Source organism: Corvus hawaiiensis, chromosome 3 (assembly GCF_020740725.1).
Source record: "Corvus hawaiiensis isolate bCorHaw1 chromosome 3, bCorHaw1.pri.cur, whole genome shotgun sequence".
In the NCBI taxonomy this organism is placed as follows: Eukaryota; Metazoa; Chordata; class Aves; order Passeriformes; family Corvidae; genus Corvus; species Corvus hawaiiensis.
Window position 1 is genome coordinate 59,014,587 of NC_063215.1, and position 142,146 is coordinate 59,156,732.

Genomic DNA, 142,146 nt, shown 5'->3' on the forward strand with positions numbered 1-142,146 from the left:
TGCCATCTGCCTCCCCAGGGTGCAAGGCAGGTCAGGAGGCAGAGGGCAGGATGGTCATGCAAGGGCTGGTGACCAGTCTCAGGGCCACTCTCAGTTCCCTGAGTGTGAGGCAGCTGCAGGTGAACCCCTGCAAGTTCCATTTGATCACCTCTGACTCAGAAGTCCCAACTCACACTGCAGTGACTGGTCTGCCTCCCATTTGAGGCACAACACTATTCTTTAACCACTAAGTGCCTCAAAGAAATCTGCCCTGTTGTGTTTTTGCTGTACTGTTTTCTTCTATTCCCTCAACAGAGCATACAAGCAGTCATCTATGTCCCTTGTAATTTTAAGGTTCTTCAGTTTATATGTATATGAGGAAGAGGATCATACTGCTTTCATAGTACTTAAGGCCTCTGAAAATACTGGACAGAGGAATTACCACCTGCCCAACACTGTGCACTGACAGATTCTCAGTGACAGACTGAAATGGCCATAAGCTAAGACTCCAGATCCTGCATTTCAAGTATGTCATATATAAAACAAATTAACAACAGAAGTCAAAAAGAAGAGCCAAAGTGTGTTTAGAAATGGCATTTAGGAAACAAAGGTTGAGATGCATGGCTTGACAATTGACAAAGTTAATTATTTGTTTGCGAGTTTAAGCAAACACTTCAGCTATTATTTAAGCATGCAGTGAAGTCCAAAGCCCTGGAAGCAACTGAGTTAGATACTTTCATGATCTGTGACACACAAAGATGCCAGCCTTGGATGACATTTTAGAGCAGGTCGGAGAATTCGACTTCTTTCAGAAGAAAGTCCTCTTTGTCTTATGCTTGCTTTCTGCTACTTTTGCTCCCATTTATGTGGGGATTTTTTTCCTGGGATTCACCCCTGAGCATCGCTGCTTCAGCCCCGGGGCGGCTGAGCTGAGCCAGCGGTGTGGCTGGAGCCTGGAGGAGCAGCTGAATCACACGGTTCCCGAGTGGGATGGCCACGGGGCCAGCTTTGACAGCCGCTGCAGGAGGTACGAGGTGGACTGGAACGCAACAGGCATCAGCTGCACTGACCCCCTCGGCAGCCTGGTGGGCAGTGGGAGCACCGTCCCCCTCGGTCCCTGCCGGGATGGCTGGGTCTACAACTCCCCGGGGAGCTCTCTCGTCACCGAGGTAAGACATAGCTTGTCCAGAGAAATCACTCCTGTCTGCACAGTTTAAAGATACAATATGCTTGATTAATAAAGTTTGCTTTTGGTGTACTGTCTGAGTCTGACTGCTAATAAACACTCAATATCAGAACCTGCTAGGCACTTAGATCAAAGATTCATATACATAACAAGGGGAAATTATCGCTTTTCTTGGCAGCATAATACTGCAATCTTGTCATCAGTGGCTATTCTCACAATTATTTCCATTACCAAACTGAGGGTAGCACCCCCTTAGCCCAGACTGAGGAACTGCACTTTTGAGTGACAATCCAGATACTCATCCATAATGAACAAGAAGCAGAGGACAGGTCTACATTTCTCACATAATGCTTTAGCAACAGCAGTGCTGCTTTATCTCAATTTACAGTATCTAAACCAGATAATCTAGAATATAAAAACTATGCAAACCAGTACTAATAGTCTTAAAGCCACATAGAGACCTGAAGTATAGGAATGATCTCCAAAGAGATCTCTTCTACTTCCCCTCCACTGCCAAATCTGTATTAGCTATACCTAAACCATGCCTAGCAGATGTTTGTGTAACTTGATCTTAAAACAGTGCATCGCTGGATGCTTCACAGCTTCCATGAGCAGGGCATTCATATTTCCTTGCTTCACTATAATCACTGTTACAAAGCAAGTCCACCCCATTTTCTCTTGGGACAGATGGGCTGGGGCAGAGAAGAGCACTCCAGCTGTCCTCCACACCCGGGAAACTGAGCTGAGCTGTTTGGTGTGGCCCCAGCAAACTTGTCTGGGTTAGAAAAAGATTAAATAAGCAGCCAAGTACATTCATGCTTCTTTCTGGGCTGAAGGCTAATTACACTTGAGTGAATATTTCCAGCTGTAGAAAAGTTATTACCAATTTGCCCTCCTCCCTTTGTTGGGTGTGCCCTGACAACCTGTTAATTGTAAATCAAAAGCAAGTGCCCCTTCCCTGCAGAAAAAAGTCAGCCCAATCCTGGGCCTTTTGCCAGTACTAATGAGGTGAGGGATACCCCAGCTCCTGGCTCCACCCCAGCAGGGCTCATGGAAACACATGGTTTGAAATAGGTCTTGGCATCTGGGAAGCTGACAATGCTCCAAGTGTCGTCCAAATTTCAAGCAGATGGGTGGGGACAAGAGGATGAGATTTTTCTGAACTTTTTTATTTGTTCTTTCAGAGTTTTCTTCCTTTCTCACTCTCCATATGTGTCATTATGCAATAATTTTCCGGGATGTAACTTTTTCACAAGGTTTGGGAAAATCCAAACAAGATGCATCGCAGATGTCAGCTTAAGAGGTTAGAGGGTTTCTTTCCCGGAGTCTATTTTCTCACTGATGCCATTGGTTTCCCTCCTTCTCAAACAGGCATGGTTTGTAGGGAATGTCCCTGTGCTTCTAACTGTGTTTGCCCTTACAGTTTAATCTGGTGTGCGAGGACTCCTGGAAGCTGGACCTCTTCCAGTCGTGTGTGAATGCTGGGTTTTTTATTGGCTCCATGAGCATTGGCTACATAGCAGACAGGTGGGTGGTGTGTAGACAGGTATGGGATGAGCCCTTTACTCTGGTTATTTGCTTTCTGATGTTGTTGAACAGCATTCACAATTTAGAAGGAAAATGAATGCAACCAAAACCTGTTTGAGAAGGTCTGTGTGTCACATAAAAAGGAGGTGGGTGGTGGTTTCTAAGGTCCTGCTTTCAAAGGCTGTTTTGCCCCAAGAATCCACAGAAATGCCAAGGTATCCCTCCACTTTTACAGCCCTGAGGAATTCACACAAGTGAAGAGATTTTGTTTTCTCTCACAGGTACAAACTGCAACACAAACTCAGAGTCAAAGATGAAATTTTAACTCTTGTACCAAGAACTATTTGCTCATCTTTGTGATAATTTTGTTCCACATTAATTTTAACAGTATCCAGATGGCCATAAATCAGTTTCAAAATAGGAGTTTTTCTCAGATACAGAAATAGAAGTAGTTGTTTCTTCCTAAATTTTATTTGATTGTCCTTTTTTTCAGCTGAGTCTGTGTTTAGCCAGTTCTAGACCTTATTGTCCCTCATTTCCTCTTTTCTATTACAATTGTCATTGTGCTGTATATCTGCCCAGTGGATATTTTTTTTTTAGGTTAGACTCTGAACAAATTTAGTGCTTTGTAGCTGATCTTCCTCTGCATATTTACCAAAATTTTCAGTAAAATAACAAGAGAGAATGGGACTGGAACTTGAAGAAATGGAGGTAACAGGGAGTGAAAAATCCTTCTGGAGATCCAGTCTGTCCTGAATTTTTTTTTTTACTTTGTATTCTCAATAGCCTTTTCCTTCCAAGACTGGCCCCAAAATTGTCTCTGTTGAACAGATACTGCTATTGTTCCCTTCTTTTCACTGTCCCACTTCAAGGGGGAAGGGCCACAGCCATCCCCTGTAGTAGTTCTGCAGTGTCACAAAATTAGGATAGGCTTGTGTTTGTCTCATTGGTCCCTGCTCCCAAGTTTCAGTGCAGGCAAACACACCATCAGTTAGGTTGTGCAGACAAATCTGCTTGTGAAGAAGCCCATCTATGCACAGATTGGACAGACTGCTTTCTCATCTTCATTAAACCATTACCTCGCTGCCAGTGAGCCAGACCAGCTTTTTTATAAGCTTTCTGCTTAAATGGATTTTTCATCAGTAGATAGTGATTTACTAAAGTAACCTTTTGTGGCCACATCTTGTGTGGCTACACCGCTGGCAAAAGAGATTCTCAGGTGAAAGACATCAAATGGCTACAGCAGTACTACAAAAATACTACATCCAGTCTTCAGTCCTGGGATGGAGTCCTCTCTCTGATTTCAAGGACAAAAGTGGACAAACTTATGACAATTTTGGCTTTTCTTTGCATGCATTTTGGAAGATCTTTGTTTCTTTTTTCTTCTTTTTAATCAGAAACGTTTGTCACCCCCCTCATCCTTTCTTTCCCTTAAATCCAAATTCTTGTTTTCTAACTAATCTCCTAGTAAATTTGAAAGCATTCCCTCGTTTTGCCCAGAACTGAGGCTTGGATGGTGATGCACACTCCTACAGGCATAACAGGACATGAAATAGCAGTGAGCAGATTCCATGAGCATCAGAAGCACCACATTTCAGATCACCTTTCCATGCCATCATGTTCACTAGCAAAGGCATTTCTTGCCACCATGTGATGCTGAGAGCCAACAAAAGCCAGAGCTTCCAAATTCATAGCCATTTATATCCGAAATGTTCTCCCTCTGTGTCAAAATACTGAAGGATCTTTTTACAAAGGCTTTTTTTGAAGCAGAAGTAGGAAAATACATGAGGAAGTAGGATATAATTCCTCCTAAGATAAAACACATATATGTCAGAGTGTTAAGGGGTCTTCACTCTGCTCACACCACTCTGTCCCAGCTCACTGCTGCTCCTGCACTGCGAGCACCTGGGAGCAACACAAAATACCATAACAAAATGTATTGTGCTCAGGGTGAAAACAAAACCAGAACTCTCAAATGTGGTCTGATGAGGCTTTCTTGGGTAGAACTTTCAGGCAAGTAAAACATATCTGTTTGTCAGGCTCATGAGAGGAGGAAATTTGAGTGATGGGATCTGCTGATGTTACTGTGGAGAACAAAAGACGTATTTTGGTTGGCACTTACTATTGCGCTATTTTTGTTAGTGGATATTGACTAATTCAATCGTTTTTATAGTTCATACTTCTAAGACAATATGCATCTCTTTTCAGCTAGAAAACAAATGCTTTTCTAGTGTTCCAGCACACTTGTTTCTTTTGGAAACCCTCTACTTCTGGCCATCAGGGAGTCACGGCGATGGAGGGAATGACAAATAACAGGGATGTACAAAACCCTATTCAAGAAGAGCTCAGTAGTCAGCCAAGATAATCTAGAATGTAAAACATGTAAAGATCACAGTTAGCAAACAAATCCCCATTAAAAAGCGCTGGCAGCTTTGAAAGATGGGTTGGGGAGCCATATCAGGGCAATCTTGAATTAATTGCCTTAGTCATTAACCAAAAGTGAGCAATGACCTGAAAACACAAAACCAGGGAGATTGGGATTGAAAATGTGGCAAGGGGAATAACAGATATAGGCTCCTATTCAAAATGAGCAGAGACCCTCTCCAGCCTCTTCAAACCCTTTGGTCTGCCACCCTACCCTCCCAGGAGATGAGCCTCTTTCTTTTCGTTTTTTCCCTCTGCAGGTTTGGGCGCAAACTCTGCCTTCTGGTCACAGTCCTCATCAACGCGGTTTCAGGGGTTCTGATGGCCTTTGCACCAAGCTACACCTGGACAGTGACGTTCCGCCTGATCCAGGGACTGGTCAGCAAGGGAGGCTGGCTCACAGGCTACGTCCTCAGTTACACAGTTTGCAATTGCACCTTCTGGGCTGGGACCCTTGTTTAGCAGCAGGGCTGACCCCCGCTGACACCATCTGATTTCCTGAGCCCTGTGTGTAACGAGAGCAGACAGTGACACTGTGCTACTTACTGCCAAACTGCACCTCTTTGCTTAAATGCAGGTGCTTGTGACCCGAGCTTGCACCAGCTCATAGACATTAATGGAATAATTAGGAGGCACCTCTGAAAACTAAGAAAGGTTCATACTTGGAGAGCACATGCCAAAATGATGGGCAAGGTCTAGAGGCACAAACAAATTGAAAATACTGTGAAGATGTGTAGCACCTTTCTGGGAATGGCAACAAGCAGTGATGTAAGACAACACTCATGTTTCACAGCCTTGGTGCCAAAATGACTTTTGCTGTGCTGATTCAGCTGCTTGGTGGGTAGGGAGGTTCTGTTCCCAAGCCATATGGGAGGAGGGAGATGGAGGTAAACAAGTCACATCAGTCGATTTTATTTTGCCATTTATTTCACAGCTTGAAGGAGTGGGTTGAAGAGAGCAGCCTTTGCCCTGTGTTGATGGGTGAGGGCCTGACACTCAAAGGAGGGGGCAAAGTCCGCAGGTGACCAGGGCTGGGGCTTGCCCTGTGACTGAGACCAGCTTTGCTCTCCCACCCAAACCCATGGCCATGTGCCATGACCCAAGGACACAGCTCAGCACAGGGGCTACACGTGGTCTCAGCTGGCAGGAGTTATGCTCCCCTGGCTCTCCAAACCCGTATGTTTGCTCATATGACTTGTCTTTGCAGTTGCAGAATTTGTTGGTTCAGACTACCGGAGGGCAGCAGGCATCATTTACCAGCTTGCCTTCACCCTGGGACTCCTCATCCTCACCGCCCTGGCTTATGCACTTCCACACTGGAGGTGGCTCCAGCTTGCGGTCACACTGCCCAGTTTCTTTCTCCTGCTCTACTATTGGTAAGTGCCTGCTGTTGCAGCTCCCAGTAATGCCACACCACACTGACAGGATCAGGGGACAGTGGCTGAGAGCTGAAGGTTCTCCTTAGAGAACAGCTGCAGTGCTACAAATAGGATTTCCAAGATATTAGGAGAGATTTGGCCTTTTTCTGTTCCCTCTGCTCAGGGGTTTACTCTGACTCACCTAAGAGCAAGGGGCTACCTGCAACATGGTGTAATGCTTCTGTGTTTGGAGTCCTTGCCACACATCACAAAATAGTATGTCATTATTTCTTGACCAGTCCTTGAGCTACTGTGGGAAGGGAGTTTTCTAATCATCTATCATAATTGGTTTTGGATGTTTGGGTTTTTTAATGCAATCAGCACAGGGTTGTTTGTGGTTTTTTTAATTGATTAAAAATGCTTCTTAGAATATAACTAGATCAGGGAAAAGAATTGGGATGTGATTTTTTTTTTTTTTTGAAAGGTTATTTTTAACATGGTAGAAATTAAGAATCAGATTTTGAGCTATTCTTTTTTATATCCATAGACTATTAGCTATTTCTAAAACTTGTCAAGAGAATTTATCTCAGATTAATGTTTCCAAACTATAATAAACTGGGTTTAGATTTAAAAAAAAAGAGAATAAATTCAGGCAAGGCTACCTTGCCACTCAAATGGAGCACGAATCAGAGTGCAATCACTGGCAGCCACAGCTACCACTGAGTTCAATTCCCCCTGTGAATCCTCAAAGCACTGTAGGATCCTAGCCTGAGCAACTCAGTTCCATGTTCATTTTCCAGGTACCAGTAATGTGCATTTTCCTTCCGTGTAGCTGTCATGCTTATATGTGTTGCAGGTGTCTGCCTGAGTCTCCCAGGTGGCTCATAGCTCAAAAGCAGAATGATGAAGCTATGGAAGTTATTAAGCGCATCGCCAAGGGAAACAGGAAGAAGCCATCTCTTTCTTTCCAGGTGACTGCACTGCATTTGCTGCATGTGCGCCTACTTCAAGACAAATAATGTTATGAGTTTAGGATTGTGTTGGGTTTAGAGCAGGGAGCAGTCGAAATCATTGCAGCTTCCAAAAGCAAAGGCAAGTGAGTTCCCATTTACTGCCTAGGAGCCTCACAGAGAGTATTTGGAAGATTTCATGACTTTAAATTCCAGAACATCCTTATTCATTACTTTTTTTTAAATGTTGCTTCATGCCATACACAACTACAACAGATATGAAGATTGTCTGTATAAATTTTCATATTTCCTTTACCCAAAGTACTCTGGAGAAGTCATTTTGCCCTCAGTTACTTAACTGGCAAATGAAAACCCTCATTCTCCCATCAGCCTAAAGGAAAATATTCACTGTACTTCTCACCACCTTCTCCCCCTCCCACTGTAACCTCTTGTCCTGTCACTTCTGTTCCCAGAATCTCAGCTCCGAAGAGGAAGACGGAGAAAAGTTGAAACCTTCATTCTTAGACCTGGTCAGGACACCTCAGATCAGAAAATACACATTCATTTTGATGTACAGTTGGTAAGGATGGGAAGGCTTTTGCAGCCCAAATGGAGGTGTGTGATTTGGGGTCATTAAATCATTGTCATTGATTTAAGCCTGTTTTGCTCCTGACCAGCTGCAAATCTCAGTTCTTTGCATAAAATGTCTCCCAGGGGGGTTGGCTTCATTTGCACCCTCTTCTCTTCCCAGGTTCACGAGCTCTGTCCTCTACCAGGGGCTCATCATGCACATGGGAATAGCTGCTGGGAACATGTATCTGGATTTCCTTTATTCTGCTCTCGTCGAGTTCCCAGCCGCCTTCATCCTCCTGCTGACGCTGGATCGAATCGGCCGTCGCCACACCTGGGCTGCAGCCAGTGTGATGACAGGGGCTGCTTGCCTCATTGCAGCATTCCTGCCAGACAGTGAGTTCTGCAAACCTCCTCTGTCAAGGAATTCTCTCCCCATCTCTTGCTTGTTGCCCTGGAAAATAGAAAAAGATCCTTGATAACCTGGCCCGTGTCGATACTGTGATCCAGTCCAGTCAAATACCATAAAAGCAGCAGTATTTATACCTGCTAATGAGAGGCTGGAGAAATGGGGCAAATCAGATTTCCAAAATGGCATCAAATCAGATCATAAGTCTGCAGGTGCTAGGTCATGAAGAATGCCATGTTCACATGTCCACAATTTTTATCTGACCAGAAGTTTGTATTTTAATGCACGATTCAGGGGTTTCATCCAAAAATCCCCACACTTTCTGTTCCTAAAAAGGAAAAATGTATAGGTACATGCACACACTTAAACAATGTCTGGGTACAGTAAGGGCTTTCTGCCATCAGTGCTGCTGCCATGAATGTAGGATGTCAAACAACCACGGTGACCGACACTCGGCTTTGGTTTAGCTGAGCGCCTGCTCCAAGATCATTGTCTCAAAGCAGTGCATCACTTAAGGGCCACCAAATGAAATTCCTTTCCTTTTGTTTTATGGAATATAAGTAGACTGAAACTACAGCCATTACAGCGCCACACAACTGTGAGTTCATTGGGGAGACAAGAACAAACACACAAAATGTTATAGTAAAATGTTATATGCATAAATCCCAGAGCACCCAGACAATGAAAAACCATTTTAGGAAGCGACTGGGGAGCGCAGTGGCTGTGCAAGGTGCAAGGGCCCTGCTGAGGGAGTGCAGGAGTGGGAGTCCTGTGGCCCCACAGCTGCTGCCTGTGCCAGGGCATGGGGCACAGTAGTGCCTGAGAGAGCACCTCACTCTGGGGACAGAGGTGTGGATGACTTGGGACCTAAAACCCCACGTGGCAGACAGAGGTGTCCTGGGCTGACTCGCTGTGTAGGGCTAGGACATTCGTTTATTTGCAGCAGACATCTGCAGGTGTGAAAGCATTTATAGATCACCCTCTGAGGTGGGGAGGCAAACACAAACTTGTCCCAGCTTGAAAGCCATCACAAGCCTCTGTGCAAAGGTACAGAGTACCTTCCTGCTAAGCAGATTTCAACTACCAAACAATGCCCTCTGTTAAGTTTTATTGCAAGCAACAAGTGGTGTCCTGTGTAAGCTTTTGTTTAACACACTAGATAACCCAAACTACTTTGTGTCGTGAATTTCTCCTCTCTGTGACAGCAGCCTAGCAAAGTCTCATGTCTTGGTTATTTGCTTGAATCAAAAGACAATTACATTCTAAATTCTTTGTTGAGTGAAACAACAGCATCATGCTTTACTGTTTCATTAAATTAAATATTTAATGCTGTTTTATGTCAAGAGCAGAAGAAAACCATAGTTTTGTATTCAAACCTCAATGTGCACAATGTCTTTCCAGGTCTTTATTGGCTTAAAATGACTGCAGCTTGCTTGGGCAGGATGGGAATTACCATGTGCTATGAAATTATATGTGTGGCAAATCCTGAGCTGTATCCAACATTTCTCAGGTAAGTGCACCACCTTCTGTCAGCAGGTAAAAGCACTGGGTGTTTCTCTGTGACAGACCAAGAGACTGGCTTACAGCTAAGGATGTCATAGAAGAGGAATTTGCTTGTATAAAGCACACCTTGAAATGGGGGAGGAGGGATACTGAGTGATATAGCAGAAACCCACCTCCTTCCGTGGCCAAAGCCCCTTCCCCACTTCCAAGCCTAGCACTGGGCAGTTTTCTGGGGGAATGTGTAAGAAACCTTCCCATACAGCCTTCATGCTCCCTATCCAGTGCACCTCACTGTTCCAGCAGAAGTCAAAGGCTCATTGACCTCTCCAATACAGGGCTAGTCTTAATGTCTTACCTTGTCTAACCCTCCTCCCCTCACCCAATTCATCTCGTGGTATGTCTCCCTGTGAGAATGCTCTGCCTGTGCTCTCTTCTGATTATACTCACCACTACAGGGGCCAGGTCTTTCCAAGTCTCTTCCTAAGCCCCAGGGTGTTAACTCTCTTCTCTTTCCAGGGCTCACGGCCCATCTCTTTTCCCATCAGCTGCAAATCCTGGACAGGGTGCTGGCCTGCTCATCTGGCAGCAGGGCTGAGTGAACCCTTGTGTGTCCTGTGGGGTGCAGAGCAGCCCCAGGCAGAGCTGGTGATGTGTGTGTGTATTTGCATGTGCACTGCAGGAACCTGGGAGTCCTCGTCTGCTCCTCCCTGTGTGACCTCGGTGGGATCATAACACCCTTCCTTGTGTACAGACTGGCAGACCTCTGGCATGAACTGCCCCTGGTCATCTTTGGTAAGAGCTGCAAGAGGGGTTGGTTGGCCAAAGCTGAGATGAATTAGTTTGGTGATTTATTTTCTGTCTTTAAAAAATAAAACACGGAGAGATGCATACACATATGTTTAAGATACAGCTTGGTGAGTCTGTTCATCTGGGTGTTTGGAAGTGGTAGCAAAGTCACCTCTTAGCCCCTTCTGTGCTGAAGGGGACCCCATGCTTTTGGGATAGCCCTTTCAAGCTTTGACTTTCTCCTGCTGAGCCCTTTCCAAGGGAGGAAAAACTTTGGGTTCTGTCCCTCTCACAGGCAGCATGGTTACCTGAACTGAGGTCCCAGCAACATGGCCTTGTCTCCCTGCAGAAAAGTTATACTCCATCTCAGGGTGGCCAGTCTATCAAGGATGCCCTGGCAATTTAGGATGGCAAAGGAGCATGTCAGCCCTAATGTTAAGGTTTCTATCCCAAGAAAAGGGCTGCCTTGAATGCCAGCTGCTGCACATACTCAAACCTGTGTGCCTGCATGAACCATCTGCCTTCAGTAGGGTCACAGAAGGTCTAAAACTAATCAGAAGGTGAAACTGGCCAGGTGGACTGGTAGTAACCTTTCATGCATGTCCTAATCAAGCCAAAAGTAGTGATGACAGCTAGCCAGTGTCGCCTCAATCCCATGCCAGCTGGACAATCATAAGCAAAACCTGCTTCCTCTGCACTGTGTGCCTGAAGCAAGGAAGCCAGGCTCCCTCCTGGGTCTGTGCCTCAGGACAGCTTTCCAGGGCTCAGATGTACCTCAGAAATGTCAGCAATTACTCTGACAAATAAGAATCATGCAGATAAAAATCCAAGTGTTATTATTACTTTGAGGCACCCTTATTCTGCCATTGGGGCAGACATTGTCTGTTCATTGGGGCATTAATTAGTGACTTGAAATTAAACATAGGCATGACAATTGCACTGCCTTTGTGATCCTTGTTCTGTGCTTGCAGCTATGATTGTTCTAATCAACAGTGGCTTAGTTTTGCTCCTACCTGAAATGAAGGGAAAAGCTCTGCCAGAGACCATTGAAGACGCTGAAAATCTGCACAGGTATGGTGTTAAACAATGTCCTCTAAAGCAACCCACCTTCACATCTGCAAAATCTGCTTTAGAATCTCCATTTATTGTACATATCTGGAGATTTGTTGGGTTTTGTTGTACCCATATAAATACAGTTGGTGGCTGGTGGGTGACACATCCCTGATTGCAATATTGGGCTCTGGGCTCTCCTGTATGATCTGACTGGAATCCATAAACACCTTACATATGAGCCAGACATTAGGAAAAGGTGTGGAAGGTAGTGCCATGGGCCACCTGAAAAGCATTGATCAGTGAGGGGACTGTTGATATCCCCAAAGATGCTCTCACAGCAAGGACAAAGCTGGCTGAGATGTGGTTTTAAATCTGGGAAGCAATTCAGTGACTGTCCTGTGGTTTCAGTGCTCTTGCCTTTTGGCTCAACCTGCAGCTTCTGGAGCACCTCCCAGGGTTGGGGGTAGAGCTCCACAAACACTGGAAGGGTTGCTTAAATTTACTGAAGCTCCTGTGAAGCCAAAAAATACTTGGCCTGGTAAAAAACTGGGTGTGGGAAAAAAGGGACCTAACGTGGCCAGAAAGAGATGGCAATGTAGCACAGCATAGAGCAGGGACAACATGCCTCTAGGAAACATTAGGAAAATCATACATGCAACCACACACCCAGATGTCACTTTAGAATCCACTTAGAATAAGAGTTTTTACAGTAGGAAATGCTAGAGTTGAAGTTTCTAAAGGTACCATTGGGATATGATTTCCAGACAGCAGCACAGTTGCAATGAGGCCACAGAAAGTCTCAAATTTGCTCCTTACTCTGCTGCTCTTCAAAGTAGCCTAACCTCGTTTGAGCAATTGCCAGTGCCAAGATAACAGTTAAACCTAGTTTTGTTGAATGAATGCAAGAATATGGATTATGTGGCAGATCATGCTGTTAAACACCAGGAACATCATCTGTTTTTTCCCCTTTCCTTCCACAGGCAGGAGAGAAGTAAAGAAAAAACCATTTATCTCCACGTTCTGACTTCCGAAGTTGCCCCAAAGTAAGGGCTCATTTTGCCCTGGATCTGCCTTTGTTGGGGCAGGGAGGCAGAAGAGGGCCAGCAGAGCAGCCACAAGCCCGGACCTCATCCCACATCCAGAGGATGAGCCATCCCACTGTGATGATCTTTCCCTGTTGCACTCCCCCAGCTGCCAGCACTCTGACACTTGGGGACTTCTGGAGCCAGAAGCATTTCTGCTTCACTCCCTCATGGACCATGTTGCAAATTTGTTCTATTTGCCTCCTGAACACTTTCATGTCTCTGGTGTCTCAGGCCATCTGGCAGCAGCACCTCATATGACATGAGTGGGAAATTCATAAAGGAACACTTCCTTCTGCTTCTTATAAAACTAAAAATCTCTTTGGGCTGCTCACTCACAGCTCATTTCTATAGCAAGCAGGAGTGCAGTCATGAGCCCAATTCACTTCCTTCAAGCTGCACCTGACTCTGCACAAAAGTAACACATAGGCAGTATCTGATTTACTGCCGCAATTCCCTCTACATCCCTTAAAATCTTGGTGCTGTTGGTTGGTCTATGGCTCCTGCTTCCCAGATCAGCTCTGTGATTCAGCTCCTGCCACCCAGGCAGCGAGCACTGCCACTGTAGAGACCACTGTGGGAGCCTGAGGCATCCACAAGCTCCTTTTCCTTCTTAGTTTTGCTCTTCTTCTTCCAGAGAAATAAGTACAAAAAAATAAGCACTTCTAAGTCCAAGCTGACTTTTAAGATTTGGTATTCCATAATTTGACTGGATATTAGGCAAGCTGGAAAATTAAAAGGAAGAAAATGAGGAATTGGAGGCAGTGAAGCCTCAGGATGCGGTGGGCTGCGTACAACTGCATCAGCATTCGGGATCAGTGACAGGGAAGGGGCAGGAAGCCCCACCACCGTCACCCCCTGGGACCAGCACAAACAGTAACAGGACACTGTGCCCCGCGTATTAAAACATATTAAAGTTTGTGTTTATGCATGAACGTTTTCCTAATGCTCAGAGCTTGATTATTTACATGGCCAAACTCCCAAACATCTGTCAGAAAAAAGGACTGAGGCAGGAGGAAAGATAAGTCAAAAAAAGGATATGGTTTTTAAAGTTGATCTCCCTCCATACCATGCTGGAGAATCACTGCGCTAGTGCCTCTGAAGGTTGAAGAGTCCTCTCCACAGCTTTTGGGAAGCTGTGATTCACAGCACAGTCATCAACTTCTATACATTCTCTGGATCTGAGTTTGCCTCCTGACCAGTTCTAGTTGTGGGAAATGGCCCAGTTTCTTAATATTTTAAAATATTAAGAAACCCAGCGGTGTAGGGTAGGGATGGGATAGGAGCACCGAAGTGTCTGAACAGCAGCTATCCTTGCGTGTTGGCGTTTGGATTTAGGTGTTGACAGCAACAGCAGAGGAAAAGAACAGTGCTTAGAAAGGTGCAGCCCTTGGCCACAAGATCATCTGCCCATCAGAGGCTGCCATGGAGAACACCAGAAACTTTGTAAAAGTAAAGAGCAATTCTTCCCAAAACCCAGCTGGTGGGTGGGTACCCCAAAACACGGAGCTTTTATGTTCTCTTCAGGCACGGTTGATATAAAGTCCAGATTTAAGTAATTAGGTGAGGGACAGGTTCTTCTTAAGGGGCCACTCCCACTTTCATTTACCTGCCCTGTTTACATGCTCCCAGGCTCCTTGACAGAGTCAGATGGTGCTTGGTCCTGAAGCACTCCTTCCCAAGCTCCAAGGACAGCCCTGCCACTGGGCTGGTTATGCGCCAGCAGCCCCAGGAGCAGACAGGCTTCAGCTGCTCTTAAGGGGAAGGGAAGCTCAAACTGTGTGACTTGAGGCAGGATGTGAGCTTCAGTCACAGTCTGGGGGAGACACACTCCTGCCACCCCACCAGGACACAATGCTGCTGCTCCACATTTTGAGAGCAGCCATTTGCAGCTGGACCAGCTTTCACATCTCTTTGACTTCCCAACTCCAGGAAGTAATCCATGAATGGACAAAGGTCACCAGCAAGGAAATCAGTGAAGGACATTTGCCCTAGTGTTTATTAAGCTGCCACCAGAAGCAGATGCCACTATCACTTGTAGGTGACTGCAAAGCAAAGGCACACCAGAGCCTGCCACCTCTGTAGCTCCTGCTGTGGCAGTAGCAGTGCTTATGGAAATAAATACCAGTGGGATGGGTAAGGGTCTTGGGACGCAGCTTTTTTAGTTACTCATTTATTCATCTCAGTATTTGCTTTGCTTGACTTGTTGCTACCTCCCCTGTTTTCTATCTGCAGAGTTTTCAACAGGTTTTATATTAAAGAACTGTAAGTCAGAAGTTCTGATAGATTTCTATTAGTGCAGAGCAGAGACATGTCTGCAACTGCAGCAGGACACCTGCTCTACCAGACAGGTAATTGCACCCACCCTGTCCCTCTTGCCCTCTCAGCACAAGCTTGTTCCCCCCTGATCCTGAAGCAAATATTAGTTTTGCAACTGCCGAGACCAAAGTCATGTCATTCCTGATCTGTCTGTACCCTTCTCAGGGCAACCTTGCCATGGCCCTGCCTCACCGAACAACATGCTTCCCTGCCTTGGAGGCCCTCACAGCAACACTGAACATTAACTGAGGCTCAGGTCAGCTGAAAGCTGGTGCAAGGTCACTGGGATGCAATCCTGGGGGAATTTCACCCTGCCTGCTAGAGTCCAGCAGTGCCTTGCTCAGCTGGGAGTTCTCTCCCTGCAGCTGATTATCACTGGGCAGAGGTATCTCATACCCTGCTCACAGTAGCCTTATGGAAAACCAGTGTTTCCCAGCAGTGACAGGGACCAGCAACACTAACAGGAAAGGGGAGCCACAGAAGGATTGTTTCTGTTTTGATCTGCAACCACAGGTCTGTTACAGCCACTCACTCGGAGTGACTAGGAAATTTGTGAAGGTGCTGGATATTTCCTGGAAGACCCAGTGCTGCCCCTGATGCTCCCTGAGGCACAGGACCCTTGGTCAGGGTCCTGCAAGTCCCCAAGCCTGATCCCAGCTCATTCCAAAGAATGCCCCAACAGGACACGCATATAATGATATTACTTTATGAAGGAAATTAGTCTTTCTCCTGTGCATTCTTTTTTGTGCTCTGGAGTTGCCACATGCCCACCCTTGTGAGTAGCCAATAAAATAGGAGAAAATAAAATCAGTTTTTAAAAAACTCTGTGCAACTCGTCACACGACTGACCCAGGTTTGTAGTTACCTTGATTCTACAATGGAGATAAATCTCTGTTATATTGTGCTGCCCCTTCGTAAGAAAAACCAAGTCAGACTTCATGGAGGCTTACAAAGTTTTGTCGGGATGGATCCCACCACATTCAAGTTAAGATCTCTTGAAGTCCACGTTGAAGTCCACACAGGTGATACAAAAATTCCCCAGCCCTAAAATATGTTTCTCTTGGTGTACAGCTATGCAGCAATAGGGACAATTCCATCAGAAAACCCTAAACATTGTAAATAAAGGATATGCAGAGAAATTGAAATAAGACAGGCAAGACTTTTGAGGGGGTATTTATTCTAAGTGGCATTTCTGTGCTACTGCCCTAAAGCAGACTACCTAGCAAGAGTTACACCTTCTTCAGCCACGTGTTACTTCTGATCCTTGGACATGGAGATAGATTTTTTTGGCCTTTGGAGCACTTTGCCTGCAAGGGTAACAAGACATGAACATCAGCCAGGAATGAAGGTGTTAAGTGAGCACCTAACTTCAAGTTCTTTACCTGCTCTGCCTTGGGCCCAGGAAAATGATCATATATTCCTTTAAGTTTGTTCTGGCTCCTCAGCAGATACTGGTGCTCCACGCACCACTTGTGAAGCTGCTATCAAGACTGTCCTTTTTCTGTTCAATTGTTAAGGGTTTTTTTTTAACACAAATGCCATTTATAATGGTGTTGCAGCACGTTGGAGAGGCAAGTGCAGCTATTCACAGGCCAGTAAAGGCCTAGGCTACTTGTTTTCAAGATGCCTAGGTAAATATGTGGTAAAAGGAGTCCAGAATCTGTCCAGTTAGAGTCTGGAAATTACTCAGCAACTTCTTGGAATCAAAGAAGGCAGCCAAGTAATCCCTGGGCTTCCCTCTGGACAAGGATTTTGCCCAATTCCAAGTGAAAGCTGCTAAAAGTTCATCATCATGACTTACCTGTGAAAGTTTTCAACATCCTCCACAGTCTCAGGCAAAACTCTTCCTTTGGTTTCAGGCAGAAGCAGCACCAATCCACCCGCAGTCAAACCAAGAACAGCTTCAAAACAGAGGCACAAAGCTTGAAGGATTTATCAAGCACTTTCTACTGCCAGACAGAAAGGACTTGTCAATGGCACTTTATTTTGTTCCTCATGCCAGATGTGCACCTCAAGCCTCTATATGCAGAACTGCTGTGCTGGTACAAAAATGGAAGCTGTGGCTGCCCTGTGGAGACAGTGCCAAGCCAAGTCCTCTTGTGTGTTATGCACTGAGCTAGGACACCTCTAACAGGGCAGACAATCCTTCCTTTGTAGAGGAAAGAAGTCTTTTTAGTGCTAGAGCATGCCAGGAAACATATTCCATCTTTATGCTATTCACATAAGATTAGAAAACGTGTACGGAATGTATTATCTCCTAAAAAACGTGATCAACTTCTCCACTGATAATTTCTTTTATCCAGGTCATACATGTTTGGTATAAATATTTTTAATGTACTAAGCACCCTTCTAGATGTCCTGTCTGTTAAAATCTGCATATTGCCATTCAAGGTACTTTTCTATAAATAATGTGCTGACCTAAGATTCATAAAAATGTTGCAGGCCCTGACCTGAAAGTTCAGGTCACTAGTCTGCAAAACTTATCTTGCATTTATTTACCAGCTGCTTTCCAAATAGCTGGAGAAGAGCCAGTTAAAGTGTCAGAAAAGCTGAAGCGTAACAGCCGTACTTGTACTCCATTAAATAGGCAATTATGTGAAATTCTAGGGGTTCACTGCTGGACAGACAATATAATACACAGAAGAGCAGTAGATCAGCATGGAAGCCATCAAATATTCATCTCATCAAAATTTTTCTGAGCCCTTTGCCATCTGTCAAGTATGTATTTGGCTCTAACTTCCTTTAAAATACAAGGAGAAATCATAGGGGCAAGGAAGACATGGAATGCATAAACAAGTTCCAGCTTGTCATAAACTGAAGGCTAAGGCCTTGTAGAGAGCAATGGGCTTCTGCTGAATTTACAGCAGCTGCCTTGGTGGCTTTTCCCTCCCTTTGGAACTTGGGTCCCCCTGCTGCACCCTGGGCAAGGAGGTGCGGTGGCACTTACTGAAGACAATCAGTGGCAGATCGTACCAGACTTCCACCAGTCTGTAGACAATGAAGGGGACGAGGACTCCACCAATATCGCACAAAGAGGAGCAAACCATCACCCCAAGATTCCTGGTTTGGCAGCAAAGGGATCATGTTAGTGTCAGAGTACTGCAGCTGGAAAGGGATGGATCACAACTCTCACCCATGCACAGGAAAGATCCAGGCACTCTGTGGGACTTCAGATCCTTCACCCACCCTAGTTCTCCCAAGGTTTCCTTTTATTTTGTTCATGTGAGTTTCCCCTTGTGTAAATGTACATTTCTTTTCTTTATTAAGCTATGTTTTTAAAGCATTTTAGCTGTGCTTCACCTACTTTATGTTCAACAGTATCTGTGTAGTTCTGATACATTTGAGGATAACTAAATTTAGCATAAAACATAACATACACATCAGCCTCAATTATTTGTTTCCAGGCCAAATGCCAGCTGGGAAGAGGATACACCTACCTGATATAAGTTGGATACAGTTCAGTGCTTACAAAGCAAACCATTTCAAAAGCCATTGTAATTCCCATTCTCCCAATGCAAGCAGCAACCACTTTTAATGAATGCATGTCTGCAGAGAAAATACATTCAACACATTTAAAAGTATCCCAGTGATTTAGCAGGTGTCAATTAATACAGCAGTGTTATTTTGTGGGACTTCTGATCCCATGTCAGTTGATCTTCTCAAGGGACTTTGTTTCACCCGTGTGAGTGAGGGAACAGTCAGCACCACATGAGCAGTGGCACAGGGACCCTCACAAAGCAGCATGGGGGTTCCAGATGACAGGGTGGGAAGCCCCCAGAGGGCTTCACTCAGGGGACTTACCCTCTGGGATGAGGGCTGTGGCAAGGCAGGCGGCCCCAGCCACCACGTTCGACACAGCCCAGGGGTAGCGCCGCCCGAGACGGTCAATAGTGACAATGATGATGAAGGCGGCTGGGAATTCAACAAGTGCAGAATAGAGGAAATCCAGATACATGTTCTCAGCATCCATTCCCATGTGCATGATGAGCCCCTGGTAGAGGACAGAGCTTGTGAACCTGGGCAGAGAAGAGCATCCTGGATTTGTTAGTCGGTCGGAGAACAGAGGTCTGCGTCCTGATGGAGTTTGCAAATCCAGAACTCCAAAACCAGCTCTCTAGCGTTATATTCTTACCAGTTGAACATCAAAATGAGTGTGTTTTTTCTTATCTGTGGTGTCCTGAAAAGGTCCATCAGTGAGGGATTCTGCTTTCCACAATCTTCTTCTTCAAATTGAATATCCTATGGAAGAGCCAGTACATAATACATTAAATTTCTTCTGGGAGGAACTGATGGAAGGTACTATCACATGCTGCTTACTTACATGCACAAGCAAGCCCTGAGCTCACCTTAAAATGGGAAGGCATCTTTTTCCCGTTTTTTTTAGCCATATCACTGACAATTTTCATAGCTTTTTCATTTTTTCCTTGAGATATCAGCCACCTGGGAGACTCTGGAAGGCACCTACAATGCGAGTAGATGCCATTATATGACAAAACATAAAGCCTACCTATTCTCCCATGCATGGAGACTTTGGAGGGACTAAATAGAGGCAGATGGATTTTTTTTTTTTGTTTGGGTGGGTTTTATGAGCTACTTCCCACTCCTGCAGTATGGGGAAAAGTACTGTATCCCATGGCTGAGACTGGAAAAGGAACAGTTGAGATAGTGGCTTTGGTCAAAGAGGAGTTTACTGAAGATAAGTCAGGGAGGGGCTTTGAGTGAGAGTGGTGCTCTCATCTTATGCAGCCCATTCACCACAAACCAGCTCCTCTTAGGGAGCCATTTTTCACTTCCACTATTACAGGTTAAGAAGTAGTAAACAAGATAGAACTGGCTTACCAATTCAAAAATATGGAAGAAGGAAGGCAAAAAATTTCTTTCTACAAGTCCTAACCCATCGAGACAATTTCTCAAATCCAAAGCACTCAAACCAAAAAATGTCAATTAAAAAGAGAAGAGGGAAACTAAAATGAAGGAGTACCCAAGTGCTTTTTTTTGGTTGGATGGCAAAAATCTGCAACTTTTTTCCTTAAAAGAACATGCTAACAACCTGTTAGAGTTGTTAGCACTAGAAGACCTCTCAGTAACCATATTTTCAATGTAAGGCCAACTAAATTATGCCAAGGCACGTATTTTCTTTTATGAAATGCTTAAAGAAAATAATAAACTATATTAATCCACTTTTCCTCCAGTGTTTTTTCAAAGTGGTCTGCTTTTTAAACACAATGTCAGGTGAGGTGCACAGGCTAGGATTCAACAAGATCTCAGTTGCTGAGGGGTCCTATTTCCCTCTCCTTTTTGCTGTGAACCTCCTCTTTGCACCAAGAGACGTGCACAACCAAAAAGGAGCGCCCACTCTCTCTCAGTATCAAGCCTTGGGAAGCAGGAGAAGCTGGGGTTTTTTGGGTCGTGGGCAGAGCTACAACAAAAGGGCCCTTACCAGTAGTAGAGCAGGAAGAAGCAGGTGGGCAGGGTGACAGCGAGCTGCAGCCACCGCCAGTGAGGGACGGCGTAAGCGATGGCATCGAAGACCAGGAGCCCGACAGAAAAGGCCGCCTGGTAGAGGATCCCCACCGTCCTCCGGTACTGCGGGCCCACCACTTCTGTCACTGCAAAGGCACACACGGACAGGTGAGCGCCATGGCTGCTCCATGCAGGAGAAACCTGCTTCGAGGGGACACTGGAAGACCAGCACTACAGTAACATCTTGGAGAAACATTGGTAATCATGGGCTTCCCAGCATAATGCTTCCAGACAAAATCCCCTGGTTTGCTCTTCTGGCACCCAAAGTCCAGTAGGGAAGAAAACACTGCTGCTGCTAGTACACTGGCCTGAGACATCCTGGAACATCTGCTGCGGAGATCTCTGCCTAAATCAAGCATTCATACAGGTGGATTTTGTTGTGAAATCTAATGCCAACATACATAATGTCTCCAACCCAACAACAAAGCTGAACATCTGGTTTCCTAAGTGCAGCAGTTCGGCTTGCATCTCACTCCAAGGACAGAAGGAAAACCAATTTCACAGGATGGCACAGAGCTCCCAGGCCGGGGTGGCATCACGATGCATTTGCACTTTGCAAGTCAGCATCACAGTATCACATCACACATTAACTCTCTATTAACAAGACTTAAAAGTAACTATTCCAGCCAGCAGGCACAAGCACACTCAACATTTTGCATGCAGTTGTGTGATTCCAAGAAAGAAAACTCTTTAGAAAAAGAACAGTAAGGAAATAATTAGCAGCCAAAGGAACTGCTGAGTTTTGGAACCACAGATTAGCTAATGCTGCTCAGCTAAACGATGCACAAAGACATCTCCTCAGGCTCAGTAGAACTGAGCTAGAAGCAGCTGAAGGGCAGACAAGTGCCCCAGCAGAGCAGGACAGCAAGGTTGTTCTGTCCTTGTATCCTTCCCTGGACATTCAGTATTGGCCACCCTTAGGGAAAAGATGAAAGTTTAACAGAGCTTTGGGGCTGCTTCTGGATAGCATTTTTTCAGGAGAGAGTTTCAAGAGAATTCAGGAGTAACAAGATGTAACAGAGTAAATATCAGGATAGGGCAAATCATTGTCCTGAAAAGGACTTCGTTTTCTAAAATGGTTTAAAGTTCCCCAGAAGAAGGGATGAAGATTTCATATGTGCCAGGAAAAGATTTAAGAGGCCAAGCGAGCATCCAGAAATGCACAGGAAGGAATAATCATGTCCTAGCAGAAGACAGTCTGGACTGTGGGATAGGTACTTTTATTTTATTTTAATCATATGAGACATCTGGATAACTGCATTAGCAAGATGCCTCCACTGAAAGACTTAATGGAAGTTTAGGGCACTGACTTTTACATTTTTACCACTATGACAATGAACTGCATTTCTCAGAGACATTTGGTAGAGCCTTCTGACATCCTAACCCAGTTAATGTTCTATCAGTCAGCTTTTAAAATACTTAATCTGCTGCTTCAGTGATTGCTTGCAGTTGGGTATTTTGGACAGGAGACTGAACATCACTCCAGAAAAATCAGAGAAGTCCCACGAAGCTCTACCCTGCACCAGAAAATTGCCCTGAGATGGGCAACCAACCGTGCCTCACCAGCAGACACAGCTGGTGCAGGGCTCTGGGAGAGGCACCCACACAGGCTGGGTCTTCCACTGCTTGGCCTCCCCTCAGACTAGTGGATACACACAGGTACACAAACACCTTGTCTTTTTATCAGCAAGTACATGCTGTTCTTCACATATTTTTAGATGCTGAAGCCTCTGTTTGCCCTTTAATGCTCTTCATGTCATAAAAATGCCGCAAGTTTTCCCCACCCTCTGCCTGCTTCTTTAATGGCCTCCTCTGTCACCATCCTGTCGCTGCCCGGGCTAGAGGGGCTGTGGTCTGCCAAGTCACCTTCCCCAGCCAGAGCCTGACGAGAGGAAGAGGAGCCATGGGGCCCAGATAGACCTGCAAAGGTGAGCTGTGCCATAGGGGAAAGCCTATCTCTACATAAGAGCCCTAATATACCACCATTTGCTCCAGCTTTGAAGGCTACTGCTATTTCTCCCTAATGACAGTGCTTGAAAACATCCTGAGAAGCCAAAGAGGGAGAAAACTCCTTAATAAAACACTATGGGAGGCATTTTTTTTAAATGGCTTTTTTTCAAGTTTTTTGGAGTCGAGTTTATTTCCTCCATCTTCTGCAGCTAGTCTTGCTCCTGGGAGAAGGTCCTGAACTCACCCAGGATGTAGCCCGCAGTCCAGCAGCCCTTGCTGACCAGCCCTTGCAAGAACCGGATGATGACTATCCACAGGTAGGTGGGCACGAAGACCAGAAGGATTCCACACACAATGTTTGCAAGGATTGTCGTTAAAAGGCAAAATTTACGGCCAAACCTGGATTGGAAAATAATAGGCATGAAGCAAACCACTAGTCATGGAAGCATTTTAAACCAGTAAGAGCTTTGTGTATCTTTGGGGAAAAAATCCAATTTTGCTATGCAAAATAGAGACATGCTTTTTATTCCTCGCCCACTACTCATTATTCTGCTTTTCTATTCCATGAAAAGTTACTGTGCCAGTTGCTCTGCAATTCCACAAAAACTTTCAGAAAAAAAGAATAGTCCCACATTGACATCTATTACATTGGGAATGAAAAATAAGTATGAGTTATATATATATATATATAAAGTGGGAGCTCCAAACCAGCATTTCCTGGCTTTGGTTAACACCTAAGGGTTCTGATGTGGCACAGTAGGAAGTTTGGGGTGTGCAGTTCTAAAATAATCCTCGTGGGCTCTGCAGGACTTGCTGAGCAGATCTGTGCTCAGCACCAGGTATAACCTAAAAGGCAGGATACTGGCTCATGCTGCAACTGAATATCCACGGGGATGACCTTCTTTTCAGAAGAGCAGAGATGGTATCAGTTGCACAACCTTTACCTAAGTTTGGCTGCTGAACATGGATAAGGGAGGTCAGAGAGTTTTATTGTCAGCCCACACATACCTGTCTGCAATGTAGCCAATGTTTATGGAGCCAATAAAAAACCCAGCGTTCACAGATGACTGAAAGAGATCCAACTTCCAAGAGTCCTCACACACCAGGTCAAACTAAAGGAGCACACAGAGACAAAAAAGTGAAATGGCTCACATCCACAAGTTTCCTTCACTTCAGTTAAAGATTTAAACTTGTTTCTGGCTCAATGCCTGTTTTGTCAGCACACAGAAATCCTACTAACTTAACTAATTGTCCAACATTAAAAACTGGAACAAGCCCTTAAGCAGTTTACTGGCATTTCCTATTCATGTCTCATCTCTCTTTTCTGGAAAGAACATGAGTTACTGTCTGTCAAAACTGGCACCCTAACCTGTGTTGGCCCTCATTGATCAAATAAGCATCATCACCCTGAGTTTTTCAAACAGCCTTTTTTTGTGGCTGATGGTGAACCTTTCTAAGCAGTTCTTGTTGCCTCATACCTTGGCATGGCACAGAAGTACCCGCACACCACTCAGGACTAGGTGTGATGCCTTTACTAAAAGTATCCTAGATGCCTTCAGAAGCCTGCCTTTTCCAGCTTCCCATGGAGCACTGGTCTCCTGGAGGAGGCTGGAAGTATCTACATCTGCCCTGAGGCACGGATTTTTTTTTTTGTTTCTGTGTTCGTTATACATACAGGGGAAAGAATCCTGACTACCACCACCTCTGCAGCATTGGTGGAAACATTTGGTGGAACTTTCTATGATGAAATCAAGATTGTCATCACAGTTACTGGTTTATTCTTAAAGCACCTAAACTGCTAAAGTACACTAAGTAGCTTAAGTACAATTTTCAGTTTATTCACTCCTCCTGAGAACATAAAAGTCATTGGCTTTTCTACAGTTTATTCCTGACTAATGCTGTTTAATTGTGGGAAACATTTACCTTTCCCCCACACTGACTGACATTCATTTTTATTTGAAACCAACTTTGAAAGACTTTTTTCCTTAAAAAAAAAAAAGGAAAAAAAAGAGAAAAAAGAAGGGGATGGGGGAAAGAAATAAAGATCTTTGCATTGGCCAGTTTTGTTTGCAGCCCTGCAAGCTGCACTGTTTACACACCTTCACAAATCGGACCACTCATGTGACAGGAATTTCATTCAGAACTGGACTTTATCTACCTGGGGATTTATTTGCTGAAACATGCTTTGCTCCCCAGCTGGAGATATAAGCCTCCCGAGCAGCCAAAGCAACACTTCACAGCAAGGACAGAGGGAAGATGACTTGTAAAGCCCCCAGCGCAAGTTCACAGTGAGAGACAATCCTTTCTCCAGGTAAGTAGGCGATATTCTAACACAGCCAAGGCTCTACCAACCCTCTCCCACACCTCTCACCTTGTCTGTAACAGAGGGGACAGGGCAAAGGAGGCTGTTTTTACCTCGGTGACGAGAGAGCTCCCCGGGGAGTTGTAGACCCAGCCATCCCGGCAGGGACCGAGGGGGACGGTGCTCCCACTGCCCACCAGGCTGCCGAGGGGGTCAGTGCAGCTGATGCCTGTTGCGTTCCAGTCCACCTCGTACCTCCTGCAGCGGCTGTCAAAGCTGGCCCCGTGGCCATCCCACTCGGGAACCGTGTGATTCAGCTGCTCCTCCAGGCTCCAGCCACACCGCTGGCTCAGCTCAGCCACCCCGGGGCTGAAGCAGCGATGCTCAGGAATGAACCCAAAGAAGAAGACCCCCACGTACACTGGGGTGAAGGAAGCAGATAACAAACACAGGACCAAAAAAGTTTGCTTCTGGAACCTGTCAAACTCTCCAACGTGCTCTAAAATGTCATCTAGGGTTGGCATTTTGGCTTCAAAACCACACAAAAAACCTCAACTAGGTCCTCTCTACAGAACTGATATATTTAGTTGGCAGCAAAGCTACTTAAGTAACAAAGATATTTGACCAAAAGTCAAGATTAACTCTATAAATTATTAAACTACATGTCGCAAGCTTTATTTTTTCGGTTTCATCTGAAATCAGACCTTAATTCACCCAGGGAGAATTTGCATTTAACCCCTAATCAGAGCGCTTATATGTTCCTGTTCTCTGGAAAAGCCCCTATGGGCCACAGGCCTTCAGTTTTGTTGGGGGTTTTGGGATTATTTGTTTAATTAGGCAAGTCAGCTCCTCAAATAATAGGTATGTTTAAAGAGCAAACATAGATGGAAAATTCTACCAACATACAAGCAACACATGGGTTTAGTGCAGAATGGCTGGGCACCACATGTGAGCAAAGCTTCTTAACCAGAATCTGTAAAAAATAGGTGGGTACACTCTGAAAAAGAAGTGTCTCTACGTTGAGCCACATAGCAGTAAAGGAAGAGCTTTCCTGAAAATTCCTGTATCATGTGTGTCTCATCCCTCACCCTCCACACTCTTCCATTCCCATGGAAAACCTCACCCCACCTGTATCAGGGAACACAATTTTCACCTGACCATATTTTTGTAGTGATACAAAAGAGAAAAAGCATTCACTACAGAATTATGCACTGGGAAGAGCTGTGGGAAGCCACAATATACAGTATCTATGGCCAAAACACCTATTTTTTTTACCACAGAAGACCTAGAAGACTTTAGGTAGACTTTATTGCAGGCACCCCAAATAAATGCAGTTATATCAGGCTCTAGTAGTACATTGTCCTGCCTATGGATAGATACCAACTACTCCCGTATCTTTTGCTGACAACAGCAGCCTTCCATCAGAAAGAAAAGCATAAGTGAAGGTAACATTTAAAAGACATTAAAAAAGTGAAAAACTGCCCAGAAAGCAATTTGAATAGCTTAGGCAACAATGAAAAATATTTAAAGACACAATACACTCAAAAAAACCCCCAAAAAACCAGAACTTGATCTTGCTGCTCATCATCTACAGACCAACAGTGGCCTGAGCAGCTGTGAAAGCTGCTTTGCAGGCCAACACTTCAAGATCATTCCCCACATCACACAGATGTAATTTCTCCTCTCCTGCTTCATCCTCTTCTCCATCAGGAACATCTACACCAAGTTAACAAGAACTCCTCTCCTGGCCACTCACAGCTGTGTCACCCTCAGCCTAGCACAGCACCACCCCACAACAGACCTTTGCCTCCCTGGCTGCAGGTGTTCCGTGAGGAGCTGGCGAGGGAAATACGGATGCAAAAGCACACAGCAGTCACCACGCTGAGAGCCAGTCCCTGCAAGCCTTCCTCAGCAGGAGAATGTGTGCAGTCAGCTGGGGCCAAGGGAACTGAAGCCAAAGCTTGCCTGGGAAGTGGGTGAAGCTAAGGCATTAGGCTGCATCTTAAAAACACACCCAAAAAACCCTCACATCGTTTCCAAGCAGTATGATTTAAACAGTTGGTAACGGTGTGTAAAAGTTTCCCTTGAACCATGAAAGTTCAAGGAACAGTGGGCCAGTTTTCCCCATCTCCCACCATTCTCTCTGCAGCCAGCCCAAAGGAGGCTGGGTGGGAGTGTGCCAGGCAGGTGGGTTTCTAAGGGACACTTCTCAAGGAGTCATGTTGCTGACTGGCAAACTTTCTCCTCCTGGCCCATCCATTTGTACATACTCATCTGGGCCCTGCTATCCTCATAACCCTTCCCTCCCTACAGGTAAGTAGAGTATTCTTCTGGGAAAAATAGTCCGGTGAAGCTGGTTTGCACCCAGCTCTCTATGAGGTAAGATTCAGCCAGCCTACCTACCTCCCACTGCTGTCAGATACAAATTCTATCATTGATACTGCTCAAATAAGCACCCCCAGACAGGGCAGCTCTGTTCTACCTAAGCCTCGTTAGGCATAGCCCAAACAAAGAGACCATGTGACTTCACACAGGAGAAATAATTTCATGCAGTGGGTTCATGGATCAAACAACTCCAAAATGCCAGCCTTGATGACTTGAGGAAGGGAAACAGAACTCTCCAACATGCATTGAGAAAACTGTGTAATGATAACTGACAGTATTAAAAATACACCATCAAGCCTCTGATTTCCCCCAGCTCACCTAATTCTAAATATGAAAAATGCTGATTTAAGTTTGAAAAGATGAAGCTTAAGCCAAACTGATTTACAGCTCCACTGGTAACAATACAAGAAGAAGAAAACCCAAGTCTGATAAAAGAAAGAACGTACCACCAGAGCCTACCTATCTATTCTGATCTTTGTCATCAAACGCTGGTTCTCATTTTGAGTGACACAATTGAGGTAGAAACCATCCCAGCAGGAAAGGGTCCCGCTAGGCTGGTGAGCAGCATACGGAATAGTGTAAGAAGGATTCCAGACTTGAGATGTGGGATTTGGAATACCCACTTCGTATCTTTTATTGAAATTGCTGAATACTTTATATTACACTATTTTGATTCAAAATGGAGTTTTTATAAAAAGAAACCATTGTTGAAACTGAATAAGCCAGCCAAAAGGAACAACAAAAAGTTTCAAAAGATTCTGACCAATGCATGTTCTTGTACAATGCTTTGAAACCCTATCATTGTCCATAATTTTATTTAGGAAATACCTGGAGAAGAGCAAGACTGCTAGAGAAAAATTGACTTGCATTCATTACCAGCAACATTTCAAATCAATGACCATGGCCAGGATCATAGCATATGGACTAGAAATCAGGCTATCAGAAAACATTGGCCCAAATTTATTTTCTTGATATTAATACCAGAGAGAAGCATTATGCAGACTAGGGCTCCTCTAGTCCTTGGGCTTTTCTTGGTGATGACAAACTGGGTAGCACAGATTGTATTACAGGAACTCTGCCTCTACATCCTTGAAAACTCTGGTTGTCTGTGCAGTTGGCCTAGTCCAGCCATAATCAAGGAAAAAAAAAATCTTTGGGTGCTTGTCAGCTGCTTAGGCAAATACTGATAAAGTCAGTCATACGACCAGTACCAAAAAAAAAATACCATGCGAAGAACAGGAACCATTTCAGGCTAAAGCTATACAGAATTGTACCTTTCCATCCACACCTTTGAACCAATTATCTGTTTAAATTAGAATGGATATTCAAATTTACAGGATAAATTAGACCAGTTCCAAAATTTACATCAAATCATCCCAACACACAAAAGTTATACTTTTCCTTGTCTCACAATGGGTGAACCCATAGAATAATACCCTGCCGGCAGGAAGAACATGTTACTATCAAGCAAACCTGAGTAGTGAGGATCAATAAATACAAGGAGTTAAAACGATAGTAGTCAGATAACTTGAATCTCAGAAGCCAGGGGCTTCATTGAGCCTTAATCCTTTCCTTTCAAAGGTTTCTCTTTTTTAAGCAAGCATTTAACATCTATGCTGAGACTTCAAAAAAAAAAAAAGTGTCCTGGCTAGAGAGAGTCAACTAACTCAGCCAACTGGATGTCAGAAATCCAGTCATTACTGAACAGATCATTGTAAACAATCACAAAATCTTTCTCTTCTTCCCTTTTCAATGGTTTCTTGTTAAAGGCAAAATTCAGAAAAATCTTTCAGGCTGAAGTCCTCATATTTGGTTGGAAATGTTGTCCCGTTATATATAATCTCTCTATATATATTTGATTAGGCACAAGAGGGGTTATTAAATATTCAACAAGTCCTCATCACTATCATCATGAAATGATACTGTATTTGTAGAGTTCTGTGCCTTCTGCTGGCCTGGCTTGGCTATTGCTTTCCTTTCCTTTCCTCCATTCAGTAAATAAGACTTGTTATCACTGCCAAGACTGTGTGGCTTCTTTTGTGGGTGCTTGCTCTTGTCTAGTCCTCTTCCTGTTTGAATCTTTACATCTGGAATGGTTAACACTTCATCCTCACTGTCCAGGTCATCCACATGGAGAGAGGTAAGGGCTTCAGATGTAACAGACTTGGTAGCAATGTGACCATTCTCCTGCCCTCCTTTGGCCATTCTTGGATTTGGTGCTGCGACTTCCTCCATAAGCCACTCGGTCTCATTCTCATTAGCTTCTTCTTCGCTGTTTATCTGCAAGAAAAGAAAAGACCAGACTGTATCTGCCACTCCAGACTGACACACACTGATCTCCCCAATCGTCAGATCCCACAGCACACACGACCTTGGTTTAATGTAGCTGTGACAGTAACACTGCAAGAGATCACTTTTCACTGTGCTGAAACAGACTTTGTTCTCTTCTTGTACGTTTGCACGTTACTTGGTGATTTATAGACCGCTCTTCAATTCTTTATCTTCCTTTCCCATTTCACAGTATAAATATATACATATCTCAGCTATGTGGCTTTCCTGATGCCACACAGTACGGTATCCATGCAGTAAAGGAACTAGAAATTAAGGGGGTTATTTATTTATTTAAAAAAAGCTTAATTTAAAAAAAACTTTACAAGAAACAAATTTGATTTTGTCACTGTATTACCTTTGTGTATTTGTAGGAAACACCAGATGATCTTCTGCAGCAGTTTGTTATCTTGCTTATTACAATTTCCCTAAGGAAAAGGAAGAATACTACATTAGAAAGACTATATCCACTTACTAGCCCTCACTTTTCTTCACTGGATTTCTACCATCAACATAAAGCGTGGCAACAAATGAGCTGCAAACTATCACACTGACCCTGAACCACTCTAACAAAATTCAGTCTGGGAAGATGTACATCTTCCCCCTTGCTAAAGCTTCAGGCTGACTGTTCTGAAACCCCTCTGGCTTTCATGTCTAAGGGAAAAACACCCCAAAAGTTGTCTGGAAAGCAGAGGAACAGCAGGACCTGCACTTGTTCCTTGACACTGCTGTATGGATATGGCCTGACTTCATGAAAGGAGAGGGATATCAAATGCTAACAATGTTGTCATGCTGTTTTATGCTCCTTAATTAGCAGTTGCCCACAACATAGGCTAGACCAACTCAGTTGTACATCCCAGCCCTCTTTTATATGGGCCTTCAGACAGTAATGGAGAATTTGAAGGAACCAGCAGTTTGACAGTTGATGCTGCCAACTAAAAAACAGAACTCAAATCTCTAAAGTTTACTATTTCCCTTTCACTTTTGGCAGAAAACCAAGTCCTGACAAAGAAACTTCTAAAGCCTCTTAATAATTTCTTACCTCCTCTCTTTTTTGTAGAACAGCAAGATTATGAGACACGCAGTGAGAACAACCAGGAGGACACTCAACACAGCACCAACAGCCTGGCTTCTCCTTGAAAGACCTTTATGTATTTGGGTCTCCTCATCTGTCTGGTGCTGATTGTTTCCTGGATCATTGGTTAATCTAGCAATGTAAATTGAAAAGATAGGATCTATTGATAAATTCTGTTAAACTGGATTAGAAACAGCAGATTAAAAGACAACATGCCACACCATCCTGTCAGTCCAACCTAAGAGCTGCACAAACAGATTTAGGGGATTTCATCTAAGTAAAAAACAACTTGAAAAACACAAATAGATGTACTGTGCCTACATTCCAGTATGCTATCAAATAGTGCACGAAACTACAGTCAAGACTGCAGACCACAATTAAGCACTCCAGAGTTTATACAGCAGCAGTTGTCCACACAAAGCTGCTGTTTTAGAACCAAATCTGCACTTGCATAAGCTGCAACAGCTACAGAAATTATCTTTCATCTGACTATGGCACAGACCAAACTCCTTCAATGGGTTTAAATCAGAATCAAGAGTTTCCCTGTGCTTTCAAGCTAGCAGCCAGAAAGTAAACACTCCCAGAAGTAGTCACTCCATTTTTCACAGTGAGGCTGCCTACTTGTCAAGAATGCTGTAAGCACTTAGATACAGACACTCTGCTTTTAACACTGTCCCCTCACTAATCAGGAGATTAGCTGATCATATTTAATTGCAGAAATACTTCATTATTCCTTTAAGGCCTGTAATGATTTTCCATTCCAGGCTAAAGAAGTGGGCAGATAGAGGGAAAGGACAGTCTTTGTCATAGCTTCAAAGTTTTCCAGACAGTAAGACAAGAGGGACCAAAGACCTCACCCACGAACTGTTTGCTCCTCTCAGTAACACAAACCAGCATATTCTGTCAGCTGCAGTGGGTTTTACTTAGTGAAAACAATGATACTAATTCCACTGTGCCTCTCCAGCTTTAGGTCCAGATCAGTTTAGCAAGCTTTAATTTAGTGGTCATGTGCCAAACACTGCATACACGATCATCAATTTATCTACTGCTTTTTTAGCTTTTCCCCTTTTACCAATCACTGTGATGAACAAACACAAAGAAGCCTTTGGCTGAGAAGTGCTGACAAAAGCTGCTTTCAGAAAATGGTTAACTACTCACATTAATGGACACACAGCAGCTGTGTACCAGGTAAATAAATACTGGCAATCTGCTGTCTCATGAAGGAATTCAGGGATGCCTTCCTTTGCTTGTGGATTGCAGTGAAAGAAAATGGTTGAAGACACAAACTTTGATTTATCTTTACCGCATCTGGAGTCAGATGAAAATATGACATCCAAATCATCATCTACAATGAGAAGAAAACCTTGTAGTTTACTACTTCCTTGAGAACAATGTTAACATTAGACCCTGAAAAGAAAAGTAGCTAGCTAAAGGAAATCATTGCTTATGCAGCAGCACAGAGGGAAACAGGAGACCAAAGTCTTCTATCTCGCATTGTTTTTAACAAAGTCTTTCAGTCTTCAAGTGTCCAGCCCTAACCCATATTAAGGCTGTATTTGCAACTGAGCTTACACAGCAAAAAAAACCAATCTAAATAATGCTAGACAGACTTTGGATAGCTTTACAGAAACAGATGAGCACAGATGTTGTTAATCAAGAACCATTTTCTGATGAAGCAATTCACAGAACATCAAGCAATTCTCTGTGGTGAGCAGGTACTTACCGTCAACGTAATATTTGGCATTTCTGGCAGAACCAACTCTCCGAACACGCTGTTCATTAGTTTTCACCTGGCAGATGTTTGCTCCAACGCATTCTGTGAAACTTGAGTTTATTATACCAGAAAGTTGAATTTGATATACATATTTATCACCATTTGTCCGTTCATCACCAGAAGCTGTGTACAACCTGAGGAAACAGAGGACAAGTCTGTTCTTAAGTCTAAACACACAGGCTGGGGTTATTCCTAAGACATAAAACTGGCAACAGTGGTAGATGCTATCACTGGGTGATACCAGAGCAAGCTGAGTGACCAATTCAGCAACCAGAAAAGATGCAGGACTGTGGCTTCCTCCCTGAACAGTAGAAGTAAGGATTATATTTAGCATAAGTATAATCCTTAGCAAGCAGAGAAAGCAAACTTTTCCAGCTATACTGCCCTCAGTGTGTGAGTGAACATGTAAATACCTCCAAAGGTTTAAGATAAACTGAAGACAAAAGCATGATTCAGTGGCTCATACACACTCCTGACTGAGAACCATATGGTGTGATCTGCAGCGACGATAAATGGCACAGCTTAGCAATCTTCTCCAGAAAGGTAACTAGTTCTACCATTCTGTTGGTTTGGGGTTTGTTTGGGGCTTTTTTACTCACTTGTAATAAACATCCCCTAAAGAAAAGTTTTTCCCAGTTGCAGGATTAATGACTGTTCCGTTCACCACCTCTACCTCCTGCTGCTTCACAGCACAAGCTGCACGTGTATCCCATGTGATGTAGTAGGCACAGTTTTCTTCATCAAACCTACCAAAATGAAAGATAGAGCTGATGATATCAGGAAAGAGTAACAAGTTTTTAGCATCCTGACAAAAGGAAAAGACAACTGCTAACCCACATGTGACAACATCCTGCCTAAGCATCACACCGAGAGTAAGCTAAAATAGTCAAGTAGCACTCAAAAAAAGCTACCTGAAGAATTGCAATGGATTTTTCTGCACTTTCATGATTTTAGAAGATCTGGCTGTACTTCAGCTTCCTACTGAAAATTCCAGAATTCCCATAGTGTATCAAAGGGTTTTATTGATATATTTTAGCTAGCGAACATATCAGGCTGCTTTTTTGCAGCATGCTAAACCTGCCTTTTATTTAAGCAGAACAATAGGTATAAGCTAGTGTCCTGGTTCTGGCCAGGACAGCGTTAATTTTTGCAGTAGCCAGGAAAGCCCATGGCCAGGACCCAGAGGTTATTCTATACCACCTCACATCATTGCTAGGAACAGGGAGAAGGACATCTTCTCTAGGGAGAAGGGGTCCCTCCTGGGCCAGCACAGCACGGCAGAGGGACCCCAGTCATGTATCGTTGTCTCATTTGAATCATTCAGCTCCTTCTTGTATCCTCTGTCATTGGTATTAATGTTGTTACCGTTTCTTTTCTTATCTTATTTCTGTTTCAGTAAATTGGTCTTATCTCAACCCATGATATTTATCTTCTGTGCCTCCACTTCTCCTCTCCAGCCCTCAGAAGGGGAAAGGGGGAACAAGCAGCATATAGTTTCAGGGGGAGCCCTGAATCAGAGAATATCATTCCTAAACCCTGACAGCTAGTCAAACTTTGCTGCCTAGTTCTTTGACTCACACAGAGCATTTTGTTCAGTTTTCCAATTCTACAAGCAATATGGAGTTAATATAGAGACTAAGAAAAAAGTCCTCAAGCTTTCTAAGTATTTGTGATCATGCATATATACCTCACTTTAGACAGATTCTGGTTAAATACACTGTATTGAGGCAGAAATAAACCATGCTTTAGTAGCTCACTTACCGACAGTAAATGTCCTTCAATAAACAGATTTTGAACAGAGTTAAGAGTGGTTGTACAATGACATTGGCTAGGCACATTGAAACAACAGCATCCAAGCCACTGTCAGATCTAATTTGAAATCAGAATGTTTAAGTTTTTTCCCAGAAATTTTAAGATAAATACAAAATACGATGTTTATGGAAATGAACAATTGCATAAACTCCAGAAGACCCCATGCCTCGCAAGTACAGACCATGGATCATTTTAAGGACTGTCCAACAGAGCAGACAGTCCCTGTCCTGAGATTTAAGGGTTTACTAGACAGGTACAAAGGAATGGGCCATGAAGATCAGTGGTGTGTAAATTTATTACTCACCTCTGCAGCATGGGCATGCCAACTGTTCTTGCACATTTCAGTTCTATAATTGTTCTTACTTTCTTATTTTTCCTACATTCTTGCCCACTGGAATAACTAATATACACTGTATCACCTAGAAGAAAAAAATGGTGATAAAAGGTTTTTGTAAGCAGCTGTCAGAAGTTTCCTTTGCTCATTCCCTAGACTTCCTTACTTCTAGCATTCTTTTCCCCTGCATAGACCATGTATCAATTACAGTACTTCAGTAATTCGAGGCATTCACACTTGTGATCATTTAAAAATCACTCCTCAAACACCTTTGCCTTTACATTGTACCCTGTGTTCAGGTCCCCAGTATGGCTGTAACAAAAGTTTACATTTAAAGTATCATTTTTTTAAACATACAAATAAATGAAGATACCCATTTATAAAGGAACTCAGGCAATAAACACAGGCAATACATGTCACTGCTTTTGTAAATGGATGGAAAATTTCTCTGAGCACCAATTTGAAAAACATTCCTTAAACTAGAAGCTTGAATAAAGTTGACATTATTGGTTTGTATTTGTTTTCCTAAGAGTGAAGCCAGTTAATCATCCTTCACATGCTGCTTTAATTGAAGAAGTTAGTAGATGCAGAGTAAGTCTTTTCAAACTGGATGAACAAAAATGACTTCCCCTCTCACAATTATAGAATCACAGATTGGCTGAGGCTGAAAGGGACCCCTGGAGGTCGTCTGGTCCAAACTCCCTGCTCAAGTGGGGTCACTTGGAGCCAGCTGTCCAGGACTATGTCCAGTCAGTCTCTGAATACCTCCAAGGTAGGGAACTCCACAACCTCTTTAGACAACCTGTGCCAGTGTTTGGATATCCTCACTGTAATAAAAGGGTCTCTTGATGTTCAGATAGGTAATTCATTTCTTACAGCTTTAATGACAACACTGTTTATTTGCTTCAATATTTTCTCATGGCTTAAGCATCACATTCTGTTTTCATTTTTAAACAGAAGATTCACTGATAAAAATATTTCAAAATAAAGGCTTCAGCATAATTTAAGAACTACTATAGCCAGGACATAAGATTTAATCCTTTAATCTCTAGCTCTCCACAGGAACAAAACAGAACTCTCTACCTGTCACATTCAGCTTCTGTGTATGAACAAGTCCAAGAACTTGAACATCTCCATTGTAGCTTTTCCTGCAAATACTGGCTCTTTCAGGGCAGCCTGTGGGTCCCTCGTGTACCCTCTGACAGAGGTTCACATAGTACCTATACAGAACACGGTAGACAAAACTTCTTTAAAATTCATTTAGGCTAAACTGAAGAAGTGATATGCAAACTTTAGAATCTTCATAGGAAGCTAGACAGGTTGCAAGAAACTAAATCTCCAATTAGCCGACAGAATAAAGCATGTACTGAGGTTTGGCAGATTACTTCTGTCATTTTCAAGTAAAAGACTATGCAAAAAAAATACTTGATCATTTACCAGATTAAGTCCAAACTAGAAATTGGAACAGAGTCAAGAAATATCCAAAAGTTTTTTCACTTATAAAGATTATAGTACTACCCTAAATTCAGCATCTCCTCGGAGCTATACAAGCTCAGATATGCTAGGGCAGAGAACTGCTAGCGAGGTGGTGAATGAAGTGTTTTGTTACCCCACAGTCCATCCTAAGTTTAGAATTAGATGCTGTCATCCTTGCCAGTTCATTTCTATTTCCTCACTGGAGGAGGGAGGCTGGAGAGGTTGATGTCTTCCTGACATCCATATTTTCCACTATGCTAACACATCGAGAAATATGGGTAAAAAGTCCCGGTTAAACTTTAGACAACAACTTACACATTTGAGTCAAAAGAAAGCAACTAAGTAATTAAGATTTTTCTTCAACACTATTAAGAATCAAAAAAAATAGCATTTAAACAACAAAATTACATTTTTAAGATAGAAGTTTAAATAGAAAGCTTTTAAGTAGCTTTTAGTTTAGACATATTCATCCTTTTAAAAGGGTTACCAATAGAGGGAAAGGGTGAGAATGAAGAATGTGATTACTCAGTCCCTTCAGATTTTTTATTTATATGAAGTGTTAAGCATTGACAGCTTTAAGACACTGAGCAGGGACCAAACAGAAACATTATGCCACATTACAACTGTACTGATAAGCAAGCTGCTCCCTCTGAGTTGCTCATTACTCACGAGTTCCCATTGTGGAAAAAGATCCATGATCCTGTCAGGGACGAGAGCATTCTCAAATCGTAAGTTCTGTGTTTTTGGACAAATTTGCATTCCATTTTCTTGGGAGGACAAACAGCCTGAGTCTTCCATTCAAATGTCACAGCACAACCAAGAGTCTCACTGAGAAGGTATGGGCTCCCAACACCAGCATTTTCATCACATGTAAAGATAATGGTAGATTCCTTTCTTGCAGTTGCTATAAGGGGAAAGGTTGGAAAAAAGAAAAAGTGTATTTTACATGAGGCTTTCAGGCATGTATGGATTTTAGTGCAGCTAAATCTCTGTGTTAGCTAAGACCCTTGTACATGAAGTATAGGAAGTACTTACTGCTACTACAGAATCCCCACTTTTCATCTCCCTGGTAGTTTTCAGTTGTAGCACACCACGGCCTGTTCTTCCCTTCTGTAATACATTCCTCATAGGTCTTCCCTTTGTACTTGAAGGGGAACACACAGAGCTCTCCCTTTTCAGTCACTGAGAAGGAAAGATATAATCTCTTAGCTACACACAATAGAACAGGAGGCGTATCCACATTTGGAACCTTATTCAAAGCCTGTACTTCAATATATTTCTTCTTAAAGAAAGGTCAGTGACAGACAACAGAAATACTAAAACATTGAATTTAAACCCAATTGGAGAACTAGATGTAGCACACAGTTAGCTACAATCATCCCTGCAGAAAAGTTGCACTGTCTCTTCTAGGGAGATACTAATCTGCAAGATCAACATGTATGATGCTTGTGATTTAGCAAAACTACATGTTTCTTTTGCTATATGTAAAATCTATGTTGCTTCCTCCTGTCTCAACAAAACCTCATGTGTTAAGGGAAAAATATCCTGACAAGTTTTGAACATAAAGAATGGGTCTGCTCCGATCTCACCTGGAGGGCACCGATCACCTCCTGTATATTGCAAGATGACTTTTTCATCCTGGTGGCTGTAGTCCATTCTCATTTCCTTTAGGTTTCCAAAAGACGACACACCACTTTTAGATGTCAGACACACTGCCCCATCTCTGCATTTTCCCTGGGGCAAGCCTACACTGCACACACCAACGTGGTAATTGTTGGACCCAGAAAATACCTGTGTAGAAAACCAGAACCATCACAGCAAGTCTAGAGTTAATACTTACAAAATCACACAAGTGCTTCATAAAACAAGTCTTAGGCAGCACTTGCATAATGCAGGAGGAGAAGATAACTAATTTTGCAAGTCTGGCCTTTCTTAATATGACAAAACTGCAGATAAAGCACACAGGACCACAGATAAAATCTGCTCAGCAGACCTGCTCTCTCATTCAAGACTCTATCAAAGGTGAAGATTTCTCATTCCTTTACCCATCACTGTGTCCATTAAATTTACTCTCAAAAATATTAAAATGTTATACCCTCTAATATTATTTCCTCTGCCAGAAGCCAAACAAGTATTGATACTGACCACAGCACATTTCAGCCTTTTCTCACACCCCAGAATGCTTAAAAGAAACCCTTCCTGCAGTTTTAAAGTGTTCATAGCAATAGGGAATTATAAATAAATAAGTAAATAAAAAACCAAACAAATAAATGTCACACCACCAGAAGGCATTACCTCGAATGATCTTCCAGAAAGGCTGGTCAGGTTAAAAGTATAGTGTAGCTGTTCATCAATCACAGAGCAGCCTAAAGTTTTCACTTTATCAGGACACACAACTGGAGTTTCCCACTCAAACACAAAAGTGCAATCAACTTTCCTTATCATCTTCGGCTTACCCTGTTACCAAAGAACATGGGAAGACACATTTAATTTTTGGAGAATTTGTTGTTGTCTCTGCATTTCCCCCCCTCCCCAATAGTTAACCTCAGTTACTACCATGGCTAGACTTCACTGATTGTAGGACAAACACTATATTATAATCAGTACCTAAAAAACTTAAAAGGGAAGTGCATTCTACCTAGCTCCAGAAAACAATCAAGGTACACAAGCTTTCTTCTTAATTAGGGTTGAGATTTTTATGTTCAGCTCAGCTGCAAGCAGCAAAAGTGTGAGAGCTGTGCTTCTTGATGGCAGAGAGCATTAAGAAATTTCACTGAGTTAGGGTTTAAAGAGAATATTGTTTACTTTATCATGTTTTAAACTAAAGTATTAGTATGGTCTGTGTAATATTCAGAGCTGCCTCAAGTTTCAGCTCATGCCCTATGTTGACAGAAAATGGTTTCATGATCTTCAGCAAGCTCTAGTTTGACAAACATCATATCTAAGTGCTTCTCTACAGTTTGCTGAAATATTAAAAAAATTCAAGAAGTGCTAGATTCACATCACCATGCAAACTCAATTTAGTGTTCAGGTGTTGACACAAAATAAAAACATAAGCAACTAAATGCAAATTTTTAAAGTTGTGTGTGATTATGGAAAACGTTACAGCATAGGGAGAACACTTCACAGTAATACCTGTACAGTTACACTGGTTCTTGTGTTAGCTTGAGGTACAAGTACAAACTTTAGGATCTAAACAAGGTGCAATACAGCATAAAGTTTAATGTCAGCGATAAGTTATCATTACATTACTTCCATGGAATCTGATCCTTGAAATCATTAGAACCTGTTACTCTCAAGCTTAAAGTTCAGGCAGTCAGTAAAATTTTGGCCAGTTAAGAATACAAATATGGTACTTCTTGAAACAAGTCCATCCATACATTCTAGAAACAAATCCTTGACTTAGTTTTAAACACAGCTAACACCGGTTACTACCCACTTTCCATTACACTCCAATATCAACATAACTTTAATGGATATCTCACCAGACTAGTTCCTTGGCTGCAGTGAAATACAATAACAGAAGTATAGTTCAATCTGTTGCTTATCTGACAAGGAGTAGTGCTGTTGTAAGTGATGTAAACTTCATTTGCTGCCTTATTGAACTGGGGAGGTTCAGTAACACGACCAATATCCTACACAAGCAAAAATGTTATTAGTAGAAGTACAGGACACATCTAGATTCCAGATCAGCCCAGAGATTAGATCAGCTCGGATTCATCTGTTTCGTTTACACAGGAGCACTACTATTGCTCTTTTGAAAACTGCATTCTATACTCAAAGAACAGCCATTACATTTCAATCCTAACAAAACACAAGTTGAGCAACTCAAAACAGATTTTGACAAAACTTGACAAAAGCCAGGGAGGTTCTGCATCTTAGAGGTAGATTCTTCTTTACATCAATGTGCCAAATTACCAACACATCGCTTAAAAATAGCATTAAGAATGAAGTAAGGTCCCTAGATTAATATGGAAATTCATGGAAAACAATCTGAGCTTTTTATGTCTATCTTCTAGAGCTTGCAAACGAGTCCTCAAAAGCAAAAGCCTAGATCTTTAAGGTAGTAACACAGACAAGTTAATCAATCCTCTGTAACAGGCTCACTATTTATGCAGCTGTCAAGTTCTTCCATGAAAGATCTAAGTGCATTTTGAAGCATGCTAGGGTCTAGACTGCTCCAGTTGCAACAGGCTATCACAATATCAATTAAGCCACAGAATGGCTAAGACATTCTGCTTCCCAGTGTCCATATTTGGCACACTGCACTTTGGGACACAGAATTTATTTTTCACTTCATGAAAAAAATTCTCTGTAGCAATTTTTTGTATTTATCACTGTATTGAATCTTCTGACATCCAAAAAAAATCAATGGGGTTCAGAATAGAAAAATACTTCTTCATAGGGAAAAGCAATAAAAGGGAACTTTGCAGAGGAGATTTTAATTCTGCATTCCATTTCTTTAATCCATTGTCAAGCCTCTGGCTCAAATAAGGTCTCTACATAGGGATACTATATTAAGCTATTAGAGAAATGCACATTTCAGTGATTCCTGGCATGGTACTTACTATTGGCAATCCATTAACAGGAACCATGCAAACAGCTGCTCCAGGTGGGCAGCTGACATCTTTGATAGGATTGAGAGGCTCACAAATGTTGATGTAGAAGTCTGGAGAAACATCTGTACTATCTTCATCCACAAATGCCTCATAATACCCAGTGCGATGGATCAGAGGAGACAGGTCAATAAGGGAACTGCCATTCATTACTGAGCACTTCACCTACAAGAAGGTACATTTATTGCTCTTATTCTTTTACTACTTGCTTTGATTACTTGACAAACATCTTATCCTTCTTGGGGCCAGAAGCATGGCTCCATTCAAAAGTTTCAAATATAAGTAAAGCAGCATTCATTACAATTTTCGCTTGTCTACAGATACTAAACACCTACAAGCAACATATGAAAAACCTTGATAATTTAAACATTCTTATGGAATGGAGTCCCTATCAGAACAATACCAAGACAAAGCTCTGGCACACATACTCCAGCAAATGTAGTCACTATGAGGTTTTAAGATCGGGCCCCGTCCCTTCCTCTCCTCATCTCCCACACATCATTGGACCACCTCCAACAAACAAGCTTGGTTATAACAATGTAAAGTTAGTGTATTGCAAGTTGATGGCTTGAGTACTAGATTTCCTCAGAACCAATTTCATACACTCTTAACATGCATAAACCTACTGACAGTCTATGTGGAATTTGAGAAATCTATTCTTGTTTAGATATTGGATAAGGAGCAACTAACAAAATTACCATTTAATTTAAGAACAAATAATCACTGTTGCTACCCAGATATCATCATACTGAAATAGCTTGGGTCACTGTGAAAAAAGTGATCAGAAGTGCACTAAGGATCACCACATGGAACTAACAGGCTAGAAAACACAGTGGGATCGGGTACTGTTGATTTCTATTGCAGCATGGTACACATTACTGAAGGGGAAATCAGAACTGTGTGTAGCTGAAAGAGGGGACATGTGAAAGTTCCTGCTGGGTAAAGAAAAACTGGAAGGTGTTTTCCTAAATGGAAGCCAGAGCTATTGTAGTACAGAAACAGTGATGAGGAGGAAAAACAATTTATTGCAGGGAATGATGGTCACACTGGAGGTAATCAAAACAGCAAAAAGAATGATTAGGCGGATTCACAAAAAGAAATATTCAGGTATTAAGAAAGGATCTAAATTCATCCAATAGCTCATTTAGCCTTCTATTCCTAGTGCTGCCTTTTAGTCCATGCACCCACCACTACTGGTCATTTTTAATTAGCTAAAATTAACTACAGACTATCTCAGAGCATTGTCTGGAGCACCAGTTCAACTAAACTGACCAAATGATGTTGTTACAGCATGTGTTGTACATCAGAAGCAGATTCTAAATTCATGCTATCGAAGTTTATCAGGTTTTGCACTGAGCAAACTGATCATGTACTTGCCTGGCCTCTAGTCACCTGCCTAGAAACAAAGACTATCCCCATGCACAGAGATGCTATCCATCCTCAAGCACTGAAGTACCTTAACCATCACTTCCCAACATGACACTCTATGGCTTCTATTTGAACTGTACAGAAAAGCAGCTAAGTAGGTTCCACAAAGGGGTTACTCTCAAGTGTTAGAAGTTTTAACTTGGCTCAACACAGAAACAGGAGTTCGTCAAGTATTGCTCATCCCTGTTGAAAATGTCAGTATGGAAAGCATACAAGAACTCCTGTATGAATTTGGCTTCTGTACTACAGGAAGAAACCTTTCCCCCAAAGAATTTAAAATATACTGCTATTATATCTAATCCCCCCCAGAAATTTTAAGTCCCACAAGTGTTTTCTGAAAAAGTGATTCTCACCTCTTCTTCACAAGCCAAGGAAGTATGCCAAGAGAAGTAACTACTGCATGTCTGCTCGTCAAAAGACACAAGAACAGGCTGGCTCTCATCTCCAGCTTCAGACTTGCATACAAAGCTAAAATAGCTTTTATGCCTCAGCACAGGGTCTGCAGGGCAAGGATCTCCATCTTCATAGACAAGCTTTAACACTTGATCTTCATAACTTAAAGTTTTACTCTGTTTTCCAGCATTAACTGGTTTTCGGCCACCTGTGATGCAGACAGCTAAAGTAAAGAGAGAAAAATAAAGAAAACAGATCAAGTCTGATGCAACTGCCCTGAAAAATTGCACCATACAACATAAGCAGCAGGAAACTTAAGATTTTAAGGTCACTTTAATTTTCCTAAGAAGAATAGGCTTTGCCACACTATCCAGAGTTGCCATTAAACTGAGCTGAACTGCACTGATACAAAGACCAAATGTTGCCTTTAATACTTCATCAACCAGCTGAATGTACTGCATCTATACGTGCTTAAGCAACCACAGAGCAGCGTTTGGTTATTGCTTCTCTGAAAACCAAGCAATTAACACAAAATGTCAGACAGATTTTATGTAATTTTATTAAGATGCCTATTAAAAACCAAATCAATCCAATATTTTCTTCTAACTACACAAAAATAATTTTCACAACGAGCAATATTCCTATTTTAACATCTAAGATGCTTAAGTATTATTTCATATTCACTTTGACAGAAGAGCTAGTAATTCAACCTGCAATTAAGCAGCTTAAAAACCAGTTAATTAAGCAGAAAGTTGACTTCTATTGATGTTTCAGAAGCACCCACATCAGAATAGAAAGCTAGAAAGAAGACTGGCAAAGGTTTGAAGTGCAGACACAAAGCCCAGTGCGGATGCATTACAGTAATGCACCACCACAGAGTTCACTCTAGCTGGAAGCTTGTAATGGCTCCATTTTCAGAGGATTAAAGACGTGCAATAGAAGCACCTACATTCCTGCCCTCATGTCCAAAAAAATACCCATTCATTAGGAACTAAAGGGACAGGGACTTGAAGCGAGTCCATGCAAATGGTGTTTGGTAGAAATACATGGCCTCATTTCCTAAAACAGTTTTAGGTTCTTTTGCTAGTCATTACAGCCACACAGCTGTTCCCTTCACTCCTTCTGCATTTGAAGTAAAACATCACATTTTACCATAAACTTGAGCATAAGCATTTCTTTTGGTTACCCTATAGTCAATGATTACAGTACCAGAGAGGATAAGATGCTTACCAGCTCCATTAGCACATGAACTTTTAGCTTCAGCACAAACATTCAACTCAATTATTCTGTTGTGTGAATCACTGATGGTATAGCCAGACTCTCGCTTTAATGATGTCAAATCAAAGAGGTGGCCTATAGAGAGATCAGGGAACAGCTTAATCTCTTTCAGACTCAAAATCAAGACATTTCTTTGTATTATAAACTTTCGGGAACTTAATTCAGTAGAAAGGCTAACCGGACCCTTTTTGCCTGCTAGCTTAGAAAGGCAAACAGTTACTTACTCACATTAACAGAGGAAAAACTAGTTTTGAACTATAGACTATTTATGTTCCAAGGGATATTGCAGCACAAGATATTTCTGCTGTCAGTAAGCTTGTTAGTCACCCTCCAGAGGATGTGTCACACTGCCCTTTTCTAACAAAGTCCCTCAAGAACACAAACACAGTAGTGTTGCTTCCAGCAGCCTCTTCCACATACAAAATCCTGAGGCCTCCTCCTTACCTGTTGCAGGATTGGTTACCCGACAGTCATTTTGCACATTGCTTTTAAGAGGACATGCAGCAGCAGTGAACCATAAGAAGGTATATTCACAATCTTCAATGGCAGTTATAAGTTCTGGCTTTGATTCCTAAACACAGAACAGTGGAGAGAGTGACATCTCTATAGAGTGATAGTGTTAAGATTCCATGCCAACAGGTTCATCCCTGCAGCCTGTAGCTGAGCTCAATTCAAGCACACCAGTCCTAGAAACCAACACATCATCATGGTCCAGTGAATTCATCCAAAGTCCGAGTATTTTACTGTGATTATTTCAAATACACAACAGTACAGAATCACTGTCAGGAGAAATAAAATTAATGAGAGGAGAGCTAAAGATAGCCTAGGCCAACAGAAAATCCAAAAGGCGATTCAAATCTCATCAAATAGAAGAGTACTTAATGGCAAGGCATACAGATGCGCAAGCGTTAAGAACTACGCAGCCAAGAGCATTATTTACTAACTGAAACACACTTCCCAACCTGCACTACATTCATCTTCAAGACGGAAGCAGATGATCTGACACTATTACAGATGACAAAATTTGTGCCAACAGACTACAAAATGACCTCTTAAAAATTGCTCAGCATCTAAAATACATGAACACAAAATCCCAGCAGAAGGAACCCACTTACAATTTTGCTTTCATCACACTTGAGGCGCAATACTGTTGTTTTCTTCCGAATTTTATCTGGACACTGATCTCCATTAATGTATTTCAGGACAGAAGTGACATTTTCCCAACGAGGACCATCAGCAACTTCCCCAAGACTGGTACATTTTGTACCCTCAATGAGGGAGGCAGCAGCATCAGAAGGGCAGGAACCTATACAAATAAACAAAAACTGCATTATCACTCCAAATGTTAGTAAGGTGTACTTGCCTGGAATAAAACTCCACTACTCGACTTTCAGGTATATTATGGCTTCTATGGATCTATCTCCAGGCCATTGTCCAAACCATACTCATTGGGGAGTATTTTCCCCAAAAATCACAACTAGCAGCAATTGTCTCACTTCACTTAAGGTCATGCAAAAAGTAGTGGCAGCTACCACACTGGAAGTAGATTGCTACAGACTGGAAAGCTACAGTCTGGCCTTGCATTGCACAAAACATAGAGTCAATCAGAAGATGCCATAGAGAAATTCTGAACTGATTATTTTAATCTTTAAGAGCTACAGCATACTTTGGATAAGGACAGAAGAGCCAGAGTGACAAAGTTATCAAGAGAAGGTAAGAGCTGCTAGTGAATCTCACCCACTAAGATGGAAATCAGGCCCACAATCTACCTTTCCCTCTGGTGCTGAAACCACACCACTGTCTCCACATACTTTCCTTTGTGATTTTTCTCACCCAGAACAGCCATCAGCAGTACTGTCCTACCACTTGCCTTCCCTAGCTATAGGAAGAATATATCTTTATTTTGCACTTACGTGTAGGACTATATGGTACTAAGGGCTTGCAGACATTAATATAGTATTTCTGGGTAGTAGCAGATACAGCAATTGCCTCCCAGTTCTCTCTATGTCGCGTCAGGGATGAAAAGTCATAGAAGTTTCCTTCGTCATCCCTGTACAAAAGATTAAAGGCATGTAAAATAATTAAGTGTTTTAAAGTTGCAATTCTTAAGTTACTACAGTAATTTTAACCTGGTAACTCTAAGCAGGGAATTACGCTGGGAAAAGAAGTCTGCATTGAACTCAGTGCTCCCCAGAAACTTCAAATTCAGTAGAGAGATATATCACTGCACCAGCTATCCCCACGGAAACTGTCCACATGCAAACAGCTCTCAGCCCATGCAAGAGTAATTCCAACTTTTAATTCAAGCATGCTGGCTTTCAGTGCACGGCATGCACACACACAGTTACAGTGCACTGTTTCACCTTAGGGTAGTGACCTATAATGAGGCCAGATGTTCAAACTCTGGGCCAATTACTAGCCACATTTGATCCCACTAACGCAATCTTAATGAGCTAATACTTGGTTGTGACAGATTTAAACGACATTTTTCCTGAAGCATTCTTTGGTGGAAGTTTCAAACCGACAGTTGTAGTCTTACTCAAATTAGATATTGTTAAATAATAGCTAGACACTTCCAACAACCTAACATACTCAGCATTCAACCATCAATAAATACATACCAAACAGTACCCTTTTATTACTCTCCAGAAGAACATCAAAGTATTTTTTTTCCAATGAAATTAGTTTTCGGAAGCACAGGTTGCAAATGTTATTTAAAATATTATGCATTGGCATTGAATGCTACATTAGCTGGTCAAAACACAACAGCTAAAGGAGCAGTGGTGCACTGAATTGCAAGAAGGCCGTATTTGTCTCTCTCAACATACAGCTCCATTTTAGTTTTGTGGAAACAACTTACTTGTAGGAGCACTCAGTAGATTTAAGAGGTGGGCAAGCATACTGAGTATGCCATTCAAACATGTAGGTGCAGTCTGGAGTTTCCTTCAAAAATACAGGCTGAAAGAACACAAGACAAAAGTAATTTGCTTTCTCAATTAGACACATTGAAACTGAAATGTCTCAGTCATGCTACAGGAAGATCCAGGAACATACATATTATCTTAGAGCCACACTATGCCTCTGACCAGCTGAAAAGCATGGCTTCTCCCAAACCTGAGTTTATCCACATGCACACTTCTGATAAAAGGGTAGCCATTAGGAATTGTTGCCTCCCCCATGAAATAAGAAGAGGAAAAGTAATTCTAGACACCATTGTTTAAGAACAGGAAGAGATGCACAAATACAGACAGATACTAAAAGCAATTAACCAGCTTAGTCTGGCCATGTAATACCTGCTTTGCTGCACATTAAGCCTTCTACCTTTTATTTCTTACAAAGAAACAGCTGTTATTTACAGAAGAACATCCCTTCCTAACTTCTCCAAGAGCTTTGGTAATGATAGACATCCCTTAAAGGAACAACATGCCCTGATTTTCCTGGGCAATGATAAAGGTACCATCCATAAATAGGAAATTCAAAACATTCTTCTTTTTTTTGTCCCCTACCAGGACCATTGAATCGCCTGTCTAACCTGTAAATGATCAGGCATGTTCATGTTCTTCACCCTACCCTTCCATACTTTAAAAAAAGAGGGCAACTCTGGAAGACAGTATGTACAGGAAGCATGTTTTGAAACTAACCTCAGATGTAGTCTTGTCACAATAGAATAATATGGCAGTTGATCTTTCATATATTTTATGACATTTTTCTCCACTGGTGTAATTAATCATTATTAAACCATTTTTGAAAGTCAGTTTGTCTGTACGTAAGCCTAGAAGCAAAGAGTTGAGAAAAGTCAACAGCTACAGTAAACACATAACTGCAGTAATGCCTCTGGCAACAGGGTCACACAAACAGCAATAACATGCACAATTAAAGAACTGATAGACAGACTTCAATCTTCCTCTAAAACTTGCGATCTAGTTATTGAGTGACTACTCCAGTACAGTAAGGTTGAGCTCATTTGTAACTGAGTGTCAAGGTAACTACATGTATGACATTTTATCTGCACATTGAGCAGAAGCAGTGAGGTGCTTTATCTCATTAGATGTACAAGATTTGCAAGAACCCTTCTTCTATTACACCCTGGCTAATCTTCCCGTTCCCTAGGTTTGTTTCGGTAAGTGCAGTACCTGCTACTTTTCTGAAAGTACTGTCCATCTTCTTTACTTGACAGGATGCAACACTGTGACCCTGTGCAACACTGTGACCCTCCACGCCGCAAGGTTGTGTTATTTCTCCACAAACTCTGAAGTAGTAGTCATACTCATCTGTGCTCACTTTTATGTCATCATTGGAAAGTGGCTTCAGGTTAAAAACGTGACCATACCTTGGATCTTTCACCTGGCAATCCTTTCCTTTAAAGAGAAGTTAAGAATTTAAAATACAACTTAAGATCTACTAGCCTTGCCAAATACAGCGGGGATAATTAAGGCTTACTAAGACAAATAAGGCCACAAAAATGAGTAGCTACTTTAGTGCCTTAACACTGAAGAACCATCTTAGTTCAGCTAAGGAACTCATTTCATGAAGTCACCAATATCTAGAACTATGTGACTATGTATAAATGGCACATTTCTTTTATAACTGTCACTAAAGCAAGATGCAGAAGTCACACTGTAATTCAAAAACTACCTCAAGAGTGGTCTCAAGTGCTTCCTTCAGCTGTGCTGAAGGTTAAGTACAAAATCAGAGACACTAAGTCCAGAACTTGCTTAATTATCTAGAAAGAACAGCAAGGTCACAAAATCAAAGCAAAAGGTGCCTGAGATGTCAGTCTTGTATCTTCTTTTAACAGCTCTGAAGTTTGCTGATTTAAGAAAATAATCGGTCATAGGAAATATTTACTCCAGCTAACAAATCTACAAAGATGTATATAAAATAAGATTTAGGAAAATTCTTGTTTCATGAGTCTCATTAGCTGATATATGTCAGTGACTTTGCTGTTGATCAACTCCTCAGTTTTAAAGTGACTCCTTACTAAATATTCTGCAGCTTTTTAAAAAAAATCATCAGATTGTATCACATGAACATTATGCTCTTCTCAATCATACAAGTTGGTAACAAGCTAAAGACATCAGTTTCCCTCCCTTCAAAACCACAATTCAGTCACCAGTGTCCTGCACAGTAATTATGTGCTACAGAGCAGTAGTTTGTGAACATTCCTCATGCCACATGAGATCACTGGCAGTTTCAATAATGTCTAGGACTGTTGCGATAGATCCTTTACAGGAAGTCCAGATGTTTTATAAGGAATTATCTACAAGCTGCAAAAAAAAGCCTGCAAAGGCAAAGAAGATGCCTACACACTTAACCTTCCATCTAAGAGATGATAATCAAGTACCAGAACTAGAACTTGTGATTCCTTGTTGTACATCCTGGAGTCAAATGCAAACCGAGACTCTCTCACTGGTCTCTCCCCCATTGTTTAACAAGGGCCAAGTTTAAAGCCTTGCTTCCAGTCTACAGTGAGGGACAAGGGAATGACTTGCCAGGCATAGAATCAACTCTGTTCTCATGAAACCTGATGCTTTAATATTTACTAGCAAGTCTGTCTGTGATTTAATAAGGCAGTACAATGCTTTCTTAAACCAGCATTATTATACTACCTTCTTTCCCTAGATAGGCAAGTACATTTGCCTGTCATCGTTAGATAGGATTTGTAGTTAGTTTAAAGCTCAGAATAGGCATCCCTCCACAAGCCAACACTTTTTACAGAAAGATTCACAGGGCAAGAAACCAACATAGCTTCCTAAGTATTTACTACTTGTACAGTTTGATTGAGAATTTAAAGCTCAACTAACTACACTTACCTTCTGCTTTGTGAACAGGACATGCTGCCAAGGTCCTCCAAACAAAGACAAATTCACAGTCAGTCTCTTGCTCCAACACTGGTGATCCCTGCAGAAAAGAGCCATATGAAGGAGGCTTACTACAAGTAAGCCTTACTTACACTGCAAGTCTCAAAACATACATGCATGGCTTTTTTTTTTACTGCAGTTTCACAGTCTAAGATCTCCACTATCAAATTCCAGTACTCATGTTCAGCAAAGAGCTGCTTTTGGTGGCTCACAGGATTCTGATAGTTCACTGTTGTGTTCTACAGGTTCAGTAAGGCAGACAGAGCTTTATTAAGAAGAGACAAGGAAAAACCTGGTATGTAAGTTTTTACTTTTTAGAACCAGTCTCTCCATTTTAAGAGGAGCAAGCACGGTCTATTCTGTTACCAGCACTAAAATTCTCATTAACAACAAGTAGAACAGAAAATTACCGTTGTTTGATCACACTGGAAGATTATACGTGTAGAGTAATGCTGATTCTCTTTGCATGTGTCACCATTCAAGTAGATAATGCTTAATGACCCATCGGTAGCAGCCTGGGGGTTTATCTGAATGACTCCAAGGTTCTTGCTTTTATCAGCGTATTTCACACAAGATCCTATGGCACCACCTACAGGAAAAGAACTGGGCTTTAGCTCAAAGCTTTGACAACCAGAGTTAAATTTATTGTAAAATAATATAACAGGGTAGCTTAAGAGAGCTTTGAAGTAAACTGTCTCAAATTCCTGAAGCAGAACACAACACACACATATTCATAAATACAGATAGAGACATTGTGTACCTAAAGCCTTTGAGGAATAGAACAAGTTACTGTCCTGCAAACACTGAAATCTTTCAAACTCCACTGATTTATCTGGTTCCACAGACTTGTAAAAGACTACAGTAGTGTTAAATACATTGAACTGGCTAGAAATGCAGTAAGACAGGGTATAAGCTTCTCATTCTGGCCTCATTCAGTTAGGAGACTTCAACAACACTTGACTTTCTGTACTAGTTTCAGCTGGGTAGAGTTAATTTTCTTCACAGTGGTGAGTATGGGGCTGTGTTTTGGATTTGTGCTGAACACAGGGCTGATAACAGAGATGTTTTTCTTACTGCTGAGCAGGGCTTACACAGAGCCTAGGCCTTTTCTGCTTTCATACTGCCACACTGGCAAGGGGGTGGGGGTGCACAGGAGGCTGGGAGGAGACATAGACAGGACAGGTGACCCAAACTGACCAAAGGGATATTCCAGACCATGTGATATCATGTTTAGTATATAGAGTGGGGGGAAGAAAAAGGAAGGGGGGACCATTTGGAATAATGGTGTTTGTCTTCCCAAGTCACTGTTAACACATGATGCAGCCCTGCCCTCCTGGACATGGCTGAACACCTGCCTGCCCATGGGAAGCAGGGAATTAATGCCTTGTTTTGCTTTGCTTGTACGCACAGCTTATGTTTTGCCCATTAAACTGTCTTCACCTGAAACTGCTCACTTTCACCCTTTCTGATTTTCTCCCCGATCCTACGAGTGAGGAAGTGAGCAAGCAGCTGCATGGGGCTTGATTGCTGGCTGGGGTTAAACTATGACACTTTCCTATCTTCTTTAAAAAATAATAATAAAAGCACAGAACCCAGCAATACTGCCCTCCATGCAATTTTCCCAAATGCACTCACATACATCTCAATGCGAGAATCCTGATAAGCATTAAGACTGCTCTCAGTTTGCAAAAGCCTGTTTATTAATACTCCTGACACATGTCACCCAGGTCTAAGCTATTTCCATGATTAAATAGACAGAGTCAATAAACCCTACTAAAATACGCAGGAACATCCTTCTGACTATAACGTCTTGCATCAGAAGCCACAAGTCAAGAAGTGCTTGCCGCTTGGCTTACCAGGACATCCAGTCACATAGGGCAAGGGCTTGCAGACATTCAAGAAAAACGTTCGCTTTTTTGCTTCCTTTGAAGTGTCTATAGCAACCCATGGCTCACCCTCTTTGCTCAAGTCACTTAAGTCATACTCATTGCCAGCAGCATCTGGAAGAAATGCAGTAAACTGAGAGAACTTACAGCAGAACTGGGTTTGAAATGATACCGGTTTCACTGACAAATATACAATTCAAAATAATTTTCAGAATCCCATTAGATACATATTATGAGAATGTACTGTTGCCACCAGAACATCACTATGCCAAATGCAGATCACAGTTCCCCTGACAGTTACTTCCCAAATGTAACTTCTCCACAATTCACAGGTGCATTTTTACAGATGTCAATACTAAATTAACTCATTTGCTTCAGAGTTGGGCTGAAGCAGCATCAGTCACAATAAGGATTATTTAGTTTTCAAAGTAATTATCAGCTTTCTTGTGTATACCGCAACATTTTAAATTAGCTTCTTTCCCTGTTTGTGTAAGTTAAACCTGCTTCAATTTGCCTCCTCTCCTACCCTACAACTTCTATAAAGATTTTAAGTCTTACAAATGTCTTCACAATAGGTATTCTTAAAGCCCTCCACTGACCAGAAGTTTGCTGTTCAGTTAGTCCTTCCAACACAGGACAGAGCCCACTCAAATTCCAGGTACTTACCTGTAACCTGACAATCTACAGGAGCAGGAGCACAAGCAAGAGCTGTGTGAAACTCAAAAAAAGTATCATGGACATCCAGCACTGTGTTTATCTCCTCACGCACAAACTTAAGCTCTCCAGGATATGAATCATTACAAATGAAAGTCACTCTGAACATGTCTGATGTTCCTGTAAAACAAACATTTATCTGCTGATAGTTCTGTTCGGAACATCTGAATTTAAGTTCGAACTAATACATGACATCACAATTTTCTAACAGTTTCTTATTACTAACTGCTTCAAGGATAACACTACCTTACTCCTTATGGGTCTTAGCTATAAATATGCAAACATTCTTTAGAAAGCTATGAAAAATTGCCTAGGAGCCCCAACTACCTCTACAAATAAGAGACCAAAATGCCTTGACACATTTCAAGAACGTAATTACCTTCACTGACCTGTGTTCCCTATGTTCTTTGACATATATGAAGAAACACAAAAGCTTTAAATTACATCACACAAAGTTCTGGGTTTGGGGGTTTTGTTTGTTTGTAAGAAGTTCAGTGTAATGACTGTAGAACAAATAATACTGATCCTATCAAAGCACTATATTTTAAGCTCTGTTTAGTTCTCAAGAAGTGACAGAATTATGTAAGGGAGTATTATGTGTCATCAAAATGCTTAGTAGTGTTATAAAAACTGTAGAACCTCTCAAAGCAAAATACGTAAGAGCTCAATCATTGCTACATATTATGTACAAAAATGTCACAACTGAGAAAATAAGAGATATCACCCCAGCAATTTGTACAGAGGACAAGCACACAGAAGCATCTGAGGGTCCTGAATTCAAAACCCAGTTTTCCCAAAGTCTTTTATTGCTAAAATGTCATATTCCTTTCTATGAAGCTCAGTTTCAGTATAATTGGAGAACATGTAATATGAAAAAACTAGATACACATTTTTCATTCATTTTAGCTGCAAAAGAGACTTAAATTAATGAAGTAGGTGTACATGAAGTATTAGAGCACTAATTCAAAAAATTCCATACAGGAGAGTATAAGCTTACTGAAAACTGACCTTTCAGATATGAAACAACTTTAGAGAGCACTATCCATGAAACTGAAGATAAAAGCTATTACTTCACTTAGAAAAAGAGCCAGAGTTAATTTTATTTGACTATCCATTTCTCTATGCAAGGACCACTATTTTTCATCTGCTAAGGAAAAAGCCCTATACTGTATTGAGTCACTTTCCTAGAGTTTTGAAATGCACATGTATTACTGAAAACTGAGCCTTTACCATTCTGTGTAGCTTTTTTTCTTCCTGAAATTTCCATATGAGCCAGTTTGTTTAAGTAATTAATACCAAGCCAAACAGACTTCAGTACATGAACGAAAGAAAGAATGAAGACCAGTCACACTAAGTTTTTACAATACAAGCATCCATTTCCACTGTGTATTTCCGGAACTCACCTGATTCCACATGAAGAGGACCTCTGTAGGTAAGAGTGAGAAACCCTTCACTGGATAGAGAGAGGGTTTTGTCCAATTCCACCCGCCTCACAGGTGTCAGATTTTCTCTTTCACACCCAGCAGCTGTTTTGCCATTGATTTTACCACAATATGGCAAGTGTCCACAAATGTTTAGCTAGAAGGTTTGAAAACATGTAGATATACAGAATATTAACTGCATCAGAAAAACAAGGTCCACGTAGCCATTTCTACATCAGTAAAACTCCCTTGCCAAGAACTATTTCAAACAACATGGTTGTCTTACAGTCTGGAAACGACAGACATTTCAACCATAATACAGTAACAGTATCCTCAATCTTCAGATTACAGGGTCCACAAATTCTCCCCACTAGAAGTACAGGGTGTGGTTCAGCAAGTTCATTCTTGGCCTAAGATACCACTACAGTTTTATCTGTGACAGCCTAGGACTACTGACACATGCAGATTACATTAAAAACACTGATATGGACAGATTAATCCCTTTCTAGGCTTTCCCTGTCGATTTCTTCAGAATCAGCAGGTAAACTGGTAGTACACAACAGAGTCCATAAGGGGAAAATCATCTCAGAAAGGTAGCCTCAAAAGTGTGGCAACCTTATGTTCACCAAGAACCAGAAGTTTAACGCTTTTAAGACCATCTCAGATGAATGAAGTTATCTTTCATTCCTTCTCTCAATCACAGTGCTTTCCTGCCAACTCATATTTCCTAAGAGGACTGAGTGAAAGCTCCACTAGATCATTAAGCAAGACAAAAAAATGCAACAACAGCACTCATAAACAACAGACTGCACAGTCGAAATCCTTACCGAGAAATTCTTCCCATTACCAGTAGCCGAATAGCCCTCATCAGAAGCCAATGGCTGCAGGTTGAACAGAAAGCCAGTGTTTGGATCTCGCACAGAGCAGGACTGGAAAAAAAAATTACAACAGAATTACTTTCTCCTTCTGCATTTCTTCTGTTTAGGTTTTACCTCTAACTTGTTTCAAGAACCAAAGTAGTGATTTAGACATATTCCTAGCCTGCATACCAGAACACCAGAATACAGCTCTGGCAGTAGCTTCATTCAATTCTTTTGTACATTTATTCAATTATTTTTGTTCACTGACATCAGCCACACCAACATATCAAAGTGGAATTTAACAGATGGCATCCATCACATATTAGTAAGAGCAAGGAAATTTTAACTGAGGGCTGTCTTCACACTTATGTGTTGAGACCTGTAAAGTAGAAGCAACTGAGTAGATTTCACAGAATATTTTGCACTGGAAGGGACCCTCAAGGATCACTAAGTCCAACTCTTTAATGTATGGCTCGTATGGGGATCGAACAGGGATCAAACCCTCAACCTTGGTGTTATTAGCACCGTGCTCCAACCGAGCTAATCTGAGGGTTTAGTGTGAAAAAAGAAAAGTCTCATTTGATGATCTGCACAAAACAAGGACAATACATATCCTTACATATAAACTCAAGTTTTACAAGCAACGTAGCAAGGGAATGAAACATTCAATTACAAGAGCAAGTAAACTGTTCTCAAGAGAAATCACCTGAATACTTTGGTCAGAAATTAGACATTTCAGAAACACTTCAAAAATAAAGCAATAAGATATCACATGACTCCATCATGATCAACTTAAGATTTCACTTTAGTTAGTTATCTTCAAGAGCCATTTAAACACAGCAACCAAGAGTGCTAGAAAAAAAAAATAGTACATTGGGACTACAAATACAATTTACATTCTCCTTTCTCACCTGAGAATCATCTTTTGTTTCCTTGATTGGGCAAGCAGCCTCAGTTTCCCATAAGAAAGTGGCCACACAATCCAGAATAGCTATAAACCGTGGGCTGCTACTCTGGAAACAGATTGCAGAGGAAGACCAGAGTAAGTGTAATAGCTATCACTTTCTCATGTTTGAGATTCCACCTTGCAAGAAACTGTCAGGTTCTTCTAAAAGACTTCACTACAAAGGCATACAATTCTCACCCAAATTCCCTCTCCCCGATTAACCTTGAAGGTCATCATCGAAAATTTTGTCTAGTTAAACACTTACCATGTCACCAAGCATTAGCCAAGAACTGAATCTGACATCCAAATACTCAGATTAAATTCGATATTTAATCTAGACATGTGTAACTAGATCTTGTCTCAGTCTAAGCTTTGAAGAGTTTTGGGGTATAATATATAGTCCATAATTTAAAAAAAAAAAAAAAAAGCAAAAGTAAAGCAACGTAAGCCTGTTAGGTGAGGTACCAAGATAACAGGAATATTAATTATATACACTTCATGTCAGTTTTCAGACAAAAGCAAAGCAGTTCATGTCTGCAGTTCATAACTGCTCCATGTCACAGATTTTTCACCACACCTCTTAGGCTAAAGAACATGTGGGTGATGAGAGTAAGACCTGCAGATTCACAAAACCAAGCAAGCTTAAGTCTAACAATCCCCTCAGTCTAAACTTCAATATGTGGAGTTCTATCACTGAAAACTCTACAGATTTAAGAATTCTAGAACTAATAATCTAAGGAGGATGCAGAACCTAAGCCTGAAGATACACTTTACAATATTCTTCCTCTTAAGAGGGTCCATAATGTTTGCAGTTTTAAGTCCTCATGTATTTTTCATGCTAATTGGATCAGTCTGAAATAGTATTGTCCATCAAAGCTGTTAGTTTTTATCTAGTTCTTATTTATGTAAAATACTGAGACATGTGCTTCTCTATCATCTAAATCAGCTTTGTTTTTGTATCTCTGTTTTAACACCTCAAGAAGTCTGCCTTGTCACAAATCTGCTATACACTACACGTCTTCATGTGGTTTCATGAAAAACCTACTATGATGAAATAACAACTGGAAGATCATTTGTCCTTACAAGAGTGCCCCTGGAACAGACAAAGTGGATGGTGGTGGTATAAGTAGTTGTCTTTCCATCAGCATTGATGCACACAGAGCCATTTGCATAGGTTAGAGAAACATGTCCAGGTCTTTCAATTACTAGTTCTTTGCTGGCAACACCAAGATTACTAATAGAAGTGACTTCAGAATAAGAAGCCTAGAAATAAAGAAAAGCATGTCAGCAACATTTAAAAAAATAGATACAACCAAAAAGAAAATAACCTGTATACAAGAGTATTGTAGTAGGTATCTTGAGAGTTTTGAAGGTAACAAAGGTATAGAGATATCTCTACATTTCTCTCCCATTCTGTTTCACATATGTAACAGACAACCTCCACAACCAGGATGGGGGGGGGCAACAAAGAATCTTAAAACAAATTTTTTCCACAGCTGATTCTAAAACAAGCTAGAAGCAGGACAAAATATCCAGGATGACAGCCTGTTCCTAAAGAAATGTGTATTTCTAGCAGTCTCTGAGACTCCAGCAACTCATACAGAAGAGATGCAGTCTGTCTGTCTTTGAAACACAGGGCAAAAAATCATGAATGTCAAACATGACGTTGGTACACTTGTAAAAATTAAAGCTTTGGTCTCTGAAGAGGTGAACAGGAGGTCTATCATTCTGCTACGGATATGCAACGGTATGGGTACACAGAATATTCCTTTGCACAAGGAGTCAGAATTCACAAGGGTGTCTTAATCTCACTTGTGTCTGTTTCAATCTCACTTGTGTCTGTTTCAATCTCACTTGTGGCAAACCAGCTCTGAGCTGGGATGTAAAGGGTACTCACAGAAACAAGCCTGTATTCCATCTGACAGACAGATGCTCGCCGGTCACATCCTGGGACAGCAATCAGGGGTCGACAGACATTTATGTAGTACTTCTTGCGCTCACTTGGTCTTGAGTTATCCATGGCATACCAGTTTTCACCTCTCTTCTCAGATTTTGCTAATCTGAGCAGAAAGAGAAGTTCTACTCTAAGAACACACATTCCTCATAGACTCTCTCTACCCTTCTCAATCTCAAGAAACAGAGCAACCTGAAGGCATTCCAGAGTAACTTTTCCCCCTCATTTTTAAGTGCTACAATTAAGAAAGAATACTCCTGGGACACAGAGCACAGTTGACAAGGTAGTAAGTTTTTATAAGCAAAACCATCCCAAAAAGTCAGTTTACATCCTAGGAGGCAATTCAACATACTAGAGGGATTTCAACACACTTGCAGTCAAGACTGTTACAACAGGTGAAGCTTCTGGTGCTGTCTACACAGGAAACCAACTTCAGCCAGAACTATCAGCCAGAACACCAAACTAGAATAGCTAAGTTACACTGCATGTGTCACTTTCCTACCTTGACAAGTCATACTGGTCCATGGTGTTGCGATCAGTCACAACACATTCCAGTGGAATTTCTGGACAAGCATGTTCAGTGTACCACCTGAAGTTGTAGGTATAGCTATCTTCTTTCTACAAATGAGCAGAATAGGTCAGAGAGGGTTTCCACACAGATGACTTTGCGACTCATAGCTACTCCATTATGTGTCAAGCTTGCCATCTCCCCTTGGTTTTGGGATATACTTTCTCAGACTGATTTGTGTTGGTCTGTTCTGTTATAGATCTTGTCATTCCCTGTGTCATCAAAAATGCTCTTGCCAAAAAAATCTGCTCTGGTTCTGTTAAACTGCTCTCTGCTATGTTACAGGACACACAGTCCTACCGTTTGTTACTTCTCAGCCAGTTTGGCTTTTTCCCAGCTAGAAATAAAAGACAATCAAAAGCACTAATAATTACATGGCCCAGGGACTAGAGGAGAGTGAGGTAAGAATCTGAATCCAGGTAAACAGCTTAGTGTTCACTGGCCAAGGTAAGCTTTATGGCTACAACAAGAGTTAAACAGACCAAGAGAAATAACTATTTCTTTTAGTCTGCTTTATAGGTACTGGATATTTCCACACATAACACTCTGCTTGTACTGACCTAGTAGTTATTCTTGTCAGTATTTTAGGATGGAGACCCTTGCTTTCTTCATACAGAGCTTCTTACCTGATATTCAGGCTGACCTATTCCAGCATCACGGTCACACAGGAAAGTTATAAGGGTAGATCGCTGTATTTTATTCTCATTGTTGTATGCTGTACCATTTTTGTAGGTCAACTGAATCAGGCCATCATAATATGAAAGTTTGGAACTGGGCAGTCCAAGACTCCAAGACTGATCCTTACTAGAAAAGAAGAAGTGAGTTTTGAGAGTGAACAGAATGCAAAATTAATTGTCTCTAAGAGAAGTCTTACAAATAGTAACCACACAAGTAAGTTTATACAAGACACCACAGCAAGATATAATAATAAAATAAGGTTGATTAGACCTCCGTGAGCTGGGATAAAAAGAATGCTGCCAAAAGGAAACTTAAAACATGAACAGAAAAAGGAAAGGAAGTTACATATTGCTTAGATATCTAGAAAACTTTAATACTCCCTTCTCTAAAAGAGTGACAATACCATCAAGTTCTCATTCTCCAAGGCAGAAGTCAAACTGCAGACACCCTCAACTGCAGACACCCTCAACTTGGGGTCAAACTGGCCTCATCCAATTATATATGGGCAGTGAAGACCTAGCACTGCACAACAGCTCTTTGCTAGGTATCAGCTTTGGTTCAGGAGTGTTTCTTCACTCTGACTTAACACTGACTCTATCAGACCTAGCTTGACCATTTTCCCCTGAAGAACATTTTAAGGGTCTGCAGTGAACTCTCCTTGGCTGGAAGTAACTCAGATAGAGCCAGCTAATATACAGCTGCAAGTGTTTGCCCTGTACCCCATCTCTGACCTGCAACCTGAAATGCAGAGATACTACCTCAGACATAGTTTGTAGGAGGCAAAAGCAATGATGCTGTCGGAGTAGCAGTACACACTGGGACCATGCCTGCGCAGCACATTTAGTAATGGAGATCATAAAATTGTTAAGGTTGGAAAAGACCTCCCAAATCATCAAGTCCAATCACCATCAACTTAGCACCACCACCAAATCTTTACCACTAAACCATGTCCTCAAGTCCATATCCACACATTTATTTTTTGAACATTTCCAGGGATGGCAATTCCACCACTTCCTTGGGCAGCCTGTTGCAATGCTTGACAACCCTTCCCATGAAGAAATTTTTCCTAGTATCTAATCTAAACCTCCACTGGCACAACCTGAGCCCATATGGTGCAACACCTAAACTCTGGGCTTCACCTCTGCCTAAGGCAGCCACTGCTCATCCCAAGGGCAGCAAGCTCACATTCTGTAGGCCAGCTCCTGGAATACAGCTGACTCCCAATCTCTGGATTGTAGGTTGCCTTAATACAGCTGCAGTAGTTAATCTAGAGTTTACAGTGCCTTTGGATAACAAAAGGGAGAGCAATGGGCACATTCCATCCCACAAGTTAGCTGTAAGTAAGATTACATGTATGTGCATTTGGCTTGAAACAGCTAGCAGTGTAATTACTGCAAATTATATGCAAATTACCTGAGTCTACTACAGGTAGCCCAGTAATTACTTTACATGCAAATTGTTCATTGTTGCACACAGACAACAACACATCACACAACGAGAGATCTCTTAGAGACAACAGAATTAGTTACTCACCTTTTCGTTACTTGGCAAGCTGCTGACTTTGTGTGACACAGGTCATCAGGCAGGCTGCCACAGACACTTATGTAAAACAAGTACTCCACCGTGTCAACTGTATAGGAACTTTTTGCCTTGGCCAGAGGTGATAAATCAAAAGAGAAGCCTAATCAGGAAGGAATAAACTTTATCAGTTCGATTTTGTTCCGATGTCTCTCACAGGTTTTGATTCAGTCAGTCACATGGCTAGTTCACCTCCCCCTGAGTAAGTCTCCTTCTATGTAATTACTGTTCCAGAAACAAAATGGACAAACTAAAAGCATGATTTCTTATAGAGAGAGATTTACTTCAGTAAAATGTGCATTTCATCTATTTTCCTACATTCACTAGCGGAGTATTAAGCTCATGCTGTTCTGATCTTCCATATGCACGTACTTAAAACTGTGGGTGCTTATAGCATTAGGCTGAACACACTTTACTCTTGAGCATCAAAAGGACTTACTTGTTGTGGCACAAGTTCTATCCCTAATGACCTTTCAACTTGCTGAACAGAAATACATACCTGCCTGAGGATCAGAGACTTGACAGTCATCTCCTTCAGTTTTAGACAGGACACAGGCAGCAGCAGTATACCAGTCAAATGCATATGAACACTCACGCTCAGCCATCAAGATTGGAGCACTTTCTAGATCACCTGGTATCACAAGAGCAATGTGTTATGCATACAGACAGCCAGGCTGCCAACAGGAACTAGGAATCTACCTAAGAACATTAATTTCCCCAGAAAAGCAGACCAAGATAACTGTTAATGAAAAATAATTTTGATTCCACTTTCAAAGAAGAGGTACTTTAAGTCTTTGCATCCTCCTCCCCAAAATAAAATTTTAGCCCAGAAGTAAAGGTGGAGGGCTCAATCTGCTCCTGAGAACTATCACAATATTTGAAAAAATGTCTACTTTGACACACTAAATTGGTGTGTTTATAACAAAGCAATAGCTGTATTAGGAAATAATGCATAATCTGATCCTAAAAGCCAGCACACTTGGAAGTTTCAACTTCTTAAGGCTGAGGTAGAAGAACACAGGTTTTCTATTTCCCTGAGAGATAGTTAACTATCAGACTATTGTAATCAACATGAACAATATTAACTTCTGCAAATGTTTCTGCTTTTCATAAACTGCCAGCAGTTTAGGTACAAACCATACTTATTGGAAAAGAAGGCTAAAGTATCTGATCTCAGTTGAGAACGACTCCCATCAAGACAATCTAGGGAAAGAAAGTGCTTCGTATAGCTTCCAGATATTTGTGGAGTTTTAAACACTTAAACATACTTCAGTCATGTTTGGAAGAATCTTATTTCAAGAGACCTACTCAAGGGTTTTTAAAGAGTACTTGAATAACAGGTAAACAGAACTAAATACCTACAATTACATTGCCATCATTCAAACAAACCACGATGCTTCAAGCTTTTTCATAGAAAGAGATAAAAGACAAAATCACATGCTAATATTTAGCACTCATGTCTGGGCTTATTAGATGACCTTCAGTTTTTAACTGGATCAATGAACAGGGTGTGGATGTTCTCACCTGGTCTGCATATTAGAGTGAGTACTGTTTGGATTTTTTCTTTAGAACCACAGCTGTCTCCATTTGAATAGATAAGTTGAATATTTTCTCCAACCTTTTTAGGAGAAGATACAAATGTTCCAAGATTCTTACTGTTGTTTTGCTTATCTGTAAAGACAGTAAATACAGAACTTTTGCTTCTCTGAAAAGAAGTGAAGCTTCTGTTAGATTCTAAGACTTTCCATTTGTCTAGTTAACGAGAAAACATTGATTTTACCTTGCCAAACCATGCTACAAAGCCTACGGCTCTTTAGTTAGAAAAAGCTACTTGCATTATTTCTTCAAGCATGTTTGAGATCAGAAGAGAAACATGCTCCTAACTTCTGTTTCCTTGAATAAATGAAGGCACTCAGGACAACCAACCCCATTTGCAGAGAAAGTGACAAGCCTTCAGAGGCTTAAAAAAGCAATGAACCAAAAAAACTCCAGAAACACCATGAACAACCCCTGACTCACCTACAGAGCAAATAGCAGCACCATCTGAACAGCTGGAAGCTCCTCCTCTCTTCCACACTTTATGGCAGACATTGATGTAGTAACGTTTCCTTTCTACCTCTGAAAAGCTACTGTCCACAGCTTCCCAGTTCTGGGCTGACTCTGAAATACAGAGGGTTGTCAAGAACAAGTCATCTGGCTAAATTGTTCCAGCATCTCCATGCCAAAATGCCTTTTATTATAGAGGACCCCACATTTCTGTGATGACCTCTCCTTCAGAGCATCCCCCAGCACACAGAAGCCCTAATCTCAGCTCCATTCCCCCACCAGCTGAGATTATACCTGCATCTGTCCCATGAAGCCACAGCTGCCAAATCCTGCCATTTCTGGATGGGTCCAAAGGTATTCCCTTTGCACAAACCACTGGGTGGAAGCTGCTGAGCCATGGTGGGTTCTGACTAGCACTGGTTGCCCAGAGAGATGGTGGATGCCCCATCTCTGGAAGTGTTCAAGCTCAGGTTGGATGGGGCTTTGAGCAAACTGTCTAGTGGAAGGTGTGCCTGCCCATGACAGAGGTGTTGGGCTAGATGATCTTTAATGGTCCCTTCCAGCCCAAACTGTGATTCTGTGACTTAAAACCACTTAAGATGGCAGCAACCAAGGCAGTCACTGACATGGCTACTTTCATAAGGCACTCAGTCTGTTTGGAATGAGGGAAGCAAACACCAGCATCCCAGAAATTCACTAAGAACAGCAAAAGCTGACTAATATTCAGCTAAAGAATAGCACTAGAGATGGCATGTAAACTCAGGACAAAAGTAACTGAAAACTGGTTTTTATTGCCATACCTGAACTGCGGATAAGAGGTGACAAGTCATAGTGTTTTCTCTTATCAGTAACTCTGCAAAGGAGATCTTTTTTCTCTTTAACACATGCATATTTTGTATCCCAAGTAAAAAAATAGGTGCAGTCAACTTCACCGGTGAATACTGGCATTCCTTTACCATCATTACCTTAACATGGAAAGCAGATGAACAGATATTAGGTTTCTAGTGGGGGAAGGGGAAAAAAGCAAGGAGACTTGAGGACTAGCAATGAGCAAGGAAGACAAAAAATCCCTTTGCTGCAGAGGACTTGCGTTTCTGGATTTTTTTTTTACCGTTGGCTAAGAAAAAAAAAGGTTCTTTTATACTTCTATCTTCTCAATCATCAGTGTAAATTTAGACTAGCAGTGCTACTACACAGCACATCCTGCTAGACATTGAAATTACTGCTTACTGTAACAATATTAATTTCTTGTGTTAGCTATGGCTCAAAGCAAGCATTCATTTGAGCATAAGGTCTACTAGCAAGCACAAAAGTCAAACCCTGAGCAGAGCTGTCACAGCTTGGTAAACTCACCTGCTGTTTCATTGCACTCGAAGTTAATGATGGTCATTCTCTGAAAGCCGGAACTACACGCATCCCCGTTCGGATAAATTAAAGTGAGATCCCCATCAGAGTATCTGGGTAAGAAGTCAGTTTTAGATAGAAATGTGGGGTCAGACAATCACACAGTGTTCTTCACATAACAGAAGTCACATTCTGGTTCATTTATTAATTGTCTCACTCCATGGGAAAACAAATGCTAGTTCAACATCAATACTGGCATTTCTACAGCAACGACGGCTTGCATCCCCTGATTTTTCTGATCACTTTTCATTAATTTCTATAGAGTTTAAAGAATGCTCTAAAGCTCCTCTAGATATGGTAGAATATCTTTTCCCATCAGTTTATTGTATGGCTGTTTTTGCAAGTGGAGGAAGTCATACTTCCTGGAAGATCACTGCAACAAATCTGTCACAGACAAAATGGAAGATTGTATCGACATGAATTAATCTCTGTTTTACAATCTCATGCAAACTATTGTCCCTATGTACCACTTGGGAATCAGCTTCTTCTGATACTACTTTACATGTAAAACATGAAAAAAGGAGGACAATAGGCAGTACAGCACAATCTGCAATTGGGACAACCAGGTCAGTGGAAGTCTTCCTGTCTACACAACGGCCTCTGCCAACCTCACTGGCGCCTCTGTTTGTTAATGCTATCCTGGTATACTGTTACAGTTTTTCTAACAAAAAAGTGAGCAAAAATGCTTGCATTTTGTATCAACTATCGGTTACATGATAAGTAAGTAAGCATCAAAGCAGAAAACAAAGACCAGTCAGACCAGTTAGCAGGGCTAAAGAGCACTTACACACCTTAGGGTTTGGTTCGCAAATCTTCCAGCCACTTTTTTCTGGTTATTTGAACGTTTTACTTGGCAAGATGAAATATACTGTGTACCGTCCTTGCAGTTACCTGCAGTGGTTTTCCCACATACATTCAAGTAATAGAAATACTCCTCTTTGTCATCTTTGGCAAAATAGGGTGAGACATACTCTGAATGAATAACAAACAAAAAAGTGTTTTAACACACATCAGGACAGACATGAAACTCCATATATCTACAGAGGACACTTTTTCTGTCCCTAAATATGGAAATACAAAACTGGCTAGTAACAACCACAAACACAAAAGAAAAATATTGAGCTTACCTGAAAATTGCTTAAGTGGACTTAAATCAATGGAAATATCATGTTGCTCATTAGTCAGAAGACAGCTCTTACTCTCCAGGTAATCCCTGTGACAGGCATATTCAGTAACCCACTCAATTTCATAGCGACAATTTGTTTTTGCTGTAAGTTTGGGACCCGCACTCTGATACAGAAGTGAACAGAATTTAAGTTGTAAGTAGAGTGACTTGAAATATGCAAGCAACAGTATCACATTCCTTTAAGATGAGTAACAACTACTTCACCACTAAATTACGTAAAATGTGCAAACATTGTTTCTGGCCTTTCAGAAACAGGTGTTATCAGTGATGTGGCAACCTATTACAAGTCTAAGCAGAAGTAAAGCATGAGACATTAGCAGCAGGACAGGAGAAGCAACAGTACTCTAAAAAGTACTTTTCCTTAATGTGTTGGGAAAAGTAAAGATGCAAAAATCCAAATGGCCTAAGCTTGGATTGTGTTTGCCTCAGAGAAGTTCTCAATGCAGGGAATAGAGATCAAATGTTCTCCAAAGGCAAAGTAGACTTTTAGGCACTGGTGTTTTAGCAACTTTGATTCCCTTGGTCCAAATCAAGACACAGACATTTGAGAACTCTTTAAGCCAACATTTCTGTCAGATGAGTTTTCTGTAGTGAAATACTTTTGCACATCCGGGAGAAGCAGCAGTCTTGGTTTTCCTCACTTCAAAGTGAAACGTTAGAAATTCAAATTGTTTCATAAATCTGTATTTCTGCCATCCACTGGAACAATTGGCAGATACACAGGTATCAGGTCAGTTACAGGCACAAGTATCACCAGTAATATTTCCCGTGCTACAAGAGTGCAGAGCTATAGCAAGGTAGTACAAAGTGACAGTAGACAAGAGCCGGGTTTGTTTCTGCAGCAATGAGAGTTAAGTATGGTACCGATCTAGGACAGATGATGGACTAAACATTAAACCAAGAATTACCCAGACAAGAGTTCCCTCCTCATTAACCTGCAATGAAAAGCATCACTATTTGAAATGGTAGAGCATTAGCATTTGTCACTTCAGCCCAATTCAAGGTGCGTAGGTTGCTGAAATTACCCAGCATCACATCGAAGTGACCGTCACACTGCATTCAAGTTAGGCTAAGACACTGTCCTACATAAACTGAGCTGTTGCTTAACACTATAGATTTTATTTGAAGTTAAAAATAATTCAGGAGCCTGCTTAGTAAAAGACAGACTCTTGCCATTCAATGACACTTACTTGCTACTATTTTTCCCCTGAGGAAGAACAGATTAATAAAGAGACCAAGGACCACACAACAGCTATAAGCATGGCCATCCTGACTGAAGAGGAAGAGAGCTCATTAGCAAGCAAAGCTCTGTGCCAAGGATTAACTCTACACTAAGCCCATCCTATGCTTAGAAAAAAGCCTTGAACCTTTAAATGGACAACCAAATTCACCGATACAAGAGACAACACATTCCTGGGGAAATTTTTTTCAAGTTCTTGTTACTTCTTAAGTTCTAGAAGACTTTAAAGACCATATCTAGAATCTCACACTCTTCACAAGCTACAAGCCAAGAATATTTATGCTTTCTTCAGGCCTGAATAAAAATTAAAGATAACGCACAAAAAAGTTAGTACCAACCAGTTAACACAGAGTAAAACACTGAAGTTACCTCTTCTCCCCTCTTTGATGGGCAAACAAAAGTGATTGTCACTGCTGGATTATGGCCTAGGCAGAAGGCTGGCCTTTCTTCATCATGCGTGTATTGTCTCTCATAACTCAATACAAGCCTAGAAATAGAAAATAACAAACCAAAAAGAGAATTAAGACACTGCACTGTACAGAAGGAAGATATTCTTGAAACACTCAATATTTGCTAGACTCTCAGGCAGAATATACCAACGTAGCCCTGCTCCTGAAAGCAACTTTTAACTTTTATAAGGTACTCATTCCTTTAATCTTAAAATTAATTAAAAATAAAGATTAAAATAGTCCCAGAAAAATTACTTAATACAGTATCTTCTGGTACCCTACCTAAGACTATGCTGATTGCCTTGTAACCCATATTGTACCAAGAATTTAGCTACAGTCACAGGAACACTCGCAGCTTTGGTCTCAAAACTGCTGCTGGAGAGCAGATGTGGCAAAAGTTCTTGTGAGTTTTGAAAGTAATATCCACTCAGGTTTTGCCAGATTCCTATACTTTACCATCTCTCTATGTATAAACTCTTCCCATTCTGCCCCCAGAATTAACAGCAAGACGAACTCATCAGGAAATTTGACAGGAGCAAGGCAACTGGGTCAGATCAGGTGAGGCAGGAGTAGGAGAATAACACATGGTAATTATCTGACAGGGAGAGACAAATAGCAAGATGACTTGGATGAGAGAACAGGAAGATCACCACAACTTCCCAGCTATGCATTATTATTCTATACAGTTTAACAGGCAGAAGACAACAGCTCCCAGAGCAGTGACATTCTGGCTTCAGATTAGCCACACCTCTAGCTGGCCCTTCTGTACCTCAGGACACAGATATCCAATCACCTTACTCCTTCCCAGGCCACCCTAGTCTGATAGAACACATCCAGTGAATATTCCTGAAGCAATGAAGAGCTCTCCAACCCTAGCAGGGGTAAGCTTGCTTGCCTAGCACTTTTCTAGAGCACTCCTAGTCGCACTTCAGTATGAGAACAAGCTTGTGCTTCCTCAGATGTAAGCTACTGCCTTGGTACAGAACAGCTCAGTCACTTTTATCATGCTGGGGGAAAAAGCCCTGCAACAAAGAACTAACAATTTCATTTGTAAACTAAAATAAAACCCTCAGCTGTACCACAGATAGGTCAGAACCTCCCTGTTACTAATTTATTCTGCTTGCTTTCTTCAGCTGGCATCTGAAACAAAGAGAGTACTGCAGAAGTCAACAAGGGTACTATTGACCCTACAGACAAGGCAAGCAGGCTCAGATGACCTGATCAGAAACATCAACATGTTAAGTAAGTTCCCTAAGCCCCATGAGATTGTTTGGGTGGCGTTTTAACACGGTTTTTTGTTTGATTATGGTTTGCTTCTGCTGGTGGTGGAGTTTTTTGTGGTGGGGTGGTTTTTGGGGGTCTTTTTGGTTGGTTCATTCTTTTTTTTTATTTGTTTAGAGGGTTTTTTGTTGTTTTGTTGGCTTGGGGTTTTTTTTACTTCAACCTATACTTACAGTACAAAAGGCAGTAAATAGAAGCATCATCAAGAAAAGTTTCTTGAAATTCCAGCTCTACCACCACAAGGAACACTAAGTCTTGCATTGCTTACCTACTTCTTCTGTTAAGAATTCATTAAGGCAAAAAAAAAAAAAACCCAGAAAGGCAACATCTGGTCCTATTCTCAACTTTTAAAGTACTTCTGAAGAGTAGAGTGAGCCAAATACAGTGCATAAATCCACAGTGAGCCAAATGCATTTACCCTGTGGGCCCTCAGACAGTAGGCAGACAGGACTAAATCTTACCCTACTGCTTATGGGCAGAGAGCACCAATCACCCCTTGCTTCCGAGAGTTCTGCAACTCTGTAAAAAGGAGTCTCTCACAAAAAGGAGAAAATTTGATCTGTTATGGCAGTACCACAGAATGCCTGACAGACTGCTCTCACAGTATTTGAATATTTTTTCTGCTAATGCTTCAACATTGAAGAGGCATTAATGTTAAATTTTAGGAGACTCATCTGTTACCAAGAGTGTTGTTTCCAGGCCAGACGACTGAAGTGTCCAGAGAAGTATTACCACAAGAATTACATACCTGTCTTTGCCTTGAAGCTTCAGCTGCTCCTTTGGATGGCCAACATCATATGCCACACCTTCATGCAACAAACAAGCAGCACTGCCAGTGGGGCACCTTCTGGTCTCTCCACTTGAAGTTCCTGGTTATAGCACACAGAAAAGAAGTTACAGGACTCTGTTTCTAAGCCCTGCTCTACCTGAAGTATCTTGCCATTTTATCTGTGGGTTCTTCTAGAAATACTTCTAAAAAACGGGCTACATTAGAATGTGAAACTGACAAGACAAAACCTGGAGTGCTTGTGGCAATTCATGCTGCCCTGGTTGGGGACAGCTAATTCATCCTTCCTGCCAAAGTAGATGCAGCTAGTTGCTAGTACAGCTGCTGGATACACAGGGCTTTGAAAAGTTCTAAAATTGTGCCAAGTATTTCTTTTTTTTCCCATAACCAAGTAATGGGTAACCCCTCCTTACAGGGAAGGTTTTACCCCCTTGTTTCTTATTAACCATCTGATTCAAAGCTGTCAGCAAAAAGTTTCACACTAGCGGGATGTTTAAAAGAATAGACCTCTCACTAGAATTGGAAGTATTAAACCCTTAACAGGGGCACAAAACACATATTTAACTGCAGAGTAAAAAACACAGTGGGAACATACAGCTAAACAAAGCTTTTCAGCAAGTTTCAAATATGTGATTGTGCTGGTTTAATTCCTTATGCATATAGGTCTAAACTGAGAAGAAGGTGCACCAGTACTTAGGCAAGCACCTAACAGTATTTTAGATGCACCTCAGGACATTCATCAGGAACTGGGCAACAACCTGGTGTCTAAAGGAATAAATTTAGAGCACATGAAGCCCTATGAAAAATATTCGTCCTATTTGGCAGCAAACAAATGCAGATACAAGACAAACTGCACTCTCCCACTTAGAAAAAGCAACTTAGACTGTACTAACAGTACTTGCCCCTCCAGAAGGGGCATAACTCTGAACACCTCAATACTTGGAGGGTAGGGAGTTTGAAATAATTATCTAAGTCTTGAAATACTGATCTTTGGACATAGGACAACCTTAATGGAGACAATAGCAAAGAATCACTCTACAAGAAATTTACACACTGACAGGTGACATAAGCAACCATTCAAACCTAAGTCCCTGCAGACATTTATGAACAAGGAATCATCATCAGAATCATCCACCAAGTAGTATCCTGAAACTTGGATGAGAGGATTCAAGTCATGTTTCTTGAGATCTTCATCGAACACATAGCAAGGGACCTAGAACAACACCAAAAAAAATTACATGCAAACCGTGCACAAGTAGGAGGAAGTTATGAACAGGCATATATGAAGCCCAGTTAGTATGTGGAAAAGTTTTTTTACTTCTGGAAGCTCAAAGCTAGACATGCTGATTAAAAGGAGGAATTCAAAGTTAGACTCTTCTGCTCCAGCTTTTAGAAGAGTTTTACTATAAATATCCATCCAATGCACAGAAAAGGTTGAAAAGTTATTCAAAATTCTCATCTCCACCAACTTCCAACGTATAAGCTTTACACACCTATGGAAAACATAGGTTCATGGAGGTTGTTCAGATTAATTTGGGGTGGGGGCAAGTAATTAGAGTAAAATTGTCATGTATGTGAAGAGTAACTTCTGCATGGATAGTACATAGATTACCTCTTTCACAGGTTTAAACAAGTCCTTCTTGCAAGCCATAAAGGTCCTCCATTCAAAATAGTGCACACACTCTGTTGCTGTTACAAATTCAGGGGTACCCTATTTAAATGGGAAAAAAATTATTCTTTGAAAAACAGACTGGTTTTATTTTACACCTGTAGACATTAAGAAGTTTATTCAAGAGATTAAAAAAAAAAAACAATATAGCACATCACAAAACAAGGGCATACAGCTTCTTAATGGCACTTGTTAACAGCAAGATTGTTACATAACAGCTTTGTTGGGCAACTCGGGAAGATGCAGGATGCCAAATCCTTAGTCTGCATGTGCACCAATACTCCAATTATCATGTGCCAGTCCTAATACACAGTAACTGTATTCCATCTTTTAGAAGTGCTCACTATGCCAACTGAAAATGACAGAAGCACCAGCCTTATCTGCTTACTAGAAAGGAAGACACCAATAGAAATGCATATGAATAGGTTAACACAGCGAGGCAATGCATGGTGTATCAGTTCCCTGTCTTTTACCCTATAATAACAACTGATTAGCAGCCTCTTCTGCTACACAGAAAGAATATCCCTGACATTAGCTGTGTATTTTTATAGGCTCATGTTATACACATTTGTATATATTTCAAGATGGGGGTTCTACCATGGTTCAGAACTGGGTGTTCAACTGAATGTCTCTCAGTGAAAAGACAACAATTTTTCACTTTGCCCTCCATCACCTGAGCTAGAAGCACTTTAGCATACATAAACTGATTCCCTCTCTCATTTAACCCTGCCATAAAAGGGGAGGAAACTAGTTTTTCCAGACACTATTACAAAATCCTTTTACTACGTCATGTGATGAACAGGTATCAGAACTGAGCTAACTAGAAGAAGTCTGAAGATCAGTATGATCTGGTGTTACAGCTGAAGTTGAGCAATAATTTTTATTTAGTTTAACGAGTCATCTGCTGAAACAGAACAAGAAGCATTTAAGTCCCTGTTGCACTGGCACTTTCTTTGAGCTGGCTGGATTTCCAAGAGGGCTTGTGCATAGCAGTGTCAGTGCCAACAGGAACGCCAATAAATACTTCTCCCAGATACACAAATATGTGAACTGATCACAGTCTGTACCAATCTGTCATATCTATTCAGTGTGTGGAGGGTGTAACTCCAAAAGCACTTTGGAGTGAACTGCATGCACACAAGCCCCTAGAAACTTTTCAGAGATCTCTAATCACACTTCAAACAGAGTCTCAAAAACAACTATTTCCTCAGAAGCCCAGACGGCTGCATGAGCACTGTTAGTTCAACAATGTGCAGACCAAGCCTAAGGCTTACTGTTGTCAACTATGCTGCCCCACAACAGAGGTCAGTCATTTTTTTCAATACTGTTCTATTAAACAGTCATGCCAGGTCCACAGCTCAGGCACAGCCAAGAATTAAACAACAGCTTGCATTGTTATGGCACCCTGTACAATGTTGACTCATTCCTCCATATTAAACTAATAAAATACTACAGTGCAAACCACGTAAAATCATTAAAGACAAAGAAGAGCCTATAACCAGAGCTAAGCTGCAGACCTGCAACTATTTTCTACTGGGATTGAATTTTGAAAGCCACAATAAATCAAGCCCTTAACAGTAAAACATAACTGGCTCTTCTTTAAGCTATGAAGTTCAGCAATCAGTGCATCCAAAAGTACAGCAAGTCTCCTTAAAAAGTAAGTCAGAACTACTTGTCATTTCCACTGAAGATAAGAGCACATTATTTAGACTTACCAGTGTTTTCCCACACAGGAAGTTAATATTGCTTTGAATTTGGTGTTCACTGCCTTGCTGCAAGCAGCTATGTGTAGTGTTGAGCTCCAGAAGACTTTCAGAAACTTTTAGCAAGGCTAAGTCACCTAAGGTTTAAAAATGAGAGGGGGGGAAAAAAGGGTGTTATAACACAACATCTTCACAGAAGCTCAACAGACAGGGTCTAGTTTCAACCACTGAGCAGCACAAGACACACCAGTCCACTTGAAGACAGTACAACTGAAGATCTTTGTGGATCTTCTGATTTGGAAGACCAGATCCAAGTTAAGATAGTGTTTGACATCTCTAATCACACTTCTAATTTCTTAAAGGTTTTTAGCAAACATTTTTTAAAATAAAAGTACAACAGCAGGTGCTACTACAAACTAGTCGCCTCCTTAGGAACAAGGAAAGCTGCTACCAACTAGTTTCAATCACAATTCACTCCTTCCTCCTACCGGCTTCTATTTATTGGTTTCTCAGCCTCTATACCATTTATAATAATAGCATCAGCACAAGATGAGAGAGAGTCTATCATAGAATGGTTTTGTTTAGAACGGACATAATCAACTAGATCAATTGCTCAGAGCCCTGTTCAGCCTGACCTTGAACATTTTTAGGGTGGGGCATCTGCAACCTCTCTGGACAACTTGTTCCAGTATCTCACCAACTGCATCATAAAGAAATTTATTCCTTATATCTGGTCTGAATCTACTCTCCTTTTGTTTAAAATTATTACCTCTTGTCCTGTAACTACAGGCCCTCTAAATCCGTCCTCGTTTTCTTATAAGCCTCCTATAAGCACTGGACTGCTGCAATATGGTCTCCCTGGAGTCTTCTCCAAGCTAACCAACCTCAACTCTCTCACTGTCTTCACAGGAGAGGCGCTCCAGCCCTGTGAGCATTTTTGTGACCCTCTTCTGGACCTGCTCCAACAGGTCCATGTACTTCCTGTGCTGAGGACTCCAGAACTGGATGCAGTAGCCCAGGTGGGGTCTCACCAGAGAGAAAGGAGGGGCAGAATCACCTCCCTCGACCTACTGGCCACATTGCTTTTGATACAGCTGGCTTTCTGGGCTGCAGGTGCACATTGCTGGCTCCACTTAATCTTTAATGTGCTTAATGAAGAACACACTGGTGCCTGTGCACTGGCACTGTCTGCAGACAAACCCAGCACAGATCCACTGCCTCAGTGCAAATCCTCCACATCTCCCATCCCCTTTAGCACAGGTCACATGCTGCACGAAGAGTAAGGTCAGTGCTTTGTCACTGCACATTGCTCTCCTTCCCAGCACTTGACATGAAGGGGAAAGGTGGAGCACATTTCAAGTCATAATGAGCACCAGCTCAGGTCACTGAAATGCTCCTGCTAAAGCCCATTTTGGTTAATATTAAACACCAACCCTTTTTAGATCTTACATGCTAACTTCAGCCTGTTGTTTTTTGTTTTTTTTTTTTGATAAGTAGATTTTAATCCTGCAACAAGTTTGGTTTGAACTATAGAAAAAGCCATAAAGTGTGAGTATTGATCAGCTTCCCCCTTTCCATTTTAGTTCATGTCTACACTAGGGAGAAAGCAAGTCAAATCTGTAATCATTGCAGATAGCTAGCTTTGCACCTACACCAAATGTTGTTTCATTTTAAAAACTTGTTGGAACTTCACCCAGCCTGTTATCACCTCACTCAAGGCAAGCAAAACTACACTGCACCCAAGTAATATAGTCTAGAGACCAAGAGGAGCAGAAGTCAAAAAAACTGGGCAGAAAGATGATACAACTGGTTTGTGCCTTTTATATTTCCTGTGTTATCAAAAGGCCATCTTCAGGTTTTACAGCTTCCAGAACTGATGCTAGCCAAGTTGCCATGCAACTCTCTCAAACCTAAGAGCTACATACTGCTTTGAGAGCAAGAGTTTTACTTATCACATCATTGCTTAGAAGATACTGTCAAGGTATCCTCTTTACTTCCACAGATTAGCAGAAGGAAGCCAACACAACTTTCTAGGCAAGAGATGTATATAGTAACCATATGCACATGACTTAAAACCTCTCCAGTTATAAGTGTACACAGCTACAAGCCTCCATTTAGCAGGGAACTTATGGCAGCACCATCTGAGGACGTAGCACTCTGTAAGCACTAGTTTCTCTCAGTGCTAAAAACACAGTACATGGCTTTAAAGGCACTTGTGAACTGATTCCAATTTTCTCAGTTAAAGCAATATTCAAGAAAAAACAAGTTCAGCCAGCATATCTTGTTTACTACAGGCCAACAGGCATGCTCTCTTCCCCCTTGCATGCTTACGATTAGTTTGGGAACTTGCTAAACGTTTTAACAAGTCTCTTCAGTGGCACATGCCTCATCACACCCTTGCTCACAGAGCAAGGGATATCAACCCCTTACATGATCAGCTTCCTTCCAGAGCTGCAACCACTTTTACTGCAACATCAAGCTCTCTCTACAACAATCACTCATGTTTCTTCATGACTTCAGAGATGTGATCCCTCCACAGAGCAACACACTACTAATCAGCTAGTACTGTTCACAAAATTTAGCAGCAAATACTTCATATAGCACAGGTGTGCTAAATCAGTATTAAAGGCACTGTCCACAACACCTCCTGCTCATTGACTCCATCTGTTTAGCTACTTATCAGGAAAAAAGCAATCATGGAAGACATCCAATCAGTTGTCCAGAAGAAAGGGGCATTTAGGTGGCAGCTATCATTTCATGTCCACTCATCCTACTGCAGCTGGACAAAGTGCACATTTCACCATCAGGTTAACAAACACTTAAAGTAGTATCTCCATTTTCTAGGAGTAGTCCAACTACATGGCACATGAGTCACTAGGTGTCATGGTAAGTTAAAAAATTAAATAACTACCATGTTATTTCCATCCTCACTGATGTTCATGAACTAAATATTTGCCTACCCTTGAAAACTTCTAGGATTAATAGAAGTGCAGAGGAGAAAACCCTGGTACATCACACTGACACACAGTTAACATTAGCCACAAGGCTTCCCTGGGATACAGACTGATTACTGCCATGGAGCATATGGCCTTAACACCTCTTAAAGCTGGGAGCAATGAACAGTCCTACAGCTGCCATCCCCGCACAGCTGGTATTTAAAAAACAAATAAATTGTTTACACTGATTTTTTTTTCTGAAAGAATGAAGAGCACTGATTAAGCCCATATTTGAAGAAAGCTTACAACTCAACAAAATTTATCAGCTGACAAATTGCCCTTCTTCCCCCATATAAAGGTCCTTCAGCTGCCCTCATCTTTGGCATACATGTAACCTCATGTCATCTGGATTGCTTGAAGACAAGTATGTGGTTTAGCTGGTTTAGGTAACTGGGAATCTATACCTGCCTAGACCTGGATCAAAGAGATTCCTCTCTTCTCACTAGGAGTGATTTTTTTATTTTTTAACAAACAAGCTTGAAAACCCATTAGCATGATCTAAACTCAGTGTGATGGTAATGAAGCTCCAAGGCATCTAGAGGCATGAGCAAGAACAAAACCTGGACAATCTGACCAATAGAACAAAGCAAAATTCAATGACAATGTTAAATGCACTGCCTTGATTTCTCACTTTATTGCAGGGTAGTTAAAAACCTATCCTACTTGAACAAGATTTGTGGCTTAGCCTTTGAAAGTCACTTCAAACTGCCTCAGCAAGACCACAGTACATCTGCTGCTAAATCCTCTTCCACTCAGTACCACTGAGGCACTCAGGAACTCAAGGTTTGCATACAGAGGAATATTTGATACTGCTCAGTCATCACCCAGCTCTGTTCTCCCTTCCTCTTTCCACAAGAAGTGTGGAACAAAACCTACACAAGCCTCTAGTTCTCACACTTCCCTGGCAAGAACAGACTTCCTCCATCTCACTCCACCTGCCACATTCCAGTCTCACCCAAAGCAGCATGTTAAAACAGAAGCTTAGATGCTGCTTTCTTTTCTAATCCACAGGCAACTGAAGCCTCAATGGCATATGAGCTGAGACCCCCATCAGCAGGAGATAAAAATATGTTTCATTCCTAAAACATACAACAAGAATAACAGCATCCAGTGCTCTAAGATGCCACGCCCTCAGAGCAGATGCTACACTACATGCAGTTGCAGTTTCAATATAAATGCAATCTAACCAGTCATCCCAGAAAACTCTGGAGCCTGAATATACCTTTATTCATGCACTCAGTGATTCTGTAAGCCTGGGTCCCAACATTAACAGTTTGTTTGAAAAGCACCAATTAATCACAGACTGAAACCAAAGTATCTCTACTGTTAATAGAGAGGTGTGGGGAGAATAGAAGCTGACCAGCTGCTGTACATTGGTATTTGACATTGACAAATGACATTTGACAGATGAGAAACACCTTCGTCCTCACCATATTCCAGCAGCTCAAGCTCAAGCAATTCAATGAAGACTCACAGCTTCTTGTAAGAGCTATCTGCTAATGGCTGACAAGACTGGCAAACATGCTAAATCAGACTTCAGATCTGCAGATACTATGAAGCAGTCTGAAGATACATTGCTCTTCAGAAAGCTACTGCTTTATTCTATTAGAAGTAACAGTCAACAATCAGCCGCCTCTTGAACAGTACTCATATATTATTGTTAGCCAAAACACAAAAGCAACCTTGAAAGCAACAAACATCCATGAAAATATCATGAAAAAATACTGTTCAGAACACAAGGTGCTTCTGACTGATGAAATCAAGTGCATGTGTATAGGAATATGCCAGTTTCATATTTAGATCAGTATGCACAAGTCCACCTCTCCTCAAAATACCAAGAACAGCTGTGAACTACCGAAGTCGTGACCAGATTTGACTAGTGTAACCAAAACCAGAGAACTGCATGTAATTAACTTCCTTTCTGTGTGGAACAACTTGAAGACGACACCCAGGACACTTAGCAGTACTCCCAAGATTGCATTACAGAGAGTAACCTGCCTCTGAACAAAGACCTGATATTACATCAGGCCAGGCTGAGTATACTTTAGAGCTGTAACTTAAGCTCTATCCTGTGTTAGTATTTACAAAGTTGTACACAGTCCATATCCTGCCACAGGTAGATGCACTTATGCTACTTGAGATAGCCTTGCATACTTTCACACTAGATTACAGTTAACTAGACCATAAGATTTCACAGTCCCATAAAGCGATTATCTACAATCAGATCATGTTTCACCAAATCTCCCCAGTAAATCTGCAACAAAACAAAGTTTTACACTGTTCCAAGAAGGGGAAAAAAAAGAAATCTTTGCTAACACATCAAAGTTTCTAATAGTTATAAGACCACCCACTAACATTGCTCTAAACTACCTACAATACACTTGTTTACTTACCTACAGAAAGATAGGTCTTCTTTTTGATGTCATATGCACAGACTGCACTTGTCCTTCCACACTCTTCAACACCAGAACAGAAATTTATTTTATAAAGCACCTCTTTGTCTGCATCAATTGCTTCCCAAGTGTAACTGAAAAGACAAAAATGCCTGTCAATTGGTATTCAAGTTGTCTGAATTGCATATCACCTAGATACAAGTCCCTGAAATAGCCAAGTTGAAGGCTAAGAGCACCACTAACTTAAATTCCCATTCTGTTCTATATTTGTAAATACCAGAAATAATTTCTATTTTGTTGGGACTAAGAGCAAAACAGATTTAACCACTTGTGGAATGTAATATCAAATCCATTTTTCCCCCTTTCTTGAACATCCAATCATCCATTCTTCCCCATCAAACCTCTGTGAAGGCCACTCTGACTAAGGATCATTACCTGTGATATATTATCCTTGACAACCTGATACATTTCTCATATGCCTTTGGCAGGCTGGACACTACTGCACCTTAGTATTCCGCCCAACAACAGTGGCAGAAGTGCTAAGTCTAAGTGGAATAGAGCAGCCAGTCTCATCCTGCAGGGGAGCCGCCCAGCTTCAGGGTCAAAATTGGGGTTGAGAGTCTTCCAGTATTCAGACCAAAAGATGCTAACAGTACATATTAGGGCCTAGCTGCACCTTAAGGTATTATATATATATATATATGTACACCTCAGTATCTCAGTATCTCAATAGAACAGTTCCTAAAGGATGATGTAAAAAGCTGCAAACCAAGCAAAGCTATCCACAAGACACTCAGTGAAAGACCACACTACCTAGCTACAGACATATCAGAAAGCCAGCTGTCTAAAAACTGGGAAAGGAACATGAAGCTCAGGTTAAATATAACTGGGAATAAATCCAAGTAACAGCAGAAAAATATCAAATGCAGCACAGTTCAGAGACAGAGCAAGAATTCCTTCCCCTCACAGCAGGCACTAGGACTGCAGCAAAATGTGGTCACTCACATGACACAGTACTGCTCAGTTTTGAGGCAGGCCCAGGTCACTTAGTTTAGAGCCAGGAACTCTTTAGACAGCCTGGCTTACTATCAGGGTGCTCTGGCCAAGCTCTGTTAAAAAAACACAGCTCAATAAACATCTGCAGTCACCTTGGCTCAGCTACCCCTCTTCTGGCACTGGCAGCAGCCTGCATCCTCTGGACACTTGATTTTTGCACGATAACAGATTCCGCAGCTTCCCTTCTATCCCAAGTGGAAACTTCAGTAGGATTAATAAAGACTCATCATCACATCAGAAAACTGAGGTCAGCACAGTGACTTATTAGGCATTCATGTTATTTACAACTCACACAAAATTTAGTGCACCTATCTGACCCACAGAAGCATTTGTCTTAATGTACAAATCTCAGTTGATAAGAAGCTTCACGCATCAGGTTTGTTTGCCTTAATCTCTAGGTCATATGTGTTGCACCACTCAGCATTATCATACTCCAGATTCCCCAGGAGGAGAAACCATTCCTGTTCAGCTCTGAAGTCCAGTTTTTGGATGAGAAAGGGGCAACAACAGTTCAGCTACTTTATTTTAAATTTTAAATCTTCTGAGAACTCCTCTCACACCCAGTGCATCCCAGATCTAATCAAAGAGCCAGCAGTAAGATATCACATACTTTTCCATTTTAGCTACTGACTACGGGGCTCTTGGATTCCCTGTACTACAGCAGCCATGTTCAATTCAGATTGCTAATGGCTGGAACAAGTTAAGGACAAATACAAGAGAATTCTCTGTGAACTGAAAAAACAAAGAAAATCTTTATATATTAGTGTATTATTATATTTGAGGCTTTATATCCTAATATAAGGGTCAAAAATAACTCGCCAGGTATTGAGTCATACCCAAAACACCAATAAAGTTATGTATTCAAGGACTGTGTCTCAATCCTAGACAAATACCTGCCACTATTCTTTCCTCATAAGCAGGCAGACCTGACCTTTTACAATCATACTGATGAGCTCTCTCAGCTAGTCTGTTGCATTTCTGAAGTGGATAAAGGCAGTATCGATGCAGAAGGATGATGAGAAGTTAGCTACACTACAGAATAACCAAAGTTCAGCAGTGGAATAAAGCTTTTCAACACACAAAAAAAGAAGTTAGAAGAACCTGACTATCTTCAAGGGCTCTGAAAACATCAAGAGATTAAAACCAAAGCTGGTTTTACATCCAGGAGAAAATGCATTTCAATCCAAACCCAATTTCTTCACAATGAAGCCTCAGAAAGTTAGCATTTCTCAAATTGAGAACTGAAAATTTCTCAAGGGCTCCGGTACTCTTTTTTTTGACTGGTCTCTGAAGATGACAAAAAGGTAACATAATATTAAGGCACAAAGCTTTTAATCAAGCTGGGGTGTTCTTCAGTGTGTTGTTGGTTTTTATAGGGAACTTGCAAGTTAAAATCTGTTTGTGAATGGAACAAGAATTTAAATCCTTCACACAACTGAATTATCATTCAGAGATTAAGGTTTTGCTTCCCCAGTCCATGTTAACATGTTATGAAACAGAGGAAATCAGCATCTTCAAGTCAGTTCACCCACAGGCAAAACAGAAACAAGACAAGCAGTTTACAGAACAGAAGCAAAGCAGCCACTGAAGCCAGATCTTCCCTCTGCCCTGTCACAGGCCCCTGGACAGGGAAGGTTGAGGAATTCTTCAAAACAGTCCGCACAAAAGGAGTATGAAATCCAATGTTCAATCATGTTCCAAACCACAACTTCAGGGGCCCATAGAAGTGGAAATCTAGTGCAGTTCCAGAGTAGTATTACTTTCATGGATGTTACAGAGACTTCTATTTTTTTTTTTTATCTGTGGGAAGAGCAAGGTGGGATTTATTCATTGCGAGTAACAGCACCCTGGATGTAGCCTAAGCAGCTGTTCTCAGAGAGATGAAAAATACTTTCGCAGTAAAAGCAAAAATTATTTCTCACACAAGTAAGATTCCTGGCACTAAATCAGTACCTGGGAACAGTTTCAAGTTGCATGTGCTCTACTTTTCAATAAGATACAAGCTGACCTCTCCACTACAATCCATAAGGGAAACAATCTCTTGGCAATCACATTGCCCATCCTGACCATGTGAGTCACATGGACTGGCTTCCTCCAGCTAGCTCAGCATTCACCTCCACCAGTGGTGAAGCCTGATGTAATTAACTCCTTGCCAGGGCCAGACGAAGTTATCTTGTTTGAAGGGCTTAAGCTATCCTGGTTCAATGCAGTTGAGCTAGTTTAGGGAGCTGTTATACCAACAGCTTTTAAAAGCAACAGCCATGATCACAGGGTGGGGTGTGATGCAGTCTCTGATAAAGAGAGCTCAGTAAAATGATACCTCACAGATTAAACCATTCAAACAGCCGTTTCTGGAGCAATTCAAGGTTGGGGCTCAAACAAAATGTCTGCCCTGTTTAAAACTGTCAAACAGTTATTTTTGCTGAAACCACAACATGACGCTTGTTTTCTGATAAACCCAACTGTGAGCTATCCCACAATTAGAGGGATGAAACATACACTCACGTCAACCACCCCCCACCCCCTGCCCTGGGCAGGCGCTCCTGTCTCCTGCCAGCGTTGCTGGCCCAAGCACCTGACACAAGCTGGGCCCAGGGACTGTCCTCTCTCAAAATTAACTCAGCAAAAACAACAGGTGCATGTGCATGTGTGTGGAGGGGGAACTGAGCCTGGCCAGCTCCCCCTATGGCCATGCACCAGCAGTGGGAGGCACAGAAGGAGGCAGTGCCAGCTCAGGCCACTGTCAAAAGCAGTTGCGCAAGCAAGGTCCAAACGAGTTGTTGAGAATAACCTTGCCTGCAGGTCAGCCTTTCCAGTTACCTAGCTTTGTTTTTGAGACACTGAAGCAATCGCATAAAAAAGTAAATTAATCTACTTTTCAGCAAGCTGCAACATCAAATGAGAGCTCTGCTTTTTTTTTTTTTAACTAATCAAAGAAGAATATGAAAAAAATAACATAAGAAAGGGGAAAGCAAGCCTAGTTTACTTTGTAATCAGAAGCTGAGGCACTGAAGTCAAGCAAGGTTCAGAAGGCTAACACTTGTCATATCATGTGCATCCCAATGCCAGAGCCACTTTGAGGTCTGAGCACTAGTGAACCACTTCAAATCAGCAGAGCACCAGAGAGACTACTGCCACCATTCTCCTAACAATAGTTCAAGCTTTTTGGTTCTCAAACTGTTACCCGAGGAATGACTGCTGGCAAGAACAGTACACCCTGCTCCAAACAGCTGTAAAGCATAGATGCAAAGAATCATGCATTTTCTCTCTGAGGAATGCACTGAAATAGCTCATTCTGCTGAGGGGGTGTTACACAGATGACCTGGCAGAGAGACAAGGCAACCTACAACCACAGAGTTGGAAAGCAGATCCACATGTGATTATGCATCCACACAATTTTGTGCCCAGATGCTTCTCAGCTGTCAGAACATTGCAGAGATTAAACGAGTATCCAAAGCTCTTTATGAGCAGTTTCAACCACCACAATCTCAGGCAGACAAGCTCAGGAACAATTTCCAGGATGGCCACTGCAAATTTGACGCTTGCAGCTCACTTGCCACAGAAATCACTATTAGATGTGACTACTATTTTCACATAAATATGTATGGTAAAGAAATCTCTATGTCAAAGCAAGCTCTCCTTACAGAAAATGCAAGCTTGAATGGCACAAAGTACAGCTGTCACTATGCCTCAAGAGCTTTTTAATGCATCCCTACCCATGCTTAATTCTGCCCTAGCTCACCCGTCCCCTTTTCCAACTACCACGCACACTGTTTGTCTTCAGGCAAGTTTTCTTGCGTGTGCATCATGCATGACAGACTTACAGCTACACCACAAGCTCTTCAGCTTTTTGCATCCAGAAGACATTTGGTCTTTCATGCTGCACTCTAAACCACACCTACTACACCATTTTACAGAGTGTTTAAGAAAAGGGGTAGCAATTTGAAGTTTAAGTACACAAGAGCTACAGAAGGCAGCTCATGTGCTGAGAAATCACATTCAGACATTACAATGGCAGCTTCCCAGGGACATGACACAACCATTCACATCGGTATATAGGTCCAGTAATATCTTATTTATGACATCTCCCACTTAAATATGTCAAAGCGCTTAATAGAGCGGAATGAGTGCACCTAAAGGTCACCTCTCTGTACTCAGCATGTGCTTCTTTACCAAGGCCAAGCTGAACGCTAACTCCACGGTTTCAAGCAGCACAGATGAGGACAGTTGTGGTTTCACAACAAGGGCTGAAAAGACAGTGTTTGAATGAACAGAAGTGTAGGTACAGTCAGCTGTAGGAGTTGTGTTATTAAAAACTATGCATTTAACATTAAAGAGAATTGACTTACAACCCCAAAATTTGAAGTCTGCGTAATAGCAATCCTGTGTTGTACAGCAGCTTGAGATTCCCTTACATCCACAAGTCTAAAAATCATTGAAGTTATGCACCAGTTCCTATCCTTGCAAGGGGGCAAAAACATCACCTGTCATTACATCACCTCTCATCCAGTACAGATTTTCAGGCACAGCCCACAGAGGAGGCAGTTTCTGTCTGCTGCTCTACCATCACACTCGAAACATATTCTGCTTTTTTTTTTTTTTTTTTAAGAAATAAAGGAAAGTTACATAGCAACTTTTGCAGTGTTATGTGGAAAGTGAACCCAAACTCTCAAGATTTGAAGTAGATGGACTTGAATAACAGGTCACAAAATTAACTCTAATTCCAGAATTTTTCCTGCATTGTAACACGAAAGATGTAAGGGGAAGAAGAAAAATTCAGAGAGAGACCAAACTGGCTAGTAACTTCTTATATCCAACCAGTTCCCTGTGTTCTTTCCCAGGTGCTCATATTGCACCAATCCAGGAGAAACCTCTACACAGAAGATAAAAAAAGAATTCCAACTGCAAGTCACATGACAGCACAGTCAGCTGTCGGAGCAAACAAGAACAAAGCATAACAAAATCAGAGACTGAAGCCATGTCATTAGACAAAGTTTCAGAGAATGAAAGCTTTTCTTCCTTCCCCAGACCATCCAAGCATACCAGCAGTAAGGCTACACAAAACAATGAAAACCTCCAACTCAAGTTTAAGTAGCCTCATGCCACAGTTCTTGCGCAAAGCAGTTTTGACACCTTTCCTCCTTCTGGCAAAACAACTTTCCTATTCTTACTTAAAGGAAAGCCAGTGCCTCTTCTAATCCCCAGCAGTTTCCTTCTTTGCCCACCTTTTGACATTCACACACCACACACAGGAGCTGCTGCAGTTTCACCAGCCCTATCACAGCACACAAAACCCAGGACACTGTTTTCTTAACGGCTGTAAAACAAAAAAAAACCTTGTCTTAAGCCAGTACAAAAATAGGTCAGTCAGGGACTTCTCCTGCACACTGGCATCATAACTTTTGGCTGAAAATTCCACCAGTAGCGTGTTTGCATTACCTGCATCATTCCTCACTTGGTATAGTCTTTTGGCAACTATACCCAAGAAAACACTTCACCACTGAACTCCTTGGGGACTTCCCACCTAACAGACAACAAGTTCTTGTTTCTTCTTTTACCCATTAGAGATTACTGGACATAAGTCCTTCCAAGCAGTTTTTACCCTGCCATGGCACAACAGCAAATGCATGTTTTTGAAGCAGTTCATCTTAAAAGGAAACCTGCTGATTGTGCAAATTATGTGCAAATTATTTTCACTTGCCAGTAACAAAATGAAACTAGCTTAAGTAATTTGCCTCCAAAATGAGACTGCATGTCCCTCCATAGCACTCTCAAATATTCCACTTGTCACAGACCCACAACAAAGCAAAGACAGACATTGACAGGACTTAACACTACTCTCAGAGTAGGAACTGCTTGACAATCAAATAATTTAGGGTGGGTTTAAAAAAAAAAACAACCAAACCAAACCAAACAAAAAACCAAACCAACAACAAAAATCACTCATCAGGGTAGCTAAATTCCCTCCAGAAGCTACATGATAGTTTCTCATTTCTGTCTCAATTCTGCAATTAGGGTGGTCATCTGACAAAACCATAAAACCAATTTTTGCCACCCTCATGGGTTATTCTTGCAAGCCAATCTACTTTTTTTTCCCGCTTTTTCAACATTTAACAATATCATATCCCAGATTCTGCCAGGTGGACAGCCCATTCCCTCCAGAGATCCAACCTCTGCCCTTAGTGTTACATTCAGTCTGCTACATTGGTGCCTTCACAGTGACACTGAATGAAATAATGTGTTGTTGTATGTACCCTGCATATTCCGGCTAAATAATTGAGAAATTAAGACCAGCAAGATATTGGTGCTAGACTAAATTCACGGCTGAAGTTAGAGCAGAAAAATGTCAAGACATGAATAATGATGACACCTCGACATGGCAGTTTCTGAAAGCTTTCCTACCTCGCCTGTAAGTAACTGAATGGCACATGGTGATGTCCTCAGCAAGAAGCCAACTCTCAAGTGACATCCCTTCCAAACCAACACCACTTCGTGTTTTTCAGACTACACTGAACACAGGCGCAGTCCTGACCACAGGCGACTTACACAGAGCAAGTCTACTCATCCTCTCACCCGCAGATTTCCTGTATTTGCAGAGATCCACGCAGAGAGGTCCCGGAGGGGACCGGCCCCTCAGCCGCCCCTCAGGCTCCCAGTCCTACTGCGCGTTCGCCACGGACCAGCCTCGGCCTCACGCCCGGGGACACGGCCACCGCTTCCCCCGGAGATCCCCGGCCTGACCCTTCCCGGAAGGGGCGACCAATAGCCGGGGCGACCAGGCCCGCGCTGCGGAGTCCCGGTGCTGCGCTCCCGCGGAGGGCAGGAGCGGCACGGGCACCAAGAGACATCCCGACCCCCCCGCCCTCCCCGCGCCCTCCCCCCCCCCCAATTACAGCCCTTCTCCAGCCGCCCCATCGCGTCCCAGCGGCCGTCCACCTGCACAAGTCCTGGTAGGAGCCGGGGAGTGCCTCGGCGGCCGCCCCGGACGCCGAAAGCAGCGCCAGGAGGGCGCCGAGGAGCAGCGAGGCCATGGGCGCCATGGGCCGAGCTGCCCCGGGACGTCAGGCGGCGCCGGCGGCGCGTCATGTGACCGTCGCGCGCCCCCGCCCCGGTCATGTGACCGCCGCCGTGTGCGGGCCGGGCGCTGAGGGGCCGCGCCGCCTCCCCCGCAGCCCCTGCGGTGACACCGCGGCACCGCCGCCCGCGCACGGGACACCCGCGGTCCCCGGGCTGCGCCTGTGGCTGCTGCCCGGCCGGCTGAGGTGCGCGGCGGCTCGGCCCGTGGGACGCAGTGCCAGTGGGTTGGAGTGTCCCGGAGCGTGTCCTGCGGAGGGCAACAAAGATTAAGGGGCCGGAGCAACTCTTAGCAAGGACAGGTTGAGGGAGCTGGGCCTGGTCAGCCACGAGAAGAGACCTCATCGGTGTCTTTAAGTATCTTAAGGGCGAGTGCCGAGAGGATGTTTCCAGGCTCTTCTGGTGGTGCCCAGCAATAGGACAGGAGGCAATGGGTAGAAACTGATGCACAGGAAGTTTCACCTGTGATGCCTTTTCCTGGTCCTAAAATCAAGAGTCAGACACGATTAGAAGAAGGAAAAGGGATGTTACCTTGGTATTTATTTTAAGGATCCTTAGGTGCACACGTCCAGGTCAAATGCATCGAAATGCACCCCGCAATGCACACCCCCAAAAGATCTGGTATAACATTATAGGTTTTACTAATTAGCATATCTATCAAAAATTCCCCAATGAGGGGCTTGAGTGAGGGCCCCCGCCTCTCCAAGGAACCTTCCCCTGGATGGTTCTATCTTAGTTTACAGAATGTGTTCTGGAGAGGACCTTGGGGTCTGGGACACACTGATCCCTAACTACGAAGCTTCTAAAATGTTTAGTCTCCTAGCTTGACAAACAAGGCCAAGAATGTAGGCAAAAAGCACTAAAGAATACAGAAGTTGTAAAAAGGTATAACAGGGGTAGAAAAGAAAAGGCAAAAAAAGTCATCATGGCATCACCTGAACATGAGGAAGAACTTCTTTACTGTGCGGGTGACCACACACTGGAACACGTTGTCCAGAAAGGCTGTGGAGCCTCCCTCACTGGAGACACTCAGGAATGATCTGGACACAATCCTGTGCCGTGTGTTCTGGGACAACCCTGTTGGAGCAGGGAGGTTGGACCAGATGACCCACTGTGGTCCCTTCTGACCTGACCCATTCTGTGATTCTGTGGTGTGGTGGTTGGGTCAAAGAAATGCTGTTTGGAAAAAGTTAAATGGGGCTTTAAAAAAGTTATTCGAAATGTGCAGTGAAATCAGGAAACTAAACCCATTAGGGATGAAGACTGAGGAGGCAAAGACAGTGATGTGGTTGGTTCTGGCTGTAAGAGTTATTACTGCAGCAGGGAAGCTGGTGTGGTGTAGAAATTATCCCCATTTCAAACAGAGGGCAGGAGGGGAGGCTTGCACAAGGCAGCAGCTTTGCCAGGAGGAAGTGGAGCACACACTATCCTACCTCCACTGCCTCCTGGACTACAGAGAAAAGCGATCCAGCCTGGAGCTTGCATAGTTATTTCCAGGACTTAGCAAATTATAACTGCAACATTAAGATTTAAAAGAGATAATTAATTAGCAGTAAATTTTTGTGAAAGGGCAGTTAAGAAGAAAAGTATCTTTGAGAGTGGTAAGAGGCATAAGGATGAGAGAATGAAAGAAAACTAAAAATTACACTCATTAAACAGACAGCTGTCTTGTGTGAAGAAATCCTGTTCTCTAATTATGAATGCTTTCCAAAAGCCATTTGCACAAAAAAGCAAAAAAGGCCTACAACTGAAATAGTTTTTCTTGCCCCATTCCCTGGCATCCATGAGACTAAGACAGCACTGAAGATTTGCCTCTCTGGCAGTTCAGCCTGATTCCAGACTGCTGTGATCTCCTTTTCCTCTCTTTTTTCCTCAGATATGACCCACCTTTATGGTAGCATTAGTTCTGCAGCAGGGCAGTCAGCTGGCTAAAGATGCTGCTTTGGCTGAAAGTTAACATGCTATTCTGATTGTTTTGTGCAAGCTGTGTTTTTTGCAGCTGTACCTGTCACCTGACTTACTTGGCTCACTGCATATCTGCACAAACACCACCAGCAGCTTCAGACGGGGGAGAGGAACTAAGAAAAAGAAATAATGAAAGGGACTGAGTAAATGCTATTGTCCTCTACAGTTTTCTACTACAATATAATGGATTATTGTCAATTCTTGCTCTTTTGTTTTAACCTTCAGTGGATTCCTGAAAGCTCCAAATCTGATTACCCAAGAATCCCTGTTGTCTGCTTTTAAGACTCTAGTATGTATAGTTTAAAGACAGCCTTGATTACACCAATTCAAAGGCTCAAAAAGACAAAAGCAGTTGACAAAAAGAATACCAAGTCTGTTATTTCTGTGGTTATGTTTCTTAAACTTTGCTGCTCTGCCGGCAGGACTGGTATCACTCACTCTACACAGAGCAGTGCAAATAGAAAAGACTCGGTGGAAATCATGTCTCTGCTTACCAACTTGAATTAAAAATTTATCAGCCAGGAAATTCACTGCAGACAGCAGAGCAGGCAGACAGGCTGTAGTTGCTGATCTTATTAGCTGCCCGGGTTTCTGCAAGTAGGGCTTTATCCCTGAAATTTTCTTTGTGTAGATTTAAGTGGATGAGTGACTCCACTGAAGACGATGTGACAGCTCACCTTGGTAACTTTAAGAATACATATAAATATTGCAGTGTCAGGGCCTGGCAGTGTAGAAACAGTTAATTTCAGTTACCTGGTAAGAGCTAACTCAAAGTTGTTTACTGACAAAAGAATGAAGAAGTTTAGAGTGGCATTCTTCACTCTTTGTACTGCTATGTGTGCGTAGGCCTCTGTATTTGCACAAGACTTCAGAGCATACAGAGAAAAGTTTGTATAAGTTTCTTTGCATACAGAGAAAAGTTTGTATAAGTGAACAGCTACCTAGCAAGAAGGAAAGAAATTGAAATACCTGGGGAAAAATCCCAGTTAGAAAGGAAAAGAAACAGACCAGAAATTCTCCTTCCATCTGCTGTGCTAGTACATAAGCATCAACCTAACAAAGAACCAATGTTGCAACACAGCAAGGATGCTGCAGAAATACTGAAATACACAGTGTAAGTGCAAATACCTTTAAAATAAAAATATGAAGTAAAAATTTGCATATTTCAATCGTGACTACTTCCATTTACTACATATTTTCCTTAGCTTTTATAATCTGGTGGATGCAGCAGTTCTCTCAAGATTCATGGAATTTCTCCCATGTTTAAAACTAGCTACATGCATAGAAATGGGCAGGAGCTATGTGTCAGTCATTTTTGTATCCTAAACTATGTTTTGCAAATAGGCCATAGAAATATGCCATTCTGAATATAATTTATAAATAATAACGTAAATATTTACCTCCCATGCTTAATAATACTGGCATCTCAGCTAACCATGTACCATGGCACAGTGTTAAAATATTCTGAAATTATGTAAATGTCTTAATCTTACCTTTTCCTTTCCCTCAGGAGAAGCTCAGCGCGATGGCTGCTAGTTATGTGGAGTAAATCCCAGTACACCTGAAAGTAATGCTGCAATATCCATGTTATGGATGGTTTTCAGTAGGCACAGTGTCATGAATAAGTGATGGATACATAGGTCCTCTAGGATTCTTCTTTTCATCTTGCCAGGTGTCAAATGTTGCATCATTTCTTGTTCTTCTGACTCACAGTCTTGCTTCATGTGGTCACTATCAGCTGTGCAGTTCAGGCTGGCTGAGAGGCAGCACACTTTTACTGTTACTGTCTCAGTTCCCTTTAACACTCATATGTGATCTCTATTTTTTTCAATAATAGGAACAAAAAAGTTTTCAGCATCCAGAGCTGTTTTAAATTTGATTGTGGGAAGTTCCTTCTCCAGTGAGGTCTGGACAGTTTATTTCTATCTATCTGTAAGCTACAGTATGTTAAAGTAATTGCTTTTATGCTTCATGAAAACTTCATAAGGCTCTTCCGTGGAGCTGCGCAGTTTTCCCAAAATACAGATGTGCCACTCACTGGGTAGTTACTTTTTCTTTCCTGTTCTCTTGCTTGCCATACTATAGTTAAGTCTTCCTAAGATTACGCCCCTTGCCATTACTTCTGAATTACTTTATTCTTTTTGCTGCCTGTTCAGTCTTTCACCCTTTCTCCAAAGCTTTCTACTTCTTTCTGTTCTATGTCTACTGTCCTTAGCATTTTTAAAGGCAAGCTGTTGATAAGAGTTACCTTCTGGTTTGTTGTGAGGAGTTATCCTGCTTTATAACAATTTAAAATAAGCCTGTTGAGGAAAACTGTCCCTGATGACCTTGTTTTGCAGACTTAGGTTTAGGCTTCCCAGTGCAGTTAGAGAGATAATTAATGACATTTCCTAATCTAGCTGATACTGTTCAATGATACTGTAAAAGAACATCAGCTTTGTCTGAACACTTTGACGTTATGTGAAATCTTTTTCTTGTTGAGAAAGTCCTTATGTGCTGTACTCATACTTGGTGTTTGCACTGAAAAGGGCACTGTTTCGTGCTGTGGCTTAGAAGATTAGTGTTGATAATCTAGAGATGTTTTGGTTATTGCTGAGCAGGGCTTACACAGCATCAAGGTCTTTTCTGCCTCTCACCCCACTGCACCAGCCAGAGGGCTGGAGGTGCAAAAGGTGTTGGGAGGGGGCACAGCCAGGACAGCCAGCCCCAACTGACAACAGGGGTATCCCACACCATACAGCATCATGCTCAGCATATAGGGCTGGGGGAAGAAGGAGGAAGGGGGGGACGTTTGGAGTGACAATGTTTGTCTTCCCAAGTCACTGTTACACATGATGAAGCCCAGCTTTCCTGGGGATGGCTGAACACCTGCCTGCCTATGGGCAGCAGTGAATGTATGCCTTGTTTGCTTTGCTTGTGGCGTGGCTTTTGCTTTCTGTATTAAATTGTCTTTATCTCAACCCACAGGTTTTCTCACTTTTACCCGTCCAGTTCTCTCCTACATCCCACTGGAGGGGAGTGAGCAAGCGGCTCATGGGGCTTAGTTTCCAGCTGGGTCTAAACCACAGCACTAGCCTAGAGTAGCTGAAAACAACTGTGGATCCTTGGCTGGAAGAAGTGCAAGCTGGTGCAAGATATGTAAAGACCACTTTATCACCATGGCAAAAACCTGCAGGTATCTCGTGCGGAAGTGAATAAATGAATCATCTGGAAGTCTTACTGCTCTATCATGCTGTATTTTTATTCTAAGACAATGGGCAACATTTCCTTTTCTAATTCAGTAGTTATTTCACCTAATTCAGTAGTATTATGTAAGGAAATAAGTTGTCATCTGTTCCTTCTTGATTGTTACAAGGTAGCTGATAAATTTCTGGTTTGCTGTATTTTTCCTGCTTCTTTGTAATGGGATTTCTTTCCCATGTAGCTGAAGGGCACTAAAATCACAATGCTATTTTCAGGATCACACTTAAAAATTAACAAGCTTCATACACAGCAGAGAAATTACCAAATTGGTTTTGCTTAAAGCATTAAGGCTCAACCTACATTTTTTTTCTTCATAGTCCTCTCAAGGGAAAAGAACTGAACAAGAAATTTCTTGTATAATGCGCTATTTGTGGAGAACTAAAATATGTGGTATACTTTATTCAGGTGGTTCTTCTATCACCTTGCTGGAATTTATTGATGTATTCTGATTATATATTCTGTCCATGCATATATATTTGTTTTTATAGCCTCCTTCATAAATATGTTTAGGCCAGTATTAAACTTCTTCTAGACATGCATTTTATTTCCATTGCATTTGTCTGTAAAATATTTTAAGATATCTGAAGTAGGAGAAAGAAGGTTACATATTAACTTACTTAGAAGAAAAGTAACAATCGTTTTTTTCATAATAGATACCACATTGCCCTGGATGTTTTATATTCACAAGTTGCTGAAGGAGATAGGGTAGAGAAAAATAAGTATCAGTGTATACATGAAGGCCCAGGTAAGCCATTACAGTATTGAATAAATGGTTCAATTAGAGATTCACATTAGATCATAAAAACAGGTTGCACACGTGGATCACAGGACCAGAAGGAGATCTCCATACTGCACAGTTTTGGATCTGTAATATTGCCATCTGAATCAGTGCAGTAATCCAGATTTTCCTTGCCTTTTTTCAGTCAGAGCCAGAGTAAAATGAACAGAACATGTATAAATATGATAGTGAATGTGCTAAGAAACATGCATCAGATAGACATGGAATGACAACTGTCTTGAAGAGTTTTCTGGCATTTTTTCATGTATTGATGTGACATTTAAAGATATGATAGCTGTTATTATAATGGGGAAGGAAATCTTACAGTTCACCCTTACTGAAGTGAATAAACACCATGGTGGAAAAATTGCTAGTAATAAATATTGATATTATCAGACAGTTATTGCCTTAGCAGCTGAAATAAAGTAATATTAGGAAATACCATGTATGTTCTTATCCAAAATAGGATAGACGGTTTGCCCCACACAAGAGAGAAAATAGTATTCTCTGTATATTATTTGTCTTAACTTCTACCTTCTCAATGTTTAATGTGTACTCAAGCCTCAGAGCCTGCTCTCTGAAACAGGTGTTGGAGCTTTCTCATGAGCTAGCAGTAATTTGTCTTTGAAGCACTCAATAAAACTACTTGGAGGGATTTTCTGTGTCTTTTCTTTCTTGCTGCTCCACACAAAGCGATAATGAGGAGACTGATGCTGTTTGATGATGGGCAGTGATGCTGAAAGCTTGTTCAGTCCTTTTGGCAGCATTTTGTTAGTACTACAGGAGGGACATGATGTCATGAGCATGGCCAAGAGAAGAACATGATGGCTGGAGTGACTCTGAATAGACAGGGTAGGAGGCATCAAATCTCTGCAAAATTTTACAGGCCTCATGTGAATTATGAAACTGAAGGGGAGTGGAGTACACAGTAGGAAACTCAGATGGATAGAAAGCTGAGAGATGCATGGCATATATTTCACTCTGTCTGCCCAAGGAGTTAAAGTAGCTGTGCTGTAGGCTTGAAGTCTTCTGCCACAGGGAATAAACAAGGGAGAACCCACAGGATGGCACATGCAGTGGCTGAATGATGCTTTGGGAGGTGGCATCAAATCTGGACAGAGAAAAGTACAGAGAAAAGTGTCTCCACACTGAATGCTGCTAAGAAACAGAGGCCAGTGTTGTACTGAAATGCTATATATGCTAACAGATAAATGAACCAAAAGAGAGGTGATAATATAGAGAATATAGTTAGTAAGCAGAGCTATATTTACAGAGGACTTCAGCCAGGCCAAGGTTAGCAATAGAGATGCTGTTTACTGTTCAGACACTGGTCTGACAGGCTCAGCCTGTCCCTTGGCTAAGGGCAGGTCCATTCCAGGCCAAGCCCAGGGAAAGAAAAATAATCAAAATTAGCCAAAACAAAAAGTACTGGTTGTATATATTTATTTTCACAAAATAAGTACATTTTGCTGAAGTATGTAACTGTGGTATCATCATTGAGCTTAGCATATGCGTTCATCTGAAATACTTCACTTGTAACAGAGAACTTTTTTCCTATAAATAATATAAAAAAGTTGTATCTGAAACATGTCACCCTTTGAGTTAAAAAATAAATCCAGATAGACCAAAGACAACATAAAATGTAAAACACCCTCCCCTAATGCATTTAAGCAAATGGGGTTTTTGTTCTAAGATAGAACAGTGACACCAAAGTGTTCACTCCCTCTCCTGCACTTAGCTGTTAAAAGTTTTACATCTCTTTGTAGACTATACCTAAAAATACTGATTCTATAAATATATTTTAATTTATTTGTTACCTCAAAAGTCTGTTAACTTTTATCATTAAAATTGCTGTTTATTTGCTATAATGTCCAATTTTCAAGACTCATATGTTTTATAAAGCAAATTCTTAACAGAAGAAATAAATAGTTAGAAGTTACTCCAATTCTAGAGATACTTTTTGCCCAGCTCTGAGAGCAAAAATTAGTTGCTTTGTGCTGCATCTTGCTTAGTGGTGTTAGAATGATGGAATCCAAGTAAGAATTTCGTTCTCCTGTTCCTGAAGACAATCATTCATGGTAACCATGAAATACTACTGTGAAAGTGTTGAGGACGTAAAAAAACCCATGTGGCTTCCATGGAGGTCAGACATTTTTGTTGAAGAGAAATCCATTGAAAGTTACCAAGTATAAAGACTTCTACACCAAAGTCTTTCTGAGCTCATAACTGTTGAAGGCTTGGAGAGGATGAGAAAGAAGCGTGATACATGGTTGCTCTGTTCCTTCTCCTCTGTAGGCATCCGCTTCTGAACACTGCTGGAGACAGGATTTGGGGCCAGATGGATACAGTGACAGCCACTCCCTCCCCTTTCCTACCCTTTGTATTTCTGAAACAACTGAAGCAAGGACTCTAGAAATACTTAACTAAACCAGCAGCAGGTCCAGTCTTGTGTATTTAATGAGGCAAGAGTCCAGTTTGGAGAAAAAAATAGGTTGCAATCATATAATTAAAAATGGAATGGTTATATGCAAGGGAGAAGTATTAGAGTCATGCAGGCTATCTCAGTACCTCTTCTTTGAATTCAAAGTTTTGCACCTACAATACTTTCGTTTGAATGTGGATCCTGGTGCTTCATCTTTCAGGCTTGTGTGAGTCAACTGGAAAAGAAAACAATTCCATGTGGACATCACACAAGTGCCTGGGCAACCAAATAGAAAGCAAACTGGCTTTCCTCTTGGATGGGTAGCTAGAAACCATGTGTAGTGGATTTTGATGAATTATTTCTGCATGGGGTTGGGAAGAGAAGCAGCAGGTACACAAATGGCAGGCAGCATATTATGGTGTGAGCTACAAACAAGCTCACACTGATTTTCTGCTTTCCCTTGACCTCGTACCGTCTGAGAGTATCTTCTGCTGGCCAGTATCATCACTGCAATGTCTGCTCGTAAAACCCAGTGTGTGGATCATGCTCTCCCTGAGACTGGCACAGTGGGAGGGCTTGAGAAGGAGTCTTTCTGAGGTGCATAAGGAGCCAGACAATCTGTCTAGGGTTTTTTGGAGGACCCTGCAAATGAACTGTCCCTCTTACCTATACTCACCCCATGAAATGACCTGAGGCATTTTACCAGGGAATGCTGTGGACTCATGGATTCTTCTCACACTAGGAAAGGGAAGTTTGTTGTGTACAGGGAACAGTACAACTGAGAAGCATTTCAGCTTCCTTTAGAGGATTTCCCATGTTATACTCCAGGCTAGAATTTAACTGGGCAATATCTTCTTCCTCACCTCTCTGCCCTTGTTGTCACAAGGATCGTTCAGAAAGTCTGTGAGTTATAGAGGAAAGCTGCTGCATAAACTCGTTGCATCATTTTGGGCCTGAAACTGCACAGCAGCCTGCCCCACATCATCCTCTCCACCCAGTCAGTAGCTACAAGAGCAAAAACTCTTCTGTGCCTAGGGGAGTGACTTCCCTCCCTGTATTTCTAGTCATATTTTTACATCCTACAACATTCATTAGTATCAAGTTGATCAGAAGCCTGGTAAAAGAGCTTTAACAAAGTAAGCTCTATACTGGGCATTACTTTCCTGAATAATTCCTTGTCCTGACTGCACAGCAAAATTAAGTCCTTATTACCCCAGACATTACAAGAGGTAACCAAGAGATAATTGCTGTTCTGAAGTGTCTGTAGTGCAAATGTGAAAGTACAACACTGGAAGCAAAATATTATAACCCTCATTTTATAGGCAGGAAAGAGTGGCACAGAAAAATTAGATGCTAATACTGCATTAAAAGAGAACCCACATCTCTAAGCTCCATGGCTAGTACTTGACCCACTAGATGATCTTTCCTGTTCTACGCCACTACAGAGTGCTTACACCATCTGATCTGCACAATGGTATTTCAATATCTCCCACAGTTGCCAATAATTTTTAAAAATGCAAGCTGGTGGAGAATCACATCCTTGTTGTGCAACAAATTGTCACATTTTCCCTGTCTTTTTTTTTTTTAATCATGGAATCCTGTGCTTATTCGTTTCCCTTGTAATGCAGCCTGTATGCACAGAGAACAGTCACCAGGTGCTATGATAAAGAAGAAAGAACATCCCTAAGTTATTTTTGTCTATTGACTGGGAAACACTAATAATTTTTCAACTGTTAGATGTTCATTCTCATTTGTCCTTCTGGATGTTCATCTCATGCTGAGTGTTAATCTTCTTTGCTCTGTGAACTGATCTATGGACAGTTGTCCAAAATCTGAAACATTTGGAGGCATGGCAAGGTGGAAAGGGGCAAGAAGCTAAAAGTCCTAGAGCACCTATTCAGCTCACAAGCACCCAGATTGCCCTGCTGCATATTATTGCTTCTTCAGATCTACTGCCCTGGCTGCATGCATAGTGATCCTTAACCCAAGCCTGTCATAATAATCTGGATATGTTTAAGCACTGTAAATCATATGCCTTGCCTCACCTGAATCACTCTGAGAGAACTGGGTTACATGTGGGGTTACAGCAGAAGCATGTTTTGAAGATACTTCCTGCAAAGTTGCCCCTCTCTCTGGTTCTCCGTGTAGTTATTGTAAAGGGTCTGGAGGTAAGGGTAGGGAATGGCTTTAAAGGAAACTCTGGGGTTTTTTTGGTGGGGGCTAGATCTACTCTACTATTGAAGTTTATGGCATTTATCAGTGTTGACAAATTTCCCCACAGTCCCCCAGCCCCCAGCAGCTGCATGCACACACATGACACATGTATGTGGACATCACACTCACGCTTTCCCTCTGGCCCTCCCTCACAAGGTGTCCATAGACCTGCTTGCCCTATCCTGCCCTCCCCATCAGCAATGGGGCACTGCTCAGCTGATGTGTCATTCCAGCAGCACAGTAGATCTCTGCGCTGAGAGAGAAGCAGACTCCACTCATCTACCACCCGAACCAGTAGAGGTGACAAGCCTGGGACTAGAGTTTCAAAGGCAAAAACTGGAACGAGTGGAGGGGCTGTCATAGATAAAGGTTTTGATGGAGTGAGGGAGTCAGGAAGACATAAGGGTAACCTCTTCTTTCTCCCAAGTCTTTTCTACAAGATGCATTGTAACACTTCAATGTAAGGAGAAAGGGGCACATGCGTAAAAAGAATATTTATCCTTCTGAGATCTCTGCTCTACATGAATTCCCATCCAGTCCTCTGTCTAAACCTACAATCTTCCTTATTCCAGGACTGGCAGTCTTTCAACAAAGGAGGGGTGGGTTGTATTTTTCTTTCCCCAGTTAGCTATTAAGTGTTCCAATGGAAACTTGGCGGGAAGCTGAAGATGCTGCTTTTGCTTGTGAGGGGAGGTCTCAGTTCCTGCTGAATTAGGAGCTCCATGGGGGCCAGAAGCAAATGTCTGTCCCTTTGCAAGTGCCACAGTGCTCTGACTGCCGAGATCTCCCATGCTGAGTGTGATAAAGCTGATCTGGCCCCATCCTTTCTTTGCTGTTGTCCTCTGCAGATTGGCTATAGTTGGGCAAGTGGCCCTGGGAATTAAACTGCACAAAGTACCAGGCGCAGTACCCTGGCATACAACAGAGGGAGGCAGGCAGCTGGAACAGTGTGGCTGGTGTGTAGCTCCAGTCATTCATTGTGTGAGGCACCTTTCTTTTTTCTGTTTTTCCAAAACTGGTTGTTATAAAACAGAGAGGTCACACAGGGAATGTATTCTCCAGAGAAGAGATAAATATTAAGTGGCTGGGACAGCAAATGTTGGGACTGACTTTCTCATAGACTCCTTGAATATCTAAACCTACAGGAATGCTGACATTTTGGGGATAAGCCAGCCCCACCCTTCATAATTAGGGCAAAAGCCCTCTGTGAGTTGACACCACCCCTGTGTTGCCAGATACTCCTATGTGTCAAGTACTGAATTATCCAAGGACCCAGAGACGAGTTGATGTCAGTGGAAATTATGCAACATATACTTTGAAAACAAACTCTGAAGTAGCCCCTTAATGACAGATGAATTAGGCCATTTAATATATACTTAAATGTCTTGCTAGATCAAAGTTAGGCCCTATGTGCTTGGCTATGCGTGGGGACTTACTCTCATACGTGGATTTCTTCCTCTGTTTCCCCCAGGGACCAGCTCTTTTGGGCACTTAAACAAGCTGGAAACAGTTGAAACTGAATCCCAGTATGTAACGTGAATCCTGCGTTTAATGGGTTTGACTTTTAAAAATGCGAATGCACACAGGCCCTGATGACTTCAATAGCATTTATGGGTGCTCGGTGCTTTTATAAATGTCACACTATTTATAAAATATTTCTGTGTTCTTTTTTTATATTCTCTGTTGGCCTAGCTCTTTTCCACTGTGGTATCTTTGATTGGCATAGTCACATCAGGATGTAGCATGTGTTTGAATAATTAAGAAAATACAAATAAAAATAAAAAAAAACCCCCAAATAAAAGTTATCTTTATTCTAGTCCATATTTTTCCACTGCTCACCCACCAAAGATAACAATACCATTTCACCACTGCTTTTTACATTCTGTGGAAGAAAAATACTTTAGTTTTGCAGTGGTTTATTAAATGTTTTTAGTCCAATTATTTGCCCCTAGAGTTTCCCCCCTAAGCTTTAGAAAATTGTTTCGGCTATATCCAAACTCATGCCAACTTCCTGGCTTCTTGGCCGCAACCCATCAGTGAGTGCTCTGCTAAGGACCACTTTGAGGCTCTCCTTGAACCTCTTCTTCTTGCTGCTTCCTACAAAGAAGTAAACCAGGGGGTTGATGCTACTGTTAACAGTGGAGAGAACAATGGTGACGTGGTTCTGCTGACTGAGCAAAGATGACCAGTGGTGGTAATTCAGAAGATACAACAGCCTCATAGGCATGGCAAAGATGAGGAAAACAATGACTGTGGCCACAATGATGATGTAGAGCTTTGACGAATGAGGTCTCAGGGAGTTACGGTGAATCCTGATAACCAGGATCAGGCTGGATAGAATCATTAGAGGAATGAAGATCATGAAAGTCAGGATCCATGTGAAGATGAGCAGTGCTTGGCAATGGTTGCCATCGTTGAATTGTTCCTTGGTTGAATCATCTTTGCATGTTAAATATTCAGCTACTGTCATGAAAAAAGACAGAGTCCACAGAATTGCACACACAATTGCCGATTGGTGCTGTGACCGGTGGCATCGGTACCAGATGGGGTAAACAATAGACAGACACCTCTCAATACTGATGGCTGTCAGGAGATAGAGACCAGTATTATAGCCAAGAAGGAAGACAATTGATAGTGTGGTGGTTACATAATAGTAAAAACCATATGCAAATCCAAAACCAGCGATGTACTCAATTGACAGAATAAATGTACAAAGCAGTAAGGAGATATCAGCAATGGACAAGTGTGTGATGTACGCAGTGAATGGGTTTCTTTTGATCTGGAAGCAGAGGCACCAGAGGACAATTCCATTTTCACAAAAACCCAGGAAGGAGATGATCATAATTACCCAAAGTGGGGTCAATATCTCCCAGACCCTTTCCTGTGTAGAAATGTTTCTGTGCATTGAGATGTTCTCTGTGCCTTCGCTGGGATGAAACGTTATGTTTGACTCATCCATGGGGAAAGCTCAAGTTTGGATAGCACAGCTCTTCCTTCTGCAAATATGTATAAAAATATACTGTGAGCATTGTGTGCTCCTCCCCTCCCCCTTTTTCCTTCTGTTTTGTGGACCCTCAATTTCTGGTCATACATGAAGGCGTTTGCAAAAGGAACACCAGCTTTGATATACTGATGCTAGCTAAAACCCATTGGGAGCTACTCTTGGCAATGTTAAAGATCACTAAGTCCATCATGCTAGCAGAAATCCTGAGCCACCTTCTCTAAGGGGCTCAGCCTGTGAGTGCTACACCACAGCTAAAGAGATGCTCTTAAAGAGCTCTTGGACAATCATTGCAGTTTCATGATGTAGTCATGACAAATGGCATTGGTGGTTTTTGTTAGAGCCCTGGATTGTTCCCAGACAGGACTCTTCAGTTCCTATTGAAGCTAATGGCATTAATTTTAAGTTAAACATATGCATTTCAAGTGAATTTGTCTCATAGGTTTTTTGGTTTAAAAAAAAAAAATGATACCAACATCAGTTTTCCAGAAAGGGATTTAATTACGTAAGTAAAAATAATATGTAGTTTCTCAGCATTGTATTCCCTCCAAGTACAGAGGTGGAGGGAAGGCAAAATGCCACTGTTTTGAGGAAACAATTTCTTACCTGCTTTAGGTGTCATTTATCACAGCATAACATAATTTAACCATGTTTACACATAGCACGATGGTAGGTATCTTGCAAACATTACAAATCTAACCCATCACAGGGAGATGTTGTTCATCACATCATGTTCATCTTCATCATCATCATCATCATCAGAAGCTGTTTAGGTTCCCTGTCATTGTTTTAATGGTTTTAACTGTTGTTTTGCTGAGTTATGGGGTAAATTCTCCTTTTGTATGTCTCCTTTTATCTCATAACAGACAGTTAGTAGCATTGGCTTCAGCTGATTTTCATACAAATATTTCATACCCCATTCCCTGTTAACTTCCCAGCTGCCCTGTGATGATACACAGTCACATTCAGGACACTTTTGGATTTACTGATGTTTGTAGGAACTAATTGTTGACAATAAGCTTACCTAGCTGACTTGGTTCATCCATATAACCTACCTTGTTCATTAACATGCCATAATGAGAATTTACCCATACCCTCAAGTAGTTAAGAACATCGAATGCAAGGTAAAGAAGTTTTACTGGGGCAACTTTTGCAATGATTATTTGAAGAGAGCCATTCACCCCAGTCACGGTTGTTCTCTCATAAGCCTTGCATTTCCTGGTTTCAAAACAGCTCCTTAAGACAGGAAATCACAGTCTTAAGAATGAGCATTCTGTAAACAACCTGGGAAGCCTCAGGGTTTGCTGGCATTTAAACCTGTGCAAAAATGTTAATGATGATGCCACCTGTATGCTGACCATGCCACCACCTGAGACAGTTGAAGGCAACAAACAACATAGCTGGAGATGTGGTAGAGAATTGAGAGTGAGTGCAACAAGTGAATGCAGTGACCAGAATGAGCGGCGAGCCTCCCAAGCAGTGTTCTGCAAAAACTGCAGAGGGAAGGTGCGCAAACAGTGTGCTGCTGGAAGCATAGTAAAGTTTCACAGAAAAAAGGAGAGGAGAAACTACTTCAAGAGTTAAAACAAATAGGAAAGGAAAAGGAGAATGAAAATACTCAAGTGTGAAAAAAAAAGACTTGGAGTATGAAAATACTCAAGCAAGTTTGTATCACCGTAGAAAAGGAGTTTTCTCTCTGGAGAGTAAAACAAGGAGGAAAAAGTTCTCGACTTACTAAGGTCATTCCCACATGACAGCATTCAGAGATGAGGATGGAAAGAATCCTCTCCTTCCAGATACATCCATAGTTTGTTCAGATTTCCTTGAAGCTGTTGAAGAACTTCCTTGAAGAAGCTGAAGGTTACCTTCTCCAACCATGTGCGTTTGGTAAAAGGGGGAGCGAATAGTGACTCTGACCATGACTCAAAAAGAAGTGTGCAGTCCTCCCATTGCTCCAAAAGTCTGAGGCATGCCAAATAAAGGGTTCCAGGCTCATCATCTGAGGCTGAGCTTCAAATGGCATCACTCAGTAACTGGCAACTCATCTAGCTGAAAGCCTGGGATTTAACTCTTGTGGGAACTGAATGGCAGTATATGGAAAGTTGTCCTGAGCTGCTACAATACCAAGAGACCTAGTTTAAACAAACAAACATGAAGGGAGTAGAAAATCTATTTGGGGATGTTAAGATCCAAAGAAAAAATCTCAATTTAGAACTGTGCCACCACATGCCATCTAAAAAAATAAAAGTTGATTTGCAAATTTGTTTTATATATCTTTATATGAGAAAACAAGAAAGTGAGAAGGACAGAGGGAGAATGAAAAAGAAGGAAAGAAATAGAAAAAAGATAGGAGATGGAAAAAAGAAAGAGAAGGGAAGAAAAATAAAGAAAAAAGGAAAGAAAGAAAGAAACCACAGAGCAAAGAAAATAGCCCATCATTGTGTTAGTCTCATACATCCATTCCTCTAGGTAAAATCTGTATCTTGAGATTAATCTACAAAAAAACAAAAACCCAAACCCAGAAATCTTTTCATGAGATTTAAACAGTCTCCCCCGAAAAGTTCAAACAAGACCAAGAACTTGAAAAGTCCCCTGAGGATGCCCCCTGCTTTTGCCCCAAGTATTAGGTTGTTTTTATATTCAGATATTAGCAGAACAAACATTCTTAGCCAAATAAGGAGAGAGTTTGCTTGGTCTTCTCCTTTAAATGTTTCACTAAAACTACCAAATCCCCAAACGGGAAGAGCAACTAACTAATGTGAGAAATAAATGACCCCAAAGGGAGGGTCAGAATAAAGTTAGGAAAGAAACAGAGTGAAATAAAACAACTTCTAAATGTTTTTTTGTTGTCTTAAGTTGTAATCTACCTTACGTTCAACACCAATGGGACCAAAAATTTCAAGCTACTTCTGAAAAAGGAAAAAACCTGTTCCTTTCCCCAAAAAGGAAATATGCATACAAGTAATGAGAAGAATCATTGTAGGAATCTGTTAATATGTCAGGATTGACCAGGAACTTGTATTTGCAGCCCACTGCAATCCAAAATCAGGGATGCCCTGGCTTCCCTGTCCCCAAGAGGCAGTTGTTTTGTGAGACCTCCCTCATGCACACAGCACCTCCTTCATGACTGATCCCTGTAGCACCATCACTCACCATCTACACGGCCAGGGCACCAGAGTGAAACCTGGTCTTGAGGGGAATAGGTCACAAATACACCTTGTCCTTGGTGGTTTTGGGAGTAAGAGGAAGGTTGAACAGTGGTGTTTATATCAGATGCTGCCAAGAGTTGGAGCAGCTACTTCTGAATCAGTTTAACTATTCAGATATGAGCAAGGGGGCTACAATAGCAAAACGTGGAACTTGAATAGACCTTGGGACTAGAAATTAGTACTAACAGTAAAGACATGATGGGCAATATGGAAACTCTTTTAATTTTGATCTAAATGGAATATACAGCAAGATGTCACATGAATGATAATTTATCCTGAAACTTTGACACTAACTTGGTGGGACAGAGCAGCTTTGCAGTACAGGTAAACTGAAAGGAATAACACCTGCAAATATCCTGTATGTAGGAAGCTAGTAGCGTTACCTTTTATCATTTTTCTTTGAGTCTTTGAATAATTTCATGTTCTTCTATCTCCAATTCCTGGAAGCAGAAGGCAACCTGTAAAGAACTTGCAATTCATTCATTAAACACCACCCAACAACCTAGGATTTGTAAACCAGATTAGAGGGGTTTATGTGGCTGGTACAGGTGCCAGGATATAAAAAAGCTTCTGTGTACCCAGGAGTCAGATCTCCCACTATATACTTACATGAGCCATAACAAAAACCCCTCAGGGATGAGCTTTGGTAGCACTTTCAGGAAGTGCAATTTTTCCTGATGGTCACTCAGTCATCACCACTTTCCAGCTGTAATTCATTCCTTGATTACTCAGCTCTAACAAAGGTTTGGAGTTGGGCTTAAGTTTCAGAGTGTGGATTGGACATCTGCGTGCAAACCACTAACAGAGAGCTAAAGGGCACACTGAAAAACGGGTTGTAAGAGGGGCAAAGACTAAACAGGAGGCTTTAGAGTACTGTGGAGAGCAAAGAGAGTACTATGGGGACACACTGAGAACAAGCTGGAGAGGGACTTCTTACAAGGGCATGTAGCGATAGGACAAAGGGAAATGGCTTTGAACTGAAAGAGAGTAGGTTTAGATCAGATACTAGGAAAAAATTCTTTATTGTGGGGGTGGTGAGGCAGTGGAATGAGTTTCCCAGAGACGCTGTGGATGCACCATGCCTGGAAGTGTACCAGGCCAAGTTGGTTGGGGCTCTGAGAAATCTTATCTAGTGGAAGGTGTCCCTGCCCATGGCAGGGAGGTTGGAACTGGATGATCTTTAAGGTCCCTTCCAACACAAACCATTCTATGACTCTACAAAATGTATGGATCCTAAGGGTCTTAAGACCCCTTAAGTCTCACAGAGAGTGGAAGAGCCATGATGACTTACGGATACTATCCCTCAGTAGGTGATATGAGTGTCATTAAAGTAGGAGTTAGGCATGGGGTAAACTTAAGAGTTAAGGTTACCCTAACCCAAAACCCACCACAGAACTTGTTGGACATCTTTTACCCTACTCATACCAGCCATGATCGCAGCATATGTCAGTTCCCGGAAGGGTGGTAACTGATGGATTGTGTTTTATAGGCAACAGGCGTGAGAGCTGAATTTATTGTTGGCTTCTGCAAAGCAAGGTGAAAATACATGTCACCAGCAAGTTTTGAAACCAACAGGGCTCATCTGTTCATAGCTAAAAGTAAGGTTATGGTAGGAGTTAAAATTCTAGAAGACATCAGACAGAGACGACTAAGTCCAGAATTGGTGTAAGGCTAAAGACTCCTTGGTGGCTGCTCAGTTGTGAGGCCAGTTGTAAAATCCTATTAATGGCAATCATGGGATTGTGTTTTCATGAGAACAGTATGGAATAGCAGGCTCTAAATCAAGGATTACTGCTTAATCCTGCAATCCTACTGAGAAATTTTGACAACTAAAGTTGGTAGAGGTGAATTAATTGTATTATTTTGTGGGTGGTTAAGACCCACCACATTTTGCTGATGAAACTGGATTTAGGGCCTGAAAGCCAAGTGTACTATGGGAAACAGGGAAGAACTTTACCTGAGGAAAGAATAAGGCAGGCAGTGAGAGATGGGGCAGTTTATAGTTGGTGTTGGGACAATACAGACCCCTAAAATAGTTTGGTATGCTGTTTTCAGATTAATTTTCTGTTCTTTGTCAGAGATGTTTTTGAATGATTCATGGATTTTTGGTTCTGCTCTGAAAATGCTGATGAGAGAAGCGTAATTAATAGCGGACAGAAAGGTAAGGGCAGGTGAGCCCCAAGCTGGTGTGCAGATCTCTGGAAGCAAGGCAAGGAGTCTAGTCCATTACTCTGGTGGTGTTGCCCAGGCTGGTGGAAGGTTAGAGGACTTGTTTACGTGTTAACTTCATGGACTGACTGTCGCGTGAGCAGGGGAAGATTTGGAGATGTTCCTGCTCTGACTTGAGCCGCACCTTCTTTTTTCTGACCTGCACGGCTCTGGGTGGCAAGCCAGAGCTCAGCACTCTGGGGTGATGCCAGCAGCAGCCAGAGCAGAGCTCCAGCTCGGACGCCCCGAGGCGAGGCGTGTGCTGCTCACCCGCGTGTCTGCCGGGCTGCAGGGGGTCACAGCTGGCTCCACTCCCCACAGCCAGAGGGGGAATCGGCCAGTTTGGCTACAGAAGCTGTACAGACATATTCACACAATACCAGCTGGCCGTGTTTGCCCACCTGGGCTCAGCACACGTGGTGTTCTGGATCTGAGCTCATACCTCTGTGTCGTGTCACAGCTGGTGAGGAAGCAGCCAGAGTAAATTGCAGGGAGTTTCCCAAATCAGAGTGAGTATCAGCAAGCAAGGAGCTCTTAGTGTTGCTGTGAGCTTGGGAAAACTAATATAAAATAACAAGGTTTCCTAATGCCCATTTTTATCCCCTGTATCCAGGAGCTTTCAGGCTCCTCAGCTGTCTGCAGACCTACCATCAGTCACAACATGCATAGCAGGTGGTTGTTCTTACCTTGAAGACAGTGGGGTCTGTCCCCAGTGGAAATCTACCCTTGCTAAAATCATTCTGAGTCTTATTTCCTTCTCAGTCGGCTCACTGATGGCAGAAATGCTTGCACCAAGCCCAGCATCATCACGCATCAAAAGAGAAAATACACTGCACCTGTCTGCTGGCAGCCCCAACAGCAGCCAGGTGTTAGGGCCACCACTGCTATGTAGTGTAAGACAATACAGGAAACAGTCTTTTCTTTCTACATTTTCTTTTCGTGTATGTAAAACAATACGGGAAACCACTGGGGAGACAATAGGGTAAGAATGGCAGTAATAACTTGGCATATATGATTAGAATAGGCGGTTTAAACCACTCTAGCTTTAGTTGTGCAAAGCAGAAGTTACACATTAGAAAATGTGACTGAGGCAGGATAGAGATGAGTCAGAGTTCCCCATGATAAAATGTTGGAAGAAAAGCTCTGAATGGCAATTATCCAGTAATGCATACAGAGTAAGACATTTTTTATTACTGATAGTTACTGAAAGAAGGGTCTGACCATGCTGCTCTCTCTCTCAACCTGCACTGTTTCTGATGTTCCCATCAACAGTTATCCAAATCCTTCTTGAAACAGAGTTGCTTGTCAGACTAAGTTATGTCTGTCAAGTGCCTGCCCTAGTCAGAAAGATTGCCCTGAAATAATCTTTACTCTTGATTGTACTAATCTGTCTTCTTTCTTTTACCCCTGTTTACTTTTATTCTGTATCACATATTCATCATTTGCATGCATTTCCAACCTATCACAGAAATTAGCCATTATTCTTTATTTGCCCTCTGAACTGCAGGAATAGGTGGTTAAGTAAGATGCTTGATGCACGTTACTGTGAAACCTGAATCTCTTTGGTTGGGCTTACTGAACACTCAGGATTTTTCACCTGAAGTCTGGTGGTTCACCTGTCTCCCTGTCCTCTGCACAAGAGAAACAGCTACACTGCTGAGGATTCCTTGCAGTGGAATAATTTTTCAATTATTATTATTTAAATTATTTAAAAGGCTGATAATTGCTGTACAGAGGCACCAGTAGCTAAAAAAAAAATAGATATAGATGACACGGGAATTGTTAACAGCCCTTTTTGGACACTCTTTGGACTCAGCCAGGACAGGTGTGTGACTCCTTAGGGCAACATCTTTACAAGCCATCTAATGACATGCTGAAAATGTAAGTACTGTGTATGATTGTAGTTAGATAATAAGCAGTAAACAACAAGAGCTTTATAATGACATGTCTGAATGAGGTGTGTATTACTGTGTGACGCCAGGGTTTAAAGAAGGAATTTCCATCAGAGCAGTAAAAGTGGTCTAAAGGTCATGAATTAATTCAGTATTTTAAAAATCAAAATTTCAGTGTGTGTATCACATTGTGGTTCTGCAGGGAAACTGTAGCCCAGTTTTCTCATGTCTCATTTCTCCTTTTTGAACTGAACCTCTCACAGTGCACCATGGAATATGACTTGGTATTACAATCCTCTTTTCTCTTGGCGTCCAGCTGGGAGCATGACTGATAGAGATGAACCAGAGCACAGTGCATCAAAACATCATTGCAGAAGGGAAGTATTTCCTCCTGCTTTAGGATTTTTCCCAAATGCAGAATTTTTAAAATGAAGACTCTTAAGTAGCTAAACTGTTTCCTTTGAGAAAAGTTCTTCTATTATTTTTAATTGCTTCTAATACCCATCTCTTTCCAAAGACAAAACATAGACTCAGAGATAATTTTTATCTTTCAAGGTGTCCCAGCTTGAACACAAGTGCAAAACAAGCTCATGCAGTAGGTTTACTGCATGAAGTCAGAAGGTCACTGAGTGAAACCACTGAACTGTCTCTTCTATCAAACATTTATATATGGAGTGGATCTAGAGTCCTAAAATGTAAAAAAGGCCATGATATTTTCTGAAAAAGGAAATTGTTAAAGTGTAGCAAGAGTACAGAACAATGACTCTGAGGGTAGAAATCATGAGGCCTGAGTTTACTCTGTTTCAGACTGCCTCAACATCATCAAAATTCCTCCTCTGCAAAATGGGAGTAGCATGGGAGCACTGGGAGGCCAACTTCAAATCTGTGAGACACTTATCTAATATAGTAATATAAATACTAAAAATACAAGGAATTTACCTACTACTTCAACCTCACAAACACAATAAGAAATTAGTTTGATTATATTACAGTAAAAACAAGGGGTCTTGGCTTTTTATTTATATATTTCCACCTTTTTCAACTTTCTCCTTTATACCTTCGACAGAAATGGGACAAGATGTTAAACTGTGGTAGTCATCACATGGAAATCCGTGTCATTTAACCAGGTAAATAATTCAGGCCCTGCACGTGAACAAAGGCTGCTTTTGAGGACTCCAGGTTCAGGATTTTTAGCTCCTACAGTGATGTAGTGGTGCATCTTGCCAAAGTTCCAGCATAAACATCTATAGTGGCTGTGTCATCAGTTTACTCTCAGAAGCAGTACTGATTTGTTCTCTTCTATTCACAGTTTGATTTGGTAACAAAGTATTTGCCTTGCAGAGTTGAGGTAACACTAAATAGGTTGTGTAGTGGACAACAACCAACCAAATTGCATCTGGAGATAAAGAACCTGAAGTTCTGCATTTTTTAGGAATTCCACTTCTTCCTGCATCAAAACTTGTTTCCTTCTTCCTCTGAGTTGGAGGTGGTAAAGACATCACTTCTTTTTCCCTCCCCTTAAAAGGGACTCCCAACAACTAAAACATGCTCAGAGTCAATTGAAGTCTCAGTCTTTAGTTAATATAAAATATTTTCCTTAGAATTCAGGTGTTCCAGGGACTACTGCTGCCTCTATTTCCTGCTGAACACATTTCCCAGGACTACATTTTTTATTCCTCGTCATACTTTGCCTTTATCTTTTGATGACAAGGACACATACTTTTCCTTGCCCTATGAGCAACACAACAGCATCTTTGGTGTGGCTCTTGGCCATCAACACGTGTTGTTGATCACAGTGGAGCCAGAGGCAGGGAGGGCTCCAGGGCATGTCCCAGGTGGGCAGTCGTGTCTGCAGTCGTGCACCCATGGTGGCATGGAGCGGGCCTGAGCTGGCTGTGCAGAGTAGAAATGCTCAGGTTACCACCAGCCCCCAGGCCAACACAGTCCCAGTAAAACCCACAGGATGTAGCCCTGGCAACGAAGCGCTTTCACTGCTCACAAGGCACCTACATGGAAAAGACTGAAGGTTGGCAGCTCTGTGTCATCTATCCTGTTTCTCATTATCTTATTTTTTTTCTCTCTCTCTGATCCTGGCTTAATCTTTTAATACCTTGTTGTGGTTTACATGCACCCACGTTCCCACTGACGAATATACATTTTCAGTGAGATTGAGGAGCAGAGTTTACAAGCATGACTCAGGGCACACTTAAATACACTTAATAAGTTTTCTGCAACTACGTTGTTATGTGGATTGTTCTGCTGTGGTACAAAGAAATCAGACTCTAATCTGAGACATATTCTCACGAAAGCTGTTTCCTAGTCCTCCTCCAACTATAGATTGATGGAAGGAGATAGAGAGGTGTCAGTCACAGAGCTATACAGCTCCTCCTCATCAGGCCGAGTGTACCAATCACCCAGATGACTGTATAGTATACAATATGCATAATATTTATACACATATCTTGCCAAAATTAAACTTAGTATTCTCCCAGGTGAAGAAAGGCTTGGTTTCTGATGCTGGGGTATTTTTTTGAGGGACAGGGATGGGGGAAGGAACAATCAGCGAGAGACTAGAATACAGTTGGTGGTATAGAAGCCATATGAGTCAGAGCAAAAAAAGTAGATTAAGAGATTAAGAGTAAAATAACCTGATGAACTGTATCTCTTTTTTTCACTGGAGAGTTTTGGAGACATTGTGATGGCTGAAGACCAAAATCAGAGCTGTCTTTTGACACTGCACAGAGATGGAGCGCCAGCATTCAGAGCTGGAAGGTAACTCCAGTGACAGTCCTGAAGCAAAGCCACATGCAGCACCGTGTCAGGATGGCATGGCAGTGGGGTTCATCCCTCACGTGGCAGATGAGTCACTGGAGTCCGTGTCTCTTGCACCACGGCTGTAGGTGTGATGACTCTGCTGGGACACAGGAGGCAATATGAGTAGATGCTGGCCAGAATCTGTAAACATGTAGGAGTTTTTGTTCCTGTCACCTGTGATAGTCTCAGTGGGCATCTACTAATTCTGTTTTGGCAGAGTTAAAATACAGTACAGAATATGTGAGCCCAAAACCGGGGAATGAGCCCCGGGCTATAAAGTGCTCCTGATCCCAGCTAACTAGTTTTACAGGGGTTTCTTGCATCCTCTCAGCTACTTAAGAAAGCTTCCATGTGCCCCTCAGGATGGGATCAGGGTGCAGGCTCTGAATACAATGGCTTTGTATGGTATATAAACCACAGACTCTCCTGAAAGGCAAGGTCAAGTCAGGATGGCATGAGAACGTGGCCTAAATGCCACCTAAATTCTAGCTTGTGTTCAGGCACTTTATTCAATCAAGGCTTAAATTCTTCAGTCTTCACATTTTCATCAGCTGGGAAGAAACAGCTGAGGGGTGGTACTGCCTGTTCCATTATTGCAAATGTAAATCTTTCTTGTGATGATAATTAAACTGTAGGTACGTGATTCCTGAAGGAACATTGTGCCAGGCAAAACAAGGCCAGGCTTTTCAAGCATTCGTCTCCTTGTGTCAGTGGTGAAACAGACTTCCCTGGTGGGGAAACATGTGATTGATTAAGCCTAATTATGCCTTCTGGCTTCCAAGAACAGGCTTTATGTTAATGCAAGAGGAGATACAGTCTCTGCCCTAATTCACAGCCAAAAGCACTTCCCCACTGCAGTAACTGGCACGATCTGTAACTGGCAATACTCACATTCTCACTTGTTCCTCACACATCTCAAATACACCATTATATCACAGGCACATCACCCCCTTGTATCGCTCTCGGACGTGGCTGTTGTAGCACCACGAGGCAAATTATGTGTTTGTGCACTTCAAAGCCTTTCTTTCCATAGAAAGTATTGCATAAGAGTCAAAATTCTTTTGGAATAGGCACAGGTGGCCCCTCCCTTCTAGGGTCATTTTTTTCTCATATGCAGAAGCCAAGCTCAGATGAGGATTTGGAAACACTTCTGGGGAAAGGAGGGGAAGCATTTCCTTTTTGGCCTTCTGCCCTAGTCTTTTCTGCTCTTGGTTAGCTGCACAATCTGATGGCTGCAGAAGTCAGAGATGTCCTCTGAGATAGCCCCCTCCTGGGGCTAGGCAAAGGCCTGGGCTGCTAAATAGTCTGTTTGACAGCTGATTTGAAAACAAACAGACCTTTAAATAGTATTTCTGCCGTTGCACTGGCTGCAAACTTTCAGCCCTGTGTTGAATTGGACCAAGCAAAAGGAACAAAATAAGCAGTGCTGAAATGACTCTTCTGCCTCCTTTGTCCACCATATTACTCCAATGTCCACAGCTTTGGGTGTTTCTATTTCCCCCTTCCTTCTTTATGCTCTTTTTTTTTTTCTTTTTTCTGTCCTTTCTCTCATCAGTTCTGCAGCTCTCCCTTGAGATGTTCACTTTCTTCTTCTGAACACCTGAAGTGCCAGACAAGACTTGAGAGACTGGGAAAATGAAAAGAAGAATGATGCAAAGGACAAAAACTCTAAGGCAAAGAGGCATGGTACTTTTTCCTTCACTTCAGTGCAGAGCTGTCAAAGCATGAGTAAAACCAACATGACAGTGTGGAGAGTGCAGGCATCTTCAGTATCTCCCTGCCAAATCCTCTTTGCATTTCTACCCAGCAAGCCACTAGTCTGATCATAACCTGCTTCAGACCCTTCTCCTGTCACACCACCAGCAATAAAAGTTCTTCTCTGTCTACATGCTCATTTCAAACTCACCCGCTGGCTCCAGGGGGCTGCCTTCATCCCCTCTGTCTACCTCAGGGAGAAAATCTATTTTTGTCCAATTGTTTATGTAAAGTCTTTATTTGGTAGAGGTCTTCCAGGACACAGACATACACACAAATCAGGGAACCTCAGAATTTTCTTCTCCTTCCTAATTTAGGCAGAAAAGAAAACCTTCCCTGTCACCTTAACCCTTTAGATACACTGAGCTTTGAAGAAATGTTACCTTTTTGGAGGTGTTATGCTGTCCCTCCCATTACAACATCAACCCCAGAGCTTGTTCGAGTGCATGTGGTGACCTGCGTCAGCTTTGTCTTCCACTTTCCTCCCTCATGGCTCATCCACAGACTTGGAACACCACTAACATGCTTGGCAAAAACATAATGAGGTGGATTAGCTGGGAGTCCCCTCACCACGAACACGGTGGCTGCCACTGAATGTGTGCAGTTCTTCACATGCACAACTACCTATTATCTGCAAAAAGTAATGTGCTGACATTATTTAAGATAATTATGTCTAACACATATCTTAAACATTTTAATTACCACAGCAGCTCCCCCTGAAACCTTCAGCAAAGCTCACCCCTTGGCTTTACTGGGAACAGGACCCAGCCTGATGCTTGAATGTTGGCTTACACTTTTTGTTCTGAAAAACTGAGGAAACTGCCTGTGAAGCACACTTTCCCCCTCCAGTTAGAAAATTATATGATTACTTCTGTTGGACATTATCTGAAAGTGTCAGAGTGCCTTGGCCTGGCTGACAAGGTTGTATCACCTCTAGCATGACAGTACATCCGGGCTGGAAACTGATCTGGTACCAGAGGACCATGGCTTCTGGACAGCCTGGAAGGAGAACAGGCAGAAAATCCTGAATACTTTCAGGAAAGAATATGATCAGCTTAAAGAAGGGATTTTTTAAATTGCAATAACAAGAAATTCAGCTTTGCAAAGTAAGAGCTCCCTTCTAGTCCTGCATTCCCTCTCTAGCACATTAATGATCTTACTTTGGTGTAGTGCAAAAAAAAAAAAAAAGTCAGTATATTCTCCTTTGCATCTGTTCTGCCCTTGGGAATTCTGGATTCAAGTGCTTTGTGTGCAGGAGTGGTACTAATAAAGTCTGCTTATTTGGCTTTAATCTAGTTCATGAGTATGTCTGTGACTTTCCATTCCTGCACGACCAGTTGCCTTCAGAATCCCATTTGCTTCGCTTTTCAGGTCTTGCAGGCAACAGTTGTCTGAGAAAGAAGGTGGCCGTCTCCTGTCTCCTCCACCTCCTTCCTCCTCTCTCCCTAGAGACCAGAGCAGCCTTAGACAACTGTAATAGCAAGAGTACACCCTTGTGCCCACAGTTCCTCCATCACAGGAAACAAAACAACACGTGAGGCTGCCACAGGGCTCACATTCAGCCCCAGCAAGAATGACAAGGGGATGGGCGCCACAAGCATAAAGCAAGAGTCTTTCCAAATGCCTCTGAGCTACTTTGCTTATGAGAGAAGAGAAATAATTTGCATTATAATACTGGTTGGCTTATTGTTTTAAATAAATGCCACCTAGTAGTAATTTTTTTTTCCTGAGTCTTTTTTAATTAATAGAATACACAAATAAGTATTTAAACAGCCTAAGGGGTTTCTGCCATCTCATTCAAAACTCAGAGATCAAATGCACAAAAATGAAGATTTCATCAGAAACTTCATTTTTTAATAGTCTCATTATAAAGAGCAATGGCAGGGTTTTATTCTTATTTATATACTCTAAAAATGCCCTTGCACATTCCCTGTTAGCTCTCTAAAAGCAGACTGATAAAGTGGTGCTTCGCCTTTGTTGACAGGAGATAACCCGGGACACACTGGGGAAGGTCACAGTAGCAGAGCCGAGTACTCAGCCCTTCCTCACGACAGAGGCATTGAGGCTGTGTCTCCTTGCCTTGAGACACAGCCTCAGGGAGCACCAGCCTAGGACAAAACCAAGCTCTCCCCTCTTCTGATGGATATAGAGGACTGATTGAAATCAACACAGCGGAGCTGGAGGGATCAGTGCTGCACCCCAGCTGGGTCCTTGGAGGCAAATTACAACAAAGTTAATGACTTGTGGAAAATGTAGGACCTATTCTCCCCAAACTTTGAACATTATCAGCTGCTATTACCATAAATAGGGTAAAAGATGCTTGGTACTTTGCCCTTTTCCAAGTCTATGTAAATATGAGCAAACTACACTAGATAGCAAAAGGCACAAGATCGAATGATACTGTGAGTTATCTTTACATTCTTTATCTATTAACAGAGTGCATTAATTGCCATTTTAACACAGACACAGATCACTGACTTTGTGTTCTCTGAAAAAATTACGAACTGTTCAGTTACATAAACAAAACTTTATCCAGATGTTGATTTTTTTCTTTGATGGTAGTTAAGATTTTATCAGATTGGTTTCCATGTTAAGTACTTAGTAGCTGATGAAGCACATTGTAATTCAGGTGATTTGCCAACATGATTATATTTCCTGGGTCTTTATCAAAAGAGGAGAAGCATCTTTCATTGCTTTGGTTTCAGTGGGATGGAGGATTTCAAGAAATGAAGATCTCTCAGACTGCTTGCTACGGGCTCTGGGAGCAACAATGCAATAAGTATCTTCACTTCAGTCGTTAATTACCTAATTTTTAACCCACTCATAGTTCTCTCCAGTTTGACCTTGTTCATCACTGTCTAAAAGAGGCCTCCAAATGAGGCTTGACCTTTTCATGGTGGTCAGTGCCATGGCATTCCTCATCTTTGCTGTGCTGTCAGACTCACAAACACTGCGAAATGCAGGCTTCTTGCATGGCTGCCACTCAGGCTCGTGTACATTTCTGCTTCACTCAACATCACCACCAGCAGTGCAAACCCCCTGGACTCATTCTGTGTCAGAGGATGAAAAGATGAGACTTGGAGAAACCATTCAGAGAGCCCTCCAGAAAGCCTTAATGGATGGGACATGGGGGGCAAGGTGAGAGCAGAAACAGAGCCAGGGATGGGTTGGAAACCCACAAGTTTAGTTACACACTCTGCAGGTGGATGAGTTTTTCAGATTTTTGAAGACTAGAAAGACAGCAAATTGCTACATGAGATCACCTAAGAGTCACAGTCTTCAGCACAAGTGGATTTGAGGGGGAGGTGAAATCAGTGGCAGGTGCTGGTGTTGGATTTGCAGTGTGACAGAACCAAAACATTTTGCCATTGGCAAGGCAAAGCAGTTTTTGAGGGGAAAAAAGGTAAACTTTACTTTTTTTTGTTTTCAAAAATTGTCCCAGTTTTTGTGGTGAAAACTCCATTTGATTTCTTGGAAAAACACCAAAACCCACTAAATCGTCAAAACTTTAATGAGATACAGCATTTCATATGTCAAAAAATGGAGTGCAAGTGGCTACAGAACAGGAAGCTGATGCTTGGGTATTGCAGGAATAAGGAGTGAAGGAAGGAATGCTCAATCCACTCTACCAGGTAGGCACCCTGCCCCTGGCTAGAAAACTAAAATCACATAGGGTCCCTGCCAGAGTGATTCAAGGAAAATTTCCTCCCAGTCTGTGCCCCAGCTGAACAAGCCAGCTGAGCAGATTAAAGGGGCAGAGGAGCCAGCTGCAGGACAGAGGGCACTGGCACCAGTCCGGGCTGGTTCCTGTGCCTGTGGCAAGCTGGGTGCAGAGTAGGGCAACCATGGCTGTATTCAGCTTCCTGGGACACCTGCCTGACAATAAGACCTGTGAACACAGAGCCAGCACCATCCCCACACCAGAAAAAGTGCTGGTGTTGGGGAAATCCATACTTACAGAGGAAGCTGCATTCATTCCTAAACTTCAGAGTTGCAGGAGGAGAGTAGCAGGAAAGAAACACTGACCCTTACTGTAGGTTGCCAGGTCCACACATCCACTGCTCCAGCCCTCTTGCCCATGTCTGGTGGGATTTGTGGTCAATGTGGCAGATTACAGGGTGAATGTGCAAAACCCTGAGAGAAGTGGTAACCTTCAGCCAGGAGAAACTCATGTGCAGCTGAAGTGCCAAAATCTCCTGTCTAAAGACTGCTTTCCCCCTGCAGATCATCATCAGCAAACCCTTTCACATCACCTCCAGTTCCTAGTCACCTATTCCTGCCCAGTCTCTCCAAATCCAACTTTTTCTCCCAGTCCCTCTTCCTTGCTGAGGAGCAAAGCCCATCTCTCTCCTGTGCTTGCTGCTCCTGGGATGTGGTGGGGGCCAACAACTGGGAAGAAAGGGTGGGACCAAGGTTCACGGGCTCACAGGTTCACAGGCTCACAGGTTCACAGAATATCCTGAGTTGGAAGGGACCCACAAGGATCATCGAGTCCCACTCTCAAGTAAATGTCCCGTACAGGGATTGAGCCCACAGCCTGGGTGTTATCAGCACCACGCTCTGGCCAGCTGAGCCAGTCTCAGGGTCAGGGTCCTCTTGCCCCGCCAGCAGTGAGGCTGCTAATCCTGGCATGTGTGCCAGGAGCTCGTGGCCACTGCTCTAGCACAAATACTTGTAGAAATGGCTGACAGGCAAGCACATCTTCATTGGGAACTGCCTGCAGCAAGGGGATGGGGCAGGGCTTTGTGAAGCCACAGCCCTGCCTCCTGCTCGCTGTAAGCCCACCACGAGCCAGCAGCCACTGACAGGCGCTATTTGTTCCTCCAGGTGCTGCCTCCAGCAGTGACACCTGTGGAAGCATGCAGGTAAAGGAGGATAAGCTCAGCAGGGAGCAGGTGTGAAACCAGAGGTGCCAGCCAGACTATACAAGTACTTGGGAGTCTAAAGATGGTGACAGGTGCCTGTGGAATTGGGAAGAGCTCTGTTTGCAGTTCTGTTCCCCCGTCACCATGCACTATGCTTGTGTTAAGTTATGGTACATTTAGGACATTCATCAATACAAGCCATGGAGCAAGAGCATCCTCCCTCACAGGGGTGCCTCTGGCTGCAGAGAGCCCCCAGACACCCCTCACTGAGCAGCCAAACCCAGTCCATCCCCTGGAGACTGCCCAGCTTCTGGAGGCTGTAGGACCCCAAGGGAGGCCCAGGAGCCCAGCATGTCTCCTGTGGCATTGCTTCCCATGACCCAGTGGCCCTGTGGAACAATTACATCAAGCTGCTTCTGTCCTGCATCCCAGGGGAGGGGGCAAATTTTGAGCACTGCAGGCAGCTGTGGGAGCCTGTGGGTTTGCAAATCCTCACATTTATGTAGGAATGGCAAAGTCAGTTGTACATGTTTCATGCACAGGACAGATAAGTTCCAGAGAGTGAGTGAATGACTGCCTGTTTTGGTTAGGCTGGCTGCACTTGTAAGCAAGCATCTTGCTAAACGGCAAGAAATTAAGACAGCTGAACCTTTGTTAACCAGAAGCTGGAGGCAAAGCATGAATTTCTAGCAGCGCCTTTTCAAGCAAGGTCAGAACATGTGACAGATCTGTCCAAACACTAGTGCCAAGTTTTACAGGGCAAGTAAAATAGTTTGTATTACTTCAAAATTAAAAATGAGGATTGCAGATTACTCCTCCACTGCTTATAAACCCAGGTAAACTTCAGGACTGTTAGTGGGTGGACCAGGTCCAAACGTAGAAGTACTTTAAGACTTTCTCAATTTGTGTGTGCCTGGGTGATGTTTAATAAGCTGTCTTTAAGTTTTAAATAGCACTCTTTTTTATTTTCCTTTTTAACTGGATGTGTTTCTGCCAGGGCACCATGTGTTTCTCCTGCATAGTAACTATTACCTTTCACCGATTTCCATCCCACAGGTATTTTAAAAGCCAGCCTAACCTACAGCACTGACATGAGGCTCTTTGCCAACACACTTGCTGTTGCCATTGTCTTTTAAAGCTTGGCTGTGGAAGGTCGATGGATTAACACACCCATCTCCAGAAATAGGAGAATGAGTGTCAATCACTTCTGTGTCTGGAGGGGGTCCTTGGCTGTCCTACACGGGGAGGAAGCACTGCAGGGGCCCCATCTTCAGCTTTCCTTTGGTGAAACGTCTGTCCGTTTATGTGCTCATCTGGCTGAGGAGAAATTCCAAGAGGATTCAACTACTCACCTGCTTGTTAGGACACTGATGGGATTTGAATCCACCTTCTCTGAGGATATGGGTCTCATTCCTCTGCCCAAGCTGCATGGCAGGGGTCTGAATGTCAGGTGGGAGTGTTTCTGCATATTGTGTCTGTGCTTAAATGGGAGCAACCCCAGCCCAGGTACCTTTCAGAGCTGGGACTGTGCCAAGCTCCTTCCCAGAAGAAAAGCCCAAAGGCACTCCCATAATACTTAAGCACTGTTTTTGTTAAAACCAGTTAAAACCACAAGCTTGAACAAGGTAGTTTCTGCAGAAAGAGAAAGCATGAGATGAGACATTGGGCAACTCTCCCTCGTCCCCCATCCATCCTGACAACTACAACTCCTCTCCACTTTTCACGGCCTCCTGCCTTGCAACAAACTCATGGCTCCTCGGGAGCCTCTGGAAAAGAAATCTTTCCATCACATCTGCCTGCATATGTTCTCCTTCCAGTCTGTGCACCACAGCAATCCTTGGCCATCTTCTGTGCCATGAGCTCCACCTGTCTCTGGGGGCACAGGTCCTGCTTCCCTCCCCACTGCTCAGCCACAGCTTTTGTAACACAGCACTGACACATACTTGTGTGGGTCGCTCTCCACCAGACCTCCCAGGGATGTGTGGTGACAGCTCTGCAGGACAGAGTGTCAGCCATGCCACACCTCCAGCAAACCAAGGGATCAGAGATTTGGGCTCTCCCCAACATCGCTGGTCTGTATGGCCTTTACAGAGATGTCTTTCAGAGGGCAACTGGGCTGATGCAACATTCCCCTTCCAAAGGTCCTTTGTGGGTACAATCACCCCCTTTTCCTTGAGCATAAGGGTTGTTGAAATACACGCACAGCATTTCATGCACTGCCCCTTCACTTAGCCTTCCTGGGAGGGTTCTCCAGTGCTGGAGACTACAGCAACCAGTGGAGAGGGGCTGTTGGGAAAAGCCATGGGAAAAAGGGAGATAAAACCAGAAAATAAAAGTCAGATTTGCTGCTGCATATAAAAAAACACCACAAAAATGTGTTAACAGAGCAGTTGCACAGCAGGGTTTTCCCATGTCTAAGGCATATGGAAACATTGTCAGTCGCTTCATCAGCACACAAAGTTTTGACCCAACTGTGGTGCTGCAACACAGCCGAAGCTGCTCTGGCTCATGAGGGAACCTCCTACCAAGGGGCTGAGCAGTGCTGGCACTTGGCACCAGGCTGTTGCACTTCTTTCATCAAGCAAGACATCTGCAACCTCGCTGTTCCAAGGTTTTCTGCTATGACGTCTTTTGAATGAAAGCATATTGTCAAGAAGAATTGTTGATTCACACCATCTGAAAACATAGAACTATATAAAATTTTCTTCTATATGAAAGAAATGTCTTTTCAGAGAGGTAAATCCTGCTCTCCTGTCCTCCAGTGCCAGTGGGAATCTGGCATATCACCACTGAAGCCATAAGCAGCAGCAAGAACAGAGGAGTATTTAGAGATAGTTCTGCCTTTTCCATGCCTTCTCATTGGAGTAGAGATGTTATGTAAAAACCCACATATTTAATCTTGAACACATGAGAAAAAGTCAATCTATCAAAAATCAAATTGTTCTTGTAACTAAATATACTCTGATCTGCAGTGTTCCATCTGCAGGGCTATATTTTTAGTGTACACCTTCACAACTTGAATTTAACATTTTTTTTGTTGAGGGTAGGAATTACCCTTTCAAGCCTTGCAGCTAAAGCACAACTTTCTCACAGTGCCAAGAGGCAGGTGTGCTGCAACTGCTGCTCCAGACTCTGCTGGGGTTTTACCACCGTTTAAGGGAGACAGGTTTGATTTTCTGAGCTGCCAGCCCTCAGAACAACTCAGAAGCTCTGACATGCACCTCTTCAGGGCCAGAGTTAGAAGTCAGGTTGCACCATCATGAGTTGGCCTCACAAGAATCTAAATTATCTCCTACTCCTTGCAGGAGACAGGCAGGAACAGGCATAACCTGAAATACTTTGGATACTTCCAACTTCAGTTAGTAAGAATTCCCTAGTCTGGAGCCAAAGCAACGGCAGAGGTCAGAATGGCCAGATTGACATGTTCAGGAAAATTGTGTCGTGATCAACAGCTGCTCAGAAAAACTTGCAGTTCTGTTCCCACAGCCAAATGTTTCTCCTCTGATTTGTTTGACTAGCCCTCAGCAAACACATTTCATTAGAATTGACTGCCACTACATCTCAATGAGCTCTTTAAGAGGCTCTGAGCAGCGAGTGACCCTTGATTATTAGAGACAGGCAACTTGTTTCTGTGAAGTCTTTCCTTGGAAGATCAGAACATACTCAACTCACTCCGGTTTCTTCATGTTTTTACTCTGCATGTAAACTTAACTGATTTATACTAGGAATATCTAGTAGCTCTACAGCAATTGTTACTTATTTCTCCCAGCGGTAAAGCAGGAAAGCCAGGGCTCTTGATTCACTGCACCACGTTGCCACGAGGTGTGTCTGTCTCTTTCAAACGGAAAACATGGTCAGACCCATAGGCTTTTTCTCCAAAAAAGGGTGAGAGGGTCTCTACTTTTGTTCATGGGGAAGTGTGCTTCTCTCGAGGGTGAGCCAAGAGGGAGAACAGCACTGCAGGGAACTGATTCATTATTTGTGTGCCACTCTGAGAAAAAAAAATGGGAGGAAGGGAACAGAATTTAAAGACAGAACCATTCCTTTGTTCCTTCAAAGTGCATGGTCTCTTAAAAACTGCTGGGCTTCTCATACAGCATCTGTATCTTCATGATCCCCAGACTGTAAAGACTAGATGCAAGTGAGGCTTTGTCTCCCCACATTTAAATAGCTAGCTGAATCCAGACCCCAGAGAACAAGGGTATTACATTTCCCAGATCACAAGCCAAGAAGAGTGTTTTTATGGGAAAACACATGCTGCTACTGTATCTACCACCCAGTGAAAATCTTCCTAAACCTACACAACACAAATAGCCTGCGCTCTCCTTGACACAGGGGGGGTGTCTAATGATGCTAAAAGACAAATTAACATTACAGAATAAACAGGGAGCACACTGGTTCCTGAAGGAACACTGTGACAGAGAACCCCATCACTGAAGGGTTATAAAAAAGGTCATCAAGAAGTCAGTTACTTGTCTTGTCGGAACTTGTTTATGAAACAAGAGCTGTAAACCACAAGCTATGCAGAAGTCGAGAACCACATCTGAAGATGTGCTGCCCTTTTCCCCTCAAGAGCAGCAGAGCAGCAGGCCCTCAGCAGCAGAAAGCACATCATCTTCAGGCACACCGCAGTGCCCTGCTGCTGCCTTAAGGTCCCCAGCAGCAACTCCCACATTACAGTCAATTAAAGGCAGATTCTGCCTATTAGGTGATCGTGGGCCCCATCCAATTAAGTGTGACTAATGTCATCTAGGAACTATTTTATGGAAACCCTGGATCAACAGGTTATTTTTGAGGAGATGAATAAGAAAAATCTCTGTAGACCGAAGTCCCTGGACTGACAAATACTCCAGCTGTATTAAGAGAAACTGATGCACAAAGCATGTCTCATGCTACTTTGGATAAAGGACTGCTCACATGCTGCGCACTAGAAGCAAACAGAAATGTGTGCTGACTCACATGACCTCTCTATACTCCACAAATTGGAACCTGATAAATTCCACTTATTTGTGTCAAACCTCAGCCACACTGCCACTGAAAATACCACCGTCTGATACTGCACTGACAGCACTGCAAATTATTTACTATTCCCCAGAATCTGTCATGAGCCCCAAGAGTGGTTTCTCCATCAACTCTGCCCATTTTCATTTGATAAACAGTGACATTTCCCCTGCTTTACAACTGTAGCTAAAAATAGCATCTTTCATTTCATAACTTCCTGAATTTTATCAGCAATGTGTTTTATGCAGCAAGCACCAGCACTGGGAACAAGCTGAGGGTATGAATAGCTGTGAAGAGCCAACACAGGACTAAAGTAAATTAGGCACTGAAACAATCATCTCCCTCTTCAGAAGGTGATGCTTTGAGCAGATTACAAAATACCACAAACTGCAAACCAACACACCCCCTTTAAAAAACACATATCCAGGAAAACAATTCAAAGTTTTGGCGGGTTTTTTGTTCATTTTTTTTGTTCATTTTTTTTTCATATTTTATTGAATGAAACAAAACAAAACAAACACAAGAAATAAGGTCACTGTTCTTCATGTCTCATCTCTACAGCAGTCGTTTGGAGTCAACAGCTAGAAGTTCCTCCAAGTGCAAAGGCCAAGACAGACCACAGTGCCACAATACCAGAGATTCTAAGGGACAAGAATAATAAAATGCTGTTAGGCTACTTATATTTATGGCTTAATTTTGTGTTTATTAAGCCCTTAGATTCTTTTCCAAACCATGTCGGGCCAGAAATTCACCCTTCATGAGCATTGCTGTCACCATCTCACAAGAGGGATGCACTTTGAACCTGGAATTCTCTCCCACTACCAAGCTTTCAACTCAGCTGTAGAAAAAAAACCCACATCCATCCCACACCTGAGATTCTGCCTCCTTCTCATCAAGCCTAGTAGAGCTGTCTTACAGTTAATTCAGATTACCACCTGTCTGTTACTACAGCATGTATGTGGTTTTGTGCTATCCACGGTGTAACACTCCCAGGGTAACCATGATCAAGATTCAAGTCCAGTTGCCCAGGGCTGAAAGCTCATGAGCAGCCACCCAGCAGTTAGCACGCAAACCTTCTTCTGAGCCCCATTCTCCCCCGAGGGGCTGGCAGGAGGACACTGCAAAGGCGTGGCAGGCTGCTGCTGTGCCAGGGCGTCGGACTTGAAAGGAACGCTCCCCCTCTCCCCATTCCCGTGCTCCCGCAACTCACTGCAGCAGGCAGTTCACGCTCGGCGAGTGCCTCCAGTGGCGATAGACGGAGACCTGCAGGTGAGGGTGGTGCCTGTAATCCCGCAGGACGAGCCTGACGCTGCAATGAAAGCACGGCTTGAGCCTCAGCCCGCAGGCTGCTTGCAGCACCCCACAGCTCAGGGCAGGAATTTCTGTCCAAAAGCTGTCACAGCAGAGAGAGGGTGGGATGAAGGCCTAGATCAGGGGAACAAAGGACTGAAAATCAAGACTTTCTGATCACCTACTGCTTGTACTGACTGGAGAGCAGAATGAACTGGTTCTTTGAAAGCCGTCTGACATCAAAGCGACAACGAGCTTTAAACTCCTGGTAAATCTGTCTCTCAGTCAGCCCTGGCCAGCCTTGGACATGAACAATCAAGGCAGGGGGATGACGGCAGGGAACATCTTCCCCAGAAAAATTCTGGAAAATGGACAACATTGAGACCTATCTGAATTTGGAAGTACTACAGAGGCACTACTAATATAATCAGAAAATATGCAAAACATGACAAATAAATGACAGGTTGTATAATACAGCTGTTGGTGTAATTTTTTTTTTTTTTGCCCCAAGATTCATCTAAATATGGTCATAAAAGCAAACTGTCATGACTACCATGGAGAAACTACCTGAGAAACAGCAATGTAAACTGACTAATGCCATCTTACAGAATAAAAGTATGAATGCATTTCACAAAGCAGAAATTCAACTCATTGGACATTTTAAAAGGTTCACTGTGTCACTTGTATGATGACAATTTCTGCCAAGGTGGGCCCAGCACCGGTGGATTCCTCTCCTCTAATGAAGCCATCAAGTAGGCTACTGACCTATGCACCCCACAAACAGGTCACAGACCTGCAATTCATACGCACAATGCTTGAAACACCACCTCGGATGAAATTCACTTTGTTCACATGCTCAGCTAACACGGTGAGATACTGCGAGAAAGAAGGATCAGCCTCCACTGCATCACTAAATCAGAAAACAAAAGAGAACAAAGTTTTGTTTCTCCAGTGCTGCACTGCTCCACAGTGTCAAGCTCTTCAACTAGTGACAGAATAGGTATTTCAGATCTTAGTATCTTCCTACAGAAGTCAAAAAGCTGCAAGGAAAGGGAACTTAACTGAAGGCACCGATTCACAGAGATTTCAAAAATGGAAACTAATGGAAAATTATTTGACCCTTACCCAAGTGAACTGAACTTGAGAGAGCTTGTTCAAGAATAAAGAAGTCACAACGTCATTTCCCAACCTCTGAGCCATCACATGGCCCCTGATTTCATTTTTAAAATGTCAGCTTTGACATAAAACTACTACTTTCAGATTTATAAAATAAAAATCTAATTAGAACATGACATTTCCAATAACACTTTCTTTTGTCCAAAAGGAAGGCCAGCCTGCGATACAAAAAGTCAGCCAGAGCAAAAGGAAGACTGTTTTTCCATGGGACCCATCCACGTAATGCAATTTTCAGTCAACACTTAAAACATTACTCACTCCGTGGATCTGCACAGTAGCAAATGAGCTGACATCAGAAGAACTAGAAAAAGGAAAAATGAGATGGCATTAGAACACAGCTAGAGAAACAGAGCTAAATACATAGAAAGCAAAAATGCACTGAAGTGCAGTTAAGTTACTAAGAGCAACAGACTGTATATAAACAAGTATTTCTTAACATCAAATAGATGTACAGAGAAGGAAAGGATTGCCAAATCCCAACACAAACTCTGAAGGAGTTTTTAAGAAGCATTTTACCTGAACCACAGAGAAATGCATCATAGCCTGCCTCATGAGGAGATTTTTTCTCAGCTGTAAGTGTTCAACAAAATCAAGAAGAAGTAAACACATTTAGCATGCTGTGAAAACTGCTGCACTGCAGAATCCTAATTCATAAGATCCACTATTCTGGAGGTTCTTCCCCCCCCCCCCCCCCAGCTCTGTTTCCTTCCTCACCCTGAAAACTTTAGACTCAGTAAAAAGTCTGTGCTTCTAGCATGCATTTTAAAACAACACCAAAAAAAAAAAAAAAAGGCAGCAGTTACATGAATGTCCGAAAAGCTTAGCACATTAAAAAATTGCAACTTTTATGAAAGTCTAAACCAAACTGTGTCATCTGTGTCATTAATGGTATGGGAACCATTTCAAAACACAGGAGGCCCTGTGGTGCAGGACACAATGCTGCCAGGAGAAGCCAGAAAACATCTGCCTCATAGCCAGTATCACACCATGTCCTGGACACAACCTCCCGCACAGGCTTCACTAACCCTGCACACCAGTCATCGAGCTCCTGCTACTTTGCCATTAGCTCCTTCTACTTTCCCTTCTAAGACAGCTGTTTCCCACCTCCCCTTGCCCCTTCCAAGGGCTGCTGACTCTTCACAGCCACATCACGTTCAGTTCAGCCCAACATAGTGTAAATGCTGTCTGTGCCAGCAGCATGATGCAAACCTGCCCTGTGCTACCCTCAGCAGCTACCAGGGACATGCAGAACACACACCTCAGGAGCCCAGGCTTTGGGTCTGGACTAAAACGTGTATCAGCAGCTCTGGGCAAATTCAGCAGACCCACTGCTATTCAGCCATGCTTTGTATGTGGACATCCACAGAGTCAAACAAACCTCCTTTGATCTATCTGACCTTGAAGATGTGCTTAAGAACATACCGTATCTTGAGCAGCCACTTGCAAGAGCTATCACAGGGCACGGTGGACCTTTGGGATTTAGGTTGCTGCTGACGACAAGTGGACATGTAAGATTTTGGTCTTTCCTCAGTATGTCAGAGAAAAGTTACTGTTCTCTAGTGACCTATAGCTTCATTTCAGAAAAAGCTACTGGAGACTTTAAAAGGAACTTCGGTAGGCCTCTGTGAAAAGGCCAAAATACTTACTTGTGTAGTATCTACCAGTCTTCTTCCTGAAAACTAACTCCTAAATACTTCCATTGTCTCTTGCCTCACTCAAAACTTGTAAGCAGCAAATCTGGTCTAATTGCATACAAAAACCAATGTAAGCAGAACTAAAACTGCAGGGAAAGGGATTGACTAGATGGTTCTATTTGAATGGGGAACTCTGGAGGATAAACAGATACTCCTGGAATGACTGAAATAAAAGAAAGAACAAACAACAAGAATATGCAGTCTGAAATTGCTAATAAACAAACAAACAAAACCTCAGAATCCCAGTACTGTTTAAAAAAAATATATTAATTTTGTGTAGGAACCCAGAGTGCCAAGAATATTTCTCTGCCTGTTTAAGGGTTTTTACCCCCCTGAGCAACACTGTTTTAACCTCCAACCTTGGAAAAAATTACCAACGATCAGACAAGAACTAGAAAATACAGTGGTGTGAATTAGGTGATAGACTACTATGTAAGATTGTCACAGGGTGAAAAATTTAGAGGTTTTGGGCTTCTCTTTGTAGTAAATAGATAAGAGTAAAAAATATCAAAATGGAGAATTGTTGTTGTTCTCTAAACCTTCTTCTCCTTCTTCTACTACTCCATGTTATGCAGTAAAAGTAGTTTGGAATGATTGGATAGAGAATTCCACAGTTCCTGCCCGTGTTACTGAATAATTGGTAGGAAAGTGAAAATAATGTACGTTTCTAGTAACCATTGGTTAAATTATCTTTAAAAGGCTGTGTAAATCTTGATAATTAGACTTCTCTCCTGCTTTCTGTGCTCTGTGTTATGCCTGGGTCATGCTAGTGACTCTGTTCCTCTGATAAGACTTAATAAACAACTATCTGGCAGCATTGAAACTCCAAGAAAAGTCTCAGTTTATCTTTGAAACTCCTTGCAAGAACTTTTAGAAAATTGTCTCCCATCAGGAGGGATTTGATTTATGGCATGGTTCAGTGGCAATTTTGCATCTCCTTCTTGGGAGTAGGGAGTAATGGGAAACAGGCAAAATTTTCCTTTCCTTAGCAAAATTGACATGGAAAAAATTAATTCACGGAAGAAGTGTGAAATAAGTCTCCCACCACATCATGACTAAGCTCACAAGATACAATATCTACTCGTGCTCCACTTGAACATCGTATTTAGTTACTGCTTTGGGCTCAGTGCAGCTGTCTCTTAGGACAGGCATTTGAAATTAGGATGTATTTTCACCAAGAACTGAATCTTACTCATTTCAGAACATAACATAAGCAACATAATTCTCAAGCTGTGTGTACGGCTGTCTGCAAACCGTATCTGTGACCAAGGAAATAACAGTGATTCAATATGAGAAGTGACTCAGAACAAATAATTTACTACACAATTACTTTATAAGAAAGATGTGCAAATCCTTTGCTCTTAAATTTAGAAAGACAATAGTCCCATTGAAAAACATTTGAGAGGAAGGAAATGGCTGACTATGAAATATCTTTCCAAAGAAGACACAGGGATTGCTGAAACTCTATTGCCCACCACTTACCTGCACAGAACTGCATACACCTCCAAAAGACTAGATACTCGAGGAAACAGACATTTCTATAAAAGAAGACTGTATGAGAAAACTGACCAAGACAGACCTTATGGTGAGTTCAATTACTTGCACTGCCAATTTGTTAAATAAAACCTAAAATTAGAAAATCCCAAGGCAACACTGAGAACTGGTTGCAGTTCTGTAACCACAGGGCACCGAGGAAAAATATCCCCTCTCTTGGGCAAAACACATTTGAACTTCAAACAAAAAGACCTGTGCATCTCACCTTCTGCACAGATTTTGTTACAGTCTTGGTGTCTATGATGACAGGAAACAGATTGTGAATGTTCCTTTTAAACTCCTCATAGCTTTCTGTAAGCAAAGCACATGTGGAAAAAGGGATCATGAAACTGGGGAAAAGCCAATGGTATTGCAAAGTAATTGGAAAGAGAAGTGACAGCAGGCAACGATGCACTCTCCAGCATTTGGAGCTCAGAAGAGGCAACCAGCCCTGCTGCTTGCTAAGCCCTGCAGGTGTCTGTAGTGACAAGTGGCCACGGCACCTCCTGTTCCACCCCCAGTGCAAAGGCAGCAGCCCGGGACAACAGCTATGCACAGCAGTACCTGGCAGGGGTCTGTAGAACTTGTCGTGAAGATGCATAAGGTCCATAAACATGTTGTGTCCCACCAGGGGCTACAGGAGGAATGTAAACGTAACAGCCATTGGAGTACATTTCTGAAGAGAACTCAGAGATAAACAAGACAGGCACACTCAACAGGAGTAACCCTTTCCTCCAGCAGACAGCATCCACACACACTCGCACAGGAGTCATTCAGGCTGCAAGGCTCACAGGACTACTGCCTGCAGGAAATCAACTTGTGGACTCTATGAGAGGGTATTGTCTCAGCAGCATTCTATTTTCAGTAGACCTAAGGAGCCAGGTGGATTCTCAGTTCAGCTGAACAATGTTCCAGCGTTCAGATTTATATGCTCACTCACAGGGGCAGGGACAGTCTTTGCTGCACATCACCCACAGTCTTCTAAAGCTGAAATGCATTTGATAGGCTGCATACAGAACATAAGAATTTCCACACAAAGTCAGACCAATGGTCCACATGGTCCAATACCTGGTCTGTCTCATGCTGAAAAAGCTCAGCTTGCCCAAAAGGCAAGAATCTGCTCAGCTTTCTTAGATGGTGACTCAAACCATAACACCAGGATTTTTAATATTGCACTTAACACAGCTAATTAAAAAGAGCTGAAAAATGAGAGTAGGGTTAAGGCATTTTACCTTATTGGCTTTAACCAGTATCTGGAAGAGGTTGGTGAAGCCCCGGGCAGACAGGAGAATGAGCTTTTTCTGACAGTGGTCATAAGAAGAGTTCTCCAGAAGCTGACGATGCTCTGGACTCACTTTTTTTACCATTACCTAAAAAGAACAGTCACTGAGTATCTCAGCCTCCCACGTTAGTTCATTACTTACTGGACTTCAGTAACGCTGAGGTCAAGTTCAGCTTCAAGGCACTGGAGGACAGAAAAACTGCATCCCCTGGGACCTTGGGACTGTCTCACTTCTATATGGAGATCAATGCTCCAGTAACTAAACAGGCCTCCTCAAAGTGAGTCTTATTAGTCCTTCTCTACTTAAGAGGATGATTCCTACCAAAGGGTTTTTCTGAGCACAAATGAACCTAATTTCATTTAACTTGATACCAATATGGCAAGTTCATGCTACCAAAAACCCAGAAACAAACAGCAATCATACAAGCTGAGTCCCCAAAGGCAATGCTTCAGATGAGAAGGCTGGGTAAATCTGACATTCTGGGGACATTGGTTATCAGACCAAAGCAGGACTAATCCAAAAAAAAAAAAGATTTCTGTAAGCTAATTCTAAGCAACTAACTGACATTGTACTCATAACCACGGTTTGAGAAGTCCACAGCCATAGTTTTAATACATAAAATATTGCACCAAATGTAAAATACCAGTAGTTAATAGCAAAACAGCAAATCACAGCGTAAAAATCTTCAAAGCAACTTCATGGCAGAAGTAAACAAAGGAAAACCACAAAAAAGGCTAAAACTGTACATTCTTGTGGAGGTATTGAAAGAGGGACCTAATTTTAAGTCTGAAGACACAGAGAGGGTGCCTCCAAAAGTGCTCCAAGCATTTCCATTTAAAGGGATTTAGTGACTACAGGACAAACAGAAACCAGAGTTGCTCGGTTTTCTGTATCCCTTTTCCTAGGATCCCAAAATCAACATTTCCTTCATCATTGTCTTCTCCTCCTTGACCCTATCATTAAAAGTAAAAGCAACATTTCAGACTCCCTGCAAGAATGCCAGTCCTATCTGTCCAGAGAGAAATCCTCTTTTTTAAAGGTCCACATTTCCATCTCACCTTCTTGTCTCCAAGAGGCTCTGTCCAAACATTTTCGAGAGCCTGCCTCAGAACCAGCTGAACTTCAAGCACATGATCGCCTATGACACACACACAAAAAAAAAAGGCAGTAAAAGCAGTAAAAGCTTCAGAGGTACAGGCAAGGAAAAGTGTATTAAGGAAAACACATCATTCTTCTAGACAGATGGACTGACCACATGTTTCTCCCCCAGTGTATAGAAAAATATTTCTCAGCATATGACCCTGGGATATTACCATACACCATGACAGAAAGAAAACAAAACTAACAAAAATCAACATAGACACACACACAAAAAAACAAACCAAACAAAAAAAAAAACACCCAGAGAAAAAAACAAAACACAAAAAAGAACCCCAAAAATTACAGTGAAAGTTTCAGGCAAATGAGCTTTTGTAAGTACATGGGGGAAAAGACCAGCTGAAGAGAAGAGGGAGGAAGGCTCCTACTCTGAAAAAGACACTGTCTGGTTTTGGACAGTTTCAGAGAAACAAACCGAGAAGCCAAGCACACAAGGGATACCAATGCATTCTCCCTCACAGCTGATAAGGAACTAACCCAGTCCTTTTCTGAATAGCATTAAAAGTGACACCTGAATCAGTCTTCTTGCTTACTTAAATAAATGTCTTTCTTATCACAGGTGCTCACCATTGCCAGACTCTATTAAAATATCAGTATCATATCTAGCTGACAAAGCAGATAAAAAGCACAGCACAGTCTCCACCCCTCCTATTGCATACTCTGCAAATAAACATAACAGACAAAGCCTTGAATACTCTGCTCTTCCTAACCTTTTCTATATTTTATTCCCTGACCTAGAAGATTAAGTTTGGGGTTGTATGAGTAAACCCACAAATTATTCCTTGCAAAAATTCCCTGTCCTTCAAGTCAGCACAGAAGTTCCTCAGCTCTGCTATAGTGCTCCCAAAACCTAACACAGGGGATAAGGGGCCTGTTTATCCCCACTGGCATATATGTGTCTCTGTGGGGTTCCCTGTTGCTCCACGTGACAGGCACTAAACTCTGAAAGGAGGGAAAGAAAGTAAACAAAAAACCAGATCACCCAGGATTTAAAACACATAAAAGATTATTCTGATTCAGAGCAACTACTCTAGCAAATTCCCCAGTTGCTGCTCAGAAGCACAAAATGTAAGTCAATGCTCCAAGCATCCAGACATCCACTTAGGCTTCAGAAAGACCCACCACCCCAACAGAGCAGAAAAGCAGAGCCCAGAGATGAACTCCTGACAGGAGCTGAAGTGTAAACTGGGGTAAAGAGTTGTAAAGGCAGGATGGGCACTGGTGCTTTCCCTCTCAACAGAGCAATTTAACAGAAGAAAGGACAGTAGCAGCCCCAGAGATTCACGAGAAGTGATGAAGCCACTCAGAGCCCACAGGTGCCTAAGGGAGGCACTGTTTCATACCATTCAGATCCTGCAGAATCATAGTATCCTCTTCTTTTGCTACAGCTATCCAAGAGGTCACTTCGTCAATAGCTTTCTTCAGGACATCCCTGTCTGCATTGCTAGTGCTGGATGAGAGGAAAGAGGCAGTGTGAGAAATGCTCTTTACAGGTGAAGCCTGTACAGCCTTGTTGCAGGAATGCAAAAGCTTCACTTCCCAGCATGCACCCAATTCTCCACATTGTATCCTGTGACATTGACCTTCCTTCAGAGAGCACGGCATGCTGGAACAGCTGGCAGTGAGGCGTTCAGACCAACATGTTTCAGCATTTCTACAAAATGTGATCTGAGTGAAGTTGAGCCATGAACATAGTCAGTACCGAGTGAGGAGACACTTCTCTGAAAAGTGCTCACCTGCAGACTTTCCAGGTACCTGCTAAGAGGCGCTGCCTAAGGATCTTCTCCTGTACCTCATTCATGTATGGGATTCCATCTTTGAGGAACTGAGGGGAGAGAAAATGATAGGTTGGTTACATTCCCCTGGATTTTCTCACAGCACATTAGAGAATTAGCAGGTTAGTCAGGACAACCAAATTGTAGGCAATCCAACAGGTATGGAGGAAAGGAAAGGATATTTGTCAACTATAATCAATTTTTTTGCTCTGCTTTTACCTTTCCTTTCATAAGATAATTCAAACTGTCAAGATATCAGATGCTTCCTGCCCAAAATTGCAAAACAGTACTCTTATGTGATGACAGAATCTGAATTTAATGGGAAATGTGGCAATACACAGGATGTAGGTAAACTGATACTTCTGCACCTTCATAGAATGTAAAGACACCCACCAGGGTCTGTTTAGTAAATCCTTGGCTCACAACAGATAGGTTTTTGGGGTTTTTTTTGAGGCAGGAGAATCTGTCTGAGGCTGCCAAGGATGTGGTTATTGCCTTTACATTAGTTCAGAAAAAACAGCACTCACTACCCCTCTGTTGATAATGAACTGCATGATGCATTCATAGTTTAGGAAGATGCTATTTACTCCAGAAACCTAACATTTAGGGATATTAATCCTGATTTCTTCTGCAGTTGCACAGATTTCTTCTGTTCTGCAATTCTGGCAGAGAGATTACATACCTTGTTGTAGTCAAAGCCATAATGAGACAGGAACTGAATACTAGATGCAGAGAGGGTGAATTCGAGATCCCTTATTCCCAGTGTTGAGGGAAAGAGAAAAAAATTGTATGAATGCACCACATACCTAAAATGAAAAGAAAAATATCTCTAGAAGATAATTACAAGAAATAATTCCACCCGAAGGCAATTATGTATAAAATCTCTACTGCACTATCCTCATTGTAATGGAAAACTGCTTTTTTACTTACTTGCTTGAATTTTCTTTTGAGAATATTGCCAGCCCTGCAAGAAAGAAACCTCTGTTGAGATGGCAGTGTTTAGCTGGATGTCTACAGACAGTGTGCAAATTAGATAAGGGATGTGGGGAACCCCTCAAGAAGTACATGTTTTCCATTCACAAATGTCACTGTGCCAATCTTAGCACCAACTGCTGGGCCACTCCCCAGATCCCTGAGAGCTGAACAGGACAAGCCTTTACTGCTACGTGGGAAAAGGAGTCAAATCTGAATTAAACAACAAATAGACTGAGCAATGGGCAAGAGGTGAGCTGGTGATGAGTCTCTGACTGTGCATACACAGCTGAGTTTGTGGGTCCAACTACACTACAAAAATGTTTGGAACAAGCAGGGCACCACAGAGGACTGAAACATGGGTTTTACTTACCCAGTTCTTTTTTTCTTCTGTTAATCCCTAAAAGGCACACTAAGATCTTACATACCCCAGGACTTTAAGCAGTATTTCAAACTGTTTTCGAGCTGGCTTCTTGACTCCTTACTGGTTGTTAATTGTCAGTAGCCCTCCTCCACAGGCCCTTTCTTGCGTTGATTTGTTATTTTAGGAATGACAGAAATAGGAGCCTTCATTTTCCTCGTAGTCCCCTTCCTCATCATGCACTGTATTATCAAATGACACAGCTTTGAACAGGAGCTGCTGTCATATGCTTCTTGCTTGCATCCTCTGATTTAAAAGCCTTGCATTTTTAACTGCAACCCTTAAATATGGTCAACTTTAGACCAGTAAAAAGTATATAGCCCACCTGAGTTTACATTATTGATTAAAAAGTTGATAGTGTTAAACATCAAAGGGGAAAAAAAAACCCAACAAGCAAATGTCTCTGGAATGAGTGATTTCAGGTCAGAGCCACCTGCCGGACCCACCTGTTAGCAGAAGCCCAGTTACCTGTAAGACCTCGGGAAATCACTTTCCGTGTCAAAGCAGCACTTACCAAGCTGAACAAGAGTGAAGCGCTGAACACTCTGCCTGGCCTTCACATAGCGCTCGGCAGGGGAGTCAAACAGGCTAGGAACAAAACCAGAGTTGGGGAAAGGAGAGCAGACACACGAAAGTTTGCTATGCACAGGTTGTTCTCACAGGGCTAGAGCAACAAGCCTCCCTCACATTTCAAGTCCAACAGCTTTACCTGGGCTCGTTGTTTTGTACGGAAGTTGAATGCAAGCCAGTAAACTCCATATCAAGGGCTGTTGAAATGGAAAGAACACAAGAGAATCTGAAACTTGAGGCATGTGCTTCACCAGCACGAGGAAAGGGCTCTCTCAAACACTTATCTTCACCGTAACCTTTGTCAAATCACCGGCAGCAAGCTCAAGAGAAAAGGTTGTGGGGCTTACACCTCCAGCTACCTCACCCCTGTGGCAGGATGAGGCAGGGACACCTCCCCCACGCCCCTAAGGAAGAGCCTGCCTCACCCTGTGCTGTGTTCGTGCCCCTTTCCCGAACCCCGTAACACCCCAAGCCCCCAGCCCGCCGAGCCGAGGCCAGCACCGCAGCCAGGGCTCCCTTTCCAGCCTCGCCTGTTTGAATGCCCGCGCCTCAGCGCTCGCTGTTCTGGGCGCAGCAGCGCCATTATCGGCTGCAACACCCCTCAGCGCCCGGGTCCCTACGTCGGGCAGAGGCCAGCCGCCCCCTGCGCGGCCGGGCAGGGGCCGAGGGCAGCACTGGGGCCGGACGAGACGCCCCGAACTCTCACCCACGAAGGCGGCGCGCAGGATACGCCGCCTGAGCCGCGGCAGGCGCCGGGCAAAGCCCTCGGCGCCCACCTCCATCACCGCCCTCCCGCGGCCCGGCGCGCCTGCGTGCCCGGCGCTGTCCGCGGGGCGGGCCCGATCCACAGTAAGGGATGGGAAAGGCAGCGCCACGGGAGCTTCCAGCGTGACCTGAGCGGCGGGAGGAAAAGACGGGGAGGTTTAGGCTGGAAATTGGAGAGGCTGCGGGGCCGCCCCGCACAGCCCGCGCTCACAGGGAGCGCAGACACAGCTCCTGCTGCGCGTCTGCCGGAAATACAGAGCGCACAGAGGCCGTCACTGGCTGAGAGTTGTTGTTATTATGAACCAACGACTAGGTAAGAATCCAATCAAACTGCGGTGTTTTTTTCATTATGTCAGTTGAACGGTGAGGATTTAGTACGGATGCCAGAACCGGGCCGGGCTTACCCCGCAGGCTGCTGTAGCCCGGCACACAACCGAGGCGTTCCCTTCTCCTGCCCCAGAGCCCGCAAACACGAGGCAGCAGGTACAGCACCGGGACACAGCTACACGAGTTGCACTGACCAGGCTGGCCTCCCTGAACTTCCCTGTCAGAGGGGTGCAGACATACTTAGTGTGGGGATTTCACAGCCTGGTCATGCTCGGGAGCTCTGCCGAGCCATCAGGCAGAGACGCTGACAGCACCAGCCTGCAGCACGCAGCCAACACAGGGAGATAATGGCGCTTCTTACTCCCTACAGCAGGCATTTGTGCAGCTTCCCTCCTAGACCTATCCATGTCGTTAAGCAGTTAGAATCTCAGATTGCAAGAAAGGTGCAAAGATGAGTTAGAGGAATTTAATCTTTTCACCAAGATTAGCACATTACTTCATCACAGTTCTCAACATTCATATAATGACTACATTTTGCTAGATTAGACTGGCAGTGTACAGGGATCAAATATCAAAGCATTTCCAGAGTTCAGGTTAGAACAAAGAAAGTCAAATCTTAAAAATAAAATATATTTTTAAAATGTAGAATTATTAATAAATTCTGTCAGGCTGAACTATGGTAAGTTTATTCTAGCCCTAAAGGTGTTGATCATTTTAGAATAAAGAATATGAAACACTTCTACCCATTTGGAAATATTTTATTATATGATGATACATTTCAACTTTTGCCAGCTCTGGACCTTCCCTCTGCCAGTACACAAACCAAAAGAAGTGATCCTCATTCCTTTGAAAGTCTTCCCAACAATCTGCATTTTACTGATAGAGTCTTCGTGGCTCACGCAGAACAACACCACCCTCCTCCATAGCTTTCTCGAATTCCTGAATCTTGTTTAAAAGATAAACACAAATAAATTTAAAAAATTTTAAAAGCCAGCAGCACTGAAATATCGGTGGGGACAAGTTACATCGAGGGGCAGAGGATAATGGCCTCATGGAAGCATAATGCCAGGAACTGCAGCTTGTCAAAGCTACCCTGCTGAGTGTTGCAAGGAGGGATTGTCAAGCCACATAAGAAAATTAATGGTGAAGAGAAGTAAAATTAATACCTAAAAAGGAAAAAAGGGCCAAAGGAATAAGGAGATGGGTACTTGCCGAGTCACAATGGTGTTCCCAGGGGATAATGGCTTTAAAGTTCACAAAGTTGATTCCTGCTTCCAAACAGCGCTGTGCCATTACACGGCCAAGGTTTTTGCATGCGGCTACTCCCTTGGGACTGTATAAGTGTCTCTTTATGGCCCACTCTCGGGTAGAGGCAGATACCACAACATCCCCGTTAGAGCGCTCAACAAAGGCTTCTACGTAATGCTGCGTCCGCTCGAGCCGTAATCTGAGTGCAGGAAAGAAATAACATGGGATTATAATGTCTTTTCCAGAGAACACAGTCAAATGCTTACATTTTATTAAATAAAATTTAATATACTGGTGTATTACATTATATTGTAATTTTACTTATTAAGACATATAATAGGACTCAGTTGGGAGCAAAGGGTTAAAAGCAGAAGAATGGTGAGGAAGATTTGCTCAAGTGACCTTGCAGCTGGGAATGGAAAGGCCTGGAGAATAACATTGTGGGAAACCCCATGTATTATGCCTACTGATGTTTATCCTCTGTCTGTTTTGAGAAGCAGAATCTCTGTGTGGACATAACATAGGTGTTTGAAGAGACTTGGAGGCACTCTCATGGATGTGTTTGAGCTCCCTGTTTTGATAGGCAGAAGATCAAAGCTCGGAGATCATAAAAAGCATGGGGGAGAGCACAGCACGATGGTAAGCCTAAACGCTCTTAATAAATGGGTGCCAACAGCAGGCCCACCACCTGCAGAGATTAGGCCTAACAATGCCTGCATTCCCACCTGTGTGTCTCTGCCTTGGTGTTGCCTTGGGATCCTCCAGTTAGAGAGGCAGTGAAATAAATGTACTCTTTGCATTTCAGCCGTAGTTTTGTGGTTGTTCCCGCTGCCTGCCTGTGTTGACTCACACAACTCCTGTTACTAGCTCAGAAGAGTGAAATTCCAAGAGCAACTTTTCATCAGTTACTCAGGGCCACAGTCCTACATTGCCTCAGACCAGCACCACTCCAAACTAAGCACTGTACACCTGCACAGTGTGGAACAGATCTATGTATGATGAGGAGAACTGCTCCAGCAGATATGGAACTTTAAGGTCACTATGTAGTCCCTTTAAGGCTTGTGCTGACACAGCAGATAACTACTTCTTGACATCTGCAATTGGCAGAAAGTACCTCATAAGCTTCCACACATAACAATAGATTATTTATTAGGAGCAACTATTTCTTATTGTACTGTACAGTATCGGCTTTCCTGGTATGAACAAACTGGATGGGGCTCTCTGCACAAGAACAAAATAAAGACTTTGAAATGCCAGCTTAAAATGAACTTAAAAAAAAACAAACCAAAACCCACAAACATAAAACAACTCCAGACAGACTATTACGGTGCCTCAAATAAAACAATGAAGCATGGTAAGCACAGGATTAAGAGAATCCCGAGTTAAAAAGCTGTTGCTTAAGCAACATTACTGTTGCCTTAACAACAGATGGAAAAATCTTGACCACATATGCTGACTTTCACATGCTGCTAGTCCACTGTTCTCTGAACACAGAAGACACCTGCTGATTAGGAAACACTAATGTGATAACTGATTCAGCAACCCAAAATATACATTTTGTATGGGGGTTTCTGGGATTTGTTTTGGTATGGTTTTTTTCTTTTGGAGTCTTCATTTCTGGCAGTGACTTCCTGACTGACCTGTGCCAGAACTCACGCTTTGGCCAAGTTGTCTTCCAGCCACGCTCCTTCCTAGCCAGGGCCATCTGCTCCAAGTTCCGAGGATTTCTGTTAGTGAAGTTTGGGGCAACGACCTCATTTTCACTTGTGTCCACTTCGGGCTCAGTTTTCAGACTGGCTGTAGTTGATGCAAAACGAAGACCTTGGGAGGGAGAGCAGATAAAAAAGCACCAAAGATTAAAACAACATGTAGTGCAGACAGTAGAATGGATACAGTACAGAATGACACAGCTTAGAGAAGTCAGCAGGGCAAAATCATCTTGCTTTTAGTTTTTAAGCACTTAACAGGTGGATGACAAGACCTCGACCTGTTTCCCCAGTTTATGAGGTGAACTGCAAGTATACTAACGCCGTTTCTGAGCTCGTACATAAAATACAAACTCACGCGTGACTACGACCAAGGCTTTACAAAACACTGAAAGCGAAGTACACAAGGAACCAGAGACATCACTACCAAATAACAAGGTATAAACCCTTCATCCTTGGCACAGCAGCACCGCCAAGACCCCCGGCCGCCGGATCGCCCCGGGAGCACGGAGGTCGCGGAGCCGCCGCCGGGAAAGGCCGGCACGGCGAGCCCTGGGCTTACCCGCTGCACGGAGCCCACCGGCCGGCAGCAGCAGGCGGCTGCTCAGCGCCATGGGGAGCAGGACCGGCCAGAGCCCCGGGCGGCCGTCACTCCCCTCCCTCCGCTCGGGGACACCCGGGCGCCGCCATGCGCGAGGGGCGGCGCTTCCCGCGGAAGCGGCCGCGGGAGTTCCGCCGCCGGCGGGGTCGGGCGGAAGCGCCGAGCGCGGGGCCGCTCCCGGTGCGCCGGCAGAGCCGCCCCCAGCGCCCGCTCCGGGGAAGGGTGCCCGTGTGTCACTCGCATCTCACAAAATAGAGCAGAAAACACTTCCCCGACTCGGGGAATCATGTTTTAACTTTTCCCCATGGAAAGAGGGCTTTAGGAAATGCCGGCCTCCAGAGACTGGGTCGGCGTTTTCTGGAGCGGGTCTAAGGAAGAGGAATCAAGGCGCGGAAGGGAAAGGGGAGTGGGTGAGAGCAACAATAGGTGTTTCGGGAACTACCATCATCCTGTTTTAGGCTTCTTTCCAACAACTCCTGCAGCACACAGGTACAGCAGAGCTTCTCTGCCTTCTCAAAGCATCCTTCTGCAAGCCTGACTATGCAGGAACCCTACTTTGGGGCTGTATTTAACTGCTGTAGTCCTGAAAATGCATTTAATGACCCATCTAAGAGCAAATTGTGTTGAAAGGCTGAAGGCCTGGTGAGAGACCCTGGCACCACCTGACAGATGAACTCTGGACACTGCTGTAGGAGGCAGGCATAGCTCTGGCTGTGCAGGTCATGCCTGGCCCCTTAAGGTACCTGTTTGTCGAAATACAAGAAGCCTGTTCACATCACGTGCTATGAATCTGCACGCATTACATGCCCATACTGACCATCTCCCCACCGCTCCCTGAGACTTTTCCCTCAGACTGTGGCAAGTTTTTCTATCCTATAAGCATAGCCACTTAACCTAGACATTGAAAAGCGGTAGGAAAATGGGAACAGTTACGGCTCAGAGACCTTCAAACAATACAATGCTGCCATTATCAAGTGCAGTCGTAGTCACGACTTAAGTAATTCTCATTAAAATTGTTTTGCCTAAAGTATCATCAGAGTATTTGAATCTCAGTTTCTCCAGGAAGCAGGTCTTCAGCTTCTCCATCTTTTGGAATCTCAGAACCTGAGATCGGTCTCGGAATTCGCAGCCTTCCCCCAGGACTCGGGGTACAATCCTGAGCAACGGGTAGCGTGTTTGAGGACCGCAGTTACAGACACGCATGCCGAGGTCCCCACTTTCCGAAGCGGCTTATTTCCCAATGCCGAGCAGTGGGGACGCTTCCCCACCCCCGGCGGACCGCCCCGCGCCTGCGCGCCCAGGCCCGCGACACTTTCTAGAAGCCCGTGGAAGCGCCCCGGCCCCGCCCCGTCGCGCGGCGGCTTTGTTCAGGGGCGCCCGCCAATCGCGGCTCGAGGCCGGGCGGCGCCGCGCCCCAGGATTGGGCAGGCTCGGGGTGAGGCCCCGCCCCCCGGGGGGCGTGGCCCCCTCCCACCGCCCCCTCGGGCAGGGGGCGCGTTCCCAGCGTGCCTCGCGCCGCCCCGGCAGTCCCGCCGCTCCGCGCCCGCCTGTCCCTTCCCTGTGCGTGTGGCGCCGCGCCCGGGCGGGAAGATGTCGGCGATGGAGGGGCCCCTGGCCGTGTTCGGCGAGCGGACCAGCGGTGACTCGGTCCGCACGCAGAACGGTAACGGCGGCGTGCTCCGGCGAGACCCGGGGGGGGGGGAGGGGGAAGGGAGGGGCAGGAAGAAGCGAACATGGCGCGGCCATGGTCACCCCTGCCATGTGCTCACCCGCCCTGGTCTGCCCGGGAGCAGCCGCTCCTCTCGATAGATTCCTTCCGTCCCGGGCCGCCGCTGCGTGCAGGGAAGGAAGAAAGGAAGGAGGGAGGGAGGTGGACGTGGAGCACACGCCATCCCGCCGCGCTTGCAGGAGTCCAAGTGGCGACGCGATCCCGCGTCCCCCGCCCTCCTTCCCTTGGTAGCAGCAAACAGCGGGGCAGGGCGGCTGCTGCACGGAGGTCGCTTTGCCCCGTCCCGACCGCGTAGGCCGTGAGCCGGCAAGGCCTGCGGCGAGTTCTGCAGGGGAAGGGGCAGCTGGGGAAGCTCACTGCTGACCAGCACAGGGAAATAACCTGCTTCGGAAAATGGGGACCGCCGTCGAGATGTGTGTCTGTAACTGTAATTCTCAAACGCGCTACCCATTGCTCAGGATTGTACCCCAAGTCCTGGGGGAAGGCTGCAAATTCCGAGACCGATCTCAGATTTTGAGTAGCCAAAAGACAAAGGAAGAAGCCGAAGACTTGCTTCCTGATCAAACTGAGATTGGTTCATGTAGGTCTGATGATACTTTAGGCAGACCACTTAAAATTTATGAGTCTTCCTTTAATTCACGAGTTAGATTCCGCGTAATCACCTTTAGTACAACGTTATTTCTTACAGAATGCTGCCATTAATCCTCCTAAACAAAAGAAATTCTTGTGTTGTTTGAAGGTCTCTGAGTTGTAACTATTCCCATTTAACTACCACTTTTTCAATTTCTAGATAAAGTGGCTATGCTTGTGGGATAGAGAAAAGCTTGCCATGGTCTGAAGGAAAAGGTTGATTGTATCTTTTTCCTATATGAAGATGGCAGAACAACCTTTAAATAAGCCGATGTTTTGGAGGCTTTGTTTTGTTTTAGCAGTGACTCAAAGGTCACTTTTCGGTGACTTAGTTGGAGAAGTAAATGTTTTATTTCAGTCACAGACCTGATATGGACCAAAAGATGTTTTACTCATTGATGCGTGGTGATACCATTGTTCTGTCTGCCCAGAACTGAGGACTAAATGAAAGTGAAGTCTCTGCTTGCTGCAGTCAAAAGCAGCAGTGCTACCAACCCCTCCTAATCTAACACCACTGCTCCTCTGACCTCAGTCCTCCTCAGACTCCATCTTATCCAGACAGCAGAGGAGGCATTCTTCTTCTGGTCAGTCAGTTTTGCCAGGTTAGCTAGCTAAACCAGCTAGGAGGGAAGAGTGAAGTTTGGCACAGATTGTAGTTTTTTAGTAGCAGCAAGCCTAGCAAAGTAAGGTAAAGCTTCAGGTTGGATAGGCTGCATTGTAATCGTAGAGGAGATCACTTGTTGTCAAGTTCCTGATTTGTTGGTTCTTGGCACAGTTTCTTATAAATCTGAGAATCATCCTGAAGTTGGGAAGATAAAACTCTTCTTTTCTTACTTCTTTCATTTATTCAGTTACTGCTGCATCTGCTATTGCCAATATTGTGAAGAGTTCTCTTGGGCCAGTTGGTCTGGATAAGATGTTGGTGGATGATATTGGGGTAAGTAATATTACTTTAAGAAGTGTCAGGAGGATTTGTATTCCTGTGTAAAAGTGCTTCTACTTAGTGTGCTTCATAGGCCTAATGTGCACGTGCCTGTTTTCTCCATGGTTCTGAGAGGGGTAGGAGAACTGTGGTAAAATTGAGTATTGGGCAATGTGTGTTACATCATTTTAGTTCTATCTATTGTGGTGGTAATTTATGTGGTACAGTTATTTCTTTTCTGTAGGTAAGTTCTTGTAACCACTTAAAATACTGGTCAGATTGCAAGAAGTGAGTTTCATCATTTAAATCAAGTTTAACAGGTGCTGACTTGTATGTCCCGATCTCCACATTAGGAGAAATAACAACAACAAAAAAAAAAATCTAGTAATCTCATAACAAATTTTTAAGCAATATTTTGTACTTCAAAATATTTCAAGCAATTGTAGAAAGTTTGTCATTTTCCAGGCTGCTGTAATAAAATACTGTGTTAGAGGGAGGTCATTGCATGACTACTAATCCAATATTTGCAAAATGTGTGATGAGTTTCTGTACCAAAAAGGCTTTTCTGATCAAAAGAAAGTGCAGATTCTGCACTAGTAACATTTCCGTTGTTAGAATGGGACTCCTGGTTAAAAAGTCACAGAAAAGTTTTGGTATAAGTAGTTATTTTATGGGCAATTGCGAAGATTAATTAATTTCTATTTGTATGAATGTTCTGAAACACAACAGTGAAAGTGTGATAGAAATGTACATCATATTCACGTTTGATTCCTGAAAATCAGGACGTGACCATTACTAATGATGGTGCAACCATTCTGAAACTGCTAGAAGTGGAACATCCTGCTGCAAAAGTCCTTTGTGAGCTGGCAGACCTGCAAGACAAAGAAGTTGGTGATGGGACCACCTCAGTGGTATGTAGCAAGTTTTACAGGCAGACATACCAAAAGTCAGTGTTTAGATTTAGTATTCTCTAGAGATACTAATTTCCATATGCAAAGTGGTGCTCCGGAAGGGAATTTGCTTACTTCTGTTTCATTATTGGTCTTTTCCTGTCTCAAAGGTTGATGATAGAGGCTGAATTTAGTTTTTTAATTTTTAATGACTGTGAGAAGTAAAAGTAAAGTACCAAGGATACTGAATGTCAAAAACTTGCCTGAGACTTTAGATACCTTGGTGGGGCTTGGAATTGGGTAGGCTCTCACCTCATGTCAGAAACTGGTTTTAGTTGTGCATTGCACAAGGTAGTTTCTTTGCTTGTGTGGGATGCACGGATTTAGTGTTTGTATTTCAAACAGGTAATTATTGCTGCAGAACTTCTCAAAAATGCAGATGAGCTGGTGAAACAGAAAATTCATCCTACCTCCATTATTGGTGGATACCGACTTGCCTGCAAGTAAGAAACTGATACA

At 42.6% G+C, this 142,146-nt stretch overlaps 7 protein-coding genes and 1 non-coding gene across 14 annotated transcripts in view; 3 read left to right on the forward strand and 5 right to left on the reverse strand.

Moving 5' to 3' along the window:
- The first annotated feature begins 737 nt into the window (after positions 1-737).
- SLC22A2 (solute carrier family 22 member 2) lies at positions 738-13,762 on the forward strand. The gene is made up of 11 exons (XM_048299448.1): positions 738-1,148; positions 2,589-2,692; positions 5,377-5,531; positions 6,324-6,492; positions 7,331-7,445; positions 7,898-8,004; positions 8,176-8,390; positions 9,805-9,913; positions 10,586-10,698; positions 11,664-11,763; positions 12,726-13,762. The coding sequence occupies exons 1-11, from the start codon at positions 738-740 to the stop codon at positions 12,790-12,792; spliced, it is 1,665 nt and encodes a 554-aa protein (XP_048155405.1). The 3' UTR covers positions 12,793-13,762.
- Positions 13,763-16,303: 2,541 nt separating this feature from the next.
- On the reverse strand, positions 16,304-27,799 carry LOC125323993 (solute carrier family 22 member 2-like). The gene is made up of 11 exons (XM_048299446.1): positions 25,035-27,799; positions 23,628-23,731; positions 22,864-23,018; positions 20,587-20,755; positions 19,493-19,607; positions 19,279-19,385; positions 18,948-19,162; positions 18,584-18,692; positions 18,094-18,206; positions 16,948-17,047; positions 16,304-16,453 (listed from the first exon to the last, which is right to left on the reverse strand). Exons 1-11 carry the CDS (start codon positions 25,443-25,445, stop codon positions 16,387-16,389), a joined length of 1,665 nt encoding a protein of 554 aa, XP_048155403.1. The 5' UTR covers positions 25,446-27,799; the 3' UTR covers positions 16,304-16,386.
- Positions 27,800-27,902: 103 nt separating this feature from the next.
- On the reverse strand, positions 27,903-85,566 carry IGF2R (insulin like growth factor 2 receptor). 3 transcript variants are annotated; one of them, XM_048299440.1, is made up of 49 exons: positions 85,433-85,566; positions 77,441-77,574; positions 72,064-72,188; positions 70,292-70,390; positions 69,763-69,892; positions 68,641-68,761; positions 66,532-66,649; positions 65,831-65,857; positions 64,864-65,026; positions 64,528-64,708; positions 63,686-63,789; positions 63,133-63,297; positions 62,306-62,446; positions 61,811-61,957; positions 60,786-60,917; positions 60,242-60,389; positions 58,657-58,834; positions 57,965-58,080; positions 57,406-57,568; positions 56,592-56,771; positions 55,474-55,575; positions 54,530-54,631; positions 53,685-53,859; positions 52,234-52,401; positions 51,538-51,681; positions 50,092-50,270; positions 49,634-49,721; positions 47,954-48,178; positions 47,462-47,592; positions 46,681-46,778; positions 45,734-45,870; positions 44,936-45,126; positions 44,265-44,391; positions 43,773-43,895; positions 42,503-42,765; positions 40,674-40,886; positions 39,591-39,740; positions 38,401-38,562; positions 37,695-37,896; positions 37,141-37,287; positions 36,775-37,009; positions 35,713-35,849; positions 34,600-34,714; positions 33,083-33,229; positions 32,433-32,617; positions 31,868-32,054; positions 30,677-30,841; positions 29,993-30,062; positions 27,903-29,586 (listed from the first exon to the last, which is right to left on the reverse strand). In XM_048299440.1, the coding sequence occupies exons 1-49, from the start codon at positions 85,534-85,536 to the stop codon at positions 29,185-29,187; spliced, it is 7,446 nt and encodes a 2,481-aa protein (XP_048155397.1). In that variant the 5' UTR covers positions 85,537-85,566; the 3' UTR covers positions 27,903-29,184. The 3 variants fall into 3 exon arrangements, with proteins under 3 accessions (XP_048155397.1, XP_048155398.1, XP_048155399.1); XM_048299442.1 differs by lacking the exon at positions 27,903-29,586 and adding an exon at positions 29,593-29,900; XM_048299441.1 differs by lacking the exon at positions 65,831-65,857.
- A 12,460-nt stretch (positions 85,567-98,026) lies between these two features.
- MAS1 (MAS1 proto-oncogene, G protein-coupled receptor) lies at positions 98,027-101,060 on the reverse strand. Its single transcript, XM_048299374.1, has 2 exons — positions 100,929-101,060; positions 98,027-99,188 (listed from the first exon to the last, which is right to left on the reverse strand). The coding sequence occupies exon 2, from the start codon at positions 99,149-99,151 to the stop codon at positions 98,162-98,164; it is 990 nt and encodes a 329-aa protein (XP_048155331.1). The 5' UTR covers positions 99,152-99,188; positions 100,929-101,060; the 3' UTR covers positions 98,027-98,161.
- A 20,307-nt stretch (positions 101,061-121,367) lies between these two features.
- On the reverse strand, positions 121,368-133,856 carry PNLDC1 (PARN like ribonuclease domain containing exonuclease 1). Of its 5 annotated transcripts, none has more exons than XM_048298275.1 (19): positions 133,516-133,856; positions 132,949-133,006; positions 132,754-132,827; positions 131,777-131,810; positions 131,529-131,598; positions 130,808-130,896; positions 130,415-130,521; positions 128,972-129,051; positions 127,863-128,000; positions 127,195-127,264; positions 126,857-126,942; positions 126,580-126,635; positions 124,826-124,893; positions 123,920-123,973; positions 123,662-123,704; positions 123,038-123,137; positions 122,413-122,588; positions 122,148-122,246; positions 121,368-121,578 (listed from the first exon to the last, which is right to left on the reverse strand). In XM_048298275.1, exons 1-19 carry the CDS (start codon positions 133,589-133,591, stop codon positions 121,512-121,514), a joined length of 1,545 nt encoding a protein of 514 aa, XP_048154232.1. In that variant the 5' UTR covers positions 133,592-133,856; the 3' UTR covers positions 121,368-121,511. The 5 variants fall into 5 exon arrangements, with proteins under 5 accessions (XP_048154232.1, XP_048154229.1, XP_048154230.1 ...); XM_048298272.1 differs by having other exon boundaries at positions 131,529-131,652; XM_048298273.1 differs by having other exon boundaries at positions 124,826-124,890; positions 131,529-131,652; positions 133,516-133,855.
- Positions 133,857-134,643: 787 nt separating this feature from the next.
- MRPL18 (mitochondrial ribosomal protein L18) lies at positions 134,644-137,572 on the reverse strand. Its single transcript, XM_048298278.1, has 4 exons — positions 137,418-137,572; positions 136,790-136,970; positions 135,114-135,348; positions 134,644-134,846 (listed from the first exon to the last, which is right to left on the reverse strand). Exons 1-4 carry the CDS (start codon positions 137,467-137,469, stop codon positions 134,775-134,777), a joined length of 540 nt encoding a protein of 179 aa, XP_048154235.1. The 5' UTR covers positions 137,470-137,572; the 3' UTR covers positions 134,644-134,774.
- Positions 137,573-138,948: 1,376 nt separating this feature from the next.
- TCP1 (t-complex 1) overlaps positions 138,949-142,146 on the forward strand; it is an 8,711-nt gene continuing 5,513 nt past the window's right edge. The window contains exons 1-4 of the mRNA XM_048297940.1: positions 138,949-139,119; positions 140,667-140,752; positions 141,520-141,648; positions 142,033-142,130. Coding sequence (XP_048153897.1) covers positions 139,047-139,119; positions 140,667-140,752; positions 141,520-141,648; positions 142,033-142,130 — 386 coding nt within the window. The 5' untranslated portion in view covers positions 138,949-139,046. The remainder of the gene's footprint in view (positions 139,120-140,666; positions 140,753-141,519; positions 141,649-142,032; positions 142,131-142,146) is intronic.
- LOC125324267 lies at positions 139,942-140,077 on the forward strand. The gene has a single exon (XR_007202906.1). It is a non-coding gene; the product is annotated as a small nucleolar RNA SNORA29 (small nucleolar RNA).

Excerpts from the sequence above, each read along its gene's own strand:
- SLC22A2 (XM_048299448.1), top strand. The coding sequence starts at position 738 with ATGCCAGCCTTGGATGACATTTTAGAGCAGGTCGGAGAATTCGACTTC. Across the intron at positions 8,391-9,804 it reads TGCAGCATTCCTGCCAGACA|GTCTTTATTGGCTTAAAATG; the intron begins GTGAGTTCTGCA and ends ATGTCTTTCCAG. Across the intron at positions 11,764-12,725 it reads GACGCTGAAAATCTGCACAG|GCAGGAGAGAAGTAAAGAAA; the intron begins GTATGGTGTTAA and ends TTCCTTCCACAG.
- LOC125323993 (XM_048299446.1), bottom strand. The coding sequence starts at position 25,445 with ATGCCAACCCTAGATGACATTTTAGAGCACGTTGGAGAGTTTGACAGG. Across the intron at positions 18,207-18,583 it reads CTGTATCCAACTTATATCAG|GAATCTTGGGGTGATGGTTT; the intron begins GTAGGTGTATCC and ends CTGCCAAACCAG. Across the intron at positions 17,048-18,093 it reads TCTGCCACTGATTGTCTTCA|CTGTTCTTGGTTTGACTGCG; the intron begins GTAAGTGCCACC and ends TCTGTTTTGAAG.
- IGF2R (XM_048299440.1), bottom strand. The coding sequence starts at position 85,536 with ATGGCGCCCATGGCCTCGCTGCTCCTCGGCGCCCTCCTGGCGCTGCTT. Across the intron at positions 68,762-69,762 it reads AAATGTCTGCAGGGACTTAG|GAACTTCAAGTGGAGAGACC; the intron begins GTTTGAATGGTT and ends TGCTATAACCAG. Across the intron at positions 61,958-62,305 it reads TGCTGCTATTTGCTCTGTAG|ATAAGCAAAACAACAGTAAG; the intron begins GTGAGTCAGGGG and ends CTGTCTTTACAG.
- PNLDC1 (XM_048298272.1), bottom strand. The coding sequence starts at position 133,591 with ATGGAGGTGGGCGCCGAGGGCTTTGCCCGGCGCCTGCCGCGGCTCAGG. Across the intron at positions 132,828-132,948 it reads GTACAAAACAACGAGCCCAG|CCTGTTTGACTCCCCTGCCG; the intron begins GTAAAGCTGTTG and ends TTTTGTTCCTAG. Across the intron at positions 126,636-126,856 it reads TAACAAAATCTGTGCAGAAG|AAATGTCTGTTTCCTCGAGT; the intron begins GTGAGATGCACA and ends CTTCTTTTATAG.
- MRPL18 (XM_048298278.1), bottom strand. The coding sequence starts at position 137,469 with ATGGCGCTGAGCAGCCGCCTGCTGCTGCCGGCCGGTGGGCTCCGTGCA. Across the intron at positions 136,971-137,417 it reads CGGTGGGCTCCGTGCAGCGG|GTCTTCGTTTTGCATCAACT; the intron begins GTAAGCCCAGGG and ends CTCCCTCCCAAG. Across the intron at positions 135,349-136,789 it reads AAGCGTGAGTTCTGGCACAG|ATTACGGCTCGAGCGGACGC; the intron begins GTCAGTCAGGAA and ends TCCTGCACTCAG.
- MAS1 (XM_048299374.1), bottom strand. The coding sequence starts at position 99,151 with ATGGATGAGTCAAACATAACGTTTCATCCCAGCGAAGGCACAGAGAAC.